General features: G+C 38.6%; 18 protein-coding genes across 25 annotated transcripts; 10 read left to right on the top strand and 8 right to left on the bottom strand.

The window, feature by feature from the left end:
• Positions 1-15,854: 15,854 nt before the first annotated feature.
• On the top strand, positions 15,855-19,892 carry LOC124406760 (paired mesoderm homeobox protein 2-like). Its single transcript, XM_046882336.1, has 3 exons — positions 15,855-16,492; positions 17,737-17,909; positions 19,392-19,892. Exons 1-3 carry the CDS (start codon positions 16,369-16,371, stop codon positions 19,785-19,787), a joined length of 693 nt encoding a protein of 230 aa, XP_046738292.1. The 5' UTR covers positions 15,855-16,368; the 3' UTR covers positions 19,788-19,892.
• Positions 19,893-20,879: 987 nt separating this feature from the next.
• Positions 20,880-23,488, bottom strand: LOC124406772 (dual specificity protein phosphatase MPK-4-like). 2 transcript variants are annotated; one of them, XM_046882354.1, is made up of 2 exons: positions 23,365-23,488; positions 20,880-22,590 (listed from the first exon to the last, which is right to left on the bottom strand). In XM_046882354.1, exon 2 carries the CDS (start codon positions 22,587-22,589, stop codon positions 21,540-21,542), a length of 1,050 nt encoding a protein of 349 aa, XP_046738310.1. In that variant the 5' UTR covers position 22,590; positions 23,365-23,488; the 3' UTR covers positions 20,880-21,539. The 2 variants fall into 2 exon arrangements, with proteins under 2 accessions (XP_046738310.1, XP_046738311.1); XM_046882355.1 differs by lacking the exon at positions 23,365-23,488 and adding an exon at positions 22,958-23,302.
• Positions 23,489-23,645: 157 nt separating this feature from the next.
• LOC124406771 (nucleolar complex protein 4 homolog) lies at positions 23,646-26,852 on the top strand. The gene is made up of 6 exons (XM_046882353.1): positions 23,646-23,914; positions 24,009-24,111; positions 24,507-24,920; positions 25,174-25,224; positions 25,568-25,931; positions 26,048-26,852. Exons 1-6 carry the CDS (start codon positions 23,789-23,791, stop codon positions 26,541-26,543), a joined length of 1,554 nt encoding a protein of 517 aa, XP_046738309.1. The 5' UTR covers positions 23,646-23,788; the 3' UTR covers positions 26,544-26,852.
• A 1,532-nt stretch (positions 26,853-28,384) lies between these two features.
• LOC124406993 (casein kinase II subunit beta) lies at positions 28,385-30,489 on the top strand. Of its 2 annotated transcripts, none has more exons than XM_046882750.1 (5): positions 28,385-28,691; positions 28,968-29,043; positions 29,328-29,430; positions 29,704-30,085; positions 30,279-30,489. In XM_046882750.1, the coding sequence occupies exons 2-5, from the start codon at positions 28,972-28,974 to the stop codon at positions 30,385-30,387; spliced, it is 666 nt and encodes a 221-aa protein (XP_046738706.1). In that variant the 5' UTR covers positions 28,385-28,691; positions 28,968-28,971; the 3' UTR covers positions 30,388-30,489. The 2 variants fall into 2 exon arrangements, with proteins under 2 accessions (XP_046738706.1, XP_046738705.1); XM_046882749.1 differs by lacking the exon at positions 28,385-28,691 and adding an exon at positions 28,698-28,839.
• A 1,455-nt stretch (positions 30,490-31,944) lies between these two features.
• Positions 31,945-36,643, top strand: LOC124407139 (probable serine/threonine-protein kinase mps1). 2 transcript variants are annotated; one of them, XM_046882989.1, is made up of 5 exons: positions 31,965-34,288; positions 34,487-34,647; positions 35,561-35,772; positions 35,858-36,239; positions 36,497-36,643. In XM_046882989.1, exons 1-5 carry the CDS (start codon positions 32,274-32,276, stop codon positions 36,520-36,522), a joined length of 2,796 nt encoding a protein of 931 aa, XP_046738945.1. In that variant the 5' UTR covers positions 31,965-32,273; the 3' UTR covers positions 36,523-36,643. The 2 variants fall into 2 exon arrangements, with proteins under 2 accessions (XP_046738946.1, XP_046738945.1); XM_046882990.1 differs by lacking the exon at positions 36,497-36,643 and having other exon boundaries at positions 31,945-34,288; positions 35,905-36,142.
• Positions 36,644-37,383: 740 nt separating this feature from the next.
• Positions 37,384-45,013, top strand: LOC124406686 (ubiquitin carboxyl-terminal hydrolase 32). The gene is made up of 14 exons (XM_046882210.1): positions 37,384-37,598; positions 37,681-37,805; positions 38,065-38,170; positions 38,588-38,830; positions 39,158-39,397; positions 39,494-40,141; positions 40,237-40,598; positions 40,811-41,188; positions 41,695-41,918; positions 42,027-42,276; positions 43,267-43,533; positions 43,622-43,815; positions 43,926-44,532; positions 44,677-45,013. Exons 1-14 carry the CDS (start codon positions 37,541-37,543, stop codon positions 44,965-44,967), a joined length of 3,993 nt encoding a protein of 1,330 aa, XP_046738166.1. The 5' UTR covers positions 37,384-37,540; the 3' UTR covers positions 44,968-45,013.
• A 2,920-nt stretch (positions 45,014-47,933) lies between these two features.
• On the bottom strand, positions 47,934-54,679 carry LOC124407128 (N-alpha-acetyltransferase 25, NatB auxiliary subunit). Its single transcript, XM_046882974.1, has 10 exons — positions 54,548-54,679; positions 54,190-54,414; positions 53,275-53,528; positions 52,705-52,928; positions 52,189-52,498; positions 51,808-52,112; positions 51,348-51,606; positions 50,806-51,051; positions 50,076-50,672; positions 47,934-49,008 (listed from the first exon to the last, which is right to left on the bottom strand). The coding sequence occupies exons 1-10, from the start codon at positions 54,606-54,608 to the stop codon at positions 48,784-48,786; spliced, it is 2,706 nt and encodes a 901-aa protein (XP_046738930.1). The 5' UTR covers positions 54,609-54,679; the 3' UTR covers positions 47,934-48,783.
• A 358-nt stretch (positions 54,680-55,037) lies between these two features.
• LOC124406784 (small G protein signaling modulator 1-like) lies at positions 55,038-61,663 on the top strand. Of its 2 annotated transcripts, none has more exons than XM_046882377.1 (12): positions 55,038-55,345; positions 55,437-55,556; positions 56,441-56,991; positions 57,317-57,460; positions 57,637-57,952; positions 58,047-58,253; positions 58,612-58,877; positions 59,008-59,354; positions 59,451-59,672; positions 59,783-60,049; positions 60,199-60,389; positions 60,502-61,663. In XM_046882377.1, the coding sequence occupies exons 1-12, from the start codon at positions 55,309-55,311 to the stop codon at positions 60,588-60,590; spliced, it is 2,757 nt and encodes a 918-aa protein (XP_046738333.1). In that variant the 5' UTR covers positions 55,038-55,308; the 3' UTR covers positions 60,591-61,663. The 2 variants fall into 2 exon arrangements, with proteins under 2 accessions (XP_046738333.1, XP_046738332.1); XM_046882376.1 differs by having other exon boundaries at positions 59,442-59,672.
• Positions 60,612-64,987, bottom strand: LOC124406786 (synaptic vesicle 2-related protein). Its single transcript, XM_046882378.1, has 7 exons — positions 64,454-64,987; positions 64,190-64,374; positions 63,876-64,072; positions 63,697-63,760; positions 63,159-63,284; positions 62,634-62,842; positions 60,612-62,506 (listed from the first exon to the last, which is right to left on the bottom strand). Exons 1-7 carry the CDS (start codon positions 64,653-64,655, stop codon positions 61,888-61,890), a joined length of 1,602 nt encoding a protein of 533 aa, XP_046738334.1. The 5' UTR covers positions 64,656-64,987; the 3' UTR covers positions 60,612-61,887.
• Positions 64,988-67,232: 2,245 nt separating this feature from the next.
• On the top strand, positions 67,233-68,532 carry LOC124406922 (39S ribosomal protein L18, mitochondrial). Its single transcript, XM_046882603.1, has 3 exons — positions 67,233-67,530; positions 67,814-67,927; positions 68,172-68,532. Exons 1-3 carry the CDS (start codon positions 67,331-67,333, stop codon positions 68,407-68,409), a joined length of 552 nt encoding a protein of 183 aa, XP_046738559.1. The 5' UTR covers positions 67,233-67,330; the 3' UTR covers positions 68,410-68,532.
• A 125-nt stretch (positions 68,533-68,657) lies between these two features.
• LOC124406921 (transmembrane emp24 domain-containing protein 2) lies at positions 68,658-70,145 on the bottom strand. Its single transcript, XM_046882602.1, has 3 exons — positions 69,904-70,145; positions 69,082-69,431; positions 68,658-68,921 (listed from the first exon to the last, which is right to left on the bottom strand). The coding sequence occupies exons 1-3, from the start codon at positions 70,028-70,030 to the stop codon at positions 68,772-68,774; spliced, it is 627 nt and encodes a 208-aa protein (XP_046738558.1). The 5' UTR covers positions 70,031-70,145; the 3' UTR covers positions 68,658-68,771.
• A 346-nt stretch (positions 70,146-70,491) lies between these two features.
• Positions 70,492-73,676, top strand: LOC124407681 (protein unc-119 homolog). 2 transcript variants are annotated; one of them, XM_046884079.1, is made up of 5 exons: positions 70,492-70,574; positions 70,653-70,841; positions 71,432-71,545; positions 71,796-72,095; positions 72,512-73,676. In XM_046884079.1, exons 2-5 carry the CDS (start codon positions 70,697-70,699, stop codon positions 72,637-72,639), a joined length of 687 nt encoding a protein of 228 aa, XP_046740035.1. In that variant the 5' UTR covers positions 70,492-70,574; positions 70,653-70,696; the 3' UTR covers positions 72,640-73,676. The 2 variants fall into 2 exon arrangements, with proteins under 2 accessions (XP_046740035.1, XP_046740037.1); XM_046884081.1 differs by lacking the exon at positions 71,432-71,545 and having other exon boundaries at positions 70,496-70,841.
• LOC124407680 (protein ABHD11) lies at positions 73,199-76,219 on the bottom strand. Its single transcript, XM_046884078.1, has 4 exons — positions 75,596-76,219; positions 75,355-75,520; positions 74,439-74,804; positions 73,199-74,133 (listed from the first exon to the last, which is right to left on the bottom strand). Exons 1-4 carry the CDS (start codon positions 75,718-75,720, stop codon positions 73,822-73,824), a joined length of 969 nt encoding a protein of 322 aa, XP_046740034.1. The 5' UTR covers positions 75,721-76,219; the 3' UTR covers positions 73,199-73,821.
• Positions 76,220-77,646: 1,427 nt separating this feature from the next.
• Positions 77,647-79,795, top strand: LOC124407682 (ras-related protein Rab-35). Its single transcript, XM_046884082.1, has 3 exons — positions 77,647-78,069; positions 78,860-79,284; positions 79,589-79,795. Exons 1-3 carry the CDS (start codon positions 78,018-78,020, stop codon positions 79,715-79,717), a joined length of 606 nt encoding a protein of 201 aa, XP_046740038.1. The 5' UTR covers positions 77,647-78,017; the 3' UTR covers positions 79,718-79,795.
• A 954-nt stretch (positions 79,796-80,749) lies between these two features.
• LOC124407678 (PHD finger protein 12) lies at positions 80,750-84,684 on the bottom strand. 2 transcript variants are annotated; one of them, XM_046884077.1, is made up of 6 exons: positions 84,445-84,684; positions 84,150-84,349; positions 83,728-84,002; positions 82,363-83,306; positions 81,417-81,742; positions 80,750-81,268 (listed from the first exon to the last, which is right to left on the bottom strand). In XM_046884077.1, exons 1-6 carry the CDS (start codon positions 84,490-84,492, stop codon positions 81,259-81,261), a joined length of 1,803 nt encoding a protein of 600 aa, XP_046740033.1. In that variant the 5' UTR covers positions 84,493-84,684; the 3' UTR covers positions 80,750-81,258. The 2 variants fall into 2 exon arrangements, with proteins under 2 accessions (XP_046740033.1, XP_046740032.1); XM_046884076.1 differs by having other exon boundaries at positions 80,750-81,742; positions 84,445-84,683.
• Positions 84,685-86,990: 2,306 nt separating this feature from the next.
• On the top strand, positions 86,991-90,296 carry LOC124406789 (ATP-binding cassette sub-family F member 1). The gene is made up of 5 exons (XM_046882382.1): positions 86,991-88,274; positions 88,447-88,672; positions 88,793-89,438; positions 89,524-89,702; positions 89,771-90,296. The coding sequence occupies exons 1-5, from the start codon at positions 87,115-87,117 to the stop codon at positions 90,263-90,265; spliced, it is 2,706 nt and encodes a 901-aa protein (XP_046738338.1). The 5' UTR covers positions 86,991-87,114; the 3' UTR covers positions 90,266-90,296.
• Positions 90,297-92,284: 1,988 nt separating this feature from the next.
• On the bottom strand, positions 92,285-97,555 carry LOC124406972 (protein obstructor-E). 2 transcript variants are annotated; one of them, XM_046882720.1, is made up of 4 exons: positions 97,397-97,555; positions 95,676-96,080; positions 94,512-94,725; positions 92,285-92,578 (listed from the first exon to the last, which is right to left on the bottom strand). In XM_046882720.1, exons 1-4 carry the CDS (start codon positions 97,434-97,436, stop codon positions 92,518-92,520), a joined length of 720 nt encoding a protein of 239 aa, XP_046738676.1. In that variant the 5' UTR covers positions 97,437-97,555; the 3' UTR covers positions 92,285-92,517. The 2 variants fall into 2 exon arrangements, with proteins under 2 accessions (XP_046738676.1, XP_046738675.1); XM_046882719.1 differs by lacking the exon at positions 92,285-92,578 and adding an exon at positions 93,321-93,849 and having other exon boundaries at positions 97,397-97,554.
• A 14,223-nt stretch (positions 97,556-111,778) lies between these two features.
• Positions 111,779-117,172, bottom strand: LOC124407727 (YLP motif-containing protein 1-like). The gene is made up of 5 exons (XM_046884160.1): positions 116,925-117,172; positions 114,011-114,373; positions 113,209-113,351; positions 112,256-112,543; positions 111,779-112,146 (listed from the first exon to the last, which is right to left on the bottom strand). Exons 1-5 carry the CDS (start codon positions 117,025-117,027, stop codon positions 111,853-111,855), a joined length of 1,191 nt encoding a protein of 396 aa, XP_046740116.1. The 5' UTR covers positions 117,028-117,172; the 3' UTR covers positions 111,779-111,852.
• Between the last annotated feature and the right edge of the window lie 3,394 nt (positions 117,173-120,566).

The raw sequence follows: 120,566 nt of genomic DNA, 5'->3' as shown, positions 1-120,566 counted from the left end.
CCAGTTTTCGTCTACCTAGCTGCTGCAGCCCCGGGTCCCGTCCCGAGGTATCCTCGAAGGATAGCCGGAGTCGAGGGGCCCGAAGCAGGGAACATGGAATTCTTGAAAGAAGACGGGAGAAGCGGGGGATGGGGGGAGGGCAGGGCCCATACCTGCGAGCTCTTTGGAACCGCCGAGCAGCACACGTATGCGAGTCCCAAAATTTTTTCCATTCACACCGACCCGGGCACTGAGGTAAGTACCTACAAGAAGACGGGCACACAAACGCACCTCGCCCGGCGGAGGAGAAGTTCTGATTTATATTGGATTGACCCCGGGCGCATGCACCTTTTCGAAAGGTGCAATTTCTTTTTCGTATTTCTTTTTCTAGAATAGTACCGCGACATGTCCTCGCAGTGACGGGCGAGGTAAGGCAAGGTAAGGTAAGGGGGCCGCCCTGCGCCCTGCGCCCTGCAGTAACCGAATATAATCAAAGACGCATTCACCAAGTTTAAGTTCAGTTTTCGTAAGGGGGAGACACCGCGAGACCGATATTTGGAGCACACCTGTCCCCCCAGTTCAGTTCCCATGATGCTTATTCTCGCGCGCTTATGCACCACATGCATAAAGGCACGTGTCTGTGTGTCTATGCATGTTCATGGCGTCGCACCGTCGCTTCGACGCTGCGTGTGTATGTGTATGTGTGTGTGTGTGTGTGGATGAGCACACAAAACCGACGTTGGTACGGAGGCAGTATACGCGGCTGAGACGAACCTGAAAATAAAGCCCAAACAATAAAATCCCGCCGTGCAACGTCTGGGGCATTTAAAAGGACCCGGACGGTCCCTGGCCAGGACTCCGCTTCGGGCCCTTATACGCTTCTCGCGCCTTCATCACGCATGTGCGCACTGTGCTTTCGGCCGCTCTCGACTACTCGGTGAAGTTCACTGCATGTTACCCACACCCATATATGCCTCGACGTAAATATTCAGGATATACTCCCTCCTACTGCTTCTGGCTCGAGAAAAGTTTGTAAGGGATTCGGGGACCTTCAAACGTTGCTTCAGGTATACGTGTACCTTCCGATTCATTCTTCTTCTTTTTTCCTTTTTTTTTCTTTTTTTTTACTCAAACTGCAGATGGAAGCACCCGATAATCGTAAGTATGCTTATCCCAGTGGCATTCGTGACGTCTAGCCCGTGCCAAGGTGACGACCGTGCCACCGACGAACTGGCTTGCCTGGACTTCTTGAGATCTTAACTCGGCTTTCTTCTTCTTCCTAAGAACTGTATAATACCCGCCCTTTCAAGTTATCGACGTTAGTATTCAGCCAAAATGGACTGTTCGACTCACTTTCTGGTCACCGCCGCCTACCGAGGAAAGAGTTTACTCATCATGGTTTAGGACGATTCGTGATGGGCTATCATGAAATAGTGAATTATTTTGGTTCTTGGTACCTGGGTAATGTCATAGAGCAGATTCTTTATGCTTTTCGTATCTAGAAAGTGGTGCAAACAGGAAGAGAAGAATTTCGGAAAATTGGGAAATGAATAATGTCGCGACGATCTTGTTTTGATACGATTTCTAGTATTGGATATCACCTGCTTCGAATACTCAATATCGAGGATGAATGCAACAGAGCGGTTTTGACTTTGGATTAACTTTATCGCAGGGATCTCAACGTATAATACTAAAAAAAGTAATACCAAGAATACAATAAATATAAACCGTATTACACTTGGGAAGTGGTACAAAGGAAGGTAAGTACATAGAAATATCCGCAACAGGAATTCATATTCATACTACGTTTGAAATCTCGTAGTGCAGGAAAAATGATTAGCATAAAAAAGGCCCGCGCCTAGAGTTCTACGGGGTATCCTTCCGTGGGATCGTTGCAAAATTCTGGATCGCATCGGATTACCATATCGCGATAGAATTAAAAAGGTCACCCCCTTTCATTCACGCATGGCAGATTATGCGCAGGTATGATATGCACCACCGTACACAGCCATAATTTAAGTCGGCCTATTCGATACACCAAATTTTTCCTCGAGTTACTGGATCAGTTTACAATTTGCAAAAACGATTAGCGATAGATTGAGACGTTGTTCTCGACTCACGGAAGACAATCAATTACAGTAACTAATCGTTTATAACAAACGTGCAGCACAAACACAGGCTACACGCACATCATTGATCGCTGATCCTTTCGACCCCTTTCAATTTTCATACTCAATATACCTAATGACTCGCTCGCGCCGCATACGCTACCTTGAAATTCAAATTCCATTGTGTCCGTCGATAACTTCTGTGACTCAACATTAATCACATTGTAAAAGGTTTGTTGGGTCCATGTAGTAATGTGTCAGAACTGCCGTCAAATTGAGTATCATTCGACTTGAGTCGTGTTCTGCGCAATTTCTATGGCATGTCTTATAAGCTCCACTGTCAAACCTCTGTTCTTGGAATGCGTTCAGAATTTGCTTTGTACGCTATCTTTATTGGTCAACAATTGTTTGTATTGTCGTTAAGTAAAGGGTGCAAGCAACGATCAACAAGGTCGTGTAACTATATTATACAATACAATATTAATTGAGTACAGTGTATACTCACTGGTCCAGGACGATGTTCTCGAAAAAGTGGCAAATTCTTCTTAGGTCCCGAAATCCGATGGTATGGTTAAAATCGTGTCAGTTTTGCCGTCTTGATTTATTAAAAACAAAGCACTTGTCACTCAGATACATTTTGAGCCGAATGAAACTGCGTGATGTTCACTTGTCCCATGTGTCATGTAAGCAAATTTAGTATACTAGTACAGCATGCACTCGAGGTAAGAATTACACGAAGGTCTCGTAACGTCTCGATGCGCACAATATTTGAAAATCCTTGAAGGGCTCGGGTAGAAAAATCCAGAGCACTTTTTATAGAGCACCACTTTTTAAGCACGATGGAGATACCGACCCTTTATCGATATCGCGGAAAACGAATTTCTGACGTCACGCGAGAGCGCAGGATGTGCGCCTACCTCGACGGCTGGTTGGTGACTGACGACAAGGGGCGGGAAATCGAAGCTTATGTAACTTTCGGGCCCTGGGACTTACCCCCACCATATCACGATCCCTAAGCGCCCGGAGTTCCAGGTGAGATGTCTTGACCCAGGACCCAGACAATGATCAATTCCAAACGTAGGTGTTGACTGCCGCTTTGCTTGCAAAATTTCACAAAACACCGAATTTTCCTGACAAATTCGAAATTCTTTTATCGCTAAATCCATAGAGAATAATCTCACCATCTGTAATAAAAGCCATACTCTATATTTGTAAACTGTTTTTAATTTTTTTCAACCTCTCAAGATAAGTTTTAATTCCACGCAACGGCTTAGCTTATATAGTTCTTCAAACTCAATGCCCATCCAAGTGTCTATCATAGCTACAATCACGTCGTTCGATCGATGACTAGCAAACTTGTGATTATTTCTTGACTACAACCAGCGCCCATTAAATCTTCTTCCAAATTTCCGGCACAGTTGCGGTCACCAACTGAGCAAGCGAATTTTAGGTCGTCACTGATAATCTCCGCAGTGGGTTTTCACTCTAGATATCATGATTTTTCTTGTTGTACCGATAACAAGATATGCAGCCACAGGAAGCAGTTTGACTTGTTTTTCTCATTAGATGGACCCTTCAATCTTCGTCTTTAGATATACCAAAAGATTTCACGCAATTTAATGAGGTCGAGGAAGAGAGTCTGCCGACGTCCTGGAACTTTGTATCCAGTTTAAGCCCTGATTAATTGTTATTCGCCTTCCCAGTGGTGAAACTACCTGAATGCAACATTATGCTACACTTGCCGACAGGACTTCGCCACTCGGCAATGCATCCAACAACTGTTCCGAGAACGTTGACACGCACATTGCATACGGGCTCACGGACACTGCGCACACAGTCGTCTAAACGGGCGCATTATTCCGGGTAGACATCACGAAATGAAGGGTTAGCAATCGCATCACCTGACAGTGCTGTGAAACAATGCCGAATAGCACGAAGACGGCAACGACTACATCCGTCAAATGATGTGGACTACTCTTCGTCTGGGAAGACTAAGAACCACGTTTGGGCGTTCAGCTTATCACTCACTAGCTTCATTGACGTTGTACTAAATATGCATGGTAGTTGATACAAGGCCGGTTCTGGATACAGATTCCTACTACCGACATACTTACCGACGTTTCCTCAGACTCAAACCCTTCTCCGCGTTGACATCAGCGCGGAGAAGGGTTTGAGTCTGGGTAAATGTGTCGGTAGTAGGAATCTGTATCAGGAACCAGTCTTGGGTTACCATCATGCACTATTTCGAATTCTTCCGATAGGAAGAAAAAATTCATGCTAGGCTATACTGTACATCTCGGGTGAACAAATAGTATCAACTTGAATTCAAATTTGCGTGAAAACGGAACTTCCTGAATCTCAAACGTGCATTATGTTCACCCAACCGGCCGTGAACGGAGCCTACATTCACGGCAACGAACACAAGCTTGGCTTTTAAGGTTCCACAAGAGTTGAGGTGCGGCTGAAAGCTGATGAAAAGTTGAATCGAGCCTCTTCTGCAGGCGCACAGAAGCCACCCGCGCGTGGCAAAGCTGTTGACATTGTGCTTACACGGCCAGTGAAGATGTACATGTGTATGAGGCACAGAAGGCCCAATTATACGGACAGATTTGGGCCGGTCACGAGAGTCCCAATATACGAACTGACCGAAGATCCCCGCAAGGAATCCGCAACTTTCTTAGAACTCGGAACCGTCCGCAGATGTCCGACGCCTCGTGCGAAGTTCGAATTTTGAGATAATCAGGGCGACGTGAACGGCTCGAGTCAGCTGTTCGCCAAAGTTCGTTTCAACGAAGTCGAAATTTAGCATCAGAGACTGTCACGTGCCGGAGATTCTCTGTCCCTGGTTATGATCTGATTTTCGATCTTCCACCTCCCTTACAGCTCGGCAAATATTTGTCGACGACTCCCTTGCGCCCTTGCGACGGTTTTTGCCCAAGACGTGCGTTTCTAGGTACGGCACATGCCGCATACAGACAGACGGAATTCGATCCTACGCACGTGAAACCTAGTCCGGCACCAAAGTGTCCGTGCATTAGTCGTAGAGCCTGGATGCGGGACAGCTGCTTATATGCTAGATATACGCACTGTGCGGAGAATAGCAACCGATCAAAAGCGACGGCGTATATCAATAAAGGAGGCTGCATAAGGCCCCGCATGACCGCATGAGCATGCCTTCTCATTAGAGACAGTTCGAACCTTGCTCCGCAGTTACGATGCCGGAATTGAAAGTTGTTCAGTCGGACTGCAGGGCTGCAGGGAAAAGGGCTCGTTTTTTGACGTGCTCCGTTTTTTGACGTGCAGGATGCACCGCGGAGGGAGATCGGGATCGAGGAGAGAGAGAGAGAGGGAGAGTGAGTGGGGAAAAATTCTAGCCACGAGAAAAAAATTCACACTCACGAATTACCTGCAGAAAGTTTTTCGGGTAAATTAGAACGAAGCGGTTTTCGTCCTTTTTCACAATAGCAGTTTTCGCACCGATTGTTCAAAATCGGATCGCTGGAAGAAATTCGACAATTTTTCGAGGGTGTCGCTGCATCTGCCAATCTCTCTCTTCTCCTTTACCCCGCTCTGCAGTTTCCCACGTCCGTTACGATGATCGGTTCTTAATCTCCACCCAGTATTTTACACTCCGCAGAATTAAGAGGAATCGCGTTATCACGTGCTTACACTTTTTTCCACGTTTAAATGTCTTTAAGCGAATGAATCGCAGGCCCACATCCCGTTCGCACAACGACAAAAAATCTTGGCACCCTCACCTCGCTAATTAGAATCAATAGCACAGCGTTTTTTACCGCGGATCTTATAAAAATTCGGTGAACAGATGTTCGAGAGGCACTGAATTTTCATTTTGTATTATCTACAACCGTAATATGACTATGTACACATATGCCTGCGCACTTTTAACGACTCTTAATCCGGTTTGTCCTGAATTTTTCCGCGTCTCCCTTTCCAGTTCTTTCAAGTAGCACTGTAAGGGGTGTGTCATTTTTTTCAAATACCAGTGATCGTTTTCATCGCCAGGCGAGATGAAGATAACGTCTTCGGAGAAAAGTTGCACCGTGGTTTAGAAAGGGACGTTCGATGATCGGTACTGTATGACCCTCACAGAAGAACACGATACGTATAATCATTTCCTAAACCGAGGTTTGTTGGAGCTCCGGATATGCATCTGACGTATAAGTGTAACAGAGATCTCGAATCAGGCGTTTCTTCGCCAAAAGTGAGTAAATTTTTCTTAAAACCGTAATTGTGTTGTTTTCAAAGACTTGTTATCGTAAAATTTAACTGTTCGCATCCGTCGAAACTAAACACTTTGCACGCGCAATAACTTTTCAACGTATAATGACTGACGCTGCATAGCCGACATCGTCGAGGATATTATTTATTGCTGGATGCTAAAAAAGAATAAAAGAGGACTCAAGACTCGGTCTTAATTGGCCGTGGTATGTCTTTGGGAATGCTGAACCACCGAGGGTTGCGTTCCTGGGTGGAGTCGTTATTATCCAAACGTTTTTTCACCTTCCTTTACCATTCCTCACTGTTCTTTTTTTTTTTAATTTTTTTTTTTCCGGACTACCGACCTCTTGTTTACGTGCTTAATTTTTTGTTCCCAGGCATTAGCGTAATTTTTTCTCCGCTTCTGAAGGCTTGAAAAAAAAAAATGTAAAAAGAATCTCCGCAGTACCCTTCTTCTTCCCGGATCACGCGGAAGAGCGAATAATCTCCTCGTCGAGCGACGATGCGAGAAATGCTCACGAGATTTTCTACCAAATGTCTAACCGACTGTTTAGTAATAATTACGAGGAACGGTGCACGAGTACAGCTATTCGAAAATATGTAAAACAGTCAGTTTTACGGGGACAGCCGTTGCCGGAATTGCATATTCATGCTTTCCAAATACACGAACAACCGTATTATCAGATCCGTACCATTGGTGCATGGGCAGGTGCTGCGAACCCTGATTCATGCAGGTCTTACAATAATTAATGCGGTCTAATCAGTGCGATCAAAGGTCGAGCGTCATTCCGGACACCCGGTAACTCGATACGAGTCACTTTTACGAAATCACCAATTCCACCCACCCACCCTCGCGACAAGCCGCAGACCGTTGAACGAAGCTTGTTCACAATAGAATTTTCAAATTCGATGAAGAATCGACCCAGGCGAGAAGTTTGAAATGAAATTTATGAGCCTGCTGCGTTCATCCCCTTCCAGGCTGATCGGACGTGTGTTTAGGAAAAGTGTTAACGGAACTGTTGTTTTCGAATGCCACACGTGCTTCTGTTTTCCAGGCGACGACAGGAATCGGGGAAGACAGCTCGCACCGTGTCCCCTGGGACCACCGGGTCCTCCGATTCGGTTCTCCTCTCGAAGAACGGTGGCTTCCGTTACGAAAATAAAATTCTGTGGTTACGATGTCTGGCGCATCTGAAGTTCGTAGCTCTCCAATGTTCACCCAGGTAAGTACACCGATTATTGACTCTTTTATTGTTCAAAATTATAAATTGATAACACAAATTGCAAATTTCTCGATGACGAAAACCAATTGCCAAAGGCTTAGACACTGCAAATTTATTTTTTCGAAATTTTAGAACGTCAAAAATGTCAATCATTCAGGAACAGGGTCGATACCTAACTGAAATACACTCACCTTAGATACCTACATACACACCTTAACCAGACTGCACGTCGAGGTGAGAAAGCGGTTCTAAATCAAGGGGAAACTGCGGGCGGAGATATAAGTGGTCCAGAAACACACCAGGAAACTGCCAAGCGATCCCGACAATCCGGCCCAATAATGAGCTCGCGTTTTCGGCGCCACCGAAATCAAGTCCCTTGTGTCGCCATTGTGTCCGCTGCTTTGTATCGAATTATGTGCTTTTCAATCCGGGCTTAAGTTACTGTACGGAATCTTGAGCCCGTCCGCATACAGCACGAACACACACTCTCGGCCATGACACGTATGTCTGCTGCAGTGCCCTGCGCCCTGCAAACCTGGCCAAGTTCACCGTCTGATCCGCAACACCTGGACGCCGAGTATCGCGTACGTCACTCACCGTGTGGGAATTCGAGCAGAAAGAGTATTCTAGAAGGGAAATTCTATTCTAGATTTCTACCATTTTCTACGATTTTTAACATAACTTTAAACATTTCGTACAATTTTGTGCAAAAATATTGTCTTCTCAGAAAATTGTAAATATGCATAGTTTATGGTAAAAAAACTTTGAGTGAATAGACACTAAAATTTCTAAATAAAGTTAAAAATTCTTTGTGGAAAACTATATGCACACTTCCAATTTTGTCAGAAGTAATAGGAAATTTACAAATTTCTGTAAAAATTCATAGCAGGAGAAATTTTTACCTGGGAGACAGAACGAGACGTCAGCAATTTTTCGAATCGAAATCTGCTTCGAATTTTGTTCCAGTCGACTTTTCGGTCACATTACCGGTAACAAACCAATTGGGATGTAGAAGTGATCGAGAATTCGCCACTTTTCCACCACTTGTTTCATCCCCTTCGTTTGATCTGCCGTTACGAAATTGTCGTGACAATTATGAGGAGGGAGAAAGTGTAACATATACCTAAATCATCCTTATGTATACACGTATCTGTACATACGGACAGGTATTACAGCATATTATAATAAATATATGGGCGTTCCCGTACGAAGTATTAGGAAGATTTACGCCACTTGAAATTAGTTCCTTGGGAAGATGAACAACGCGCAGTGCGGTATGTAGAAAAAAAGTAGCCTATTTCATTCCGTATGCGTAGATATATAGGTATACACACGGCGTAACTCGGTTATTGTAATAAATGCAAAGCCTGTTCTCGACTGACCAGTTCACCGCGCAAGGACAAGCGGACAAGCGTACGTTGACGACATTGTACAGGAGAAACGAGTAGGTAAATGACCAGCATAAATCCGCCCTAATCAAGTATTAGGCTTTCATACGACGAGTTCACGTACACGCTCTCGACACACATCAGGGGGCCTTCGGTTTTTCCAGAGAAAAAATATCACACAAATGGCAAAAATGGTTCTACTCCAGCGGGTCCAGCACGCATAACGTAGAAGAGCATTGTAATTCGAATCGCAAAATAATCGAATAAAATCCATCGGATGATTTATGAAGGGAACTAATAGTATACCATTATAGGTGTAGATAAATTAAACAAGATGATTTTGTATTTTATTCTCGTATTTATTGCTCCGTAGGATAAAAGCAACGCGTTCAGTAGCGTAAGTGCATTTTGTCCAGTAGTAATTACACCGCATGGCCCGGAGCTGAATCGACAAGGGAATAAAAAAACGAGATAACAAAGAGGTAAAAAAGTGAAAAATGATAGAGTAACTCTGACTCAGGCATTGGGTTAATATGCAATGACTGCAAAGGTGAATGGGATAAAGGGTGGAGATAGTGACCATAATTAGGTCCACTGCATATGGAGCACGTAGACTGGATTCTAAATGGTGGTACTGCAGTTGGTGCGGAGGGTAGGTACGAGGTAATGCTTCCATAGACACACGCACACCCTCTACAAATCGGCCCTTGAAATATTATAATCCACGAGCTCGCCGCATGAATATGTAATTATTTCCAACCGCTGCTACAGCGGTACCCGCGATCCAGGGGGGAGTGGAGAGCAGGAGTGCAGAGCAAAGTCACGAGGGGTTACGCTCTGTTAATGGGGGTGTTTAAGCGTGTACCATGGGTACCAGTACCTACGCCATGGAAACCTCCCGCACAACGCGCGCAGCCCTCGAGCACCAAACTGCCCAAATCGATGGACAAAAGCGTTTGTGCTTCGGTACATGCAAATCGACGACATTGCGCGATCCAGTATCACGTCGATCCGTGAATCGCGGATCTTCGGCGGTTTTTCCGACGATTCGAAAGCCTCTCAGCCTGCGCGTCACGAAATCGTTGGATGTTGGATATTTTTAAACAACGGTTTCAGCCTTTCTTCTCATCCTCAGTTGTGTTCACGGTAGTCAAGAGCTTGCTAAATGCAAGGTCAAACGACAACGTTAACGCTTGTCGACTATTTTAGGAAGGGATGACTATAGTCACGGTTGAATTTATTTTTGGAAGTTATCACAGTGCTCGTCGTACTGTGCCACTGCAATTTTATAAGGGAAAAACACGTCGGGGAGTGTATATTACGCCTGTTTTATCGCTCCGCAGGCCATATTTCACTAATAATTTCCTCACGGCTGAAATCAGGCTGTATATCACGACTCTTTATACCTAGCGACAGGGTATTTCGACGCGGCTCAGACTCGCGGTAGATTTCTTTCCGAATAATTCACACATCTGGTATATGACGATAATTAGCGCACGGTTTATTAACATCGTAATTGTTATATGTGCCAGGGAGATGCGTATCGCCTGACGACTTCTGTTACTCGACTTCGGCTTAACATTATATTATACCTTATATATATACACCCATTTGGTTCTTGACGCCCCACGTGGCCGTAACTTACTAACTGATCCAATTTACCGCAAAAGTTCATTTCCATATGACGACACGCTCCGGAGATCTCCTTAGCCGTTGCCTGCAGTTAATATACACACGTCGAACAAACTCCAAATGTTCTTCGAACCCGTGAAGGAGCAGCAGCAGGCGCTGAAACGACTTGGTAGAATTCGAACCATGCACGCACTTACCCCCGGTGACTAGTCAAAATCCATTATTATCACAAATCACGCAAAAGTCAAAGATCAAGGAAAATTTTACTCGGATAATAAATCATTGCGGAATAGAAATTTCGCACAAACTTCTATACGGACGTCTATTTGGTCCTTTAACCAATTCCATCGCTCAATTTACGATAGATCGAATCCTTGTAAATTCGTTCTAGTTATTTAAATGTGAACCATTCTTCCGAGATAATATGTCTATCCATGTTCATCCATTCGTGTTAGAATCTATGAAATCCTATCATTGAAACTTGGTCAAATAACAATGAAAATTAATATTCAAGTCGAAACTACAACACAGTTTGTTTGCTTTTTGCTCATCGGACTTCTACTATAACCAATAAATCGTAATCAAATCACGTATATTCTCCTTATACATGATAACGACCCAATAAGACGTTCCATCTCTATCCACGACCCGATAATGGTCTCTCTGAGATCAGATGCTCTGCTTGTCAGTTTTGAAGCAAACAACGTCTGGCGTAAATGTATACGTATATAAGAATTAAAGCCCGAGTCATTTCGCCCCTCCGATGAATAGCCCAAGAAATCTGTGGTGTCCCGTAAAATTTGGGAGCGAAGCTTCCGACAGCTTGTACATACGTACAAGAGCGACGACAGAGTCCCGCGAAGAACTGAGACGTCTAAAAATTATTCCACCGTGCGTCTGCGGCTGCAGGCAGCATATCATCGAGGACCGCGAAGATGGAGCTTAAAGGACGAGGGTGGAAATGCAGCGGCGACGAGCATCTCGGTGATCTTCCCGCTTACTAATTGGCGAGGATGACGTATAGAGCGAGTAATTGGTCGAACGACGCGGAGAATCTTGGGGGAGAAAAACGACCGACGACGTTTGGCTTCGCCTTTGCATTTGGCTTCGTGGTGGTGAACTTCGCTCGACGTAGCTTCTCTCTTCTCATTGCTTAGGTATTCGTTCCTCCGTTTCGTCGACGATTTACGACTCGAGTATAGGTATGTATAATCTATTATGCGTCGCACTCGCGACTGAATCCCTTAATTCCAACGGATGCAAGTACGGGGGAATCCCGATACCGAGTCGGCATCTGCGTGTCTGCGAAACCGTGAAACTGCATAGAATCACGGGACGCCGTCGTTCCTCGCCGTCTTTTGGTCGTCTAACGTGATTGCGTCACGGTGGCTGACCGCATCTGTGCTCGGACCCCAGCCGACGGTCCCGGAACTGGCCAGGTCAGCCCTCGGCCTGCCGTCATGGACGCTGTCCAGATCCCCCGGGCCTTAATAAGGCCCCGAAACGCACGGCACCCCTCGCTTTTTACTAACAAAAAAAAAAAAAATGAAAACGTAAATTCAACCTTTTACCGCGGCATCAATTTTTCGACCGGCTGTGGTCAGCGGTAATTTATAGACGGTTAGCCGCTAAATTTTCGTAGACATTGGAAATCCCTTAGGGGGTTACACGAGTTTTGAAAAACGAAAAAAAAACATAATTTCTATAAAATTTTCTTTCTTTTTTTTTTTCTTAATATAACAAAAGAATTATTTTATTCAAACTTGAAGCATATAAAAGTATAATATTTTATCAATAGTTTTTTTTCATTGATCAGAACTTATTTTACAAAGCAACACGTGGTATAGATTCAACCGAAAATTATACTGTTTTGCGAATACAACTCTGCCACAAATTAAAATTACAATTTTTTCAAAAATCCTCCGTTCAATCACGAGCTATACTCAGCTACTAACAAAAGGTGTTTTTTATTTCATTTCAGATAAAGACATCATGAGTTATCCCTTCCACCGCGAGGATACTTTTTCCTCCGTAACCAGTTCTCGACTAGCTGAATTGTCAACGTTCTTGAATGAAAATTTCACAAAATATTGTTCAAATCTTGTTCTTTTATATGCTTAAAGATTAAATTAAACTGTTCTTTTATTATACTAAAAGAAACTTCGAGAAAATATGTTTTTCATTTGACTTTCAAAACCCATGTAACACCTTAAGGATTTCACTTGTCACACAAGCAGCGATTACGGTGCTGTGTATGATAAAAAAAAAAAAAACTGCACACGATCGTTTCGCGAAGACCCCTGCTTTTCAGCTCGTGAATTCGCAAAATGTTGACGAAAGTGCGGTGCGTCTCACTTCCGGAGCCTTTTTTTAATAGCGCAGTTTCCACGACCATCGTTCGTTCTGCGATGCAAATAAACCTGGAGAGCGTATAATTCCTTCAAGTACAGACGATTCGGACAAAAGACCTGAAAAATCATTTCCATATTATTAGTCTTATCGAGTTTCGAATGTATAACTGGGAACACAGGTGTAAGTGTATTTATAAACGAGCGTAGATACTATTGAAAAAAGGAACTCTGGATACTGAAAGCTGTTGATAAAAAATTCGGGTAATGTAATAAAAAATATTTATACCCACCGTGTTTTGAATCGTATATTAACTCTCAGAGAACCCGCATACGCCATTTGGCGTAAGGTCATTGACCTACCAACATTTGACTTTAATTTGGTCCAATGTTCTGGACTTTAGATCACTTTTCTATAGAAAAAAAGACTTTTCGAAATTCCTCAGACCCCGTCCTCTATAAGGGTTAAACCGCTACTGGTGGTAACTTTTTATTCGGTAACCGCATATCTCTCGTAATAAATTGACCCAAATTTAAAAGAAACGGCTAAACCAGTCATGTCTGTAGATTAAGGACTCGTTTAATGTTTTTGATCGTTAACACAACGTTAATTTGCTTTTTAATTTGCACGGTTAATTTTTCGCTGCTACCGTAAATGCGGCAAGTATTTCTGTACATGTGGGCATAATGTATGCACAACGTGTGTCACGTTAGCGGCACATAATGTGAATTTCACAGATCTCATTTATTAATTATTACACAACCCACAACTTCCGGTTACTCTGAATTATGATACTGTAATAAATTTGACTGCAGGTAAAAGATCCCAAGGATTATAGACGAGGGAAAATTTACTGGAGGATGTCAAAAGACGTCCGCGGTCATTTTGCGGGTTGTTTCCTTGCCACAAAACCCCTCGTTATATAACTATTTACGAGATGTAACTGACATTGTCCAGACACGTCGACACTTTTGAGCCTCACCTAAAATCTCCACTTCGTATTTCACCACTCGAGCCACGCCGGCCTTGTTAGGCCCCTGTAACACAACCTTCTTCTTTTTTTCTCACTTCCTGCATGTGAAGTAAAATTTCGCTGAGGAAGACTGCAGACCAGGTTGTTCCAATAAACCGCCAAGAATGAAGAGGACCGGCATAGGACTTAGATGATAGCAAACAAGGCGGAAATCGAGGAAAAGCCATACTCGGGCATCCGAAAGGATGCATATTCCGACGACTGCACGAATTAACGGTCGTCGGCGCGCAGTCGTTGGATATAGAAAGACATTCTTGTAAAAAAATCTGGGATAGGATGCAGGACACTTTGGCATAAAATATAAAAGTCTCGGCCTCCCAGGAGACCCGGCCGGCAGGCCTGCCTAATAATTCTCAAGGGGCGTCCCGACGTGTTCGTGTCAGAGCGTCGCGACGCCCGCGTCCGTCTTGCCGACGATGCAGAGCACGCCCCAACACACCGTCAACTTTACTATCGAGCGCGCTACACACCGTCGGGCGGCAAACAAACTCCGGCTATAAAGATAGTATAAATAAAATGGGTAATAATTATAAAATTGTCTTCTCATTGAGATCGTCACAGCTGTCGCCACTTACTCTGCGACCTTTTAAACCGTGCACACAACAATTATATTATCATAGATGGCTCGGTGTTGAAAATGAAAAGATGAGATATAACGATGAAGGAAAATCATCGACCAACGCGCACTTTTTCACTCTCCCAAAGCAAAGAATGGAGAAACTATTGTCCGGTTAGCTTATTCACGTTCAGATTGAAAGAACGAATGTTTTCTTTTTTCTTTTTGCTTGCTTCTTAACAACCGTTGGCAGTTCATCGAATATTCCTGCAGTCCTCCCCTCGGCCGAGCGATCAACGATCACCGAGTACCGAGTTGTAACAGATCTGGTGTAGCTGAAACTCGACACTCTTGTGCAATGTGATCTGAGCCGCTTCAAGCCTGGCAGCAAACCTTATGGAAAAGGATACGAGCGCCGGCGCCAGGGGCCACTGCACTTCTTAGTCTTCTGAGTATAAGGTTCCCGCTGCAGTTTCGCCAATTTTCTCTATCGGAGATTTTGCGAAAGACTTTTTACGCATCGCTGCGGAAAATTCCTTCCTCGATAAACGGTATGAACTTTTACTGCAACGCTGATGCGGATAAGGCTCCGCGAGTTTGGTTCGTTATCTTACTTTGAGAACTCGTTAAAAGTGGCCGAGTATACAAAAGGTATCCGCCATCAGTTTCGACTTCTTTAAGCCGGAGCAACGATCAGCAGGAATCATTTTCACCTCAGAATCAGTTGATTTTATGAATGCCAATGTAAAGTCTGTCGCAAACAGGATTAATTATCGCCACCATAATTAAATTTCAAGCCGTAAAAGTATATAATCCCTATTGTGAAATCCCCCGAGATTAAATTCGGGTCTATCGATCAATTGATTTTACTTGCGCATGATAGACAAGGCCGCAGATTTAGTGAAAATAATTTTCTCGTATACTCGAGAACAGATTTATTAATTGTAAACGGATATTTCACCGTTTCGGTGTTTTAATTTTCAAACCGAAACAACAATCTTTACCATCACCTGAGATGCTTGAAAACGGAAACCATTGGTTTTAAAATCATCTTCGCTTGGTACGTCACGGAATTCCAAGTATTTCAGGGAATCTGTCCGGTGGGAATAAGAGAAAGAATAAAATTCAAGCAGCACGCGCAAATATGAGTCCCTGTTCATACGAGATGCGAGCGATGAAAGTTGATAACTGTTGGAAACAGAGTCTGGTATTCAGAACGAGCTGAAACCAATGGGCTTCTAATGAGGGTGGAGCTTTGGTTGAAATCTCCACCTACTCTTAAAATGCTCTATTTCTTCCCGAGTTAAAACCGACTTAACTTCATAAGTCAGTTGGCATCTTGCCGCTTCGAATGGACCACATAATCTCGGGGCGTGCGCAGGGGATAATTGAATTAGGATTTCAATAATTCAATTACCCATGAAATATAACCGAGCTAATTTCATTCCAGATATTACCCGTTAAACGCGTACGGTTTCATCTCACAAATTAATATTTACGAGTTTCGTGCAAACGATTGATCGTGGAAACCTAAACAGTTCTGATTTTCCGATCGTGAACCGCTGTACATGCATATATTTGTCATCGAAACACAAGTCGCATGCATGAAAGTTTATACGGTGTTATCCACGCCTCGCGATGACGTTCCAAGATCGAATTTTTTACACCATCAAATCGTGTTAACACACCTTCTACAAAACAGTGATAATAAACCACATTTTTTACGACTCGCGTGCTTGGCCAAGTTAAGTGTCTTATAAATTGGAACATAAACTCTCTATGCTAAGTTGAAGCGTTCCCAACAGAACAAAATTAAACGGAACCCAAAAACTTGAGGGATAAACTCCGCAAAGGCTCCGATATGTTAAGTTCCGGTGAAACACTGGCAAAAATTCCTGCTGACGATGCGAATCAATTAACGCATCCTCATGCACCACAGGATTTTACCGTCTCCCGTTTACTATCGACGCCAACGCAGAACCTGGGTGAGTGCAATATTCGCCCGACAAGTAACGACGAATGTGAAAATTAGGTGTACTTGTGAAAATGTGAAGTTAATACCTTATGCGGATATTTGCCAAAATTTTTTTCCTTCTTTAATTTCACCAGATTTCATCAAATTTTTATCGAATTGTCTTTTCTGAGGTGGATAATACGTCAACCGATATTATGTATTTACGTATGTCTATATTATTGTCTATACGTTCGCGAAAACACGTGGAACGAGATTTGAATCGCATTAAATTATCACGTCTGACGGAACGTTTCTCGAGTTATGCCGCTTTGATGAATGCGCAAGTACAGAGGTCGTATTCAGAAGCAAACGGGCTGCTCGTCTGCGAATTGGTTTTTCTTTTATTTCCTTAGCTTATCTTTAGCGGCATCTTCCGACCATTTCATTTCATATTTCTTATTTCATATACTTACTCACTCTCCCGACGGCCGTCGACGTTTAACTGTTGCAAATCTGCAAGTCAGGTTAAATCCACTTGAACCGATTAGTCGTTGACGTTTTACAAATCGCCTTTTTTACAGCATAAAAAAAAAATTTATTTCCTTTTAGGATTGTTCGTAATCATCGCATCGACTTCTTAAGAAGTTTATTCTTCCAATACAAATTAATTCTGTGGTAAGGTGAATCTTATCAAAGTACTCGGTGTTCTTTGAATTCTCTGACGATATTGATATGACCATGGTACAGGCAATATACAGTTGGTGATTGTAAAATTATAAATGGAAAAATCAGCCTGACAAAAAATGTTTATGGAATCACCGAAACGAACTTAATGTTTAAACATTTATAAGTATCACCAAAATCTAAATCCATGAATAATGCGTTTCGCGTGATGAAAGCAAGAATTGATCTGTGATAGAAATTTCCGGTCGGTCGATCAGAGTCGATGGTTGTAGAGGAATAGCGCAGTCACCGGTTCGAAAGTTGTTTTTTGTGGACCCAGCTCGCAGTTGTTCTAACAGCGGATACTGTGATTGTAAATTTGATTCTTTGAGTGTAAAGAAACGCCTTAATTTAACGGTTTGAAACCGGGCATCACTAATTACTTCCTGCACTTCTTTTTACCGATCTCTTAAACTCCAATCGCTAGTAACGGAGTTTTTCAACATTCTCGTATACATCTTAGTAATTATGGTTGTTTCAATGCTTCATTATCAGCTTGTCGCACAGTCAGGTGAATAAATAAACACAACACAGTTTCTCCAACGGTTCCAGGATGCAACGATTCATCTAATTCTGGTGGCCGAAGGCCCCGAAGAAGTCGCACGACGTTCTCCGCTCAACAGTTGGCAGCTTTAGAAAGAGTCTTCGAACGGACGCATTATCCGGATGCCTTTGTCAGAGAAGAACTCGCAACGAGGGTGTCGTTGTCCGAGGCAAGAGTTCAGGTAAACTATAAAAATACGCAAGTAGAAATTTCGTAATTATATTTAACTATAGGTGTCAACGATTTTTGGCGATAGATTAAAATAACGCGCACCCTTGACGATGTGTGTCTTACACAATTAAGAATTGTCTCTAACATAAAATCTTCGAAACACTAGATGTTAGGAAGGATTTTTTTCGTTGCAAATTGAGACATTTGACGTCACGGAAAACTAATACTCTAGATGTCAATTACGTTCTAAAAAATTACAAAAGAAAATAACAACTTTATATTGACGTAGGAGTGGTAACTTTCGGCGAAATGAATGTGTCTCGAAAGGTTGAGGAACTGCTTGATAAATGTATAATACGTTATTAGAAACATCTATTCGGATGTACTACGTATAGATCCAAAAATATCCCTTCTTAATATGCACCCTAAAATGTACTCTTGGAACCGGAATTACCTCACGACAACAAGAAGCTAAAAAAAAAAAAAAAAAACGAAGCTACGTAACTATTATCGTAATGTGAATATTTAATTTGAGAACGATTGAAAAATAATCCTTCAATATGACTATTCATGAAGAAAAAATATATATATATATATATATATATATGATGGATAAATACAGATTAGCTTAGTGCAAAAATGAGACATAAGCTTGATCTATTCGCAGGGTAGATTTTATGTTGGCTCACGTTTTGTGAAAAAAAAAATAAATAAAAAAAAAATGTTCAGAAAATAGAAGTATGAAGTAGGAGGAAAAAAGAGGTCTGAAAACGGATACTTTGGTCTGCAAGTTTGCGCCAGACTTGAAAAGAGTAAGTGATCGGGACGTGACACAGCTTGGTGTACCGCTGAGGATACAACGGTTGCGGACAGCTAGGCGGAAAATCGGAGGAGACAGGTTGTCAAGCGACGAGCTATGATTAGCCTCGTCTTAGCATATGTGTGCGGCATAGCATAACCAGCACGTGTGCTTACGTCTGTCTCTACGTCCGTCTGTCTGTCTGCTGTAGGACTATCTGTATGCCTGCCAGGAGCCGTCACGCTGTCCCGTCTCCGGTCCAACCGTCCGCGTATCCGACCCTACGACTCTGATCTGAAAACTGGGCGAAAAGAGTCGCCTTCTGAGAATAAGAAAATATGGGATATGGGAAAAAGATAGCTCGTCTCCGATTCTCAGTCTTTTTCAATAATAACAGTTTCGACGGTGATAGGGTGCCGATTGAAATCGTGGGCAAACTTTTCGTCGCATTTATACTACGAGCAAAATTTTTATTCACAGTTTTTTATGCAATATTTATCACGTTGTGCGTTGGAAAATCAGTGTGAACAAAGTCCGTAGAGAAAATTAGTTTTTCTTTTGACGTTCGCGTGGAGGAACGATTTGAGAGAGCGCGTTAATGAGAAGCGTCCTCGAGATACCGGAAATCCCATTTTCTGCAATTATCTGACTAATATATAGTTGCATGTTTTTTTTTTTATATTTTATACATAGGTTTGGTTTCAAAATCGAAGAGCTAAATTCCGGCGAAACGAAAGGAGTTCAGCGATAAATCGGGGCGTAGCTACGAACCGGGAAATGGAAACTATGCTGCCTTTACGCCCGATAAGAATCACCCATTCTCACGAGAGCAACGTAGACACAATCAGTCAGCCTCCACAAGTGCCTCAGTATCCTTACACCGAATACTGGAGATCCCCGCAAACTTACACGAGCATTCAACCGTCGACGAGCTGCCATGGATTTGCCAACGCCAATTTAGGGGCGCCTTATCATCAGGCGGAATCACACGGCGTCCTCGACACACCCTCGATAAACACTTTGAACGCCCTCAGATTGCGAGCACATACTTATGGAACACCTTACTCCGGCATGCACGCCAGCATGTGATAGGAGGCTTCGTTTATATTCATGTTACGTAGTATACATAATATACCCGTAAAATGACTTATTGGTTTGAGAATTTATGTGCACGAATCGACGAATGACCCTAGTTTGAATTAGCGTTTATTCAGTGTTCGGCATGTTGCACGTTCAAAATTTTATCGACGTTCGTGATTGAACGGGATTTAATTCAAGTCCTGAGGACGGTTAGACAGTTTTTGCAAAAGATTTAATCCACTAATCGACTACTCGCGAGGTATACATACACGTGGATGCTAGACAAAAAGTCTAGATTAATTCGTAGCGATTGCCGCGCTCGGCTTACGGCAAAAGTAGTTGCCAAAATCGCCACTGGAACAGAGCGCCACCTTCCAAACCAATCGTTGGCGTTTTGTAGATAGATCATCGATCGAGTCGTAATGCTAAATGGTATGCTAGTTGCATATAATAAGGCGTAGGAGATTTTGAAATAATTAATAATTACTTCTGAAATATAGTTTGCAAAATTCTTGAGGAATTATAACATAACAATTAAAATATTACTACGATGCAAAAATGCATGTATCGACAACTGTAGTATAGCTTTGGATAAAACACATAATTCTTACACGTGGGTAAAATGAACACATGTATGATTAACTAAAAACAGGGTAACATTTATTTAATATAATAATATTAAAACAGCTAATGCTGAAACGGATTAATAATTTACACATCACGTTGCGGCTAATGTACATAAGCACAGCTTTCTCTGTAACTTTGTTTGATCTTATTATATATTAATGTAAATACAGTCTTAGATGTCTGTAGATTGTAGTAACATTGTGTATAAGAATTATTGTAACAGTAGAATAAATATAGAAGAAATAGAATATAGACGTAACAAATCTAAAATCGAAGATCGAATTATGAAATGGTAATAAGGTAAGACAATCGAAATCTTGTAAGAAATATTATCAATTGTATTCTAATATTATAATTATAATTGGCACACCATTTAAAGTATATATCATTTGCTTAGAGCCTAAAGGTAATGAGTGCCATCTTTTTTTATTTTCACAACAAGGAAGCCTTTTGCCTTTTCATGCGCTTTAAAGGCCACGCCCTTCAATCATTTTGTCAGTCAATAAGTGGAAGTATAACTTGAAAAAGTCGACTCGACAATGTACAGAGAGAATCACCACCATAACCGGAATGATACTAAAAACTTTCTATAATATGAACACTCATCTTGACAAATGATCTCTATACAAGATGGAAACACGGAAAAAGGCGGCTGAAAATTGATATAAATCAAGCCAAAGATAACATAATTTGTCCTCAGTTTCATTCAACTGGAAAAAAAACGATTATCTGTAGTTTCAATTAAGACCACGAAAACGAGCTCAAGTTTTTTGGAATAAAAAGTGATGAGTTCCAGAAATAGGACTGAATCAATTTACTATATTTCCAGCGCTATTTCAGTGAAATATTAAATTTTCATACGTTCAGAAGAACTTTGGAAATCCTAGGATCACTGAACGCCAGGTTGTAGATTGATCTGTTAACACAATTTTGCACAGTGTTTTCTATATTACTTTCTTCCCTTACATCGTATAGGTCTGCGTAGACTTATTTTCAGAAACTGTTCCAACGTGGCTCATTAATATTTGAATACGAATTATCTAGCGGTTCTAAGGGTACTGAAAATTCATTTCTTCATTCAATGTGTGAAGCAGCATATCCATTTATTCGAGCCGCTTGGATATTTATTAATTTCTAAACAGTCACTTGTACATTTTGAACAACGTTACTCCAGTCAACTTTAGATGGAACTAGATAAAAGGCTGGAGCTATCTTGCTACCACACGGACATTGAGATCCAGCGATCCAGCTGAAAGATCCAAGTTTGGTAGCGCATTTTGGACAATTCAATTTACCTTCAACATTATGTACTATATCAGGCATCCAGGCCAAGGGTTCTATAAAATAAGTTTTCGTACAAAATTCAGACTCACACGGCTCATTGTTCTCATCTTCTTCGAGAGGTTTTTTCGAAGTTTTTGCCACTTTCAAACCCTTATCATAACGCTTTGAGCTTACGTGACGCCAAATTTGTTTTTCTCTCGGTGCATGAGGTAATATATTGCTGGCCGAGGCTACAATTCTTCGACAACGCTTGCACCGATACACCGTTGGCTCAGGTCGTATTGTAACTAAAGCCGGATCGGGCTTTATCAAGTCTATACAAGTTTGCGGTAATATTTTTGCCTTCCTTACTTTGTCAGCCGCTAGTTGAAGGCGATACATTTTAAACTGTACATTTGTGTTGTCTATGCTGAATCCCATGTCTTGGTACAGCTTCAATTGAGCCACAAATCCAGGATTAGGTCCTACGAATCTTCTCTTTGATTTGACAAGGTCAAAAGCCTCGGTAAAAATCATGCTATATTTTTTCATAATAAAAGCTATAACCACTGCAGCGGATCGTGAGACCCCGAAGTAACAATGTACCAAAGTCTTGTGACCGTCGTCTTGAGCATGTTTGATAAATTGGTAAGTCTCTTCAAAATATGTTAGCAAGTCTTCTCTGGGTAAATCAGTCACTTGAATATATTTGAATGTTATGTCAGGTAGAAGTTGTATTTTTCTAGGCAGCGGACACGAGTCCAATGTCAAGATGTGAGTTATTTTCGCCTCTCTCAACCAGTCGACGTCCGTCGCTGCTGTAAGATTTCCCAATATGACTCCTGGCTCTATTTCATCCCAACTTCTTGGGCCGGCGTCAAAATCTTCTCTTGTCAACTTCCCTGCATCATCTTCTGCCATTCTGAAAATAGACAGATTAACAATTACAATCTTTCACAGACAAACCAATTATCAATGTTCAATTGAAATAAATGATAGATCCGATTACGTAGGATTGTTGACCAAAAATTAATTTGCAGAATAACAAACGTTAATTTGTCCAAGACCATGAGGAACAGCGATTTCGTGCTTCTAGAAATAATTCATTTCCAGATATTCCGCTTCGATAAATTGAAGTCAAAAAGGTGCTATAAGACAGGTAAACAATATTTTAAAGAACAGTAATCTTGAGGCAGTTGAAAAAAATGAGGGAAAATTTTTTCAATACGTACGTACTTTCAATCCCTGTAGTTACGAAGATCTCTTAAATTTCTTGAGTGAATATTTGCACATTTTGTGAATGAGAATCTTTGTGGGAATCAAACCCTGACAAGCCCACCTTGACATACACTACTTCAAAGCCGATTAATGGAACGTGAATTACAAATACATAATAATAGATATGGTACAAACAAGTTTTAAATTATGTCAATTTCTTGACAGTTAAAATTCGAAGGAAAGATCCACAGATTCGATAATCAAAAATGAAATCGAACAGAATTATTGCATCGTATTTGCAATGTTGTTTCCGGTATTGTTCTCAAACGATACATGGAACAATAATACGAGAGGCACATGCACTGTAGATTTATGGATAAAATTCGTGTAATGTTTACCGTGGTTTAACAAGGAACGAAAGATGGGGAAAAATTGCCTTTTGTTGGGCCGCGTCGAATCCTCGGAAGTTGAAATTTACCTGAATTCCGAATCCCGGCGCCATTCACTCCTGCCACTTCAATCTCGTTTTCACTCGCAGGGTAAAAACCGTGTGCAAACTAACGTCCTGTATAATTCGCAGGGATTACTTTTCTGCCGGTATATAGTACGCACGATTATCGCACTATTACTATTATGGTTGGACGCGAAACTGTGTAGTAGCAGGTACGACGTGGTTCGTTGTAAAGAACTGCGAAAGTATTATTGATTTTTTATTCGTTGACAAAATGTAAAATGAAATTGATGTTGAGCTAAGAATCGGCGGAGGCGCGGTGACGTACATCCTGTCAGAATCGTCGTCGGACGAGACGAGCACAACCAGCGAGTTTCCCATATGCCAATTGCCAATTGCCAATTGCCGACTTGCATCCAGTAGGCCTTCCTCCTTCCTCATTTCCGCAGCCATGGCAGCTCCCGGCGTTTGCTTGCCGCAGAAAATTACCTCAAGAGTATTAAGACAGAAAGCTGAGGAGTTTCTCGCATCGAGGAAATACGCCAACAACCTCGTGGACATCATAGGGCAGTGGGAAGTACGTGAAATTCAAATATTCGACAGCATTAACGCGATATTGAATACTTGTTTTGAGGTTAATTTGACGTTTTCTCGTCCTTGTTAATACCCAGGAGTCCAATACATCATGCATTCTCACTTTGGAAATGATATTCATCGACGTTTTGAAAAGGGGGAATATGTACCAAGAACAGAGCATATCTCTCACAATTTCTGGTAAGTTTTAATACCCCATAATTCGGACATGAAAAGATTAAGAATATTTCCAAATTCATCATCATCCTGTATGCATGTGTCGAATTATACCAATTTCCTGTTTCACATATTAACTTCCATTTACAGAAACAGGAAAGTCACTTCAAGTAAAAATTACTGCTCAATGTTTCAGATCAATGATTGCAAAACTATCTTTATTATTGATTTAGTCAAATGTACATGGTAAATGCCTCGTTACTTTTCCAATTCCTGTAGCGTCTGATTTTATAATATCACTATTGATTCATTTTTTGCATTAATGTCTATTCTTCAAACTTCCTTTTTCACTTTTATTTCCATCATTGGCAACAATTTCTTCTACTGACCTAAGTATGGACATTAATTCTTTGCAATAGAGCCAAGCCCAGAATCTCGCTACATATCGTGGCTACGTAATTGTTATGAAGAAGTATGGGGAAAATTACTTCAGTCGATTGAGGGATGTCGACCAGCGATACAGTTGCAGGCTTTATCAACTGCTTTAAAACTGATGGCAGAAGAAGGGAAAATGCCCTTGGAGCCAACAGATAACCTTGGATACTACTTTCCACTACATCGACTAAAGCCCATACTGATGAAGTTACTATCACCCGATAACGACCACACCAATCTTATTGCTAGATTTCAAGAAATTGCTGCATACCCTGACGCGCTTTATTTCACGTGGAAAAGTTTACCGGCGTTGACTCCAAAAAAACAACCAAATGATACTTACATAAGTAATTTGTTGGAGCTCGTCGATAAAATGCCCCTGCCAAAGGATGGTCATGGTAATACTACTGAATATTATACTACAGTGCAAGTTGAAATGTTTTTGAGGAATAAAGTTATTGTGTTCAAAACAAATTGAAAATAGAATTTCAAAAACCATTAATGCTACCTCCACAAAGGAGATCAATTTAAGAACAGTTAATCCCACCAAAACTAAAAGAAATTGCTTCAGATTCAGACCGATGATTGGTTCCAGAATTAAGTATAGAAAAATAATAACCTGAGTTGATTACACACTGTCCAAATTTACAGGTGAAAAGGACGAGGAGTTGAAACTTCTGTGTGGTCCACAGCAGGAAGAAGGTACAGATATGCATCAAAATTGACTTTTCAATTAAATTTAAATTTGTAAGGCAATTTGGAGATGATTAATTTAATTTATTCTGCTGTATTTATTTCAGTTTTTGCCAAACTGTTAACATAAATGTAGTATCAATTCCGCAGGCACAGAATGTAAATCAAAATATGTGCACATTCTGTTGTAGAGATTGGATAGTAGAGTGCAAGAAATATTTTATACAAGTAATCAGATCTACAAACATCGCCTTTTCAGATTTGACGAGTTCTAATCAACCTTATTTTGCAAACCTACTCCGAGTTAGTACTGGGAATTCAGTTCCTTCTATGATTTATATCATATTTTCAGGCAACAACTTTTTCTCATGGGACCAATTAGGGGCTAGAAAAGCATTAAACAAAGTGTGGGCCTGCGTGATGCATTGGGAATTAGGAGCCCAAGTTCACAAAAAATTGCTTGTTGTTTTACTGGAGCGTGTGATTCACCATTTGGACAAGCCAATTTTATTAACGGATTTCCTCATGGATTCTTTGGATATTGATGGTCCTATAGGGATGCTCGCACTTCAAGGCGTTTTTCTACTTGTTACCAAGCACAATCTAGATTATCCCAATATATTCACCAAACTTTATTCCATGTTCGAACCAGAAATTTTTCACACAAAGTATAAAGCAAGGCTCTTCTATCTCTCGGATCTCTTCCTTAGCTCTACGTAAGTTCTGTAGTATTTTCCGTTTTTATTTATTTCATTTACTTTTTTCTAATACTTCACTACATTCCTGCGTTGATACCAAGAATGACTTGTTAGTTTTCATATTTTTTTTTCAGACATTTACCTGAAGCACTGGTAGCGGCATTTGCAAAGCGGCTTGCTCGTCTCACTTTAGTTGCCCCGCCTGAAGATATTCTCATCATATTACTGTTTGTGGGCAACCTATTGCTAAGACATCCAGGTTTGAAGCGAATGATCGATCATCCAGAGGGTGGTGAGGTCAAAGGAAGTAGCGGAGATGACCCGTTCCTCATGGAAGAAAGAGATCCGCTACTAAGTAATGCTCTCATGACTAGTCTCTGGGAAATAAGGGCCCTACAATGGCACACGATGCCCGGTGTAGCTGCTGCGGCACGTTTTATTCGTGACCCGCTACCTTCTGTCGAGTATGATATGGCTGCTGCTCTAGAGCGCACTGGTGGTCACATATTTGAACGTGAATTGAAGAGTAAAGTTAAAGAAATCATGCTGACCTTTGAGCGACCTACATCTATGGCTTTACCAAAAGGCGAACGACTCTTGCAGTACTGGCAACTTACGACTATACATTGACTCCTCAGTGGGATAAGCTGAAAGCTACCACTTTTAGAAAACTTGGCAAAGAGTAAAGGTCTGAGGTAGTGTAACGCGTTGGATATCAGAATTAATTCAAATGATATTAGGTTGAACAAAATTCTTCCCCATTTTAACAACGAAGAGAATACGTGATTTCCGGCGTTTAAATGGTCATTGTTAATTAATCGGAAGACGTAACAAATCGTTTGATTCTAATCCGTTCGTTTTGGCATCCGTGTAGCTACCTGTACTCTGGATTACTCATATGATACAATTTTTATCAAATTCGCGGAGCAAATTTTTATGCAAAAGGACTCCTTAGTATAAAATTTTTCATAAAGGCTTCAAGGGCTCAATTTGGAACGTAATAAGGAATACGATACGAGTTTTTTCGGAAGAATAATAAATAAACGGACATTTTATTGTTTGGACTAAGATCTCAAACATATCACGTATGCGACGAACATAAAAAAAAGTGGACTCCAATCAGCCAATTCAATGATTTTCAGATCCAAATAATAAATCGTGATTGAGGGACTCTATCTTGCGCGCGACAAATAACCAGGAGCCATGATAAAATATCGATGAAATCAGAATGGCTGTAATCTTGAAACATTATAACCACTGAATATAAAAAAAAAGAAAGGAAGAAATTGTGATATAGCTTATGAAAAAAAACTTGTACTCTGCGAAAAATCTGTATTGCGCGAGTTTCTATTTTGTAAGCACACTATATTACTATGGATTCATATTAAGTATTGTAAACGTTGAGAAAATATATATGAGTATATACACATACCTATATATATATGTACATAAATATATACCATTGAATAATAGTGAATTAACTTTAATTTAGGAAACTGATCCTCTAGTATTGACAATTTGATACCATTCTATCATTGACAAAATTAATATGTTGTGTTTATTGTAACAAATATTTTTCATCTTATTGTTTAACAACTAAGTTCATTATTGTCTACGCACTATGGTTCATCATATTATTAGTGCTTTATGTTATACCAGCTGACGTTTTAAAATGTAAATAAATTCGGTTTTCAGTGACATTAGTGGATTTCATGTGGAAATATTCAATTCCTAACAATATGTTGAATAATATCCGAGTGAGTTTACATTGAATCCGGAAATTCTCGTGAACATTGTATCTATGATAGAAATTTCACGCGTTTATACTGTAACGGTGAATTTACAGAAATTGAAATACAAATAGCTGATAAAATATTTATTGATAATTTTAATATCGTATCGTACGATTAGGTAATATAGTATGAATCAATAAAAATGACTAATACTGTTTCAGTCGATGAACCCGTGAAGATTTTTATTTCCCGACGTAATTACAGCTCATAAATAAATTAGTTTAACTAACAATACTTTGAAATAGGCAAAATCACGAAAGTCGGCAAGTCCGTAGATCACGACGGTACTGCAGGATGCATACTGACCATCTGTTCACATAGATGACAGTAGCGACTCGCTATTCAATTTTTTTGTCATACCAACTACCATTAGAGTAGACTATGCTAAAAAGAGGCAAAGTGAAACTGCTCGGATTTCCCTCACATCCACTCACGTCGGACATGAAAATTTTAGCGATATGTTCCATCACCTTAGTATATACATACATGTACTGATCTTTATTATAATCACATTATAATAGAGATCACTGCCCCTATTTCTGCCGTATTGTCCAACGATGAGCCAGCCAATCATAATACCGGGTTGAACAATGAATCCGATAGTTTTCGTAAATCGACTATAGTTTCCGGCACTATTCGCGAGCATAGTTTCCAATCTTCACTCGACACGGCACTGACCACAGATAAGTGAGAGGCCTGTTGTATCGACGCTCTGCGCCTGCCGTGTCGCCGATAACAAAATAATTTTATGTTCATTGTAAAGAACAGTTCGTGGATAGTGGATCGAATTATATGTCGTGTGAGAATCTAGCGGGGTGTATTCATTATCAATATTGCTATGGACTTGAATTGAAGTTAACATGGTATCAGAATTCTGAAAATAGTGTGCAACCAATAAATTCTCCGCATACAGCTGGTAGCAGACGCTAGCAGCGACACCTACCCTCTCTGGGCGAGCAAGCGTGGCTAATCAAGGCACCAAAAGGTAAGCCGTAAGGGCTGTTTATTTTTGGGTTTTCGGTTTACCGCGTGGCTCTTAGGCCAGTTTTTCTAGAGTCATGCGATTTTCCCTTATATTTAGTTATACAACGTACTCAATAATCATTTGACCGAGCAGCAATGACCACGGAAACGTAGGTGAAGCGGTTGAGCAAAATGTCGGGCATCTTGCATGCCGAACGAAGTGTCTTGTTATTCCGTTGACTAATCTACGCGATTATGGTTCGTTATAGTTTTTCACTAATATATCTTTAATTAACAGAAAAATGAGCAGTTCCGAGGAGGTATCATGGATCTCGTGGTTCTGCGGGCTCAGAGGAAATGAATTTTTTTGCGAGGTAAGAATTTTCATTATTTCACCTCATTCTCATTCTCGGTTCTTATGCGTCAACGAAAAAATGGGTACTGCCGATTATCAGTCAAAAATTTTTGGGAAATCACTTACTGTGAATCATTCATAAAATATTATGGCTTCTAGTGTTAACCTCTAAATTTGCACTACCACTGACATTGCTACTAATCCTTAAACAAATCAAGTCTAATACTAAGTTTTTCAAAATCTGATTGAGATAAGCGTGGAGTTCGATTTCTATCCGAAATTATGTTTTTAATTTCTACGCAGGTTGATGAAGACTATATACAAGATAAATTCAATCTGACGGGCCTCAATGAACAGGTTCCACACTATCGTCAGGCGTTGGACATGATCCTTGACCTCGAACCTGGTGCGTATTGTTTTTTGTTCTGAAACTCTGTTATCTACACTACTATCTGAACACTTTTAAGAATAATTCGAATCTTAAAACTTGAAAATCATAAGTACTGATAGCTTTATCATCAAAGTGTAAAATTATAGGTATTGTTGAGACGATATTCTTAGAGAAACTTCTTTTGTCCCTTTAGATCTCCCTTGTATTTGAATTGGAGAATATTGCTGAGATGTGTACATTTTAGACTCATAACTGCACATAAAAACTAGAAAAATTTCCTAATTTTAGATGATGAACTGGATGACAATCCAAACCAATCGGATTTGATAGAACAGGCTGCTGAAATGCTCTATGGTCTCATTCATGCACGTTACATTTTGACGAATCGAGGTATTGCACAAATGATTGAAAAGTATCAGTCGGGTGACTTCGGCCACTGTCCACGTGTCTACTGCGAATCGCAGCCAATGTTGCCATTAGGACTCAGCGATGTACCAGGTGAAGCAATGGTCAAAAGCTACTGTCCCAAGTGTATGGATGTTTACACTCCTAAAAGTTCACGGCATCATCATACCGACGGTGCATATTTTGGAACTGGATTCCCACACATGCTGTTTATGGTGCATCCTGAATATCGACCTAAACGTGCTGCTAATCAATTTGTACCCAGGTAAGACCCTCACAACGGGAACACAGAAACAGTCATGTAACCGTAATACTAAAAGATTTCTAGAAGTCAAACAAACCAAGATAGTCATCTATTTTGTTTTAATTAGGTATACTGTTACTGCGTGGTATACACATTATTATCTTGAGACCTGACTAGAAAATTATTTTAAATCCTTTATTTTACAAAATTTCAGGTTATATGGATTTAAAATTCACCCACTGGCTTATCAGATTCAACAACAATCTGCTGCAACCTTCAAAGCTCCATTAAGAACTCTCAACTATAACAACGGAAAGCGTTAAAAGTTTATTTAAATTTGAATTAGAAAATTATCATTCGTATTTCGTAATACAAACCATAATTTTGCTGATAAGTTTTAAATAAACTGTCATTTGTTTTATAAACTTTCTTCAACCGGTTTCCGAGACCGAAGCAAGCGAACAAATCTATGGATGCAGCGTGCAAATATTAATGTTCGTACGTAATTGTAACCTTTCTCCATTTTACTTATACGTATACCTTTTTGTTTACTTGCCGAATCTAAGGAACATTTCGTTTTTTTAGTTTGTAGCATAGTATCGAGATAATTTAAAGTTAACTTCATGAATTCCGTATAGTATTTTTTAAAGCACTCTCGATTGTGCAGTTCGAAACCCTGTTAATTATTGATTGTTCTACTCTGAAAACAAAATATACCAATATTACATATTTATCTATACTTCTAAGAATCGAACGTACCATTGTGTTTGCCGTTAGTTAATTTCATACATGTATAAGAATACGGGACGAAATTACCTCTCATTACTATATAGCAGATAGCGAATTCCAACTCAATCGACAAACATCAATGGAGAAGTAAACTTAAATTAGAAATTAGAAGAGTAGTAAGACAAAATTGTTAGTAACGATGAGATCAAAACCGTGTCATCATTTTCCAAATTATTGGTAGTATAAAAAGAAAAAAACTTGTGTATAAACAATATTTGCTAAGCATAATTTAATTTATACAATAATTAAATGACTACTATAACAACGAAAGTGATCATTATTTTTAAAGTTTAGTACTAGTGACTCCGGTATTGATTTCCAATGATTAGTTACTTCGATTTTTAGGTGTAATGAAAATGTTGAAACCGACCATATCTCCAAGTGTAATAACGCTTTCTTATGCTACATATCTATGTGCCAAAAAAAAACTGCATTCCAAATTGTTTTACCAAAAAAGTTTATCTGGCTTTTTCAAAGCCTTTCAAATTTCGGTTGACAATTTGTAGCCTTATTGGCTTTGACATGTAGGACTTTCTCTTCAAAGTAGTCCAAGTGCTGGGTATGTATGAATTTGCTCAGTTTTCTATCTTCTGATAAAATTACGACGAATCGTAGGAAGGTATGCCAAAATATTTATTTTCGTGACAAGTGCGCACAAATACGGATTTCTTGACAAGTGTAAAGTGCCGCACTAGCCAAGAAGTCCCTAATTGCACACATGGAACAAATCTTATTTTCTGTGCTACCTTCTGTTAAAAACGAAAATACTGTGTAGTTTTTATAAAAGTCTCAAAAGTCGACTTTTAAACACTAGTGCTCATAAAAACTACCGAGTAGTCGAGGTGTTGACGGAGGTAGCGCAGAAAAGTATGTTTTATAGCTTTGCTTTTTCCGGGTACATTCGGGTTGCATAGGAGTAGAAGCTGCGAATGAATTTTACCGCCACTGCGTGTCTGCATAAGCGAATTTATCCGAGAACTGACGAACACTTCTCACGAATCATAGCCGTTTCATACTTCCATAGCGCTGACATCACGTGTTCGACTACCAATCGTTGCATAGCATAAAATTTCAAATGAGTAACAAGGGAAGTAAAAGTTCGCTGTAAACTTCACGGCTTTAATCCTCTTTGCTTCTACCCAGACTACCGATGTGTATTTTGATCATAGTTGAAAGATTTTTTTTTACACAAAAATTGTCGAATAATTGGGAAGAATAGAATTGATCAATTGATTTGAAATCTCGCAGCCAAACCTGCACACGATTAGGCAGACACTCAGTAAATATTATTCATGAAAAATACGGTTAATGGAAGTAGTAATTTGACAGGTGAAAGCGGTGCTCGCATTGTTCGTGTTTATTCTGATGAATAAGTAAACATATAGTCTCGTGTGAACACGAGTGAAGCTTGTGGTTAATTATGTCTGAAATCAACGTACACCAAGGTGATCTTTCTCTAAACGAACGAAACAGCATCACTGGCGACTCCAGCGTACATAACCTAACAGGGCCGAGAGCGAGGTTTCAACCAGTGCGAATAAAAGCACTTCTCGATCTCTTTGAAAGTGATGACGATGATACTGAGCCCCGTGATTCTGACAACGATTCAGACAATGGAAGTCTTCAAGCTTTGCCTGACGACAATGACAGTGGTGATGCAGCTGTGGCTGAGGATGATAACAATGCCTCGATTTCGCCTCACTACGGACAGCATCTGACCACTGGATTTCAAGCTCCAACATTTAGACAGCAGGTTGATATCCCCATGAATAAGTCTAAGGCCGATGGCTCTCAATCGGTAAATTACAACAATCAATCATCCGGTGCTGAGTGTAAAGAACCAAAAGAAAGGCATCACCAAGCACCTCATAAGAACAGTTGTGAATTAGACAATAACAGTTTTCCTATATACCAAAGTGACATGACTTATTCTGTTGCTTCTCAACGTGTTTCGACCAATAAGAATGAAGTGGATAACGTTGACAGCAATGAAAAAATAACTTTTGAACCACGAGCATCGAATGACCCTCGAAAACAAAAAGAATATGCTCAAGGGACTTCAACTGAAATTAGGTCTGAAATACATCCACGCAACCAAGATCCAATATCCAAGAATGATGTTGGAGATCAAGGTACAGAACATCCTACCTTGATATATCCGATTGATAGTACAAAGCTTGAGAAAACCACAGAGCATGTTCCTTTAGTTACAGAAACACCTTTGAAGCATGCACAGACTGTTTCGACTCGTCCAGAGTCATGTCTAAGCCGTAGAAATTTAATGGAAACACCCCAGATGAAATCACGCCAAGAGTATCAACAAAATAATATCGAAACACCAGGAATGATATTCTCCCATTGGTCACGTAACAACTTTTTTCAGACACCTACCAATAATCACAATTCGAATTTATCAAAGAAAGAGGAAATAAGCCACACTTATAATCAACACATGATGCAAGACATCATATTACAACCCCATAGATTTTGCAGCACAGAAAACAGGCTTGTGAGGAAACCCCTGAGCCAAGCCATGCATATAAATCAACCCGCAACTACATATCAAAATCAAAATAATCATATCAAAGCACACCAGCATTTTTTGCATCAACCCTCTTATCTGAATAACATGTTCGAAAGCCCGTACCATGTCCAAAGCAAACTATCTGCAAAAGAAAACTGTCTAACAGATAGTAAACAGAACTCAAGCAACAATGTTGCTAATAAACATGCGCAATCTTTGCAAGAAAGTAGTAATCAGCGGAGTATATCTGTACCTTTGATCAATAATGAAAAATTTAATTGGCAAATGAGTTTAGATCTCACAAATAGCATTGCAAGCAGTGCTTCATTAGCTGCGCCTCTGGCATCATGTAAGGAACAGCTAAATTATGAATCTGTTTTAAACAAAGATGATAGTTCTATTCCAAAATCGAACTGTACTGAATTTCAAGGTAATCGAGATATGTGTGAAAAGAAGCACAGCCTGAACCGTAATTCTGAGGAAGAATTGATCTTGAATCATGAAAGTAAACCTAAAACAGAGGTTCAAACCAATAAGCGTTCATCATCACCTAAACTTGATGGGAAAAAGATTGATTTACCTATACCGGTAAATCAGGATAAGCCAAGAATATTACAAGATGCTAAACCCAATCCAGAAAATGTACAATTTAGCATTGCTTCTAAAGTACAAAATAAAAAGTATGGAAAAATGATAAGCGTCAAAGGAAGTGAGTATCTAGTTTTGGGTAACCTTGGACAAGGTATGAGTGGAGAAGTTTTGAGGGTGCAAGATGTAAAAACTGGTGAGTTACGTGCTATAAAGTGCGTTGACCTTTCCTGCATCGATAAAGAAACAGCTCAGGGTTATTTAGAAGAGGTTTCTTTGTTGGACAAACTCAGAGCGCCGTGCATTATCCACATGTTTAATTAGTAAGATTTCTCAAACATTTTTCATAACATTCCCTCACATTCATAGTACTGACTACAAAATTTAGCGGCTATTGCTGTACTAAATGAAATTATTCACATAGGTCACTACTATTCAAATTTTTGAAATGCATTAAAAAAAAGTAAAAGGGACCATAACGTTATTGTATTCAAAAAAATAATCTTATTGAATTGTTTCAGCGAAATTAAATCGCACATGTTGTACGTTGTGATGGAGATGGGTGATACGGATCTCAACAAATTATTGAAGTCGATGCCGCGCGAAAAACAACTTCCACTTACAATGATACTCTACTATTGGACAGAAATGTTGACTGCTGTAAAGCATATTCATGATAATGGTAATTAATAATACATGTATACTAGGGTGCTTCATTTGAAACGAACATTTTTTTTTTCGCTGCCACATGAAAATTTCGTTATTCACATTAAAAATAAATTCCCTTCAAAGATGAGCCCTTAATTTTAATTTTAAGTTCTTCCTCTCGATCGTTGAATTTTTCCCATTTAAATAACCTGTAAATCAATTATTTCAATATATTTAAAAAATTGGAAGTTTTTTTTTTTTTATTATTATTTTTTAGAAAATGCAATGCACTTCCAGACAATTAAAGATAAGTCAATTTTATCAAAGATAGGCCCTAACTTATTGGACAATAAGCTAAATTTGAGAAATAATGCAATAAAAGTTGAAATTTAATGAAGTTTTTAATTTTCAATATATTAAACTCGATATATCTTGTGAACCACGTACAGCAAAATATGTGATACAACATTTTTCTTGTAAATTGTCCAAATTGTGCTTTGACTCCTTTTTATTGCAACTTCAGCCGTTTCGTTGATAACAAAGAAAATATGACAATTTTCATGAAAATTGGGCTTTTCAGGCTGACACCGACGAGACAGTTTAACTTACAGAAAAATATTGATGGACACTTTTAAAGAGTTTCTAATACACTACAGATTGCAACTAATTGCAATGAAAATCATAAAACCGAACTGAGCTATAACAATCTAAAAAAAACGGTGATTTACATGTTATTTAAATGGGAAAAATGCAACGATCGAGGGGAAGTACTTAAAATTAAAATTAAGGGCTAATTTTTGGAGGGAATTTTTTATTTGATGTGAGTAACCAAGTTTTCGTGTCTCAGCAAAAAAAAAATGTTCGTTCAAATGAAGCACTGTAATGTATACTCATTTGAAACATTGTGAACTAAATTTTAAGATAATAATCAATTTGTCACACTTCAGGTGTAATACACTCGGATTTAAAACCAGCCAATTTTCTACTAGTGAGGGGGCGTTTAAAGTTGATAGATTTTGGAATTGCATCCACTATAAACAGCGATATGACTTCTGTCGTGAAAAACACTTCGTTTGGGACGCTCAATTACATCAGTCCTGAGGCTATCATTGATGTCGGGGGAAGTGGAGATTCACCTAATAATGACAATAAATATAAGGTTCTTACAAAAATGATTAATTTCACTATCAGAACTTTAACGCAATGCTTATCGGCTATTCAATTTTTGCATTTTATCCCACCAGATAAACTTCAAATCCGATGTATGGTCACTGGGCTGTATTTTGTACAGTTTGGTGTATGGGCAGACACCTTTTCAGCATATTCGTGCAGATTGGGCAAAAGTAACCGCAATAACCAATCCAAACCAGAAAATAGCCTTCCCCCCTGCTGAGAGTATAAGCAAGCGTGGATATGCTTCACCTCCACCATTCCTAGTTGATGTAATGAGACATTGTCTACAGCATGATCGACAGGCCAGACCTACGGTGGCCCAACTCTTACAAATTCCATATATAGGATGCAATTGTCCACCTATCTCCAGTCTACCAAGCATATCACCATCTATTTTAGCAAAAATAAAACGATCCCTTGAAGAAAGCGAATGGAGGCAATTGCTAGAGGTTTGTTAAAAAACTAAATTCCCTACTTTTCATCCTTGTAACCATGGTGTGAATTTATACTGCTTGGGGTGTAGAAGGCGTGAAGTTTGGATAATTTTAGCTAAATTTCAATTTTTCAAAAAAAAAAATCACAATTTTTGAGTTTATTTAATCCAACTTTATCCGGAATCTCGCTTTGAAAAGTAAGAAAAATAATGCAAGCATATTACTACCAGAAACGATTACAAAAAATTTCATGATCTATTTTTATTTTTCAGGCTCTGGAAAGACGAAAACCGATCCAGTGATTTAAATTATGTCTATAATATAGTTGTATGATAATAAAATCGATGTATATAGCTTTTTCTACGTAATATAATATAATCATTTGATGTGTAAGGAAAAAACAGAAACAGAAACATAAACTAATTGCAAGACATCCGATATTTAATGAGCACTCTGGGAAAGATTTGCATCTCTTATTTTACGTGGATAAAGTTCTAAGATAAATCCGTGCCAGCACATATAACTTCAACGAAACGTTTTTTATAAAATTGATGCGAAAATTTTCACACCGATGCTTTGCTTTTTTCCTGAAAACACATGTAAACGGCAATACAGTTCGAATGAAATTGTATGGATAATGAGTTATTGTACACAGAATAGATTCTATGAATGCCTACAGGAAAGTGATTGACAATTAGTGCAATGAATTTCCATATTATCAAAGACCCCTGGTGAAAAATTTGTCCAGAATATTAATAAACTGGTGTATATATACACAGTGTATGCAACATGATGAAGAGTAATGTTGAAATTTAAAAAAAAAAAATGATTGCGTACATATGTAGGTGTACTCAACAATATAGCAGGTAAGTGAATTTCAGTATTCTAGATATTCTGCAACAATTTGCTGAGTAAATTTATTCGAAATGCACGTTTTAAGTCTCAATCAACGTCATTAGCAGATCTGAGGAAAATGATATCTTTATTTTTACTTAATTTTAAGTTTAAGAAACTGCATCGCCGGGCCATCAATATATTAGAAAAGATCGAACAAAATGGAATATGCGTCAACCAACGACTGCCGGGGGGGTGGGGGGTTTATAAATGTATTCGTATAATCGTATGTACGCGCATGTGTATGCTTCCATGCAATGGCTTATCAGGCTCATACAAAGACGTAGGACTATCAAAATGTTAGCAAAGATGGCTGACCGATTAAAGTGACAGGACAATTTATAATAAGCTCTTTAATTTCTAATTAGATGTAAAGAGTAAATTGATAATGATTGTATTTTAGTGTAAATTATTATAACCTGTGAGATGGGAGGAAAGGAGTCGAGACCGTTGAGTATTTCCTACGAGGATGCAACAAAACGAGGTATATAACCCCCATCTGTGGCAACAAGTTTCAAATAGTGTATAACTCAAACTTGATTTATTTTTATTTTGTTACTCGACAGTATCTGAATCTGAACTGAGAAGATTGAGAGAAGCTTTCAAACGTACAAGTGCTAACGGAGTTATAAGCTGCAATACATTCGTACAGGATGTCCTTGGCGATTGCGTACCCACGCAAGTTGCAGAGGTCTGTATCAGCTTCAAGTATAAAGTTCGGATGACACTATTCAGAGAATTGGTCAATCAAAGGAACAAAGACATGCTTCAATCCTTGGTCGTTGGCAAACGTTTGTTGATGACCAATAAGCTTTCCAAACAGAATTTTACCTTTTCATTTCGATATGACTTTCTTAAAGTTCAGGAAGTCCTGCTTGTTAGTTGGAGGAGATGTTATCCAATTCTTTTATTTTTAGGCTCATTGCAAAACTTTTGTTATGAATTTTCAGTACATATACGCCGCTTTTGGTGGAACACAAAGAGGCCTCAGTTTCAAGGAGCTCCTCAGTGGTTTGGTTCTCTTGACACGGGGGAAGCAAGAGGAAAAGCTGCGCTGTTAGTAATATTTATCACCTATAAGATTTTTTTTTATCGTCAATACATTTTCAACGGGCATATAGATATGTTCAGTAACCACCAGAGTCTTAAAGATCTCAATGGACAATATGTTCATAAATTCTCGGAAGTTTTAGTGTTTCTAGAAATATGAGATCTCTCACTATGCCATCATGAAAGTAATATTACATGACACCTTATATTGGGTTTTTACCAATACTTATATGTCATCTGTCCATTATTATCTACTCTTATTCCATTATGGATTATTATCGATGCTAATTTTTCGATGGAAAGAAATATTTGATCGTGTCAAGCAGATTTATTGCCATCCTAAAATTAATACGCAATTGCTTTTCACGAATTGTATATCCAGAGTATGTGAATGATTTTTCAGACTAAAACTCTTTCTTACAGTTTTGTATGACCTGTATGCGAATGGCAGTGTATCTCAGCTTGTCAAAAATGAATTGGCGGGTGACGAAGGTTACGAGAAAGTTGTGAGAGGGGCGAGTTATGAAGAATGGCGTGATTGGCAGTTACAAAATGTCGAAGCCTCTCCCCTTTCTCGTTGGCTACTTACAACGTCGGGTGCACTTACTCTTGGAAATGACTTGGAAACACCAACTTTTTATCAAAGCCTAGCAGGAGTTACTCATTGTAAGTAAAGAAGCGACAAGTTATCGGAATAGTTATATTCAAATTTATGTAGGTGATTCAAAAATGGTCTCATGTGGAGTGGGTTGGACTTATACTTTCAATTTTTCTCTGTAAATGAATGTATGGAGTTGCAGAATTCAGGTCGGATTAAGTTTGATGGTTTTACATTATTTGAGGTACCTACAACTGAACTGTGAAAATCCTGAGTGTTTCAAGTAACAATAAGAAGCTGCCGCTACTTAATGCAACTCATTTCTCTCTGTAAAAAAGGACTCAGTGACATTTAAAGCTCTATAAATTGATTTTCTCTATTTCATTCATGAACAGTGGAGGAAGCAGACATAATTGAGTTGGAGAAACATTATTGGACATTGAAAGGCCAATCAGGAACAGGCAGGCTAGATCTCGAAACCCTTGTTCCTATGATTTCACCGCCAATGCCTCTTAGTGTGTGTCCCGGTCTTGTCGCAGCATTTGATGAAAACAGAGACAATCATATAGACTTCAAGGAGATGGCTTGTGGTATTTCCGCGGCCTGTCGTGGCCCTCTCGTTGAGCGAATGAAATGTGGGTTGAAAATTATTGATTGCTCCCTAATTTTTTTTAATGAAATTTGAATTGAATGAATTTTTTTAAATTGATTTTGAAACACTAAATTTACAGTTTGCTTCAAAGTATTTGACGGTGATAGAGATGGTGTGCTGAACGAGGTTGAATTGAAACACATGCTAGAGGTCTTAATGCTTGTTCGCGATGATGAAATAGAGGAAGGTGTAGAAGCAAAAGAAGAAAAAAAGGATTTACCTAGTTACCCTCTGTCAATGGAGGAGTGGCTTGTATGGACAGCTGAAAAAGAATTGCCTCTAGCTTTCCTGCGACTATTGGATCAGCTTTGTCACGTAGTTCTGGGTCTGAGACCACTAGGACGTAGTGAAGAAGGAGAAATAGTAACAGGATGGCTCGCTAGAGAGGAAAGACGCGGTTTGCGAGTAGGCCAATTTTGGTATCTTGTTGCGGCACAATGGTGGTCTCAGTGGCGGCGATATTGCTTGCTGGATGCCCTTACATCAGAAAGCAACACTACTGTTAGTGATTTAGCAGCACCTGGACCAATAGATAATTCTAATCTTGTAGAAACAGTAAAACAAAAGGTACCAGCGCTGACTGGAGAAGGAGGGCGGTTGAGACGTACTCTGGTGATGACTGAAGGAAGAGATTTTCACTTACTTCCGGATGCACTCTGGAAAGCTCTTGTACAGTGGCATGGTGGTGCACCTGCATTGCCTAGACAAGTTATCCTACCAGCAACAGGTACAACATTTGAATTTTTGGTGGCTTTCATATTACCATTGCTGTACTCTCTGCAAAAACTCCAAGTTGATAAAAAAAAACTGTTTGTATCTCAGGTGTGGATGTTGAACTGGAACTTTACCCATTAGTGCTACGTTTGCTTATGCATCGTTCTCTTGGTGTGCAGCAGCAACCGTTACCATTACCATTAAATGGAGTTGGATCATGGCTACCATCATCGTCGTCAAGTGGCTGTTATAAGCGACAACTAATGTACATTGCTGCATTTAGCCGGATGGCTACGGCTGGTCAAGTCTACCAATTCTTATGCAATCGCTTAAGGTTAATTGGTGAAGATGTGCGCTTGTGGCATGTACGAGATATTGGAGCATCAGGTGGTGGAATGACTCTTTTGGAAGATGAACACGCTACACTAGAAGAATTGGGTCTCCAAGACGATAGTCAGTTACTTATTGAGGTATGTACCCTATCATTCACTCTTGAGTTTAAATTACAAAGAAAGATAATATCACAATCTGAAGCTGTTTTCACTTCCACTAGCTGTAAGATTGTAGTTTAACTTACTAAAAAAAATTTTTAGCAATATCAAGTGAAAACCATTACATTTTATACTTAATGTCTAGATAGTATCAATAGAATAACCATTGACCTAAAGCATAAAATTCAAAGGTACGTAACAAAGATCAAACATGGCCAGAGGAATTAGGCCGTTTGCGAGATTCTACTAAAGATGATGTAAGCAAAGGAGCTGGAGAAAAAGGTGCTACTGGCTTAAACAACTTGGGTAACACCTGCTTTATGAATGCAGCCCTACAGTGTGCTAGTAACACAGGTCCATTGACTAGGTATTTCATCTCTGCCTCGCACTTACGTGAGCTGAATACCACAAATCCTTTAGGAACTCGCGGTCACATGGCTGTTCGCTACGCTGAACTTCTCCGTGATATCTGGAGTGGTTCTGCGCGCAGTGTCGCTCCACTCAAACTGCGCTGGACTATTGCTAAATATGCTCCACGCTTTGGAGGATTTCAACAACATGATTCACAGGTTTGGTTTTTTTGTGATATTAACAAACGCATTTACATTGTACTAGGCTCTGAGTGATTAATTTATTCTCATTCGGATTAGGATAAGTAATTCCATTTATGGGGATGCGTGCGTAGAGTATTCAAAAAGCAAATGTTCGTGAGATGCGGTTATTGCACAATAAATACTTCTAAAAACCCGCAATCATCAAAGTTCTTTAATTCAGCGTCCAAAATCGAGAAAACAATTGGTAAAACCCATAAGTAATAAAGTTGTTTTACATCACTGGAACTGTAATCATCACCAGACTAGGCCTATTTGAAACGTCGGCATCTAATGAACAATTTACAACAATCTACACTCCTGGTCACAAAATTCAATATCTATTCATTACTGACAAACATAATATCCCACATTCCTGACGAAAAATTGATACTCCAAGCTTCTGACTCACCTTATGAACTCTTAATTCTCTGCTAAAATCAAAAAATCTAAACAAGTAAAAGTTTTCCTGATATTTTTTTCAGGAGCTCTTAGCATTTCTGCTGGATGGCCTTCATGAGGACTTAAACAGAGTAAGGGATGCGCCATATGTTGAGTTAGCAGACTCTGAAGGTCGAGAAGATGCCCAAGTGGCTCAAGAAGCTTGGGATAACCACCTACTTCGGAATCAATCAATTATTGTAGATTTATTTCATGGCCAACTCAAGTCCACCGTTCGATGTGAACATTGTCAGTGGGAATCCGTTAGGTTTGTTGCAAATATTGTTTATCGTCTGATATTGAGTACAAATTTCGAAAACCAGTGATAATTTTGACTTTTGCAATTTTATTCTTACACAAAACGTTTTTACTACAGGTTCGATCCCTTTACTTACCTTACTCTGCCTCTTCCCATGGAGGGTTTAATTCGTCGAGAACCTTTAGTTGCACGACTAGATGGAGGTGTTCCTATTCGTTACGGGCTTTTATTACCAACAGATGCGGATTATTCAGCACTCAAAACAGAACTGAGCAAGTTATGTGACGTGCCAGCATCGCGCCTTTTGTTGGCAGAAGTCGCAGCCAATAACATTGAACGCTTTCCGTCTGATAGATCCACTGTCCAGGTACAGTTCTGAATTCAGTTTTTAACAGGAAGTGGTACTTGCATATGTTTTTGAAATTACAAAAGAATACTAAAGACCACCCTGTATTTTAGTAGGCTTTAAACATAACGCTTCAAGGGAGAGTGCTGGATAGTATATATACATTGCAAATAAATATTGACAATGTTTTTTTTTTCTTAATATATGTGTCTACTACACATATTTTCTGTATATCTTTGTTCCACCAAGAGATCATTAAATAGCTGTTGACTATTTAAAACTAACTCAGAAAAGCAAACCATGAACAAAATTGGATATTGTATTCCCCGAGTAAAGTTACTAATTATTTGACATTCGGTACGCTTTATTCTAATTCCAATTAAGAAGGTGGATCAAGCAAGGACCTGATCAGGCTATGATTTTATTAAGTGCTTCGCAAAAAATTTTCAAATTCATGCACCTTTTATTTTAACTCCAAGTTGATAATTTGAATATCATTCAAATACAGTATTTGAATACGTATTTTAGCTTAATACATATTAGAATTTCTTTACGTTATTTAGAGCTTGAAGAACTATGGGAATTAACAATTACTGCTACCATTTTTTGGTTCCAAATGCGATTCTTAATAATTTACCTCCCAACTTGTAGATGCATCATCAAAGAACATAGGTGATATAAAAAACTTAGGAGTCCGGAGTAAGCGTTCCGCCATTAAAAATAGACATTAACACGTTTTAGTTAATTCATGCAATTAAATCATATGTCCCTTTTCTGTCCTTATACTTAATTCAGCTTCGGATACCAGAGTTGATATTGTGTTGGCAATGTTTTCATATACAGATATTCGACACTGACTTTCCTTAACATTGAAAAACCAGTGAAGGCTAAGTGTTTGTTTTTAACCGGTATTCAAACGTCGGATTTGCAAAAAGGAAAACTCCGCCGATAACCAGCACTCTTTCCTCCATCATACTCTTAGGTTAAATTATACCAGGCCATTGTATCCAGGAGGCAAAGGCAGGAACAAGACTATATGCTTATGAAGTACCTGCCTCTCACTATCCACCTAGCAGAAATCAGCAGCGTTCTATGACTGAGGCATCTGAAGAACGTCGTAGCTTCAAAGCTATCCAAATGTCAGAATCGCCACCTCCACCACCTCCGTTACCTATATCTACGGAAATAAAAGAATACAACAACTATGGTAGCGATAGTAGTTCAAACAACTCATTATCTCATGGTAATGGATATGTAATCGCATTGCATCGTAAAATGGTATGTATCGATGAATTGACGTTTATAATGAAACCTTTTAATGTGATTTGAAAATCCAGTGGACAGTAGTCTTTTCTACAAATTACAGATAAGACAAGATTTGTACTTTGCAAGTTCACAAAAAACCAGACCAAGTTTATTCGGTGTGCCCGTTGTTGTACCTTGTGGCGATGGCACCACTCATCAAGAACTTTATAGAAGTGTGTGGCGTCAAGTAGCAAGGTTGGTCACACCACTGCCACCTACAGAGACAGCTGCTTCACCCAATCACGCCCAAGATTGGTAAACTTGAAATATAATTCTAATTTTGTACTCTTACTATTTCTCGTATTTCGGAAATGTTACAAGCCCATGCAACAAACCAAACAATATGTAGTCACAATTTTTTTCAGTGATGATAGTTTGGGCTACGAATTTCCATTCGTACTACGCGCAGTGGATCGAGATGGTAGGGTATGCGCCTGGTGTCCATGGTACAAGTTTTGCAGAGGCTGTCGTATACGTTGCGATGGAGAGTTAATGACAACGGAATCGATGGGATCAGGATTACCAGTTACACATTTAGCAATTGATTGGGATCCAACCGCCTTGCATCTACGTTACCAAACTGCTACAGAACTTAGCTGCGAAGAACATGAAAGCGCTCCGCAGGCTAGAACTATAGAAAGTGCACCGTTACCCTTGTCTTCATGCTTAGCAGCATTCACTAGGCAAGAATCATTGGAACGTTACCATTGTCAACGTTGTGCAGAGCCAAGATCTGCCACAAAACGTCTACAACTATGGCGGTTACCCCCCATTTTAGTAGTTCACTTAAAAAGATTTCATTGTGTTCGCGGCAAATGGGTCAAATCGCAAAAAGCAGTACGTTTTCCTTTGAAAGATTTTGATCCCTCTGAATATCTAGCTGATCCCGAACACCACCATAAGCTCAATCATCACAGACTGCAGCCTTCTGTGAACCCAGAAGATGTCAAGTATAATTTATATGCTGTTGTGGTAAGTCAAAAGGACACTACGTCCCCAGCAGTAAATTTTTCTAAATAAATTTTGAATAAGAAGAAATTCACGTGTAGCAAGATATCTGTCACTCTGAATATTTTCTTATTATTAAAAGATTATTTGTTTATAATCATATTCTAGTGTCACAGTGGAATCATGGGAGGTGGGCATTATGTGAGCTATGCCCGCAATCCTGACGGAGGGCAATGGTATTATTATAATGATAGCAGCTGCCGTGAATCCAGTCCTGAAGCAGTGGCAAACGAAACTGCAACGACAGCGTACATTCTGTTTTATCAACGAAATGGCCTGTCAGAAGAAAAGTATTTGCCATCTATTTCTCCAGAACAAGAACGAGATTCGCCGACACCTAATCTAGAGTTTTCAGACCCAGATGAAAATGAACTGCGGAAAATGTGTACTATTACTTAAACCTGGATTTAATCCCAATTGCAATCATAAACAAATCCAAAGAGAGTATTCTGGATAGTTCAAAAAGTCATACTTATGAGTCATATCCTCTATCATGGGAAGAGTATTGAACATCTACTGCAAGTAATGAATACCCAGATCAGAATACAATAGAAAATAAGACAACCACATAACAGTAATATATGTAGCTTGAAAATATGGTCATAAAATAGGAAGAGTTCTACTCGAATACCATTCAGTTTTCTAACTTACGGTACGCTAAGAAAAATGAGACAGTATCTGAGGGTTTCAGTCGAGATCAGCCATTCAGTATATCGGAGTTCTCAATAACAAAACTTTGAATAGTATTTTGAGATGCGTTTAACACATGCCTGGTTTAGCGAGGAAATCCCCATTTATAGAGTCATTTATTCGTTGCTAAATGCGAGGCCTGAGTAAGACAGTGCCGGTTATGCGGTTGCAAGTAGAATGGCGGTGCTAGTCGGACTCATAATCGGTAATGAATAAATGACCCTGTATTATTTCTAAGGGTGATGAGAAAAAATTAAAAATGTAAATATTCAATACGAAATCAATATGATTGTTGGTGCGATAGACCATTAAAGCATCTTATCTCCAAAATATCAGTTACTAATTGAATTGGTCAAAGGAACTTGATGGGAAGAAAATGGACTATTTTGTACTAATAATAAGCTAAGCCTTTATGAGTTCTTGGCTTTTAATATTGTGCCTTAAGCTAAATGGAAAGTCTGCGTGCAATTATTTTGCCAGTATTATATCTACCCAAATTCTATATAAAAAAATATATAAAGATTATAACAATGCAAAATGACAGAAATTTATTTGAATTGGGTACAGTCTTCATTAAAGTTAACAGGAATTCTCTGGGTTGTGGAATTTAATGCGAAATTCACAGCTGTTAATTTGTCAAATATCAGAATCTTCACATGAAACTTCGTCATAAATCAATTCTACTAATCGAGTTCTCGGGTGATTTGGAAAAAAGTTGAGGGTGGAGCACCGGCTTAAGAATGTAAATAATTTTTGTCTAATAAGTTTACAAGCGTGTAAGCGAATCAACGATCAATGACTAGTTTTAACGTAAAATAAAAAAACAATATTACACTCAAGATTGTTTTATGAAACAGCAATCACATTAATTTACGCTTATGTATCCAGTACTCTATTCCGATAGTTTTGTATAATGTACATAATTAGCCATAATTTCAATATTATTTATTGATTAGTGCCATTCCACTGCCTGACGTGCATTTGTAATTTGTTAGGCACTATTTCATACGCGTAGATATCGTGGTACTTTGTAGTTAAAAAAAAAATGATTTAGTATAAAACGATTATGTAAACGCAATTGTCACTTTTGTATGTGTGTCAAATTTGGAATCATCAATTGAGATAGATCATTACACACTACCCAAGGTATACATCAATAGTTGTGATGATACAAAGTGGAATAATTCAATATAAGATCAACTTTTATGCACGCATGTGCATACCTATATGCATGTACTTGTATTATATTATAGGTATACTTGTACTATACACATAAACCTATATAACATAAATTGTGTATTTCAAAAGAATGCTAAGATACACCACATAGTTGAATTTTTAATCCAATCATAAAGTGTACTTGAAAAGGTTTCCAAATACCGTAAATTTATCTTCACCAATAATCAAAAACTATACCAAGTCTTAAATTTATGTATATCATGAAATAATAATGATGATTGCAATTTGTACACCGTTAAACATACGTTAATGTGTCTTGTTAACGTATAATAAATTTTCTTCAGCATATCGATGTATAAGTTTAATATAAAGGTTTTTAGGGGTTGGTTTACTAAAGTACACACTAAGTCACAAAGAAAGACAGGGAGCTCATGCGATTGTTCGAAACGAAAATAAATTCCTTGTTTATATCATAGTTCACTGCAAACAAGACCTTTTTTGTTATACGGACATGATTTGCAAATAACTGATTCAATTTCTCCCTAAATTAGTTTCAGATCACTACATGGATTATGTAATATCGCAACAGAAGATATCTTTTAGGATCATAAGTGTGGTATGAGAGTTGGACTTTTTTCGCGTATACGTCATGAAAGTCAGAGGACAAATGATTGTTGCTAAAAATGACACACAAGAACATGGGGCAATTATATGCAATGAATTTTTTTAAGTCATTCAATCAGTTGTGAACCTCAAAATCCAAATAAAAGTTTTGGAATGGTGTGGCCAAACGCAAGACCTATCTATAATGAACATAAGCTTGTACGGGACTAATAATTTGGCTGTTGAAACATAAAATAAATTGATTTATAATGTCCAAGAGATGAAGAAGATGGATATACAAACAAATTATGTTCTATTCTCCAATGTACCTATCTGTTACAAAAATCAAATGTATTTTATTACCCCACCGCAGAGATGGGGAGGTTGCGATTACGTTTGCCTATAGATTCATTTGTCTATATCTGAAGTAAGTTTCAGTTGTACTATTTCACAAGAAGTAAGTTCTTGTAGACATAAATTTCATTAGCACTACTCGGTACTTTGAAAGATTATTTTTGGTATGAAACATAAAACTAATTGATATGTAAATTTTATTCTTTTATTTCTGCACTAAATGTTTCTGTACGAGAAATTACTACTGGTCACGGATAGTGTGGAGAATTGCAGTTCAGTGGTGTGGATTATTGGCATCTGTTACTGGAGTAGTGAAGCCCACTGGCGTAATAAGTTTGAAGGGTTGATTTTAACAGTATTAATGATTAGAAAACTAACCCAACAGTATTATTCAATACCTTTACAAAATGTGATAGTGGTAATGCAGCAACCATGCTTCGGGAAGATATCGCATAAACCTGTAGTACAATTGATAATAATATATCAGCTGATCAAATTATTCATTAGGCTTTACTTTGGAGGTATTACTATTACTATTATTTTTAAAGTGATTTTCTTCAGCACATAATTCGATAGTGCTGAGTTATTGTAAAGTAGTACATCAGTAATGGCGCGAATAATATTGCAGTTGAACTCCAACACTACAGTGACTCTACAAGTGCAGTAACAATTTTGTGTAAAAACTTGTATTTATATACAAATTTAAATTGAATTAATACAAAAATTTTGTGCAAAATTTTGGTGAGATGTGTTAATTTATGGAGAATTTTAACGGTCATATACTGTAATAGACACAATTCATCCAATAAAATAAAAATATGTAATGTACCATGGCATGTCTCGAGCTTGACGGACAGCAGTTCGGGAAAATGATTCGGTGGCGGCCTCGGTAGCTCAATGGTGAGAGCAGTCGCCCATTAAGCAAAAGGTGCCAGGTTCCAATCCCGGTCCAGTCCAAGCCATGAAACATTTTTTCCGGACCCGCCGGATATGCACGTTACAATAATTATGTTAGACAAGAATATTATCAAATATTCACAACTAAATATCACGAGCATCTCTTAAGCGGGGGTTCCAAGCTAATGAAGGTAAATCTGTTCATTGCTTTAAAACCTGTTACTTGACCTCGTACGCAGAGTGCAAAGACTTGCTTCAATAGACCATCGCCGTACGTATATATCATAATCCACCTACGGCATGAGCTTGATGTATTAATTTGTGACCGAGCTATAATCAACGATTGGTAGGGACATCATTTTATTATCGATATAATCTGATCGATATTGGTTTGCTGTTGCAAAGCCTTATGTACATAAATAACAAGATGGCACTCTCAGACCAGTGAACGAATTGATGGATGATCTTTGTACAGAAGTTTTTCTAATATTTTCAACTATTCAGGCTATTTAACAGTTTTATAGTTAACTGCACACGAGACTTAAGCTCTCTACAACTTTGTGCGATGCTTTCTTGGCTGCGTTGTACAACAGTTGCTGCTGCTGCTTCTTCAGAATCCAACCCTGTTTGCAATTGTACCTTTTCTAACATTGAAAGAACTGAATCCAACACACTAGCTCTTTCCACTAGTAAGTTTCCTACGTCTTTCCAGCCATCCTGAAAAGTGAAAATTAGGTGAGAATGGTAATGCAGCAATATTTTTTCATTCTTAACATAGTAGTAAATATCAATATTTTTTTGTGCGATTTTCAGTGAAGGAGAATTGTATTCTCATCAATGAGATTGATTTTCATGTATTCTTTTTGGATCGTGATGATGTTACATATACAGGGCAATTCAGCACAATTGTCCCACAGACTAACAATGTATTCCTTGTGAAAATCTGCAATTGAAACGTTTTTTATTTCTCATAGGAAATTTGTCGTTTACGAATTACAACCGTTTGAAATTGACCACTCTAGTAGCATCTGATGGCTGAGAACAGAAGGAGAACAGAGCTGGGGGATTGTCAATTAACTATTATGCAGTTACTAGCTGTCTTTGGGCCTTTTCTTTTAGCCCAATTTCGAACAGCTGCAAATTGTAGATTTTCACGAGAAACACATCGGTAACCTACGAGGAGATGATTCTAGGTCAGTAATGCTAACAAAAACTCGAGGTATTGTGCTTGTAGCTCGGTTATGTAAAATTAACATCAGTTTGGGTGATAAGTACTGGAATCATAGGCATATTATTTTAGGCAAGTAATTATCATTAAATATCTCCGTTGACGCATGACACTTTCTGGATCTAATAAAGTATGAAGACTGAATGGAAAAAAGTTTTGTGGATATGTAATTGTCTTTACAATATGACAATCGGTACTGTGGATAAAATCTATTGACAATTATTGTGCTAGCAATTTGAATCCTTGCCTTAAAGTAATAAGCTAGGTATTGTTATATTTGAATAATGCAGTATGTATTCCTACACTATAATCTATTTGTTTTTGGTCCATAAGTGTAACTAATAAATTGTACATTATGAATCTTTTAATTATTTATGTGGTGAACAACACGAGCCTTACGAATTGTTACAGCTAATGCTCCAGCATTGTTAAAAGCGAAACATAGAAAATTGGTGCCCTCAGGCATTCAAAATTACTTTTGAGGAGGAATATGTAATATAATATTATGACCACTCATCCGAAATATTTCAAAGATATAATAATAATGACTGCTTACCGTTAATTGATCAGGCTGAGGTGATTTGATATTTTTACCAGATTTTTTTTTATTCTTGTTATTTGAGGACGGAGTTTGAGATGTGGTATAACCACAGCACACAGCCCCAATAAATGCAAGTGTTTCACCACAGGTCGCTGCTCTCATAAAAAATCGTTTATATGAAGCTGGAGTTTGTTGGCACGGTATTGGAAGAGTTCGAAGGCCAGGAGTTGCATCCAAGTCCTGTAGGCACTGAGAATCAGGAGACGAAGAGCGTGATAGACACTTTGCAAGTTGTGCAATGATTTTCAATTGTTCCGACTCATGAGCTTCTCTCAAACGCTCTACTGCATCTAAAGGTACCAGAATGCTCTGTGCACTGCTTCCCCGATCTTGTAAATGACCTAAAACCTCAGGAATACGTTCCTGGTGCAATTTTTCAAGCTCAGTACCCAGCTGAGCTAAAAGTGACGATGATTCAATCTCGGCTGCTGCTGCAACTATCCGCAATAGTAAATTGCGAGCAGAAAGTAATACCAGCATACAGGATAGAGTCTCTTCTCGAAAACGAGGGTCTTTTTCATAGCTATCTAAAGGCTCCCATCCTACAACCACCTATTTTCACAACAGACAAAATGGTTTCTAAACAAAATGGTTTTATGTACTATGTACACTACAGTTTGTTACACACAAGTGTACACATTTGTTCAATAATATATAAGTTACTTAATATGCAACAATAATTTACCTCAAGGTCTCTATTGTCTCTGATGAGGTTCCATCTAATTGAATCTTCATGGGGTTGTATCCGCATGGAAGTCAGCATAACGGAGAGGATATTAGGATTATCGCACCAACTAAGTTCAAGTAACATTTTATCCACAGTTGTCATCGCAAAATGTAACGAATTATCCAAACGTTTTCTTAGTTCCACAAATTCTTGGATTTTTACGAAACTGCCATACTTATAAGCAAATGTTAAATGATCTGCGCTCTGGAAAATCATTTGGATTCATATATACAACTTATCTTTGCATTCATTTGTGTAGCAAATTCCTTAGAGCAGGGGTTTCCAAATAAAAAAGGTATATCCTAACTTTTAATAATTGTAGAGAATGCAAAAAAAATAGCAATTGGATTGACGTATATAAATAAGTGAATTGAATCTATCAAACCACGTTTGGAACGAATATTGTTTGCACAAAACACAAAGTTATAAGCATTGTGCAATTATTCAATCACATTGAAAACTCCTGCTTCAAATTGCATTGAGATATTTAAAATTCATACATCTTTGTAATTTGTAACGAAGAACTTTGCAGCATGATCCAGAGTTGAAGATGCCTGTGATAAATGCCCCATTGGTGCAAGAAGTGGGGCATGCAGATGTCCTAATGAATCCAACTGTATATGTTTGACATCTAATAATGCGAATATATGATTAGCTGCCCCAACAAGACCAGCTTCAAGATAAATTCGTACCAGTAAAATTTTCGTGTGAAAATTGGAAGGACTTGAGACCAGACTTTGCTCTAGTAGTGCCATTGCCCTAAAACATAAGCATTTTAGAAAAAGTTAAAATTCCTAGGATACTTCTATAAAATTTTTTTTACATTTGGATTAGTGTAGTAACACAGATAAAAGTGGCATCTAGCGAGGAAGAAGTTGGAAAACTGTAAATGTATTGTGCTGCCAGTCGTATGGACAATCTGTGATATAAATTGCTTAAATATATGGTACTGCATTTTACCTGTAAAGGTACAATGCTTCTTCCGTTTCAACCCAAAGCTGATGAAACAAGTGAGTGGCCAAAAGACCATACGCATCAGCAGGACAGAAATCGGTTGGCAATCGGTCGCTTGCGGGACAAAGTGCATTTCCCTTTTTGTGAAGGTCACAAAGACGATCTGCCAACTTGATTCTCTCTTCCGTGCTAGTCGTAGGAGAATGATGAAGGCCACATATGCGTCGTAATTGCTCTAAATGAATGTGCCTTTGCATCTGTCCTATCGTAATAGGATAATCGTCGGCACCAACAGCCACGTCTTGCTCGAGCTGACAAAAATAATATATTATTCTTAGGATTTTAAGAATACCGATGTAAGGTAGCATAGCACTGTTGATTTTCAACCTTTTTGACTAAATGCAGTCGTTCATCAGGCTTTAGAAGATGTAAGTACAACCTCAAGTCTCCAACTACACATCCTTTCTCCCCGAACTGCGCAAAATATTGACGCATCAGTTGTGTAGTATCAAATGAATCCAGCTCAATTTTCAGTAAGCGCGCATGTTTCAGCAGCTCAAAACGGGCAAGCCGAGGAGTTCTTGCTTTCTCACCCTTTGTTGAAATAATCTCATTTAAAAGATCCAAACACTGCTGTGGTGTTTCTGATTTCAGTGCAGCTGCTAAGTAGTCACGGTAGTAGGTCCAGTTGTCGATGCTATCGATAAGATATTTATAAGAAATTAGACAAGCGATACATCAGATACTTTTGTATGCAAACTTACAGACAAATCATAAGCGTATTAACGTAGTATCTTAAAGGTATAGTATACAATGTACAAAACTAAATCATTTTAATTAAAGTTGTTTAATCATGACCAAATTTTTTTATTCACTTTTGTCTAGCATTTAGGGGACACTTACTCTTCATGCATCAGTTCTTTAAAGGTACTAGCTGCTTCTGAGTATCGATGCAACTGCAACATAAGTGTGGCTCGGCGTTGAGGGAGAGAGGATAAACGGAAGGCAAGAGGTCCTGTTAAAACCTCCATAATTTCCTCCTTTTTTCCTTGAAGTTCCAATATCATAAGGTACAAGTGAACTTCTTGTTCTGCCTCAATTCTTCCCTCATTTACCATTTTCAATACCTGTTCTCCAATGATTTAGCTTAGTGCTTACTTGATTGAAGGGAAGATATGAAATCTTTTACATTCATTAAATAATTCTATAAAAATTTTCACACATGGTATAATTGGTCCAAGCCAATAGCAAAAAAAAATTTCTATTGATGAAGTAGAGTTGTATTAGGTCAATAGTACATTTTTTAAGAACCAGCTGATATTCAATCCATATGTGAAATTCGTGACTACATCAAATTTCAGACAGCAAATCTAATGCATTTTTGTTCCTAACATGGATAATGGAAATATACTGAACGAATTGATCTGAAAAAAATGTAACATCCTAGCTCCCTTAGAATGAAAAACGTCTTACCATTCTCTCCGCAAGTGGGAGTACAACAGCTTTTGCCAGCGTTTCATCAGCTTGCATAGCTTGCATTACTACGCTCATCACAGCCCAAAAATAATAAGGATTCCTGAGCTTCAGCTTGTAAAGAGCAACCGCTGTCTGCTGTTGTTTTTTAAAATCGCATAGTCGCACATAGGACATAAATAGATGCGTAAGAAGTTCTTCGTTGGTTGGGTCTGCTTTGACTGCTGCTTCATACAACTCACTAACTTTATCCGCTATTGAAAAGAGTTACAATGACTATTAAATAAATTCCTCAGAACATGTTAGCAGCTGCAACACTGGTATTTTGTTAATTTGAGCGTATTGTACATTACTTAGTAGATAGTATCGTGGCTAAGAATTTTGAAGATAAAATACAGTAGAATTGCTTTTATCTTCAAGGTTTCCCGCGTAGTCTCTTGCTTCTCAAGTAAGTTCGAGTATTTTCAAAATGAATGAGGACTTAAATTTAACTCTTATGAGAACTCATTACTCAGGTTGTTTCACAGGTACGTAGTGCAACACACTGATAGTCATTGCTTGCAGTTTCATTCCAATAACTTTATATCAATTAAGGTTGTTCTGGTGTTTTAGGTACACTATATTTCAATAATCGACTGAATCTAAATAATGTTATCCAAAATTATGTTGAAAATGAATGGTTTTAAAAACTTTAATTCAACTTTGAACAAAATGGATTCAACTTTAGACACAAATCTGCGATAAACATGCATTTCAAGTCATCATCATTACATCAACAGCGTAATACACTAAATGATGTGTGTCGAATAAAATATTTGAAATCAAACCACGTTATAACGGTATTTTGCAAGCACTGTGCTGGGCGATCTACAGAGTTATATTATTACCGAGGGTAGAAGGGTGATTGAAACTTACGTTGATCTATTTCCCGATAACAGATACTCATGGCCTGAAGGGTAGAATCATCGCAGGGAACCTCAGCACGTACTTCTTCCATTATCATCTGGCAATTATCTTCCTTGCCAAGACGAAGTAAAGCCAATGCCTTGAGGACTCTGGCACATTGATTACTCGGCTGTTTTTTAAGCACCTTTTCGGCTTCTTGAAGAGCTTTTTTATTATTTCCATGATCCAGCCAGTCTATGTTGAGCAAAGGACATAATTGTATTACATAACCTTGCGAACAACTTTGTGATGTTACCACCCAATAAATACCACCGTGTGAAAATATATTTAATAATCACAAATTCACTGAAATCATGGAATTACTTACCATAAATCGGCCTTAGTCGGCGTTCATTCACCGTATTGTCCACATGGGCCTTGGACGCCATGACACTTTTTTGTTGTTATGTATTTCGAGCGCAAGTGCATTTAACTAGGCTTAACAGGTCCTTCTACGCCTATGGCTGGATTTCACGGGCGTCTCCTCGGGGTCACATATGCGAAACTAGCTGCCAGCACTACAAACTCCCTAGGACAGAGGAGAAGCTACCCTAGCATTTTGTCGCAAGTTCACGTTATGGCCGTCAGATGCATTCGCGCGATTATGGGTGCGTTCCGACATTAGCTTCCAGTGCTGTCAACAATCTTTTCTCTTTCACGTAGCCCAGTTCGTGAGTATATATAGCTACATCATAAGGCTACAGCCCACCTAGCTTTTATCCTAGGGAATTTTTAGCGCTGCCAGTTCATTTCGGAATGCACCCTATGTAGAGGTAACACAACGATAGGAAGTGTCACACGCGCGCGCGCGCGCGAATCATTCAACGTCTGCTATCAGACGACAGGTGACGGGATGTCGGTCCATTGATAGCGTCAAATTTGATTTGAAATTGGTATTTTCGCAGTCAGTGTCGCGGGATTGCTATACTAAAGAATATCCGTCTTAATGGAGTGAATGTCGTGCGGGGTAGAGTTTTATTTATCTGGCAGAGCGTAACAGGTGATAAGACTGTGCGTAACCTCGGTATTGATTATTCGCCCCACCCTTTGAACTCCACCTTGAATTTGCAACAGAACTAGGTACAGCTGATGCCGGGCCTCGACGCCACCCCCGGTTTCGAAATGGGTAAATTACTTTAACTACTCATAAATCACTACCCAAGGTGATCACAGGTATGTTGGGAAACGCGTCATATATGTTGTCGATGTTATTTCAGACGAGAATTTTAAGGAGAGATTGATAAGGAATGTTAAGAAGGAAGTGAAACAGATTATGGAGGAAGCTGTAACGAGAAAATTCGTACACGAAGAGAGCAGCAGCATTACCTCCCTATGTGGCGAGTATACGTATAGATGTATAAATGTCGTGTATACATGAATGTGTATGTATATGCATATACGCGGCTGCAAGAAAGCCTGAAAATCTGGAAAACCTGAAAGTATGATGAAATTTTCACTAAGGCAGCTGGTAAATATTTCAGTAAAAATCAAAATTCAGGATTCCTCTAGTGCAGGAAAATGTGTATTTTTTATTTCCGGTTTTAGCATCTTACTACCTTGGAAAACGACCTTTGATGACTAAGAAATTACAAGCTTCAAAATTACTTGATATAGCTGATTAAATTCATTTGTTGAGTATTCCTCCAGAATAATTTTAACTGTCAGGCTATATCTTTGATACAACCAAAACAATCATCTATTCAAAATTATACAGCCAACCCAAGAGGTCATAGAATATTCATTCTAAATACTGTTACCAGGAATTTAATAGATATACAAATGTTGAGAAAGTGTTATATTTGTAAGTGTGACTTGTGGTTAAAAACTTATACACGCTAAACTGAAGTATTAAACAATAGGGAGTTTCTCTAATTGCCAAAGTTATTAGAGAATGAATGCAAAATTTGATAACAGACTATATTGGTACCCAATTCACAACTGTTAGTTTCGTATTTGTCAACACTTACAATTTTAGATTATTACTAAAATGGATATTCAAATATACCTACTTGGCGTAATAATGAGGAAATCTCAAAGTTTGCTCGAACATTATGCAAATTTGATTGTGAGTATCGAAAGACTACTACCAGCCTTCAAATTTTATCCCATACGAGTCATCTTCAGATTATTTTTTGTAGGACAGAACTTGAAATAAGAATGAATGCAAAGAGCCAATTTTTTTCCAATTACTTCTAATCCGTGTCCACCCATATAACTTTAGCTGCTGTAGAGGCGTGCCTATCGCAGGGGCTAAGGAGGCGTGCTTTGGGATTATTCAAAACAAGCTCCACTACAGCACTGCTGCACAAAGTGGCTAAAAGCTTCCCACCAGCTAATCACATTTCAAGAATGGTTCAAGACTTAGAAAATGTGGAACCATCAAATAGAAAATCTTCTAGCAGCGGCGATAGCACCAGTAAACCACTTCCACCTCCATTATTGAAAAAAAATTCCACTGGTGTTATTTCTCAATCACATCACCAACCACCTAAATACTTATGGATACGGCTAGCACTGCTGGAAAAACAGCTTGCAGGGATTATTGCGTATTTAGTAGAGAATAGTAGCCGATACTATGAAAAGGATTCACTTGTGGCTGATCCAGATTGTGGATCCATTCTTAGTTCTCTGTTAGTCGGACCATGTGCCCTGGATTACTCCAAGACTAAAACGCAAGATCATTTTTGGACGGATCCCCCTGCTGATGAACTTGTTCAAAGACATAGAATATCTTCTGGTACTACTAGTTGTCAACCAACTCCGCCTCTTAATGTGAGTGTATGGACAGTCTTATCACTATATCCCCGCATTATTAATTAAGTTAAGAGTTACATCACAAAATCAATGTTATGATAATCAATGATCTCTCACAGTCATTGAATCAGTAATGATTTTAGATGGCAAAAAAATTTCATATATCACAATATGAAATTAATACAAGAACTTTTTTTTCATAGCTTGTACAATTTCAGTTTAGAAATAGCTGTTTAAAATTTTCAAAACCATATAGTTTCTTAATTTGTCAGGTTTATCTTTTAAATATGTTTAATTCTTCATATCCAATCTATTCTTTCAAATTTTTTTATGTATTCAAAAGTTTGGAAGGAGCCTACATACTGGAGGTAGCTCCGAAGACGCCTTGGGTCAGATGCCCAGATCTGCCAAAGATTATGTTGAGTCTCTACATCAAAATAGCAAGGCAACTCTGCTTTATGGAAAAAACAATGTCAATGTCCATCCAGTACGTATGATGCATTATTACTTATGTTCAGTGTGGAAAAAATCAATAGTCTTGTTTGCAAAACTATTCTTGAAACTGTACATGCCATTACAGTAATAATAAGACAATCATGAGGAATTATCATCTAAAAACTGGACTGTTAATAAAGCCCCAATATTAATTTATTGAAAATTCAGCCACAATCAGATCCAATGCCGGGATATCTTTCCCTACACCAGAGCGCTCGGGGTTTGGTTATTAAGTGGACACCGAACCAACTCATGAATGGGTTTGTCAGTAATTGCTCATCAGAAACTGGTGGTGTCGGAGGTGGCGGTGATGGCAAAGATGGAAAAGAAGACAAATCTCAATATTGGCAGTATGCTCTGAATTTACGGGTAGAAGACATTGTATACGTTCACTGCCATCAACAAGGTGGTGGTGAAGGTGGCGGCACGGTAGTTCTAGTAGGCCAGGATGGCGTGCAGAGACCCCCAATTTGTTTTCCCACAGGTAGAATGAAAAAAATATTAAAATATTAATTTCTCATTTGGTTTATTATCATAACTTATGAATACATCCAAACTCAAATTAATTGATTTTACAGGTCAAGGACATTTACTGTCATTCTTGTCTTGCCTGGAAAACGGACTTCTGCCGATGGGTCAACTGGATCCACCACTTTGGTCTCAACGTGGTAAAGGGAAAGTGTTTCCGAGAAGCCGAAGGAGACCAGCACCGATGCCAGATCAGAACCAAGAAGCGATAGATTATGTATTTAGGATCATCAGTAAAGCTCGCCCAGAGGATTTATGTATGTTATTATTATTCTATATTACCAATTACCTATTATTACTATAATTTATATTATATATTTTATTTAAATTCACTTAAATATTCATGCAACATGGTAAATCAGTACCATTCAAGGGAGTAAACAAGTTTATATTATTCAGGAAACCAGTTCTATGCTTGAAAAAATTCTTGTGCTCTATAGTAGTATGCAAAATCTATCAAATATTCAAATATATTTTTCTGAAACCAGATTTATCTTTGGGAAACACAATCTGATTAGATAATTACACTTATTTTTGATTGAACACACAACAAATTCGAAATATAAGTTTTTAGTACGATTATTTTTAATTCAATAAATCTGATGCGTTGTGTAGTATCGAGTCAAGAACTGATGGATCCAGGCTACAGGCACGGCATAGCTAAGAATTGGAGAGTCTTATCCTCAGCCTCGGCATCAGCTTCCAGTAGTGACTCTCCCCACACTTCAGAATCACTCAATCCCCCTGATAGCCCTGCTATTCCACAACCAGAGCAAAATAGCAACGGTCATCCAATTCGTCTTGTTTGCCAGACCATGAAACGTCAAATAATATCTAGAGCATTCTATGGCTGGCTTGCCTATTGTCGCCATTTATCAACGGTATGGATAGGTGTCATTATTAAAAAATATTGATCCGCAACAACAAAATACAGCTGGTATAGTCTTACTTATCAGCAGTTCACAGATATTATGGTTTAAATTACTTATAGTAGTGTCATGTTGATTAAAGGTACGCACGCACCTCTCTGGATTAGTCAATGGAAAGATTGTAGAAGGTAGCACAGAAGATAGAGAAGGTCTTACAGTCGAGAGGTGGCAGCTTTTGTCACAAGATGGATGTGTGACCGACAGTCAGCAAGTACTGAGGCTCGCCTACTATGGAGGTGTAGCTGCTGAATTGAGAAGCGAAGTCTGGCCATATCTATTGGGGCACTATGTATGGGGCAGTACATCCAATGAAAGACAAGAATTGGATGAAGGTACAAGGCAAAGTTATGAAACCACGATGTCTGAGTGGCTCGCAGCAGAAGCTGTTGCCACACAACGAGATAGACCGAGCAGCGAATCCAGTGAAAGGTATATAACAATATTTAATATTAGAGTTTCTGAACTGCCTTTTTTACCTGTTGCAACAAGTGACGATATAATGTGTAATAACTGCAGTCACTCTAGTGAAGAACAAGATGAGGAAAGTGATTTGGGGGATTCTATTGAAGACGGCGAGGAACCTACTTCTCCCGTTTCATCTCAAGGTGGAATTTATTCTAAAGAACTTTTGGACTTGTTTGCACTAAATTTGCATAGGATAGATAAAGACGTACAGCGCTGTGACCGAAATTACTGGTACTTTGTTCCACCAGATAATTTGGAAAAATTGCGTAATATCATGTGCACGTAAGTTTTCTTTATCTTAAAAATATTCCCTTTGTTAAAATGAGAAATTTTACATTGCACTGAAGAATATTTTGTGTAAAAGTTGTACTCAAATTTACAATATTGGATAGGTACGTGTGGGAAAGATTAGATGCAGGATATATGCAAGGTATGTGTGATCTTGTTGCGCCTCTTCTGGTGGTTTTTGATGACGAAGCCAAGACTTATGCCTGCTTTTGTAATCTTATGGAACGAATGTCTGCCAACTTCCCGCATGGTGGTGCAATGGATGCTCACTTTGCAAACATGCGGAGCTTGATACAAATTCTGGATGCTGAACTTTTCGAGTTAATGCATCAACATGGAGACTATACCCATTTCTATTTCTGCTACCGCTGGTACGTTATGATTCGAAATCCTACTGCAATGAGTATCTGATAGTGCTGATTTATGTAGGTACCACACTCTAAGATAACGTGATTGAAAGCAATGCCATGGCATACCCACTCTCATTCATACCTATGTCAGTGTTTCATATAATTTACAGGTTTCTTTTGGACTTTAAAAGAGAATTAATATACGAAGATGTATTTATGGTATGGGAGGTGATTTGGGCAGCAAGATATGTCGCATCAAATCACTTTGTACTTTTCTTAGCTTTGGCTCTCGTCCAAACCTATCGCGATATTATTCTGACAAATTCTATGGACTTCACGGATATTATTAAATTCTTCAATGGTAAGTACAAACCTCATACACATATCTACTGAAATGAAAACGAGCCCAGTAATTCATTGACACGATTTTATGAAATATTTATTGCCAAAATATGTTAATCTTGCTTTAACAGAAATGGCAGAAAGACACGACGCTCGTGCAGTGCTGGCACTGAGTCGAGAGTTGGTTCTACAACTACAAACCCTTATTGAAAATAAATAAATCTCAATGGAATCTCGTATCGAAGAATTATATATATACATAGCATATTTATTTAGGTATTTACTACATGACATGGTATGCGTGGATCGCATATCTCTCCAAAGTTGTCGTTATATATTCTGAATAACAAATTCCACTATGAAAGATAGATTATACAACTACATATTCTATGGTTACATATTTATAACTTAAGTCAAAGTACTTAAAAACATTGCTAAAAAGCGATAAATTTTTATTTACGTAAATTTTGGTATTACGTTACCTTGCTACATTATGTTTTTTACATGTGGAAAAAGTTCAGATATTATTATCCCTAGTTTTGCTTGCTAAGGTATCATATTCATTTATTATACAATTTTGATAGATGTTTTTTTGCCTCTTAATCGCTGTATAAAATACTGAAAGTTATTGTTTTTATGCAATGATTCAAAATCAACCATCATACCAGGATGACTTAAATCTTTCAAGCAGTGTCATAATTTTTAGTAAAAGCCATTGTCACTTTTTCGAACTGTTTATACATATCAAAAATGTATAAATTTGTGGTGGCTGCATGCGCAATGTCATCTCATAAAAATGCTTTGGCGTTTTGATTATGTTTTCACGCAAGTACTCGTTGAAGTGTTGCTCTGGCAGATATAAGAGTACCAACAGTGTTCGTATCTTGATATCCGCATAGGCCATAAAATTTTAATAATTCTTCGGAATCTGCTACATATTGGGTAAATACATAAATATCAAATAAATAAATAAATGAGCATCAAGGAACACGTAGTAAAAAGTGACATATGCTTTTGTGAAAACCATATAAATGTTAAGTACAAATAATTAAACCACTCCATCTCTGCACCGCTTTTTGGCGTAAAGACTATTTTAATTTACAAAATAATATGAATAAATAAATTGTATTTACTAACATTCATTTCAACTCATTTTAATGCTATTTCACCATTTAATACTTGACCTTTAATACAGAATGGCCAATAAATGTATGTAGTTAACGAAAGCTCTTTGCAGCAACGTACGCATTAAGATTGCTTAATGCGGATGAATCTAAACACACGATCACATCATTCAGTACAAAAAATGTTCCATCCTACAATTAGCCTTAGGTTATCAACTACCGAGAAAATTGGCCGTTATACATGTTTGTGTATCTATATGTACGTATTTCAAACTGACAACAGTAACTGTTGATTTCAATCATAATGCATACTCATTAGTAATGAGTGCATGTTCATGATATTTTAAGGATGCAGATAAAACATTTTAATGTTTTTTTTTGGATTTAATTACTTCAGTTTTGACTTGGAGAAGTAGGGCCTTCGTGCAATCCTCGACCTTTGGTCTCGATAGGCAATGCAAGGGTTGCTGCAGCTGCTAACAAAGCAGCGACTGCATACACTCCCATTGCAAAGGATAAAGATTTTTGCAGCACAACTTGCGCTACATATGGAGTCAACATGGCTCCTAGACGAGCCATAGCACTGCAAGCACCAACACCAACGCTTCGTAAATGCGTTGGATAAACCTCAGGAGTATATACATATGCAGCTTGGAATACTCCTGCAATCAATCCTCTGGCCAGAAATATTAAAATTGTCAAAAAAGTTCGACTCAGATCGCACGCCTTGCTGAGAAAGCAAACACATATTGAAAATACAGCTAATTGCCCAGCCATTGTGCCCTTTCTACCAATTTTTTCAATGGCAAATATCGTGCAGAATATTCCAGGGAATTCTGCTAAAGTTGTCCAAAGAAGATCCATGTAATCGCTACTTTCTAATTGGCACTGCAAACGACAGTCTTTTTCAGTGATTGTTTTGGCCTCCCAAGTACCGCATTCACCTGGTAGACTTCCAAACAATTCCGTGGTCATCAGTACTAGTCCGTAATAGCAGAAAGCACTGGTCATCCTGCAATGTTGAGATACAAACTTACAATGCGAGTTACAACATGTATTCAAATGAATTAGAAAGCAAGTGTTTTTCTACTTTTATTTTATAACACTATCAATGGATATTTTTCAATAATTAAACTCACCAAACTAGCCAAAGTAATATCGAAGTTTGACGCATCTCTGAAGACAATAAATCACGTAGCTTACCACGACCACTTGGGTAACATCGGTCAATAACTAATCTACCCAGCGGCATAGGCTTGCCATTTTCTCTAGCCACTCTCTCCAGTGTTGACAGAGCTTTATCCATACGACCTGACGCTGCATCAAACATTGCTGATTCAGGAAGCCACTGTCAAGACATAACGTTCGTGTTATAACACCTGCATGTGGTGAGTTTGAATTTTAATGATTTAATTCCAACAATATTTGCTTAAAATGAAAATCTAAAGGCTATGAATATGGTATTTTCATCTAAAATGTGAAACTTTACTGAGTATACATTATTTTTACGAAATATACTAATATCTTTAGAAGCAAGTTTTATTTCACGTTTCACTATAGAAGGACTGTTCTAATGGAGATAATGTGCGTGATTTGTATGCACGGTTAAAATTTATACTTAGAAAAATAAATGTACAAAGAAAAACGTGTTGCAGAATACTTACCGGTGTAATAAGAGTAAACACAAATACAGGAAGTGTAGACAATACAAGAAGCCATCTCCAACCAAGGATGGGCATCACGGCTAAAGCTAGTACCACTTCAAAACATGCTCCAAGCGCCCAAAAACACTAAAGAATTATAACAATTGCATTGCGGATAAATTTTAGAGCTTCTAATTTAATATCACTACTAAATTGAATCAGTTTATGGTGAAAGAATGTAGTATAGTTTCTATTTCTACGCACCTAATGAAAAATTATCTTTTGATCAAAATTTTTATTTTTTTTTACCAATAAATTCAAACTGAAAAAAGGACATATTATAGAGATTCATAAAAATAAATCCATCATCTTTTGATACTGTAGAGGTACATTTTTCCAAGTCTACACTTTACTCTATGCAGGAATAATACTCCTAATCTGATGGAAAAAAAATTGTACTATATATAATTTTTTTTGGGATGGTGTTTCTAAAGCCCTGAATACGAGGGTTTCCTACGAATGATAAACAATTAAAACAAAGATTCCCATGATCACTCACATCCAATAGGACGACGCATTTGGCTCTTTGCTTCGTGGGGAGAAACTCTGCATACAAGGTAACGCTGTAGGCCAAACATAGAAGCAAACAAATGACAAAGAGAAGAAAAAATCTAAATACACTAAAACCAAATCAAAATAAGCTAATACACGCAATTATAGGTTTTTTCTAAAACTTACGACTGTGGTACACAACCAATTGCGAATCCAACAAGTCCTCGGAGTAGAAGAATCCACAGAAAGTTTGGTGCAAATGCACTAAGGAATCCATAGTAAAATAGCAACACAGCACAGATCGTCAATGCCTGCTTCCTACCATATCGGTCACTTAGGTTTCCCCAGAACGTTGAGCTCAGCATCATGCCCAAAAAAACTACCTGAGCGAAAAAATTTGTCTTGAATAATAGTACAATCATTTAAATTATCACTACTTGACGAAGCTTTGAATTTTATACGATTAGACAAATTATTAATTAATCACCAACGATACGTACCGTCGTAGTCAGAGCTTGCTGATACCTCGTAATATCCCATTCACAGTGAAGTGTGGGACTTAAGATACTGAGAATAGTCATTTCCATGCTATCTGCCATCCAGCACAGGCCCGTAAAAAGTGATAACTTGACTTGAAATTTGCCAAAGCCCAGCATGTTGACAGCTTGTGCAACGGTAAATGTATCTGTCGTAGCAAATTAATATAAAGTAAAATTTGGTAAATATATTTGAAACATTGGTTGCACGGTGAAACTATAATTTACCGTCGGGAATGACTGCAACAGAGGTGAGCTCCATTGGAATGTCAACATTATTGTTACTGCTGGCATTGATATTGCTGCTGATGTTGCTACTGCCAGCTGATCTTACCGATCTCTGCTCTGGTGAGCCAAGTCGCGATCCTCGGATATCATCATCGAATTCTTGATAGGATTCGGAAAACTTACGCCGCCTATAATTTGCCATTGTTGCACTATTTACTCATCAGTTTGTTGGCGTTTGTTCGCTGAACGTTTTAGAAAAGCGCTTGCCATCGGGGAATAAATGCATGGCCGGACTTACGTAGGCGATGTGCCGTTATGCGTCGTGATCATTTTCGACGATCGAGGAACGTGTGAGAGCTGTTATAGCTGTCAAAACGCCGGAGTAGGTACGCATTAGGAATCAAATTACTTACTCTGATTTCTTTTTTCGTACTGAATTTTGTCGGGATATTGACTGCAGAAACTTTTGCTTCTTATCTGATAAAGTTACATTTATATTTTTGAATATTTTTCACCCCGTATGTTTAGAATAAACTAATTTATGGATATGCACACGAAAACTCTCAACTGCTACAACAGTTTTCTACACCACTCCGAGGGCGCAGTATTTACGTAGTATTTATTAGTGCTTCAAGATCGGCGTGGCTAGAGTAGAATAGTATAGTAGCAATGTATTTACTATAAGTAGCTGTTAGCTTTGAGCTTCATGAATTTATCCCTTTGTCTTTAGCTAATTCAATACATTTTGATTGAAATTGCTGTTGGTCGTTGGCTGCAGGTTTTTTTTCGTGGCTTTCAAATGTGCATTGGTCAACTGTTGACTAATAAAAATTAAATGTAGTGATAGCAGATAATTCCGGGACGTAACCGAAGTACTGCGCTTGGTGCAAAGCATCGTGCAAAGTATATGCGTCGCATCTCTGCTATAGATGGTAAAAGCTCGAAAGAACGTGTTCTACACAGCTATAGACATACTGCGAGGTGTATCAATAGAAAATCTCGTTTGGGAAATCTGTCTCTGTTCAATTGCTGAGCATTTTCTTACATCAGTGGTTGACTAGCATAGTTCGAACGCTTCTGAAATTATCCCTAAACGAGAAAGGCTGATTGTCACAGAGTAAGGAAACCCGTGGATGCGTACGTCTTTGATTTACTATCATTTTCAAGGCATCATCGGACTATCTTATCTTGCGGGAGTACAGAGCTAGGAAGGACCCGTCTGATCAACCAGGCTCATTTCTTCCGAATCCGAATCTAATTTAAAATTTCACACGAACGCAGAAAAAAAATATGCGATCAGTATCGCGTAGGCAGAAACTGTCATTGGTTTCTACAGTTCCAAATGTACCCTGCCGAAAACATTCATGTAATAAATCGTAAGATTATGTTATGACTGAAATCAACATGTACTTTATTACATGATTTATCTTGTAAATTTCAGAAAACTATACAAAAAAATTACGTAATAAATGATAAAAGCATGAATCATCAAATATACTAGATCAAAAATCATACAGACAACTGTATATGATTTTTGATCTAGTGTATTTGATGATTTGTGCTTTTATAATTTATTACGCAATTTTTTTACATGGTTTTCTTGAATTCACAAAATAAATTAGGCAATAAATTATTAGTTGATTTCGGTCATAACATTACACGATTCATCACATGATCATTTTCAGTAGAGTTGCGGAGGTTTCGCAATGGTAGCTAAATTAAAGCAAAAATTGACATAATTGCATTGTCGCAGCCCGATGTTAACAATAATGAGTACAAGTTGGTCTAAGTAACGCCCATGGCAATTTTTGACTACTTGAATATTGACCAATTGCGCGAGTCCTTCAGCTCTTTCGTTTTTGATAGGTAGAAAATACAACAAACCCATTGTAAACAATCGACGATCAACAAATATGACTAAGGGGCCGCCACCTTGATAATTACTTACCGCCAATTTAACGGCCGAATTTTCGCGTATTGGTTCCGAATCGTTAATGCTAGTCGAGTTTAAAATTAAAGAAATGTGCACAGTAGCCGTGCATATTAGGTATGTGTTTGTACTCGTAATTTAATGGCTTATGGTGGGATTCACGCGGTTTACGCTCGGTCAATTCCCATCGTAAATACGTTTGAACTAAGAAATCCGCCGATTCAATTTCTGTTCGTGGTGATTAAAGTCGGGAACAATTCGAACTCCGACTAGCTAGTCAAAATGTAGTGTCCTTGGATACTGACAAGTGCAGCGCATTTTTAAGCGCCGTTTCGTTACATTTTTGGAGTAAAGAATTGTTGCCAGTGAGATTTTCCGTTGCGTCAGGTAAGATAGTATGTAGTCGGTGAGCCAGTATATTCTTCAGTCAATGGCCAGTGCCATTTCCGAGTACAGGCGATGGATCGTCGAGGATGTCACTTCGCATCAATACATATCATCGCAAGAAGCTGTAAATATTAAATGTATTTCCTTCTGTCTATGGAAATATAAAATTTAATCAGTAATTTCGACATGCAGGATTTACTACAGATGTTTAGGCTCAGTTGATTATCACGACACAGCACTAGTTCATGTCTGACTTGTTGCTATGTAATTAGAACGTTGACGGAAGATATTTTTCAATTAACGAATCAAACGACGGGTAATCATTTTACCAGTCTCCCGCGAACGATATTTGAAAATTCCGCTGAACTCCCTGCCACACCAATCTCCTTCTATCACGCCCTTGTCCGTATACTAAACTTGGCATGGCGCCTACTCTCTTACCTGATTTGTCCGTGGTTTATCAGTCGGCATAACCTAACCTAAATTCGGTTCACACTAGTACTGCTAGTAGTGGGGTCTGGTTTCGTGTAAATTTTCCTAATCTTGAATGATAGTGGAAAATGAACGGAGTAACGAAAACACTGGGGCTTGTGAAATGCTCGCTGAGAGCTAGCTCCAGAACAATTCACGGAAATGCAGAGTTGGTAAAAAATTGTAATACTGTGAAAAACCGGAATCCAAGAAACTTGGAACTACTACGAATTGCTAGGAAACCCAGTGGTTATCACTTGGATAGGGAAGTTCGGCAATACTGGCACACGTAAGATGACAATATTTATCTACCTACTATTATTGGTCGTCATGAAATGGAAATTAATTATGATATTACCCTGTTTTATAAATACACTGTACAAACCTCATCAGTTGTTGAGATTTGATCGATTGTGAATGTTTGAATGGAGTTGAAAATCGGCGCACCCTGCTCTCTTAATATAAACATGCATATTTGCTATTTTGTCTTAGTATACATATATAAAAAAATACTGCTCGAGAGATGCCGTTTTTTCAAATAAAAATTCTAAATTATCAGTTTCTGAATACAGATTAAAGATCACCAAAGCACCACGTCATGTTATAGCTGAGATTCATCATTTTGAAAATGGACCAGTTATCACAGTTTCAACCAACGATTGGGCAATCAAAAAGCAGCTTTACAGGTTTCTTTTTCTCTTTACCAGCAGAGTAGATCTAAGATGAATACCACAGATAATTGGGTTCAGTTTGACAATACCATTCAATACTCAATTATAAGATGAATTCTATTAAATTGACTAAAGTGTTGAAGGTTGTTACAAAAGTGATTGGCAAACAATAGCTTTCAAACTTTAATCTTTATGCAGTCAATCTCTGACAACTTAGAAGGGGGACAACTGAGCATTAATGAAGATATTGTTTTTAAAGGTTATCAGATACTGCTGCCTATTTAAATCTAGGAAGAGTGCTGGCACAACGATGTTTGGAATCCGGTATATCTATGGTTAGTTGTCACTTGGAAGTTACTAAGGGTGTAAAAATGGAGGCCTTTATTAAAGAATTAGAGAATGGCGGACTTCAATTGAAAGAACCAACGAGATACAAGAAACCTAATCCTTGGGACCAACATCGACCTGAGAAGCCTTGGGATCCTACCATTGAATAGTTTACTTTGTGAGTTGAGAAGGATACTAAAATTTAGTTCTTATTCGGTATAAGTTAGGTCATTAAAGTTCAAGGCTTTATCAAAATATTTATAAGTCCAAAATAAAAGTGGTGGATACAAATATCTTCAGTTTTTGAAATTATACACTGTTTCTGAGATCTATAGTATACCATATCTTACACCTGATTCACAAGCACCAAGCGGAACAAACAATGGTAAGTTGAAAGAAAATTACAATACAAAAGTCGATGTTTGAAAGCAGAGATGTATTATACCCTAAATATGATTAGTATAATTTAATTTTACATGTAAAAAAAAACTTACAATGAGTTTGGACAAACTATCACTATCATTAAACTCTGTTAAACGACACGTCGGACCTCAAAGAAACGTTTCAGATAGAAGACTTGACCTAGCGTCATACAAACTAGTACTAGTGCCTCAAAGAAGGACCACATCACCACACGAGAATTGGTGCTTTCGTTGATAGCGCGATGAATTCGATCTCGCACCTGAAACATTGTAAATCAGATCGAATGAGAATTTAAAGAATTTTTAATTTCTATATGTTTGGATGATTTTTTTTAACACCAAATAAAAATTGGATCATAAAGTTTTCAGAATATTGACCTAACTCAATCAAAAATTTTAAAGATATGAAATTGTGCATACCTGCATATATTCTTGTTCATGTTTCACGCCAGTTAAACTGGTGCTTAGATCTCGGATCATATCTTCCAATTTTGCATGATTAGATGTATCGCCTTCCTGACCTTCTGTACCACCGATCTCTGCTCCATGTTTAGAAGGCTCACTAATATCCATGGTGAACATTACCACTTTCGGTGTCATTGTACTCATCTGATTACCAAAGCAGTAAGTATACACACCCGCAGTATGGGCGGAGAAAGTGTATTTTCCATTAGTCTCTCGTTCACTTTGATGAATGACTTTTCCATCAGGTCCAACAATTCTAACATCTATATCAAGAAACCCTCCTTCGGACGTCTCGAACATGAGACCTAAATGTTCGAATATGAAAAAGGAATAAAATGTTACTGAATATCTGAGCTGCTGGGAGATTAAGCGATCAAGTCATTGTCAAAGTCTTTACAAGTAACAACGTTGAAATGTTGATTAATTACATATAGAACGTGGTGCAATTTTAAAAAATACATCTGTCGAAACTGATGATAATGTCAAGACTAAACAGCATTATTTCGATAGAGAACCTCGTGGATATGCGATAAATCTATAATTGGGTACTGTGATGGTTGAAGTGTTGTTGAAAATACGAATAACGCCGCAGTTTGAAAGGTTATCAAAGACCGTCAACTATAAAAATCGAATAAAAAATTGGACGAGTCGATGATTTCATGTATTGTAAAATCGGATGGGCAATTCGCAATGAATAAAACTTTGAAAATTAATGCTTCTCTACGACTTGCAATTGCAGGTATAATATTTATTTGGAAAATTGAAGTAAAAACTAACCCATTTTAGTGCCATATTCCACCTTATCGAAGAAGCACTCTTCGGCGTGGGCATCAACTGTTATTGAATATGAGTTCGCGTAGCCGCTCCAAATAAGTAGCAATCCATAACACAGAAGTAAATTCATCTTTCATTCATTAATTATTTATTCTAGTATATAATATTTGCCAACTATTTGTCGCGCCACGTACTCAGGATGACCCCGTCTTCATTGGTAACGTCACCGCTTCTCGCCGCTTTTCTCTTTGGTCAGCCTGCCAACATCGAAAGCAGATCCCGGCGTTGTTACTGGAAAATTCCGCCAGAGCTCGCTCGTTGATAAAAAGAAGATCCGCCAAATTTGAATCATTTATAATTAAACCTCTATCGACTTTTATCCAATTGAAACGTATTCAAGTAGCGTATTCAATCGAAGTCTAGTAAATTTTATTGATATTTCACATGCTGTATTCTTGCTAATATACGGAGTGTACTAGAAACTCTTTGGTGTGTGGTGATAAAAATAATTTTTTCCTCTACTAGGGAATTTCGGTTTATTAACTAAGGAAAATGATGACGTACGATTTTCCACCACCCCGAACGATACATGACAGAGGGAGTTGTTTTGGAAAATTTGGAGTAGCGTCGAAATCAATCCGCCGAACGTCAAAGTAGCTGTCAAATTTTTAGATGTAAGTTTGTTAATAGTTGGGCCTAACTAGTTTACCAATAAATATTATAGAGATAACGCATTTTATTTGTGTTAAAAGTGATTATTAATACGCGAGAGATCGATAAGTTCTTTAAAAAAATAATGAGCCTAGTGAGCAGAAATAAAACAAGTGGGTCCAATGTGCAAGTCACTCCAACTGTTGTCCATGAAAATAATGGAAATGGAGTATTTGACAGCAAGCCTGTAACTCCGGATATGGTTCTACATATGCCTACCATTACAGATAGTAAATTTACCACATCTTTATCTATTGTTCTTATTTAAAATAGCAATGAATTTCTGCAATCTCAACTGACATGTTGCTACTTCAGCATGTCCTTGCTTAATATTAAGGGGATGGTTGCATTTAAAACTTTAATCATTTTAATCAATTTTTTGAAGGAGTCATATCAATATCCTATTGTAAAATGACCAGTAAAATCAGCTGGATCTACTTTTCGACACAATGTCATCAACTGCAATACCTGCAGTCGTGCTTTTGCTTCGTCCAACATTTATACTTGCTGTTGATTCAGGTGAAAATATGGAGTAAATGATTTGTACAAGTATTTTCATCGCAAACCTAATTAAAATTTCATTCGGGTCATGGCAGCATTCTTATTGCATAAATAATTTCGCTAATATTTGGAATGTGTCTGGAGGTGAAAAGGTCGTCATTTTTTCAAAATCATAACTATTTATTTTCATTTCAACAACCGTCCTCTCTAATACATTTGACCATCAAGTTAATATAATTATAAATTTCATATACTTATTTTTATCAGTATTACTTTCATATGATTTACTATTGACGACTCCTTATTCTAAATTTTTCAGAGTACTTATGTTCACCAGAAGCAAATGTGTACGATATAGACTTTACTAGATTTCAAATAAGAGATCTGGAAACAGGAACAGTCCTGTTTGAAATTGCCAAACCTCCTGCAACAGGTTTGTATACAAAATTAATCAGGGTTACCAAAAAGGCAACTAGAGGCTTGTAAAGCTTAGAAATCTGATTTATTTTAATTCAACGAAGCTCAATTTTAAGTTTAATGAAACCTTAATAAGTTTACCCATTTCAAAATCCTACAGAATGTATTTTCCATAAAATTATCTGAATACTTGGTCTCGCTTTGTATCAAAAATATTCCAAGAAATGTATTAACAATATTGATAAAAATATGCTCCTGTATTTTAGAATGCGAAGGGAATCAAGAACCGGATCCAGAAACGGAGGAAGCTGGAGGGTGTGATCCAAATACGGGACGATTTGTACGGTATCAATTCACTCCACAGTTTTTAAAATTGAAAACAGTTGGAGCTACTGTGGAGTTTATGGTTGGATCACGCCCAGTAAATAAATTCAGGATGATTGAACGTCACTTTTTTCGCGACAAGCTACTAAAGACTTTTGACTTTGAATTCGGCTTCTGTATTCCAAATAGCAAGAATACATGCGAACATATCTATGAATTTCCAGCACTTCCTCCAGAGCTGGGTAAGTTAAGTAGGTATAAAATAAAGGAATTGGAGTCATATAATTTCGAGTTGAAAAAAACAGTTTGAAATTTAGTATGAATAAACTGGAATAATTAATCATTTTAACTTATTCATTATTACTTGTCAATGCTTGCTTGTCTTACATACCGTATCTTTATTTATAGACTTGTTTTGCAGTTTTGCAGACTTATTTTTCAGAATATTCTTTAGGACTTTCTTCATGTCACCTGCTGTATTGACAGATTACCTAGACTATAATATCAGATTTGTTTATTTTCAATTATCGCAAAGCATACTCGTAAAGCTAATTGTACATGTAGAATGAATCTTCAGTATTTTAACAATGTGACCGCTCAAATATATTTCCCAGGGCACATTCCTTTGATAACTCAATATTTATATTTATTATTGCAGTATCGGAGATGATTGCGAACCCATTTGAAACTCGTTCAGACTCATTCTATTTTGTGGATGATCGACTGGTTATGCACAACAAAGCAGACTACGCTTATGATGGAGGACTTGGTTATGAACTGTTTTAATCAACTTTTTATTGCAATCAAGCACATTAAATACACATGCTACTAGAAGAAGCAATGCTGTCTTGTGTGGCAAAGGTTTACGGGATTTGAAATAATATTTTAGTGAAACAAGCATTCAGAGTAAGGATTCCTACTTTTGATGGATCTTTTAATGTTGAAAGACTACATCACGCCGAGCGAAATAGGAAATCTACGTGTGTATACTGTATACATTAGGGTGTGTGCAAAGATAATCAGTATTGTTTGTTCTTACGTCGGAATTTCCTAATTTTTTGCATAGAGTCTAGCATAAAATCTGTCTAATTCTGGATTACCAGCAGAAGTAACCGTACGTTGACTTGATCACAGGTTTTGCAATAAATAAATTATTATACAAATGTTTTAACACAAGGATCAGAAGGCTCAAAACATAGCATCAAAAAAACTTTGAAACTCTTCGATTCATGAAGGTTCTAAACAATTCCGTTTGAAAAGATATGTGCTATTCCACTGACGATATTGCGATTCTACAATTTTTTAAGATACCAATTCAGCACCTCTGATATTTTTTGCGGAAATCTAAATTTATAGAAATTCGTCTCATATTACAAAAAACACTTTCAAAGGTTTAGGAAAACATTACTTAATGAACCTTTTTAAACGTCCCAGTATGTATGTGATCAGACAATTTTTGCTCCTTTTGGTAAGCATATATCTTCAATGCGTGACATTTTCTTCGCACAAGTGATACGCACCGGTATAATATCACATTGACAGAAAAAAATGTCTATACTTGGCACAGTAGCACCAAATCATTGTTATTCTATAACAAAGGCTTAAAAGATGTTACATATTGATTTGTTGAATTTAATTAATTATTTATGTGATATATGTTTATGATACACTTATTGTGAATTGAGGTAGCCTTGTACCATAATAATTATCACTGCATAGCAGTGAAAAATAAATTACTAGATTTCTGAGTCTAGCGTCGTCACTTACTGCAGATGCTAAAAGGTATGAGTACAGACTAAACTCTGAATTCCGTGCTGTGCTTATTCAATTTTTATTTTCTAATAGTTCCTATAAAAATATATGAATTGCACTAAACACTATCATAAAGCATCCCGTTAGAGAGTAAAATGATTTCTAACTCTTCACCTTTTCGTGTTAAATGATTCATCATCCTATCTAAAATTACCGTTACTGTGCTTCATTGACAAATGAAGTAATTATGTCTAGGAACTCTTTTGGCTTTTCTGAGTGAACCCAATGACCTGCCCCAGGTATATACTGAATTTTTGCTTCTGGAAACAATCTTTTGATTCTCACATGATCCTCGACAGTAATGTAATCACTCTTATCGCCTGCTATGAAAAGAGTGGGCCCGCTAAAGCTTTTGTCTGTTGCTGGAAACTTGCTAAGGTCACTGTTGAAGTGTTTCTCAAGTACCGGTAGATTGAGGCGCCACTTATATTTTCCGCCTTCGGCCTCAACTAGATTTGTCAGTAAAAACTAGAACAAAAATTCATGATCAACAAAGTTGATGAGATTTTTTTACTATGGACTAAAAATTGATAATCATATTTGTACAATATAAATGATTGACCACTGTAGACATTAGCTGTAGGTTGCTTTCAGGAATATTGAAAGTTCTTTCAATGTAAACTTGCATCTAGACTTTGGAGTTAGACCATTTCTACTTATCACGACACCTGATCATGAGCCGCCGAAATTTTTTCCAATCTGTTGAAATTTTACACAGCTAAAACTGATCAGTGATTGATCCTTTCATGTAATACTAATTATGAATGAAATACCTGACGAATTGCTGCAGAATTAATGGAATCAGATAACTGTTGATCAGTCATCTTCCGAGCTTTGAACAATGACAAATTTTCATCTAGTTTCACATTTTTCATAGCATCAAAAAGTGACACCATGGAAAGGAGACCTGGGCTATGGTTTGTGGGTGAAACATCAACAGAGACCAATTTTTCCACTAGTTCTGGATGAGTTAAAGCCAAATACATCATAACTCTACCACCCATGCTATGACCAACCATCACTGCCTTCTTGATTCCAAGATCTTTTACCAAAAGTACTATATCCTCTACCATAGCAGCATATGTAGAATCAGAAGAATGTGGAGAATCTCCGTGATTTCTGGCATCCACAGCTATAACCTGAATTAATATGTATATCACATGGTGGGAAACCTCAATATTTATACTTGTATGGTAAAAATCTTGAGGTTGATGCTGGCTAAGTTTGAAAAGATATTAATTTTTTATTATTTGACATGCATACGTTTTCCCTGCTAAGGGTGTATACCTTTTAAATAGACTGCAGTTCTGGGGTAAATATGGTTTTTACTGTTCTTAGTACATTCCGTTATATTTGACAAATTTTTAACAAGTCAATTGTGATTCGAATTTGTTATGGGCATTTTTTCAGATACATTGTTCGAAATTTCGAAATACAGTTCCTGCCTGTACCGACACATGCACAATGTCTATACGTTCTCCTCCGGTAAAAATTGTACATCTGTTGGCATAGGTAGTGGCCACATGACTCGGAAGGGTCTGTTTCAAGATACATTCATGGTATGTAAGGTAAACACTGCTAGCTGAACTGAATTTTGTGAATTCAATTCCAATTACTACTAGCAAAAAGTATAATATTGGCCTGAAAAAACCAGTCCATTTTGAAGGTGTACATACCCTGTTGAATTACCTTGCGACTAGTTCTTTGGTGTATTACTTTTGACAACGAGTTCCAATTATTCTTGGACCCAAAAAGACCATGAATAATAATTATAGGAGCTGGCGCCTCTGTTATAGTAGGAGGGTTTCCACTCGTTGATTCGTAGGCAGCATAGGCCAACTTTACAGGAGCAGAGCTGTGGACATAAACAGTGAATTAGATTAGGTATTAAGATGTTCTAAGAGATAAGAATTGTCTAGAGAATACCTACTGTGCCGGCGTATTGTATAATTCGCGATTCAGAAAGGGTTTGCTTCGTTGAAGAAGAGCGAGCCTCTTTAACCTATATTCTGTTGGATATTTCATGCAAGCATTTCGCCAGCTGACAAAAATCATTTTGAAAGTTTTTATCCGAACAGAGCAGGCCTGAAGTACACAAGGAAATTTTAATAGATATTTACTAGAATTTTGACTGACATTACGTCACGAAGGGCCTGAATTTGCGGCAGTGTAAAGGTTAGATTTTCTTTGCCAGCCGAATTTTGACTTCAGGATGAACAACTCAGGTGTATCGCGAAAATTAAATTCCAATTCCTGCGCTTGATGCGCGCCAAGCGCAGTAGGCACTTGATTGGATGGAAACGGAAAACTGCGCTCAATGAACTCAGAGTGCAACGGGGTGGATTATGATTTATGTTACAAATTTCTGTCTCCGCAGTCCCTTCTCTTTAACTGGCTTCTTTTCTTACAAATTTGTTGCTGGTTTCAGAGACTGAAGCTCGATTTTTTTGATAGAAAATAAAACCGCGGGAAATCCAGATCACCCGCTTAGCTTATATGCAGTATTGCCGTGAAAGCTGCGCAGCTGGACTCCGATAAACCTCGACCTCACTGCGGTTGACTAGAGGTTATCTCCACATTTGGCGGATACTAAATACACATATTTATCTTTAATTATAGTCCTTGCATACTTTTGGCAAGCAGGTGCATCCACGGTCGCATGATCAGGCAGTTTTTCAGAAGTGTTATTCGGATTTATTATAGATAAAGGTATTGCAGTAAATATTATAATTATCATTTTGTTGGGTTTTACCCACTGATCTTTCCCTAAACAGTCTCGATCAGAAAATTTAATTTCTTTCGACAGGTTTTTGCCCAATCAACTTCTGACAGAAGTTCAAGGAAATTGGTTTGTGGGATTATCGTTTAGATCATTATTTAGAAATTGATAAATTGCTAAAATTTTGAGTAATACTGAAAAATATTGGCCGAAGTTCGTTTGTACGTTGACCGAAGGAAACGCGTGGTTTTGCGAGATTGCAAATATTCTTAGATCGCTGCGAAGAATAATTCAAAAACTGCAGCCACAAAATCAATAAAATATTTTGGCATCTTATCAGCAGTTAACTCTACCATGTTCTGGGTGTGTTTTTTGAGTTCCTTGAAGAGTCTCGATTACGGTCCCAATCATCAACGATGGATAAATTTGAGGAATACGGCGGGAGTGTTCTGAAACTCACCGTCAATTTCCTAAGAGGTGACGTCGTAATAGAAGTATTTAGCAGTGACAATAATGAGCAGCGTAGAATTTCAAAATTTTTCATTGAATAAAAACAGGGGTTCGCTAAGAAAATGCACCTGCGTGTAGCAAAAATTAAAGATATGTGTTTATTTTCTTTTTTGTTATTTTAGGACATGCTTTCAGGCTCTTACGGCAAAATAATAATCAATTCTCAAGCAGAGTGACGAAAAAGAAAGGACATGTAAACTCATTTCAAGTCATAAATGCCCTTTCGCTTCGAATATTAGCACATTTTACCCCTTATACAAATACATCATTTGAAAGTGTAAAAACTTTTCGATTTGTTAGATATGAAATGCTGTGGTTTAATCTTCTTAGTTTACGAACAAACGAATATATATAGTAATAATTTTAGCTAGATATTTCTTCGTGAAAGAGTTGACTGGAGAAGATATTCAAGAGAATTATTATCGTGTTCAAAATGTGCTGGAAAGTTTTCACCGTATTTAATGCTTCCGATAAAATTATAAATGCTATTCCGGAAACATTCTTTCATTGGAAATGATAAAGTTAAAGTGTCGTCATTTTAACCATCGGCATGAAGAATGATAGCGCAAAACTTATCGGACCACTGCGATATTTTTCTCTTTTTTCAACGGCTTTTTCTTATCGAATTACTGGGCAAAGGCGGAAAAAGGAAGAGCTAGGCCTTTGCCGCGGCCTGGAGAAACGACATAAAAGGTCCCTAGATCATGAGATGTGTACAGGCTACGACATATACATGCATACATGTCACATTTGTGTGTAGACAGAAAAATGGCGCTGGTGATGAGCTGATGTGGGATGGGCGTCCTGTTAAATGAGAGTAGATCTTTTTTTTCACGATAGCGATAATGAATGGTGATATCACGTCAAACGAACATGGCGATCTTTCAATTTTGAAGTGACAATTATTATCAAAGGTGTATTTCTCACTTTGTTCTCGTTCGTTCCCCGTACCATTCTGTTTAGTTACAATTTAGTGTCGGTCGGAAGTGCTGAATAAGATAATTCCGCGATATCTGTATGTTGGGGTGCGTGTTGTGCCTCTTGAACAATAACAACGGAATATAAATCTCAACACCACGATTAAACGGCATCAATCTTCGCCTCGAGGGCTGTTTGTAAGAAAATGGCCCGCGAATATGATCACTTGTTCAAGCTGCTGATCATCGGAGATAGTGGTAATTTCCTTTTCACTTTTTCCTCATTACAAATTTCACTTTCGTTTAAGTTTCGTTATAAGTTGCTGTGATTAATTCGTCCGCTACTTTGTCCTACGATGACACATGGCTTTAGCACTCATTACTTGTATTTCTCCATTCTCGTTTGCATTTTACGTGAATACTTTTCATACATCAGCTAATTTTCAACATTTGACAAGATATCAAACAAGATGTCAAACCACCTGTAGGTATCAAATTTTCCCAAGCATGATGTTTTAACTCTTCACATTGTGATGAGAATCAATTTTAAACCCGAAAATGTTTGTAACTTGAGTTTGGATCAAAGGTTACTTGAATGTACGCCTGATGTGTCATAGATTTTATTTGCATAACTACTATATTTAAACTTTGCAAGAATTTATCGACATATAAACAATTGTATCATTTGTGAGCTATTTTCTGTCCCGATAGGCCCATAGATCAAGAATGCATTTCCAAGTTTATATTCTTCTAAAGCTATTCATGTAAATGCTAGTCATTATTTTATGTACCGTTTAAGAGATTTTGTGAAGTTTTTTTGAACTAGTCTGCGACACGATTTTTCATTGAAAATATTTGTCTCCAAAATTTCGATTCTTTTTCGTCATTTTACACTTGATGTATTGAAAAGCAATTGATAGTGGTCAATAAATTTAATAAGGTATAATAGATTTTTGAATCAACAGTAACGTTGGTTCAGCGAGTTTATTCCATATGATAACTATAGCTGGAAGCATCATAAAGAGAACGTGATGTGTACTTTTTAAAGGTGTTGGAAAGAGTTCCTTGCTGTTGCGGTTCGCTGACAACACCTTTTCCGGCAGTTATATTACGACGATAGGAGTGGATTTTAAAATTCGGACTGTAGAGGTTGACGGGGAAAGAGTGAAGCTACAAATATGGGACACTGCAGGTCAAGAACGATTTCGAACGATAACATCTACCTACTACAGAGGAACACACGGAGTAATAGTAGTGTATGATGTAACGAGCGGGGATTCCTTTGCAAATGTAAAAAGATGGCTCCATGAAATCGAACATAACTGCGATGTGGTAAACAGGGTATTAGTAGGCAACAAAAATGATGCCCCACACCGCAAAGTTGTCCTTACAGAAGATGCTCAGAGATTTGCCAATCAAATGGGAATTCAATTATTTGAAACATCTGCAAAAGACAATATCAATGTCGAAGAGGTTTGTAATGCATCAATTAATTGTTATTTTAATACAATAAAATTGACAGTTATAAAAAAATAAGGAGTTGATTGTGCAACCCATTTCATAATAGCCTGATAGATACAAAATCGTTCAGTACGATTCATTACATATACTAGTCAGTTGGTTATATCTGAAACCATATTTACAAGTAATCGGAATGCTTATCTGTAACAATTTTATAAAACCAAATTCACACGGTTTTTTATGACGACTATCATATCATGATATTAAGAATACCATTTAAAATATTTTGACTGAATTTTTTCTTATGTAATTGTAGATGTTTATGGCTATAACACGCCAAGTGTTAAGAACCAAAAAGGAAAGGAAGGAACGTCAAGCTATACAAACTAAGGAGACCGTAAACTTGAGCAAAAGTACTAAGCAGCATAGACGCAAATGTTGTTAGCAATAATATACATACCCATATATATATATATATATATATATGCAAATATATATAAATATATGTATATATATATACACACACACACGTAAAAAAAAACATTACCACCATTTCCAACTATTATTTGCTACGATGAAATAGCGCAGAATGATACAGAACTAATGATACTGATAAACATCAGAACATGACGTTCCAGATTTTGTACATAGCAAATTTCTGTAATGTAGCAGGGTAGTTAGTTATTCATTTAATACAAAGACTATCACTTCACATTTTGAATTGGAAGGAACGAAACAAATGATAAACAAAGAGGGCATGAAATCCTTGCAGTACTTTAGATAAGTGAGTTAAATTAAGTACAAACCAGTAATGTAGTTCTTTGAAATGCGATGTTCAATAATGTGTGGCTCTCTTGAAATTGAGCTTAGAAATTTGCTTATTCTTCTCGTCATGAGCTTGAATTTTACTATTAAATAAAGAAAAAATTTTAAACAGGGAAACAAAAATAGAAAATTAATTGATAAACCTTTATGATCATCAATAAAATATTGATAGAATCACTATCACAGACAATTTTGTCATGTCCAGCCACAGCACAAGTTGTCTGTATTAATCTGTGGTATGTATGATAGTCAAGGTAGTACACATCAGCTTCCGACTACCATTTCAGTGCTGCAATTAGGTACATACTATTATTTCTAATATTGTTACTATTATTAATTATTGCTATTAATTTTTATTTTATTCCTTCTCCTTCAACGCACATCTCTAATTGGCATTTGAACTTTCATCTTGAAAAATGTACATACACTGTTGCCAGTCTCGACCATGCCTAAGTATATCTATCTCAACAAAGTGTATTCAAACTCCTGTATTGTTATACAATAATAAAGAATTGTATTGTAATAATATTAATTATTATACATTTATATTATAAATAAAATAGGCGTCTATGCATTTTACAGTTGCCAATTATTTATTCATTAGTTACCTTCATTTTTTAACTTGCTAGTATACACAATGTGTTTGACATACTTGCAAAAAAACCACATATTATGAATATCAAGGATGGCACAGGTCAACTTGGCACATAGGAAATTTGCTGTTTTGTCCGTTTACGAGAATATTTTATTTTAATTCACCTGGCAAGATATCAAAAATTAAGGCAAAACTGAAAAACACCAAGGTGAAATGGGAAATAGAAAAATGACATCATATGTAGTTGAATTCTCTTGGTTTCTTCTTTTTTTTTTTTTTTTTGCAAATATTTTAATTGACAGTCCAAAAACAAAGAATGTATCCTGAATTGGCGGTATTGCGATATCTTAAAAAAGAAATTTTCAGTTGACCACACAAAATTTAATTGAAAGATAAAGTTTCATGGGTTGAAACCTTAGAATTGCACTTTAAACATGTAAATATATGGGCGATCACCATATTTGCATCCTCTATTTTTTTTAAATAAACTGTATCACTTGTCTTCTCCAAAAGAAGGTTAAATAAAATTATTTGTAACGTAAATAGCCACAAGTTTTCTCCGAATTTCATAACTGTCTGAAATATATTCAAAGTATTTGTATTATAAAATTTTTTTTTATCTTACATTTCGTATTTACATGTCTCGGAATACACAATTACATTGATTCAATGCGTAATTAAAACGTGATCAACGGTACTAAATAAAAATACAAGGCAACCAAACCTCAAGATTGAGCCATGAGCTACCAATGCACTGCCTTCCCATCCTTCCTCCAAATAGCTATTGACATGATTGTTATTCATGTGATTCAATTGCTTACACGTACACAAAACTTTCGTCTCCTCACGTTCTGGCAATAATACTTTGTTTTTGTTGGCAATATTTTTTATGGCATTTACAGTTTCTTGATCTTTATTTGATATGCTTCTTCCTTTTTCCTCCCCTTCATTTTCTGTCCTTTGCGGACTTGCGTAATCACAAGAGTATAAAATGTTATCTACTGTAGTCCCATGCTCACTGTAGTTTAGCAATTCGTAACGATTAGTAGTCTGAAAACAAAAAGATGATTAAAATGATGTGATAAATATTGAATGGGAAAAGTGTTGGTATTAATGTTTACTTATGGGTATCAAGTGAGTGGAAAATCACATACGGAATCGGAATTGCCCGGTGTTCATTCCAATATACCTGATGGAAGTTAAATGAAAATACTTTCTTGTTATTTTAACATCATTTCCTAGTATTATAATTTGAGGGTTTAAATATTATAACGGAATATTTTAAGACGATCATGAAGTGTTGAAGAAACTCATCAGGGATGTTGACAGTACAGAGTAGCATATTCAATCTGTCAATAATTACTAATTAGATATATATCCTAAATTAGTCGAAAGCAAAATTTCCATGAAATGTTTGCACTAAATGAAAAATTATTATCATTATAAGTCCAAAGATACAAATAATGCATAAAATGATGTTAAAATTTAATATTAAGTATAATTGTACACATCAATTTGTTAAACAAAAAACATTGCATTGCATACTAAATGAATAAATGGATTTTGAATATGTTGATAAAAGTGCTATTAGATTGTTTACAGAAAAAACCTTTTGGAAAATGTACAATTCACCATGTAGTATGCGAGTGTACAATGGTTAGGTGTATTACCTCGTCATAAAAAATGACAGCATGTTTGGATGACGTGCATCGGCAGTTTCCGTACTTGGATAATAATAAATCACAGTCAGCTCCATTTCCAATGCTGAGTGTTCTACTTGTCATGAACGTAGGGGCTCCTGGCTTTCGACTCAGTGGAAACACCACAGCTCTTGCCCTAGATTGGCAATGAACGGACATGTAATCGTCGCCCATCGGATTCAATATCTGTTCTAATCTCTGTTGGGCTAAAGCTTCTAAGACAGGTCGCTCCAGTAGCTGTACTCCCTCTTTGACAGAGTGTTGGCTTATATTTTTGGAATACCTAATTGAACTATCTATTACATCTGTATCATCTGTATTTCTTTGATTAACTCTGCTTTTTTCCTGCTTACTTTCTAGGTTGCTTTCTATGTCCGATATTACATCACCATTATTAACTGCTTCATTATGTGATCTTTCTGATCTGTACGTTTCCGTCGGATGCATTGTTGGCTGAATTACATCATTCATTCTATACAAATTACTTGGCTCAATTTCTGGTGGATTCGCATAGTGATATTTCACCGCAGTTGGCACTTGAACTCTGGTTTTTCCATTGAGTTTGACTTTAACTCTGAAGGGCGGATTAGTTGCTCGGGCTTTCCGAAGAAATTCCAATTTCACAGATTGTTGATCCAGCCGCTTGGATGCATACTTATCCCACAATTTAAGGCGCTCTGTAGCACCACATGATGGTAGTAAATTTTGGTCTATGAAATGGTTTGGATGATTGGGACACATCCAACGACCTTTTGGAAATGCTGTAAGAGGAGGATCCAGGCAATCCTGGTGAAAATATAATGGGCAGTAATCGCAAACTATCAATGGTGCTTTCCGACAACTCTTCCCGCATTCAAAGCATAAACGAGCTGGCAATGGCACCATCAACCCGTTATCCAAGCAATGACTCTTCCCTAATAAAGGAAATGAGATATAAAATAGATTTTTAAATACGAATATTCATAGTAGTAGACTAGGTATAATTGAAGATTTTCTGTATTTACTTTAAAATGAGTAAGATAAGTTGTCTTTGTGGAGAATAATTTGGACTTTGCAAGTTAATTTTAAAGTTAATAAATAAATGGATAAACATATAAATAGTAATACATGTCGTATATTTTCAGTCACAATATTTTGTTTTCAAAATTTGAGTCAACATTATATCCAAAAAAGTATCAAGGAAATTTTGTCATGGAGTAATTATTTGCCCGAGATTTTTGTCAAGTAAAAACACTGGAAGATAAAAGAATTTTGCCATTTCGAAAGTGATACCATTATCAAAGAAACAGCGTAGTTCGTCAATACGAATAAATGCACTTAATAGCTGAAACTTGCCATTGTTTGTACAAGAGTTTAGTTGCCTTCCTTTTTTACCAGCTGAAGGATTTATCTTGTCTGTTCCAGGAAATGTGATTGGGATTTGCAATTCTCGTGGAAGTTCAAATTCTCTTGGATTCAGGAGGGAAGCTGCCAGTGCCAGGGTTTCTAAGGCTGATTTTTGCCTTTTCCTCTTACCAGCACCAGTATCTTTTCTAGTAACATCCGCACAACGGCAAGCATGACACATCCATTCTCCATTTGGTATATCCCTTGCATCCAGGGGAGGGTCGCTACAAACAACAAAATTACTCAAAAGGTGAAGTAGAGAACTTAAAAGACAGGGTGATGCTAAACCTGATATGGACATCGGCGTTGCGTTGTTTGCATTGCAAGCTCGACTATAAACTATGTGACAACAGATATCAAAGGATACTCACTGACATTGTAAGTGGAACGAAGCTGGACATTTGTCGCAGCATATAAGCTCTCCTCCATCGCGACAAGCGTCGCAAGAGTCTCGGTTGTGACCTCGGCCGGGTCGTTTGAAGTATGGATGGGTTTTTTCATCTTTATCTTTCTTCGTTTTTGTTGTTTTTGAATCCTCTGATACGGGGGGCGCAATCAGAGCTTGGATTTGCTGTAAAATTAGAAACACGGTAATTGAATAACTGCGAGGACGATAATTTATAATTTCAAAAAAATGTTAAGATGATTTAGGGTTATGTTACTCACTGGCATAAGCCCGCCGGCTGTGCCCAAGTCGTATTCAACGGTACTCATTTTACCGTCACACTTTATCCAAGGATTGTATAAACGACTCGAAATAGGGTTGAATAGAGTTTCAAATAAACAACACCAAACAAACGCTATTTCGATCACCGGCAACCATTGATGTTTAACCTTTGCCGCTGTCACCTTATACTATGATGTTCAACCCACAGGCCGAACCGCAACTCGGCTCTAGCTGTCTCATTTTTTACCAGGGTTTTCCTGTGCATTTTTGAGGCCTAGCGGAGAAATCAGGATAAAATTCAAGCGTACGGCGTCCTCGTTTGTCAATTATCATTGTAAACCTAATCAAAATATCTTTTGCAAGTACTTCATATTAATTGTTACACTGGCATCTGAGCGAGTCAATAAATACAGATATATTCAGAGTATCGGATACTGCAGTATTTTTGTTCACGCTCGAAATTCTCCGACCAGATTTGCATTCGCGCGGCGCCGGTCGCTTTTTTTGTAGGGACTCTAGGCAGTGCAACAAAAAGTGTAATTTCAAGTAACCTATGAATCCGTTCAAATTTCAACGGTCAACAGCTACCAACGCCGAATCGATAAAACTATATATGATTCGAAAAAGCTGGAAAATATGTTTTTTTTTTTAAACGTAATGTTAATCATTGTGCGTTAATCGAATACCTGACGAATTCAAATTGGGAAATTCGATGGGATAATAACACGCACCTGATTTGCGAAGCTTGAAGTTGGATCCTAATTTTTGTAATCCATAGCGTCAAGAGATCTCAGAGATTCAACTTCGTTAAACACTTACAATACTCGATATAAGAGTTTCTAGACCACTTCGATCGCTGAGATTAACAAAACCTCATCTCAGAGTTTGGTTCAACAGAACCTAATCGCAGATTTTGGTTCAACAAAATGCCATCTCAAAATGAATTTCATCGTCCGAAGTGATCTTCGAGAACATTTAACGTTCCCCTACGAAATTCTAAGGTACGATGTTGTTGAACCAAATTTTGAGAATGAGTTTTATTGATCTCAGCCATCAATTTGTAAGTGTTTATATTTCAACGAGGTTTAATTTTCCATTTATTGTCAATCATCATTTCACTCATTGTTCTCTGTAATCATCTGAATGGGCAAAACGCATCTTTGGTAGTCATCAAGTTTCGTAATTCGCTAGATAGTGAGAGATGTGACGCTCGAAGACGACCACCGACTATCACACCACGCTTGTTGCATTCCTTCCAACCTCCCTCCCGAACTCGATTCGCATAGGAGAACTTCATCCTGGATCGCAATGTGTAGAATTCAAAAAGATGTAGATGTAGATTGTGTTTCTGCAGAATTGTTTGACAAGTCCTAATGCAACAAAGTTTTTTCGACAGATTAATCGGTGGCTCCTCTTTGCGCGTAGATTAATCACGCGTATCGGATGTGCCTTTTGCACGACGATTTTGCATACAGTATAATATAAAAAAGTAAAGTACTGTTGATGTTTTGAGCCTTTAGTTCTTCAGTCAATTTCGTAACGAATAATGAAATGTTCAAGTTTGACTGTGTCTTTTGCGCGCTGATTTGATACCTTTTGATTCTGAGAAGAAGCGTGCTATGCCTGCGCGGTGACTACAGTCGCGGGCTGTGTAGTAAGTGAAGAATTTTGTACAAGCGTTCATTCAAGGTTTTAAGTATTCATATAATATTTTAAAGGTGTAAGAAAATATTGTTTGTGTTTATCGGTTTATTTTCTGTTTTAGAGTAAGTACGCTGAAAATGAAAGAGCTCCATTGAACGGAATATTTAATTTAATGATCCTTAGTAAAAAATTGATATTGATCAACTTTGTTCGTGCTATGAAACTAATATGTCTAAAGGCTATATTAAATTGAATCCTATGTTGAGTTCAACATATTTTTTTTGTGGACCTACATTTCTGTTTATTGTATCTCTATTTGTTCAGTCAATCGGGTTTTCATCTCCGAGTCAGTTCATTTAGATGTAATTGTCACTTCGCTGACTGTATTACTTTTTGTTGCAGTTGTTCTTTTCTGTATCAGATTATTCTTCTTGTTTCCACTGAAAACTAAAATTTCAAATCCAAGCCAATATTTACTGCACTAGTACTTTGCATGCGATTAATTGTTTCACGTTACTCTTTTGTCACAATCAATACAATTTCCTTGGCTTCGACAAGTGTTTTTTTTTTTTATTTTTATCTGTAATTTTCTCTTGTATTATTCACGGCTCTCGTGATTGTGTGTTCGCTTACTTGCGTGCCTTGATCATCAAAGACGACGATATAACAATAGGTGTTAGACAAATTGTTACCAGACCCGGGTACAAAAAGCATGCAAGAAAGATAGTGAATGTGAAGTTTCGGAAGCCAACCGCTGCTTGTGGCAGCACTATTCGAACCAGAGACAAGGACATTGAAGTTAGCTTCAAAAGTTAACATCGGCTAGTGCAATTTCAGCACTGCTTTTACTTTTCGGGTGTGACAAGACTGAAAAATTCCACTGACCGATTTACACATCATCGACAACTTCAATTAGGTAGTTGCGCCCCGAGCGGTAAGTGACCATGAGGATCTAGTTGTCTGTGGTTCGGATTTATGGTTAGGATAGTCGCAGGATTGCGTAGCTGACTTTTACAATAAAGAAAATGAGTACTTCCCAGAAAGTGTCAAAAAGTAAGAAGCATAAAAAGGGTGGGAAACGAGAAGACTTTGACGATAATGATGATGCGGGACAGATAACGGAAAAAATATCCGAATTGAGTGTGAAAGAGCCAGTTCAAAAATCGGGTCAAAAAACGCCTGCTGCCCAGATGGTTTCTAAGGGTAAGAAAAATAAGAAAAATTCGAAGAAGGGTAACTTTTTTGAAGATGAGAATTCTGGAGATGAGGTTGAAAAGATTTCCGAATTAGCCGTTGAAGATTCGGACGCGGAACGAAATGAAAAAATTCACGCTGCCCAGCTGGTTCGAAAAGGCAAAAAGAATAAGAAGAACGTTAAAAAAGATCTCTTATTCGACGATGAAAACTCTGCTGAGGAAGCGGAGATTTCCGAATTAGCCGTCAAAGACTCGGATGACGAACAAGTAGAAAAAAATTATGCCACTCCGGTAACCCGAAAAGGTAAGAAGAACAAAAAGAATAAAAAATCGGATTTCTTTGACGATGATAATTCAGGGGATGAAGTTAAGGAAATCACGCCACTAAGCGATGAGGGATCAGAGGCGGAGTCGACTAGCAAAGCAAGTTCCATCCAATCAAAGCGAAAGGCTAAAAAAAATAAAAAGAATGCTAAGAAAGAGGAGCACTTTGAAGATGAAGAAGACAAAAATGAGTTGGAAGATTTATCCGATGAGCTAGGTTCTGAAAATGCAGATGAGGATGATGAAAAGATACATGCTGCTCAGATTGTGCAAAAGGGTAAGAAAAACAAGAAGAATGTCAAGAAGCCAGAACTTCTAGTAGATGAAGGAGAAGAGAAGGTGGTGGACGAACCACCTGAAGTGACCGTTGATAAACCAGTGGTAAAATTGACCCATAAGGAAAAAAAGAAATTGAAAAAACAACAAGAATATGAAGCGACTGTTGAACTTATGACAAAGAAAGGTGGCCAAGGACACAGCGAGTTAGAATCCAATTTTACCGTATCTCAGAGTATAAATCAAAGCAGAGGCCAACAGCAGCTAGATAATGCAGTCGATATAAAAGTTGAGAATTTCAGTATCGCCGCCAAAGGAAAAGATCTTTTTACCAATGCTAGTCTCTTAATTGCTCAAGGAAGAAGATATGGTCTTGTCGGACCTAATGGGTAAGCACATATTTGCCTATCTTGCCCAATGTGTTTCATATTGATCAAATAACTACGATTCCAATTTTTGTAGTAAATTTTATGTCGATACATAAGTAAGTGCTTCTGATTGGAAGATGCGGAATTTGAAGCAAGAAGTTTCAGCTGTTCTTAACTAACTTCTCGCTTTTAGACATGGCAAGACAACACTGCTTCGCCATATAGCGCAAAGAGCATTTGCCATACCACCAAATATAGATATTCTTTACTGTGAACAAGAAGTGGTCGCAGATGATACACCGGCTGTAGAGGAAGTTTTGAAAGCTGATGTAAAGCGCACAGAATTGATGGGAGAATGTAAAAAATTGGAGGAACAAGCGGAACGGGGTGATACCAAAGTTCAGGATCGTCTTCAGGAGGTATTATACATATTTCATTGCCATTTATTTCAAATGTTAAGTGCTACAGTTAACAAATACAAACTTAGCACTTATTTCAACTTTTTGGTGATAACTCATTTTCTTTTCTTTTGTTTTAAGGTTTATGACGAACTTAAGGCAATTGGCGCTGACTCAGCAGAACCTCGAGCACGTAGAATCTTAGCTGGTCTAGGGTTTAGTCGTGCTATGCAAGATCGAGCAACAAAAAATTTCTCTGGTGGTTGGCGAATGCGTGTTTCGTTGGCTCGAGCTCTTTTTGTAGAGCCGACACTGTTGCTACTTGATGAACCGACAAACCATTTAGATTTGAACGCTGTTATTTGGTTAGACAATTATCTCCAGGCTTGGAAGAAAACTTTATTAATAGTATCTCACGACCAGAGTTTCTTGGACAATGTATGCACAGACATTATACACTTGGATCAGCAGAAATTGTACTACTATAAAGGAAATTATAGTATGTTCAAAAAAATGTACGTTCAGAAGCGCAAAGAACAGATTAAGGCCTGGGAAAAACAAGAAAAACGTTTGAGAGATTTAAAATCTTCCGGATCTAGTAAAAAACAGGCTGAGAAAAAACAGAAGGAAGCCTTAACTAGGAAACAGGAGAAAAACAAATCGAAAATACAGAAGCAAGAAGATGATAATGGACCTCAAGAATTGTTGCAGAGGCCTAGGGAGTATCTAGTCAAATTTAGCTTCCCAGATCCACCGCCGTTGCAGCCGCCTATCCTTGGACTGCATAGTAAACTCATCTTTCTGATACCTGTATTGATATTTATGTTGAGTGGTAAATACGAATCTATTTTACATCAAATATTTTATTTCAGACGTAACGTTCGCTTATGCCGGCCAGAAACCGCTGTTCATCGAAGTAGATTTTGGTATAGATTTGAGTTCTCGGATAGCAATCGTTGGCCCCAACGGTGTGGGAAAGTCAACCTTTTTAAAACTTTTGACCGGAAAGCTAGAGCCGCAGCAAGGAGACTTGATTAGAAATCATCGCTTGGTATGTGAAACATGAACTCTTTTGTTGAAACTGGTTTAACTTGTCACTAACCACTCCTCATTTTTTAGAGGATAGGTAAATTTGATCAGCATTCTGGAGAGCACTTGACAGCCGAAGAAACGCCTTCAGAATACTTGATGAGACTCTTCGATTTGCCTTATGAAAAAGCTAGGAAACAACTAGGAACATTTGGGTTAAGTTCTCACGCTCATACAATAAAGATGAAAGATCTCTCCGGTGGGCAGAAAGCGCGTGTTGCATTAGCGGAACTCTGCCTTAATGCTCCTGATGTTGTTATTCTCGATGAACCTACCAATAATCTGGATATTGAATCAATTGACGCTTTAGCCGAGGCTATGAACGAATATAAGGGTGGTGTGATCATAGTTTCTCACGATGAACGACTCATTCGTGAAACGAGTTGTTGCCTATACGTCATTGAAGATCAACGAATCAACGAAATCGACGGTGACTTCGACGATTATAGAAAGGAGCTTTTGGAAAGCCTTGGGGAGGTTGTGAACAATCCTAGCATTGCTGCCAATGCGGCAGTCTTGCAGTGACCACTTGCAGTTCGTAGCATTTAGATAAAAATTAAACTATTTGGATGAAGAGATTAATGTCGGTGCAGAATCTCTAGGTAACTGGGCTCAAACGATGATTCTGGACTGGCAATATCAAAAAACAAATATCGGAAAAATTAGAAACGCTTCATATTTATTCACCCATATAAAAAAATTGTGGAAACCGGAGACATCTGCGAATCTTGTACGTGTAATGAAAAACATAAACTAACGAGAAAGAATCGAAACTAAGTACAGCGTGGTCTTCGTAATTACCCATGCAAAATCCGAGTATTATATCAATTATCAAACCAATTACTGAACATTTGGAACTGTGAAAGTGGATCTGGTCCTTATTTGGAAGAGTATGAGTGGTGCAAAAACACTGTGGCTTCCAGCTTTGAAAAAAATATAATTTCTGAAATGAAACAAAGGTTCTTCGAACTAAGAACTCAAGTTTGTTTTCATTCAGTGGGAGTTTTTTTTTTTTATTTAGCGTCAGCGATATCGATGAAATAGACAATTCGTGCAAATCCAAGGATAAGTATCATTGTATGATACCAATGATTCCAGGTGCCACATGAGTTTACTCATTTCATATTATATAGCCTTTTACATAAACGCAAGATATTTCAAACAATCGGCCTTAATGAATTTGTGTAGATGAGAATCAGCTTTGAAGAAGTATGGAATGGACAACGTGTCGCACTGTATCTATATGATAGTTAGGAATATAATAAATATTGCAATTGATCGATTGAAGAAAAGAAGCGCAAGAAAATAGTAAAATATTGAAGATTAAATTATTTTTATCAATATTGTAGACTCTTTGATACGCTGTAACTGTGGTTTTGTAAAAATCATTGAAGATTCGATTATCAGACGAGTTTTTATTGAACGAAAACCCTGTACAGTTCCATCTGTTTCTTCCCAATAAGTGTGAATATCGACAATAATACTGTATTGTATAAATACGAATATAATGCAGATGACAATAGGGAAAGGGCTCAAGTTTTTAAATATGTATTTTCATACAAAATAAGTTTGCTTTATAGTAATAAAATTACATTGGTGCGTTTCAGTTGTGGTAAAGAAAAAAACAACCTAATTATTACAAAACTCATCGATTATCAGCATCACAATAATATTTACCTTTTAGCTTCTGTACCAAAAATTTTATTCTTACTTTATGTTACGAGCAGTGCAGTCCCGAAATTTCATTATACGTTTAAAAAGACGTTTTTTTTAGCATAAAATTTACTTTTACAATTATTTATGAGACGATTTGAAGAAATTTTCACGAACGATCGCTAGGCACGTTAGTCATGCATGCATAGAATTTGCCAACTCGTTTTTTTTTTTCTATGCAAAAAATTATTAGCGACGGTCTTCAGAGAGAGTTGAAGTATTTCGTGCCACTCGTTCACTCTAAGTCTACCAATCACAAACTACCAATGCATGCAATAATGTTTGAACACTGTTTATCGAAAATATTCGCATTGCTAGAAACTTGTAAAGATTGTTTACGTCGTACACGCCATTTCCGCATATTTTTATTCATAGATATAGTGTACTTGGCATGTTGCAGACATTGGTTTTAGGGGAAGAGAAATGTGCCACGCGAATTGAATGGATCCGTTGATGAATATTCATGTCGATGTAAAATTTGGTTTCGAAATTACACGATATTTTTGTTTGACAAAAAAGTGTCCTATAACTAAATAACGAAATGCTTTGAGAATAAATAAGTTTTTTCGAGTCATTTTCTTTTTTCATTACGTTTTTTTAATTTATTTACAACATGTCAACATCTACACCCAGAAAAAAATTCGTAATCTAATGCAGTACCTATTAAAAAATGTATTCGGTCGGATAAAATTCATCAATCAATCATTCACTTTAGTTACTAAATGTTATTCAAATTGAATAAAAATTGAACTTCACGACAAATCAATTGTCTGTCAGGTTCATGAACAGATAAACATCCATTCGATTAATATGATTATTTTTCTGGGAGTAGTTTCGTAATAATAATAATAATAATAATAATAACTATAATGATGATAATAATATTGCATAAAGTAAGGCAAAAAATGCATGAGAACTGCAGCGCGAAGGCTGCAACAGCTAGAGAGCGTGACCAGAGATGCAGTTTATATAAAATGGAGGTTAAATAAAACAGTACTGTTACAGACGGTTTTATCTTCTTTTGCATTTGCTTGAGCTTCATCAGTGCTGGCTGGAACTGTGTTCTATTTTCTGAATCCCAGCTTACGCAGAGCCTTCAAATCGACTTCCCCATAGTAATCCTCACTGAAGAAATTTATTCAGAAATTTAGAACATTCTAATCAATTTCTTTTTCTGAGTTTGAATAGCTAATTATTACAGATACATCTGATAGTATTAGTTCTATGCACGATTTACCCGAATATTTAGCAATTAAATATAAATATGGTTGATATTCATAAATATTACCTTAGCGGAAAGATTTCTGAGAAAGCAATAAGAAATTATGAGTATTTTCATAATGGCGTCATGGTACTATGATAATAGAGGTTCATTCGTCTACCTACCCATTTATTGATATTACCTTGACTTGTTTAAATTTCTAAATAGGGAATAGAAAATTGATCAGCAATCTCTGGCTAATGATGATAACAATCTCAGATTTTTTTTTTATCGATGCCGGAATATCGCCAGAATATTAGCTCAGAAAAACATCCGCAGACAAATGATAAAATTACAGACACGTTAGTAAAATCGAAGAACGTGCATATACAACGTCTAAAACCAAGACATTGAGGAACTACGAGAACACCTAAAATCAAAAGTTTTAATAGTGATAGTAGATATTGTTTAAGTAGGTATGTAGTCACAAACGGGATAAATAGACACGTATTACACACATTTCACATCACCACATCACTAGTAACATGCAACCAAAAAAACAAAAAAAAAGAAACAGTCAACAGAGAGGAGATTGGATAAAAAAATGTATATTATAGAGAGATTATGTGAACGTGTAATGGAAGCGAAACAAGAAAAATACGGTGATTAATTTTTGAGATTTTTTTTATTTTGTGTTTTCTTCTTTTTATTTAAAAATACGTGAGCAGGGGTTCAGGGTTTTTTTTTTTGGGAGTTTTTTTTGTTCGGTTGCTGCAAGGGTACATCAATTGAGAGTTTTGTCGATGTTATTTATTACAAAAAGAAAGATTGGATGTCACGGGCCCAAGGAAATAAAAATAGAAAGATAAAAAAATAAAAAAAAGAATAGAACGCCGTTCAGAAATGTGTTGTTTGAAATCAAAATTCAAATTGTAAATATCAGTAGTAATAATTTAATCGCTGGACCCCACTCTTTCTCGTGTACTCTTTGCTCGATTTAATATTTTTACTCGTGTTTGTTCAAATAATTTATTCCGTGACGGGGGCAGAGGGCCTGGCGGGGACGGAGGCGTTGGGCCTGGGTTTGCTCTGATTTGGCTTCGGGGTGTTTCGGGATTCACCCGAGCTTTGGATTCCAGCCAAGAGTTCGCTCTTTCTGATGCTCTTCAGGTCCAAATCACCGTAGTAATCCTCACTGCGAAGCAGAACCGGAAATCGGGGGATGAAGGACATACGTGGGCATCAACTGGGATGTTAGATCGAGATTAAGCTTCGCATGCTTTTTAAAAACGTGCCAAGTATGTACGAAAATTAACACAGCGAATTCTTCAGCGGCCATCTTTCTTTCTATAAGTATGTAGAAGATTTTTCCGCTTTCATGCAATTCGATTCTTCGTCTCACAGACAGAGGTATTCTTCCAAGATTAACGGTTAATAAAAAGTTACATATGTTGAGTCAATTGTGTTTAGTCGAACCCAGGCACAATATGAATTGACAATAGGTTCAGATTCAGTCGAGAGCCTTGTTTAGCATCTTATTGTGATGCACGGTTATTGAGAGACAGTAAACGTGCATGGAAAGCCGCGTATCATTCATCGGCATGGTAATTGTTCATGCTCAAGTTTGTCGTCGAATAAACTTTAAAAGAAACGAAAAGTGTGAGCGAGAAAACAGACATCGAAAGAATAAGGTAAGAGTTGAAAAGGTATGGACGCTGTTCAAACAACAACAAGTATACAAATACGGACAGAGTAATTACCAGGGAGAACATAGAACTTCGTACCCAAAACCACAAATATACCTCAAGACAAAAATATCACCAGTATGCGGTAACTGAAATTTAATTTATTGCTCACCATCCGGGAACACCTTCGGGTTCTTCGCAGGCGCCGCTGCCATCGCTGTCACCAATTTTGAATACGGTACCAATGGGGCAACCATATTCCCTGGCAACACCCTCCATGCAGATGTAATACTTTCTGCAGTCTTCGGGATGAGCGTGTCTAGAGAAGCTTCCGGAAGCTCCGCTAACTTCACCGGCAGCTGGGCAGGTGAATCCTCCGGCAACTTCTGCAATAACGGATGAAAAATACTCCATTTAGCGTCAGGAATTGACGAGCAAAAAATATTAGTGGATATTGAATCACAATGTTCGTCATGTTCGTTCATGTCTTTGTGACTCACAATCAATAGTCCGTTCAAATCCGCGAGATTTGAGTCGGCGGTAGACTGACATTCGAATTTTGTCAATGCCATTTCAACGGCATCGCTCATATTATTAAAGTAGTGAATGCCACGCGAACTTTGGACGTTTTTACTCGCGGCTGACTAATCGCGGTTTTACTACTGCCGTTAACTGCGTATCATTCGCGGACTGCGGCTGAACAGACACGGTTTTACTACTCCAACTAACAGGCGCGTTTTCACTCATCCGGCCGACTAGCATTTCTTGCAACCGCGGCTGAACATATCAGATTTTGCTACTGCGCGGCTAATCGTTGTTTCGTTTTCTACTCGTCTGGCTGACCGCGTTATTGGATCGTACTACTCGATGTTTTTTGGTAAATTCACGGTATCGAACGAACTCACGCTTTTCAAGATCGGGCGAAATGGTGGGCTGTACTTTTTTCAACCTTCTGATTCATCAAGACTTAATTTTTGGCAAACGTTACGACTTACGAGATAAAAAACGGAAATATTATAAACAAATTTTTTCTTCGAGGAAAATTTAAATTCATCTTCTGTTAAATCGATATTATTGAAATACCGTTTTTAGAACGGTTCGAGCTCTGTTTTGCATCTATTGACGAAAAATCACAGAAATACAGAATTTCCGGTACCACATTCTGTTCTCCAAGTTTTTGCACTTCTCTATCTATATTCTGATTGTACCGTTTTGCGAATGTCTCAGGACTGTTGATTGGATCCAATCGACCATACCGTGGACGAAGTATATAAAAGAGCAAAAAATATCAGATTCGTTAAAAATTGTCGTCGAAACGTGTCTAGCAAAATTGTACCGTCGTTCCTGCACTCGGGGACCTGGTCGGCCCACATGCAGACACGGGCTTCACGGTCGTAGGCGAGTCCAGGGCTGCACTGGTAGCGGGAAGCTTCACCGTTCCAACAGTTCCAGAATACGTCGCATTTGTCGTCATCGCCGAAGATTCCGTAAAGGCGTGAGCAGTGCGGGGCGCTGATGGCCGGTTCAAGCTGCGTCCTCTCTTCGCACTTTACATTGTGAAGATAGTCGCAGTTTTCGGTCAAGAATTTGCTGTCACTCGCGTCGAAGGCGAGTCCGTTGCCGCAGGTCTTAAGTTCCGCGACTCCATTGTCGCACTTCCAGTACTTGTCGCAGGAAATGTGGTGAGGGTAGAACCCGAAGTCGTCGGGACATTTGAAGTTCTCCTGAGCGCTGCAGACGGCTGAAAGATTTTTTTTGTCAATAGATTATGAGGTCATATATGCGGACCGAGAGATAAAACGAAAAGCGTATCGATCGCAATATTACGTAACGAACAGGACACACGGCGTCTATTTTGATCTCCGGTTTCCTTTTTCTCCGTCTTGCCCGGACTAGAGTCGCGTGGAATATAATAACAAAATTACCGCTCGATCAGTGAATTATACCAGCCGGTTACTGCACGGCTAAAGATGGATCAGTAAACTGCGAAGAACGGTTCTGCATGCTCGATGAATTATGCATGTACCGTCGCTTCAAATGTAAATTATCATAACGTGCCAATGGTGATTCCTGATTATGCGCGGTCCATGAGGCTCGTAAAAACTAGGTGAAGAATCGTGCATGAAATATGTGGCAATGCGTCTCTCTCTCTCTCTCTCTTTCTCTCTGTCTCGAATTATTATCTAATGAGCATATATGCGCGCGACTCCGAGTAGGCCGGGCCTTATGAATAACTAAATATCTTACGTAAGGTTGTCCGCACAAAGACTTTCGCCAGACACTTTCACTCTAAGGCCCGGTTCGCGATCGCGGTCTCTCAGCATCCCGTTCACTCGCAGTGCGCAACTCAGAAATGCCCACATAGATATTTTTACCTATATGGATACATATACCTTACCACTTGCATGCGTGAGTATGTAATGCGCAGTATGTATGTGTACGATATCTCCGTCTTAAAACGAAAATACCTCTGCGTATGTTACTTACGCTCGCTTTCATATTCTTTATATACAAAAGTGGGGTTCAAATTGGGACCAAATGTGGGCCCGATCTGGTTGCTCCCGCCTTTTATCCTTCATTTTGTAGCTACATCTAATATTGACTGAGGCAATCGCGAGTAGTTCATTTTTACTTAGAGTTTGATTAAAAAAAAATTTCGAAACTGCGACAAGGCTGATGTTTTTCAGTCCGGTAAATGCAGCGTCCGGAGAAACCATGCAGACGTTAAAGAAACTATTGATAATGAGTGAAACACTTTATGTGATGCTCTATTAGCCGCGATATGCTAGAAGTAAAGTTTCTCGATTGTAAATAAACTCGCGCTTTTCTGATCCATCTTTTTTCTTTCTTTTCATCGATTCCTTGGATTCGGTAAATATTATTTTATTGATGAAATAAAATAATGTACGGAATCCAAGGAATAAATATATATATATATATATATACATATTTACTGCACCCTTGTCACACACTTGCCGCTGCACTGGGTTACACTGTACAGTAAAATTTGAACCTCGAACGCGCATTCGCGAATTTATTCAAATTAAATCTACGTACCGGCGAGAAGGATGGCCGCTAGCACAAAGTACGACCTCATGATGTGTTCTTGAATGTGTTAAAGTTAGGTCGAAGAAAACGTTTTTTAATCTTGTTATTTTTTATTTTTATACAAAAAAAAAATCACTAGCTAGTCACCAGCCCCTTGCACGAAAGACTGTGTTGGCGCCCTGTGTGTGCCCACATTTATATAAGTCATTGGTCACGTGCCTCTCCCCCTCCAAACGACTAACGATAAGCCTCTCTCGGGCTGTCTTGGGAATTGTTGAAAGAGGGGCCCGACTGAAAATATACAATATTGAAAAGTCTGGATTTGGGGGAAGCTATAATGTAGCAGTAACTACCACTACGTTTAGGTAGACGAATTTAAAGGTCGCTCGTTAAGGACCGCAGGACTTTTCATTCTTGTTTCATTTCATCTCAAGGGACCTGATCTTGAACCGGCCTCGGGCTTCGATATGGGCGGGTAGGCCACTTTGGGCCTGCGAAGTATAGAAAAATAAAAGTAAAACCTCAAACCCGCTTGCACATAGCTCCGGGCTGTAAAGGTGGTCCGAATGACATGGAGTACAATAATTGCTGCAGGACACGGTTCCGTGGTTTTAGGGAGACTCAAGTCCGTTTCACAATAACTTGATTATTCGAGGGGCTTATATATGTGTCCCTCGAAGCGATCTAGCACGTGTGCATGGAGCCTTTCACAGCTGTCCAAGTTTTCAGCTGGCTTTCCTAAATTACTTATTCCTGGATAATGCGCTTTTGGTTCGCCTTGTTAGTTTCCAGCCTTTGATAAGACGCTGAAGACACTGGACTATCTAATTATTGCGGAGGAGCTGCTGAACTCGTTCGGATCTCTTCTCAAGATAAAGGTACGTAGAAAAGTATTTCCATCGATCTCGCAGACTCCGGTTCGTTTTAATTTCGGGAGGTAGGAGTACCTAGATGATATTATACATTATATGGTGGGCATAAAGTCGGCATGCAAAAACGTAAAACAGGACTCGAAAAGACGAAGGCCATCCCGACCACAGTCATCGACTGACTCAGCTCCAGGCTCCCGCCCCGAGGCGGCATGCTCTAGTAAATCGAATTTCATTCGAATAAATATTCATGCCGGCCTTCCGCAACGCGCAAAGAATCTATTCCTCTGTTTCAACTACGTATATGTATAATCTGCACTGCGTTAGACGATGGTTTTGAAGGTTATGCTTATTCAAATTGAAAATCAAACGGTAGTGTGACCGTAAGTCGTTATGTACGTTAAACGTGATCGTTCTACTCTGGGCAATATACATGGTACCATATCTACGATGTTCATGGTGTGAAACATCAAAAACCCGCAGCGCCGATTACTTCATAGTACCTACTTTGGTTTTTGCTGATGTACAGTTAAAGATACGAGATCACTCAATTACTGCAACGTACTTGTCTGCACGATACGGTAGCCGCGAGAGGAACATTCGACGAAAGGTTGAATCGGTTGAATCTTCAGCGAAAGGAGAAATCCGTGCAGAGAGACCTTGAAGGACTCTACCTTCAACGGAGCTGTTTCAGCGGGTATAGAAGTTCTGCAGATGAACTGTTCATAGTTTAAAACTACCTGGAAATAAATAAGTATTATATATTATACCAAAATCGTGGGAAGTCAAAGATTGTGTCCGATTGAACGAAGATGATTGCCAATGTGTGGAAACATTTTACGAAATGCGTGATTTCGAATCCATATCCTCAAAAAATGTGGACCTATTTTCGTGAAAAAATTAATGAATATCTTACGCACAAGGAAGTTAAGTTTACACTATAAGTACTTCCACGTGCTTATACAGCTCGACTCATATACGTGGTTCAGAAGATTGGAAACAAGTAACGTTTTACGGACATTGAATTGCTATATAATAATATGCTTCGCATAACATACGGGCAACGGTAAAAAAGAACTTAGATAATGGGTTCAATTGGTTTTTGGCTTCATTTTTCATATAGCGCATGATTGATTATACCTGTGTCGTAATTTTTTACTTTTTTCTTCGTTACATACGCATACACGAATTTCAATTGGACACGAAGTTGGCACCGTTCACCGCAAAAACGGCGATATTCAGTGTGAACAAAATTTCCTTGTCAAACGAATGGATTGAACTCAAGAGTTCTGGACTCTGGCTTCCCGATTGTCAAACAAGAGGAGACCCACAAGCATCCTAAAACTAATGCAAGAGAACGTTGAGGTTCGAAACGGATTCAACAGGTAATCACGAATATCCAGAACTCATCGTCAATGTACCGCTCAGTTTTGAGGTTCGCTTAATGCATATACATAGTTTATTCGAACGATTCCTTTCGCTTACGCAATTTCTGAAGTGAAAAAAGAGGAATAAAAAAAAGAAGTGGAGAAAAAAGAACGTGATCAAGATTTCCGACAATTACAGATACGAAATTCGTTACCGAGTAACTTTATGTCATACTACGTATATTTTTTTTTCCTTCGCTGAAGTTATGTCTCAATTGCGTCACAGAAGCGCGTTACACGCGCAGATGAATCGTAGAAAAGAGAAAGATCGTTTTTAACGCGTTGATATTTTGACCCATCGTCGATTCAGTGTATGCCGGTCCTTTTTTGTATATACTATAGGATCATTCCAATGTGAGGTTGGGAAGTCGCCATGTGGGGGAATGAAGGAGAACCCTCGAAGTCACGCGCCGGGCAAAGAACAATCAAAAGAACGTCCCTTTGTTCCGTGAGTCACGTACCGCGGTGGGCTCTTCTTGGATTTTCTTTGGCCACCGTAGGATACGACAACGGTAGCGTTGCCGCGTTGCAATGGTGCAGAGAGTCGGTACAACCGACTTCCGGATAACGGTACGATTGCGCCGTTCGTCGAGCTAGCTGCGCCGGTAAATCCTGATTAATATTTCGAAGCGTGAATATGCGCGTCAGACGTACGACGCGTGCCGCGAAACGTGTATTTTCTCGGTGCCGGTTGCACAATCTCGGATTGTTGCATGCATGTGCGAATCGTGCCGTTGCACGCATCCATCTTTGCCTCGATGTCGACGACTCTGGGGGCTGCAGGACGCAGAGTGCAGGGTGCATCGTGGGCGGAGCGTCAGCCTCGGATATCATCTCCGAGATGCAGTAGTGAAAGTGAAGACGCAGAACGCCTCCAGCATCCCGCTCCTTATATCAGTCTTATGTACCTACGTATAATCGAGCTTTATTCAGCAAGGTTGTTGACACCTCACGATGGTGCCATCTCCTTTTCTTACTCTATTCACGCCGAGGCTCCGATCGTACCCGCTCCTACTCTTCGGCTAGGCTTACACCGAGGCTGAAGAGGCGCTCTTATGCATACAAAATGAAAATTGCTGCCACGGGATTTTCGTGTTGACTGAGAATATCAGCAGTGTCACTTCTATTCTCGATATATCCGCGATCTTTACAGACTTCTATTGTTTTTTCATTTTTTTCACTCAAAATCAGACGTTCATTTGAATTGGAGAATTTGTGTAACTTTCTGTCTTACGGTGCTGGAATGACTCGATCATCGGTAGCTCCTGTCTAATGGCAATAAATGAGAGCAAGGCAAAGTCTGCAGGGGATACGTCTGTAGAAAAAGATTACATGCCTCAGTCGTCATCGAAGGTTTGATATTCAGGGTAAGGTCGATAATGGTGATCCGATTTTTTAGCCGCGTAATTTTTCTGGGATTTAAGTGATGAAAAATTCATTCTTCATTATACCGCCTCCAAGTCCGTCGATATAGCCTCGACCTTTCGAACGTTCACGAGTACCAACATGGCGAAGCGCCGCGTAGCGAGTTGTAGAAAGTGTACCACCGTGACTACAGCGTCATGAACCGACGATCGAAATACCAAACAGGTTTTTCGATTTCGGAGGACGTCCCAGGCCAGAGAGTTTGCCTGCCTTCCGAAGAGAGGTGGGAAAGAGCGGGATGACGGAGTTAGAAACTGACCGATATATTTCAGCTGCATGGCGCGTTCACGCATACCGAATGAATTTTCGGATCCGTTTCAATTTCTTCCGATCGTTTCGGACGCGATTTTATCACACGCGAAGGCGAACGCCTCGAATCGCAACGATTCCGATCGAGCTTCGTCTGCCGTATGCCATAACTCATACTCGTGCAGATCTATATGTGCATGCATCGTACATACGACAGATAGATATTGCGAAAATCTTTCGAAGCCCGGGAAGTCGGGGTATTCGTGCCTGGCGACGGTTTGCAACGGGGGAAATATCATGCGGCTGAAACGCCGCGAAGCCCCCTCACCTATCCATCTTACGCTCACCCGTGTTTAAAGAGCAATTATTACGTAGTCGTAGAATGTTATTAAAATGTTGAGAAAGGCAGCTCGCATCTTCTGAGATTGTGTTAATAATTAATTCTAGTATCTATATAAGCGTCGCGAGTCCGAACGTAAATGATTTTGACTCAGTGTCGCGATTATTTAACGATTTTTACGTTCTACCTGGCCGAATGTATTTCTACAACCGTTTTGAATGAATTAGCCGTGAATTGTTACCGTGCCTTAATTGTTACGGGTGGTTTTTTCACCCGAGGATTACGTCTCGGTGGACAATTTAAACAATTTCCGACTAACCTTCAGTTTCGATACGGGGATTGTAGCAAGGATTGTAACCGATCGTTACGATCACGCTGATTCAGTGTGATGACCGCCGGGTGCAGTTATGTCCGTCACAGAATCGAAAGTGTTTCTATTTACTTGTGGTAAGCGAAGCACGTGGACACATTGCATTTATTTAGATAGACAAACACACTTCATTGCCTTTCTCCGTTTACTGCCTCCACTGCAGAAATTATAATTATCGCCGGTGTGATAATTTTTGCAAGCGTAAATTACGAAACTTGCTACTGGCACGGTCAGCGTAACGCCGGTTTTCAAAACGATGATAAATTTCACGAATTATGTAATATTCGTTGACATTTCCTTGAATCAATACCTCGCGAGTCTTGTATACTCGGTAAAAATCACTCGCGCTTGACATAAATCAAACCTGCTAAGGAATAGCTAATGCTTAAACATCACCCGGTAGTAATACGTATGCGAATGTGGTTTATCTGAAGACTGGAAATCCTAGAAAAGGTCAGGGATTTTTATGCAACCGGAATTCCAGTAGAATTCCATTAAAGAACCGGAAATTTGACACGTTTTGCATAGGTAGTTGACAAGTATTAGCCGAATCACGATAAGAAATGTTATTCCCGGTGACGATTAATCGGAATTAATTTCTGTTTGAGATGCTGTTGTCTCTTCGCATAAAATCAGGTGTGCAAATGAAAAATTCCATTAGTATCGTCAGATAGAATGTCGAAAAATAATTGATACTTGTTTTTTCTTTTTTCAATTCAAGGTTCCCTAACAAAGATACAGTAGTTTGAAATTGACGCGTGACGTCACGATCTGCTTAGGTATAGATATACTGCAGCGTGAAAAATGTGTAACATTATGACGCCACGCGGAATTCAACTTGCTATGTCTTTGTTAATAAATATTGAATTAAAAAGAGAAAAAATAGGGATCAATTACTTTTCGACATACTATCTGACGATATTCATGGAACTTTTCATCCGCACACCTAATTATACAGGCATTTTGTATTTCAAAGGTGAAAATCTCGTATAAGAGTTTGCAGGCAATCAAATCTCGAGATCATACGTTAATCTAGTACCGGAACCTTTGACTCGATTATTCCACGCGATGATTTTGAGTTGATTGGATATTTAATTGGAATATGAAAGCAGGACGGAAGGTGTTTCCTTTTAGAAACTTTATTGCATGTACCGAGAATTAGAGATTTTTCTAAAACTGTTTACGTACAAGAAGTTTTAGCACATATTTCTTGGTCTAATCGAGAACCTTGAAAGTCCTGGAAATTACAGAAATCAACACATCCAGTGATTTAACTGATAAGATCAAATGTTTAAGTCACCTCCTCTGACGATCGATTTTGAAACTTTCCATCGATCATATAATGGGTCCTGTGATTATTGCTAAAAATAATCCAACCTTTGACGAGTACTTTGTCATTTGACGACGTCGAGTTGAATTAAACTGGCCGTATAATCGTTTAGGTGTGAGAATCATTTGAGTTAATTGAGAAAGTGAAATTATTTCGACACGAAAATTATATTCAAATTAACTAGAAGGGGAAAATCGTTTCAAAGAAATCGGTGGATAACTTCTCTGGTACTCTTAATTCAACATAGCAACTCGGAGAGATTCTTTTTCTGAATAAAAAATGATGGAATTAATTACCTTAAAAATTTCTGATTGGTAGAAAAAAAAAAAAAATGTTGATATGAATTTTCAACCTCATAATAATTACAAACTAAAAATCGTGACAAATTTTTTTTTCTCATTGTTCTAAAACAATTTTTTATCAAGAATTGCGGTGTTCATCCTGAAATTTATTTTCGATCATTGTTACGCACCATAATTTTGAATAAATGTCCTACAAATTTACGAGATTTACTAAATTTTAGCAGGTTAAAGAATCTCCAGAAGCGAGTTTCGGAGTCAGGTTCTTTGCCTGCGGAAAATATTGCATTATACGAATAATCGCAGAGTGTATAGCTAACGAGTGATCGAAAGGTGAGTAAAACGGATTTAGAATCTTAAAAAAAAGTTCTTTCGTACTGATTGTCATTTACTGCGAGGCGTCAAACGGCTTAACGATTCATGGATTGACGACGACGAGGTGGCAATGCTCTAAAAACATGAACTGGTCAATCGCCGGCGCGTGCAACAGAGTTCAGGCAACATGCTGATTTGCATGTAAGTACAGTAACGGTATATACGTTGTATAATTTCCCGTCATAGACATGCGGACGTTCTTGGAGGAACGGTACATCGCGGGAGAGAACACCTTGCTGGTGTGTATTCCCTGCTTTTAAGTTCACACATCAGCCACCGAAGGTGGGTAATGGAGAACCCGTCGTCGCGAGGAGAGAACCGTGCAAATGTCTTGGAATGCGGCATCTGTTCTCCAAGGCGAACCACTCCGCGAGGCTGCACCCTAGATTTTAATACGCGCACACAACCGCGGCTACAGGAGTGTCAAGTGTCTGGGTTCCGAACGAGATCTCGCCGAGGAGCTGCAGGTCGTACCTTCGAAACGAGACATCGGTGGGTCCTCGAAAAGACACGGCCTTTTGGGACTGCACCGAAGGTCCAGAGGTTCCACACCATTAGCCGTTCGCATCAAGTCTCTCCGACCTAATTTATGCTGATCCGAAGAAGCGATAGTCGAGTCGCTCGATGTCTCGGTTTGGAAAATTATCAACTCCGGTGTAGCAAATTTCCATTTTAAAAGCGGACCAAAGAGACGTTGGAACAAGATTTTATAGCCTCTAATTGAGAGTGCCAGTCTATGGGATATGAAGGGAAATGTTGCGGCATTTAAGAGGATTTCGAAAGCATGCTAAGTTGTTTTCGTCATTTTTGATTTCTCATACAATTCGAGGAACGAATTCTTATACCCCTACTCTTTCCGAAGTCTCGACGAATGGATACGAAAAGCATGTTTCGTATTTAATCCGTAACGGAACTGTTCGAAGGATTTCGCGTTGAATATATTATGTATAATACAATAATATACGATACGGTTATCCTTCGTGGTAATGAAAAATGTTACTATCCTTTGAAAGTGTTTCAAGGATTCCGTTCACGGTTAGTCCCGGGGCATCTAGGAGAGTCAGTTTTTAGGTGCTTGCGACTCGAAGATCAACTACCGGAACGCCCCTTATGCGGATATATTCAAGTTTATCCACCGTACGTAAGTCAGGGTCTGATCACGTGTCTCTATACGTGACATCGATCAATCTTGGCTGCGTTAACTGTAGGCATGCAGATTCCTACCTGAGCGGTGGACCAAAGGTTTTTTATTCACGTTTCTTCCCCCTTTCGCCTCGAGTATGCTACTCGTAATCATGCCATTTGGAATTTCAATTTTCAAAGGTTTGCATGTTTTGCAACAGTCGTTTTACGTCGACTTCATTCGACTGTTATAGAGTTATAATTAAATATGCAGTTACATTTCGAAAGAGGATTGTAAATTGCGTGAATAAAACTAGGTTTGTGATTAAAGTTATATTCGTATCAGATACTCTAAAGTTTCTTGAAAATGTCAGACCGATGATGATAGAAAATAAAAATAAAAGTAAAAATGATTGCAATGTTTGAAATCGAAGATGTGGAAATGCGCGAGACAAATGTGCGGGGCGTCATTTGCTCCTAGCATTAATGCAGTCGTTAAAATTGCAACACTATTTATTACCGTGCGTTGGATTATGAGGCGAGTTTTGTAAAAGAGGCCTGCGGCTCAACACGTGAACTTTGAACCGATTTAGTTGCGTTAAGGATACTGAGCTATCAAATGTTAGAAAATTGATTCCAATTTAAGTATAATAAATTTTCCTTAGTCACGAAGCGTCCTGCAATATCGTTCACAGACCTCTGGTCGACCTTGAACGGCCAAGCATTAGTCGCCAACACTGGATTTCGCGAACCGGTAGCTATGCCAAGTCCGCTAAATATAGACTAGCTGAAAATTCTCGTTTCAGAAGACAAAATTCTTGAGCCTCCTGGCAAAGCTTAATCATATAGAAGACAGTCCTTTTAAATATCTGATATTCTTTAACGCCATTAACGTCGGTATGGAATACGATCCTGGATCAAGTTACATCTGAAAGCTAATTTAAACTACAATCTTCTCATAAAATGTACTCCTAGCGTTCAACTTTCTTTAGAACAAATTTATTCAGTAGCTAATTGACTAATTGCCCATGTCTAATACCCGATAGATCTTAGAATTAGAGCCTGAAGCACCAGCTTCAAGAGGTGCTTTGAATGTAAAATCTTTTTTCGTGCATGGCCTAATGAGAATAATTGAATCGTTGGTACCATGTGCTTATTTCATACTCATTATATGCTCACCTATACATTGTGTCATTAAAAACAGGGCGTAGACCGATAAAAAAAACGAGTGAAGAAAAATTTATAACTTAATGAATATACACGGAGGTAGATTTGTGTCACGGTCAACGATCGACGGACCAATAAGCAGAACCAGCAAGTTGACGAACGAGATCAAGAGTCAGAAAGACAGAGAAAGTGAAAACCTGAAACAACCCACGTATAAGAAAGACTTTAGTATTCATAAATTCACATTATACATCTGGTAGGCACAACGCAGGTGTAAATAAGCATGTTAATATGTGTTGAAAAAATGAAACGAGACGACGGACCAAACTCGCGTATTGCTGCTTCAGTTAGAGGCACGTACCAATGGTGAAAATGGGCGATAACTGAAGAAGAGCATGAAGGAACCATTGCTCGCGAGTTTGCAGAGACATTTGAATAGAGGCGGAATTCTGAGAGTTCACGTTGCCCCGTCAACCCTGGCTGACTCTCGCCTATTCATATAATCATGTGTCGCACATATAGGTTCACACATAGTATATGTGTCTGCACCAATGTAGGCACAGACCACATGAGATATTCTCGATGGTATCGGTGAACATTGCACACGTACGGTGCGCGATCGGACCGCGCCCTGCTCTCCAGCAAATCGAAAATAGGAAGAAAGTAAGTGCGACATAGGTGAAAGCTGTCTTTCAAATGTCACTAAGTTTGACCTTACCGAGTATGCGTTATGTATTCAAGGAGCCTCTTGCATAACTTAACCCCATCGCCTGATCGCACCTGAGTTATGGTCATCAAACGTGCCGCATAGACTTTAACGAAGTCCTGACGTCTCCAGCTATACCAACGCCAGTTATTTCTTTTTGTACACGTTTCTTCTTGACCACGACGACGCGATTAGACGAGTGCTCGTGCAGCCTTGAATTTATCTTTCAAAAAAGCGGATCTGCACGCTCCTGCTGCGTATAATATGGCAAAGTCGAGCTGTGCTCGGAGTATCTGCGGAAGTCTATGATGTAGGTATAATGTGTCCAAGATTGAAGAGGCTGCGAGGAGAGATACTGTCGGCAGGATGAAGGAGGGGTTCCGGTTCACCTTGACCAAAGTCTCGAGTGCCCCGAGGTACGGATGAAATTGAAAAATAAGGATTGGATCCGATGGTTATACTTCGGAGCATCGTGACTTGACTTCGAATCGATGACTGGACAATCAGTGGACGATTCAGGGACCGTGACTTGCGTCCGGCTTCAGGATGCAGATGGTATTTTCTCACGGATTTATCCTTTGCCTTAAGTATGATCACGCGAAATCACTCGGAGTCCAACTCCAGGGCGCAGTGGTAAGAGCGGTGAAATTTCTCTCATTCAAATTTCCGGATTTTGCTGTCACACTCTTCAAGATTGACTGCGGCTCTTCGGAAGCGTCGAACGAAAGTGATCGAAGGTGGAAGGCGAATGGATGGAGTGTATCGCCACTAGTCAGGCCCTCGGCCACCGACTTGTCGATTTTCTTTATTGCCAAATCGGAATTTCAAATAACCAAGATGACGTCGACGCCGTTAAGATCGTACATCGCGAGTCGGACGACGGACAACGTCGGGCATTACAACACCTGTTCGACGTGACCCAGTTGCCTCGCGGACGATTAAATTGCAAACCATTCTTCGCATTTACGCGCATTTCTCTTACAGTCCTCCCAGTCTTCGCGGCAAAGGCCCAGTTACGAAGACTTAAACCGTGCGTGACCGGCCGTATGCTGTTGTACGCATGTTTGTATAAATACGCCACTTTCCACAAGCTTATACTCATTTTCAATGGTCCACTTTTTTCATAATCCTTTTTTCCCTGTCGTTTTCAGACCAGCACTACTTAGGCACGGCTGGAGAAACGCGACAAATTGGCGTAACGATAATATTCTTCTATACTCGACGTCAACTTCTGCGTTTATTAACCGAACGTAACGATATTCTTTCTTTGTGTTGTAAAAAGCATTGGAAAAAATCTTGTATATTGTTTGTTGCCTGTAGAGATAAAGACAAGCGGAGAAGAGAACAGTGCATGATGAACAGCGCATGATTTTTATTCTATGAAAGCTTTGTGGTGGATGGAACAAACAATGAACGGAAACCGAGTACAGTAAAGCAATAACTGATCTTTGCGTAGGACTGGTGATTGGTAGATACGCGTCAAATTGAAATTACTGATGATGATTGATAAAAGAAAAAGAAAAATATCGTCATCGAGTATTAATTACCCGCTAAGCACTTCTATTCCACTTTGATGTTCAACTTTTGGGTGAAAGATAGATTTTTAATATTAGATTCCTTGCAATCGAGGAATAAAAAAAGGATGACCTGTGAATTCAATTTCACTTTTAATAATATGGGAATCTTATTATAACTAGACTCCATAAGCGTAAGTGAAAATCCATTTTTACAGTTATTGACTTGTATTTGGTTTGGATATTATTCATATTTTTTTTTCAGCAAACCTAATTAGAATTTCGACGAATCTAGCAGCTATTTCAAGACCAATAAACAACCCATTTAGTGGAAATAACACTGAAATGATTGCGCTACGATTATAATTAGGATGTATTAGCGAACAGGTCCAAGTCATCGAGGAATGAATTCTGTTTCTGAATGTTAGATTCATTATAAAGATTTGATCTGACTTGGATATTCGGATGTTGTGAAGCATCTGAAAACAGTTGCCTTGCAAGCAAACGAGCAGCCATGTGGAACCGCAAAAATGTAATTCAAACCCAACATGCATAAAAGCCGGTGTTGAGCACCGCGACGAGATTACTAATCTATAAAAACTGCAGATGCTTCTAGCTACATAAAAGTGTTTTTCTCAGTTCCAGCGATTCGAGACGCTCTTAATTAATTAAAGGCTACCATCACAAGCCGGCAGAAATCCGTGAAGAAAAATCGTAGGAAAGGACGTGATCGTTAGTTGCTGACGAACCGGGATTTGTAAAAGAACGGGGCAAAAGGACATTGTAAAGAAACTCTTGGTGGGCAGCAAAGAATTTCACGATCAACAGAGCGTGCCGAAGAATCGCTCCTCCGACCCATGACGCCCCGCGTGTGCCGGGTTCCGTGACGGCCATATTGGTATTTTCATTGTCGTTCAGTGGCCGATACCAAGAACCCTTGCACGTCCGACTGGGACCGTCAGGTCACGTTGCAGATATGCAGTTATGCCTCCCACGCATATTCTACGCACAGAACGAGACGTACCCACAAAGGCTCGGCCCTCCGGACAATGGACGATACATGCAGCCGACGATTATGTCGCCTTGTACATATATAGCCCTGCGGTTATGTCACGTCGACGAGTCGTCGGCTGCAGGTACGACGCCGAAGAGACGGCGGTCAAACCGCCTTACTACGTCATGGCGCATTTTTTTTTCGTTGATCCTGAGCGTCATTCTTGTCCAGCGTTTATTGATGGTTAAAATGCAATCGCCTTGGATGCATTGCAGTACCGCCTCTGCAGGAAAGAAGCCTTCGATACTGCAGCAGCAGGTTTCTTTATCCGAGAGCTGTTGCCTCTCGAAGCTTCGGGATATTTCTTTACGTTATAAGCAATTCACTATTGCTTCGGTGAATATAAGTATGTGTGGACACACCTCTATTGCATTCCAAGACCCCTTGTAACCAGCTTCCTATTACTTTTAAGGAAACATTGTTACCATCTATGAGTGCAAATTCTACAGCACTGATGCTGAAATTGATGACTTCTATAAAATTATGCTTGCACGTGTGAGTAGCGTGTTCCGCCTAAATGATCGTAGGGTTTTTTTCTATTTGTTTAACCGCGATCGTCATTTAATTGCGATTCAGTGCCTGGTTTAGGCGGGAAAAAAAACATTGCTTCATGGCTATCATGATTTCTATCTGCAATTATAAGAAAATCGATTAAAGGTTCGGTGATAAAACTTGTATACCTATTGCAGATGCGATCGTGAACTGCCAGAAGATTATAAACACCAACGGCCATCCAACGACATTTCTAGCCAATTAGACACAGCGTGTGAAATTTTTGTCGATAAATCTGTCAAACGCTTTCATTCGAATAATCAGTTTGACACTGTCGGAGTGTCTTCTTGACCTTACGCAGCTGGTCGACGACAGGATTATGTTAAAAGAATCGAAACTGGGCGATTGGTGGACAAATCAGACAGAGAAAGTCCCATATTTTAATCAGTCTGTGTGATGTGGTAGCGACGACGCCTTCGCGTTGCCAGAGTCGTGCCGAGCCCCGCTGTTTCCTGTTAATTTCTAGTTCCGTCTTTGTTGGAGAGTGCGCGTGCCGGGCGTGGCAGCCGCAAGAAAGCAATCTGGGAAAGTAATACCCATACTCTGTAAACAGGCGTTAGTTACCACGATGCCCACAAGTAAAGCATTGCCGCGCGTCCGCAGCTTAGCGTCTGGACGCATGGTTGATTGCTTATCAGATCTACCCGCCCGGATATTCTACATCCGTGTCTATTAATACACCGATTTACTGCCGTGAGGCACTGGACTTCATGAACTGTGTTTGAAAGCTGAACGCTACCGATCAGAGTAATTTTTTTCTAGCTTTTTATGCAGCTTTGGAGAGACCTGACCATAGCTCTGTGTGGCCACTGTTTCAGGTGCATGTTCTGTATAGGTTGATCATAACTCCCGAATCGTGAACATCATCGTTGACCGAAGACTACCCCGATGGGGTTGTGCGCCTTATGGGATTAAGTGTTCAACTGCTCCTGCCGATAAAGAAGCTATCGGATCGTTAACACGGCTTCTTATGGGCCCTGCTCTCTCAGGCCCACTTATCCTCTGAGTAATGGCCACGAAAATTTACCCAGGGACAACCGTCTCTAAATTGTTTCGTTAACGACACGCTTGGAATCGTATCGACGGAAAGTATGCGAACAGTCGGATACCTCGCAAGGATGCATGGATATCCATTGAAACCAACTGCCGTTCTCTGGTGGTAAAATTGGCTGAATCGAGAATCTGGAATAACCTGTTCAATCGACTTGGTGGAACTTCGTTCTGCATTACCCTAGTGGGATCTACTGCGATCTATAGATATTTGTTCGTTGACGATATGCTCGGTAAGCTCAGACGGTAAGGTAGAGTTCGGTGTTCAGGGTGGTAGGATTCAATGAGGGTAATGATCGCGTAATCAATGGATTTTCGATATATAAAATTGATTTATTGAAGCGTTGCAGGTTAAAAAGCGGATAATCTATACTGTTTCTTGATTAACTGTGAACATAGAATAAAAAAACGAACAAGTGTTTAGAACATTTTCAAATTTCATATCGCAGTACATGGAAACGGATTGGTCCATCGCAATTTTTTAACAACCATAACCATTTAATCTGTCCTACCAATTTTGTTTAATTCCTTCTCGTCTGAAATCTTTTAAAACTGCAATCGACCCACCAGTTTCCACTTTCTTACCGCTACAGCGGTAATATCTGAGTTACATGAGTTATACTGACCATTTGGCGATTGTCGAAGGCTTGCACGAGTCTGAGGGCTTGTCGTATGTGAGTCCACTTGGGCACTCGATCCGGAGAAGATGCCCATTCCTGCAAACTACCACACTACTGCACGAATTGTTCAACCTATGAACCTCTCCGTCCGTGCATCTTTTCTCCTCGAGTTGCGTAGGCACCAAGTGCGTCTGGTCCCATGGCTTTGTCTGCAAAGGTTTTTCGGCTTCTTGCTGTTGCAGGCTATGTTCAATGTCTGCGCCTTGTTGAAGATGCAGCTGATGTTGTTGCTGTTGAATGCGAATCAGGTGAAATTATTAGTAATATCATAAGCATAAAAATAAGCATAATTGTTTACCATCTCTTCTAAACAAAATTGTCCAAAAGTTTGCCACGTACCTCGATCTCTTTGTCTTTCTCTTGCTGTTTCTCCCATGACGAAGCTACTGGGCTTTGATTCCAGAGATCAGGCTCAGCAATAGATCCTTTCGACAGCCAAGGGTTTACAGGATGATGTTGGGGCGGGTAGGTGGAAGGATACTGAGGTTGGGGTGGGTAGTATGAAGGTGGTGGTGTAGGCGGATATGGGTGGTGTGGAGGGTGTGGAATTATCGGGGGTGACCATGGAGCAGGCTCCGCAGCACCTCGGCAATCCACTCTGTAGAGGTAGTCGCAAATGCCGAATACCTACGATGATCAAAGAACGTATTAATATCGACGTTATGCAGGCGCGACTGCAAAACAATGCTGAAATTGATCAGGAAATGAAATTCATAGCACTGAAGTCGTTATTCGTGTCTAGGAATGTGGCATGACCATTTTAGATTTTGCATTTCTACTTGTAATAATGATCAGTATAAAAACCTCTGTGTACAGGTACTGTTTATAGATAGAACTGCTGGTCATTGGATTTTAAAAAGCTATATACATTTATTCGGAATGCACGAGTTCCCTGCCGGGGCATTGTTTTATAATTTGTAAGTTTGCGAGAAAAATTTACTTCATGGATTATGCATGATGTATGCGCGATGCAACAGGATGCGCATTATATTTCCATATTCCAAAGTAAACGCGCGGTTCCTCCAGCGCTGTGTTCGGCGCAAAAGGAATGTTGATTATTCAATATTCAATGCACTCGGCTTTGTTTCCCATTTATGGATGTAATTTTTTGACTACTCATCAAGAAGAATTTCCATTTAGATAATATTGAATACCTATTGTGTAAACGGGAACTAGGTGCCGAGCATGGATCTAGTGATATTTACAATATCATAAAAGGGATTCCTAATCGATTGTTGAAAATTTACCAAAGACACTAACATTCAGTTGGATCAATATCATGTATCGCTTACTTCGTTGTAGACAAGACCTCGCGGGCAATGGCGCATGATGGGTTTTCCGTACACACAGACGTAGAATTCGGAACAGTTGGTTGAACTTCTGTATTGGCCATTCGGGGTTGGGCAAACGTTCGAACCGGGTTGTAGCTCCGGTTCTGCAAGAATATTAACGGTGTGACATCAGACACACACGGGTTCTTCGAACTGTGCAGGTAATTTAAGTTGCGAATTTTATTCACCACGTTTTACGACAGAATAAAACCAAAGGCGAGATACCATTGAATTATATAAACTTGAATGCCATATTTGGCACTTTTGCGGTAATCAAACAGCAGCAGACCATTAACGTCATGACGTGTATTCAAACGGTTGACTCCGCGTCAATTCGGATTTTTTTCTCTAGAGTATGTCTATGAGATTACACTAATAGTAGTAAATTCTGCATTTTAAAGGTAAACAGAGAAACATGTTTCCCGATTTTTTCTTCGTCAAAGTCAAGTAAATTTGAACCGCAAAAATCAACTAACGATATTTACGTATTTTGATAAAACTGAGCTTCTTTTTTTTACGAACTACCGTTGATGTAGTCAATTTGCAAGAGCGGTGAATTGCAGATTTTTAGCTTGAAAGCTGTTTGACCGGTCAGTTAGAATACATAATCAAAAGCAAGTCGTTCTTCGATTAATGTATCCGTTATCCCAACTTCGAATCTGCATATCCGAGATTACAATATTCGACCTCCGTCATAGGAAATGGTGAAATAAGTCTGGAACGCCATTGATTCTTATCGTTAAAGGTATCTTGAGGTACTTACGGGGCGTAGCTACCGGCCGGCTACCGCAGTAGACGTTGTCGGAAAAGTCGCAGTAGCCTTTGTATTCATTGAAAAGCAGTCCACCAGGGCATTCTTGCTCGATTACGATGCCATCCCAGCAATTCAGATAACTTGAGCAGCTGCTCCAGCTCGCGAATTGACCTCTGGGAGCCAGACAACCTTCCGGTAGAACCGTTGGGCCTGGTTGTGGGTCTGGGTATGGTGTCGGTGGGTTCGGTTGAATCGTCTGAGGTGGCCGAATCGGTTGAATTGGATAAGGAACGTCGGGGCCCCTCTTGAGCCAACTTGTAAGTTCCTTATCCATTTTATTGACGTCGATACGGTCCCATTCATTCTGCGACACTGAAATTATCGTAATGTATGTTTTTTCTTTAGTCAAAGTTTGCAAGGTATCAAATTAGATTATTTGATTCTTCTAGTTGGTGATTAAAAGATGAGCTCCAAAAATATTCTCCTCGATACCAAAAGGGAAGGAAAAACGTCAGGCAACTCTTTCAAGGGTCAGAATATACGTCGTAGTCTGATAAGTCAAAAACGGCAAGTAAGGGACGTTTTAAAAGCACACTTGAATTTAAACTTTGAATGTTTTGACAAAATCTCTATTTACGGGGCTGGTTTTCGAGTCTTTTCGTTTGTTAAAGTCAGGTGAATTATTAAATTACACTGACTATGTGAAATGAAATTGAAACAGCAGAGAGCTTTATTTTATAAAGACGAGCGTTGAGATATGGGTAATGCTGATCGATATGCCCAGTTAATGCTGCAGGTGGCGTCCACCATGAGAACATGAATCGGATCCACCTCGGTTTTCGAATTGTTTAATTGACATGATTCACCAATTCGGACCAGTTTGGATCGAAAGCATGCAACCGCTTCGCAGTTGGTTTTTGGTACCAGTATCGAATGCCTACATAAGGATGCTCACTTATGGGTTCGCTGTTGTTGGTCTGTGGAATATTCATATTGGTTTACACAAATATAGCCCGCATTCGGCGTGGGTTCGGGGACCCGAGGCGGTTACCAACGCCTCTGCAAAAAGTTGATGAGACTCGAGCGACATAAACGGTTATGCGCAACGTTCGCTTGTAACGCTGGGTTAATATTTAAATAAGCCTTGAGCAGGTTCTGCCGTTGACCTACGGCCCGTCTTTGTTACGTTCTTAGCTAATTGTTCTCAGATTTTTGAACGCTACTTTTCTTGTTTCTCAAACCTCTTTCTTGTACACGAGTGGAGTTATTGAATAAATATTCACGTCGTACTCGAGTTGTGTTTAAGCGCGAAGCCTCTTCTTCTTTTTCGCACGCCCCAATGCTGCAGGGAACGAAGCTCCGGTGGCGGCAAACATTAAAACAACCGCGTGAGATGGTGAGGCTTCGTTTCAAAGTTTTCTTGTTCTTTGAAACGTCACATAAAATGGTGAAATGATATTAAATGAATAACATCCTTCAGACTTTTCATGTTACAGTATATTTTACGTGAATGCAACGCTTGACAGCATTCGTCTTGCGATTTTTGGAGAGGGTCTACTCTCACAGCCTGACGTCAAATTCAACATTTGCACCTCGCCAAATACCAAATCTTGCAGTATGCATATATGTACTTGAATATAAATTCCAGATAGCTTTTTCATAATCGAGTGCGTTAGAAACACCATTTCCGTTCGTTTTGTTACAGCAAAAATTTTGTGTGGTACGATATCAGTTGAAAAAAAATTTTAAGCAATAATTTGCATTTATAATGGTCGGAGTATCTTATAATTGATTGCTTCGAGCATCTACGTGGGATTTTAACTTAACGTTCCATTAGCGTTTAAGATTGGACCGATTAGTTATCGTAAATTATTTTCAAAGTGTTCATTCTGAGCTACTATAACCTTTGTGCTAAACGATTCATTGGAAAATTATCAATAATCCGAGTTTAGACGATTACTATGAAAATTGAGTAGTTAATATTGAAGTGATTGTTCCTGAATTACTTCGATTGTAATACAATACACGAATTTTTATCAGTATTCTTGGAACTCCCGAAAAATGTTCTATTCATCTCTTGATCTAGTCACATAGTCCTATAGTACCGTCACACTACGTTCCAAACTTTAGTGTTGTTACTCAAATATTCTTTGGCATTGAAGCACAATTTACTCGATTCATTGCGCGTACGAAATACGTGAATGTGCGTACGTCGCGTTACTACTGGCTGAATGTCACGCATCGTAGTTTATCTCACCTCGACACTGATTTCATTACGTTTCGAGAGCTTCATACACCTCGGAAGGTTTTTCCTACAAGAACGGACGTGTCTCGAGGCAATTTTTCAATAACTCAACTTATTTTTACTGTGTTGGAAGAAAATCTTTTCTACGAGAGTCAGTGCGAGCATTGCTAATTGGATGTCGACTGCATCTCTCGGGGTTCAATAATCGCGGCAAATATAGTTTTATGATAAATGTGAAGCTTGTGGTAATTCACATCAAATTATGGTTGAAAGAAACTCGTAAACAAGCCGTTGAAACTGAGGTGTTCTAAAATATTTTGTAGCAAACAATTAACTATTGAAATAATTTCCGCAAGATGAAAAAATATATTATGCTAATTCTATTGTAAAGGGCTGGCAAATATTTTATAAATAATGAAGGCACACTGATTGAGTCAAATTCTTTCACATCAATTTTAAGTATGAACAGGAGTCAAAGCTTAATTATTATTGTAACGAAGCTACGTTTTAAAAAAATTCCACGGTGCTCTCTTGGTTCTCGAATTGTTTCACGGTCTACATGAACTGATAATTATAAATTTGACCATGCAGAAACAATGACGCAAATTTCTGATCACGTGGTTTGGTTTAATGGCACCAGTCAGATTACAAATTAACTGACAGATTATTATCACTCACCTTGCTGTTGCTGCTGGGGATGTGTCTGCGCAGTTTGAGACGTGGGATTCAAAGCAGTCGCGAGGCTCAAGAGAGCCGGTAAATAGTAATAGAACATTGCCATGATCAATGGTATCAAGGCGTCGATCCAAAGATACAGACGACGAATCACAATGCGTGGCAAATTTGCGATATGCCGAATGTGCAATATTACTCGCAAAAAATTTTTCACACGTATTGCCGAAGCTGCGATGTCCTGGGTTCGAGTTCTGATGCTGTGGCCTGGACCTCTCCGCTCAGGGCTTACATAGGACAATCCCCCACCACGGAGATTCGGACGGTCGCAGGACTCCCCCTGAACGCAGGAAGTGCACGTTCGAGTGGCGAAAAGCATTCGCAATGTACACAATGTGCCCACTTGAGGAAAGGAGATGCGTCCGTTTGCCACTCGGATCGACTCCGATTTTCGACAAATAAGCGCTGCAATGCACTTGTGTGGTGTATGAGTGTCGTTGATACCGGTGTTCGACGTCACCGCAGGCGGCATACTTTATCGGCTGGTTTTTGTACATCTTCGCTCGTACATCTCGCTTTTTGGAGGCGTACAGGAAAATCGTGGATTACCAGTATTTCGAATAATTCCACTGCGTCATTGCACGTTTACTGACCGCATTATCGCCCCAGGGAAACAGTTACAGAATGACACATTGTGTTTTTTGTAAGATCTACTCATCAATTCTTAGAGTTAGATGTAACAGGTCATCTGCATCCGATGTTCTGAGAATATATATGGTATGCTATACAGAGCCTCGTCTAGGTTCCCAGCTTTTTTCGATTAATTCTCTAATCACCCTGTCATTCGAAAAGAATCTCTATAGGTCATTAGGTTCTATGGGATATCGATGGTGATTAAAAGAGTAAGAATAGCCTGAGAATTTGTTCATTGACACTTGTCACCGATTTCTTTACCTCGATGGCGATTGAGTGATTAGATCTCTTATTTTTAATTTTACGTTTCTCGTCCAAAGTTGCATGGCAAAGAAATTCAATCAGTAGTTATGGCAACTAAATGGAATCCTTCTATGTGTTCGAGAACTAGACAGTAAGAGTAAAAACTGTCGACATTAGACGATGATCAAGGGCTGATCGATGGCTGACAGTGATTCTGATTGAAAGAACTTGGCGAAATAAGATGGAATGGAATGAAATTTTGTAATCTTTGTCGGGTCTGGAAGTTAGCTGTGAAACAAATTGTGTGGAATCAATTGTAAATGACGCAATTTCACACCCTCAGATGCGAGGTCGGTTGTGAATAGAATGATAAAAACGTGAGGGCCAGACAATGGCTCTTCATTTTTACGGCGTTACGTGGTTTCATTAATTTTTTAGACGACGAAACGCTTGGCGTTTACACAGATCGCATATATTGACGGACATCAGGAAATCGTGACTCCTGATCTCCGATAATCCTCGCGAACATGCGTAGCTAATTCTAATATGAGGATTGTGGAGAATACGAAAAGAGATTTGAACGGGGTGGATGGAACCGTTCAAGGCATTCCAACCGAAGGAATTAACGCGGCCGAATCGACTTGGTCGCATCTGATAATGAAAATTGAATTTTCACTCAGACTCGATTTTCTGTAACACAGACGTACTTTTGGCGCCATCCAACGACTGAGCACTCAAAAAACGAAGAAAAAATAGGGAATTGAAGGCTGAGACTGGTGAGATTTTTACAGAGATCAGGATCGCTCGACTGTAAAACTACAGGGCGTATCTAGAACCAGACCATTCTCGTTGGTAATTCGATCGCTGCAGTTTTTAGCGCCTGCTGTAACATTGGTGAAATTCTCATGGTGAATTATAAACTTTTATGAGCGTGCGTCATTTTCGGAATTAAAGAAGTAGTAACTCGAATTATACACCCATCGGCTTGTTTAACCGTGACGAACCGCCGAAGGTGTCTGTGCAGTTGTACACCGGGTGTAAGAAATAATTATATTTTCTTACGGTCTGTGGTATTTGCATTGAAAATCGTGAGTGGAATTCATTTAAGCTACTACAGGGCCGTGGGCGCAACGTCGATCCTTCTTTAAAAATCAGTAAGCAACTATCCTTCAGACATGAGTTTTGTTTTGATGTACCCACGATTGACGCTCATGTAATACACAGGTATCGCATTTGGAGGTTTGCTTTGCCGAACGAAATCAAGCAGGTACTTTTCATGTATTTGGCATTCGAGTGATCTTGTCGCTCACGATCGAGACGCGATGTCAGTAACCCCGTATCTTGTAGTGATAATGAATATGCCTGACTTGTGTGTATTTGTCTTTATTTTTATAGTTAAACAAGTATTACACTGACAGGCATAAAATTACACATTCTTACGTGATGGAATCAATAAATAAATGATTACGAATATGAAATGGATGAATTCCCAAGGACTCTTGACTCCGCAGGTCTATGCCATGCGCTTTTAAGGAATACGTTAGTTATCAGCGGATACTTGTGTGTCCATTGTGTAGTAGAATATACGACGAAGTAGTACAACGTTGGATTTAAAATTTGCATCAAGAAATCGGTCTCCTTTTTCCCGGTGAACAACTCAAGTCCCAGGGACCATAGTGAGAAAAACAAAGACCTGGTGCTTATGCATCGTAAAATCCCCCGTGGAAGATGAATAGAGCACGGTTTTGGGAATTTGCATCTCGGGGTTGACAGTATATCATAAAGAAGAAATGGGGTGAGAAAAGATGCACAAAAAATTGTGATTTAGAGGCAAGTGGGCGAAGGGGCATTTCTTACGAACACTTTTGCAACGATCATTTTTCACAGTTTCCATTCCGCTGCCTCATCTCCGCAGATGCGAGGTCACGCTTCTTTCTTTTGGATGGTCGTATAAATATTCAGTCTTCTAAGAAATAGTTTTGTCCGGCAGAACTCGGACCGCTGAGGGCAACGAGGGTCCGATCCTTCTGATTGAGAATGCTGCTGTGAATCTAGGTGCAGATCTGGCTCGAGCGGAATGCAGCTCGAGGAGTAAAAGGACTCGGCGCTGAGTCGGACGGACAGCGGGTGCGATAGAATAATTGAAGGTCCTTGGCTTCGTCCTTGGGGCAATTAATTTTGGAGATTGATTACGGCCGAGGAAATGTTAGCGGGAAACTGGTATTTGGAGAAATTTAATAAATTTGAATCCGGTCTACACGACTGACCACTTACCGTATCGTACAAACGTGCCTGTCCAATTCAGCCGACAAAGATTTATTCGTGTAATAAAAATGAACAGTTACAAATTTGTTTTGCCGAATTGAAAGTTGCCGTAGCGCGCAGCTTTTTGGTACCACATACCCATTTCCTTAATCGCCACTCGAGACACGAGTTGCCGGGTCGTCGACGTCGTACCGTTTTACGCAATGCCAATTCACGTCTTTACATTTTATGTAACGTCACTGAATACAATGCGTTCACATTCCTGTCCCGTTCTTCTCTCCCAAATAGTTTTCGCGTTCACGTCACCTGGCGAAAATACCGAATTACCGTTTTTTCGCGCATATTCGCTAAATGACTCAAATCAGTATCCAGCTATACTCTTTACTTTACAGTATCCGATGGTTGGTGCTATTAGTCTCCTCTTATCAGTATACTCAGCTCAGCCGA

The sequence above is a fragment of the Diprion similis genome, chromosome 6, assembly GCF_021155765.1.
Source record: "Diprion similis isolate iyDipSimi1 chromosome 6, iyDipSimi1.1, whole genome shotgun sequence".
NCBI classification, from domain to species: domain Eukaryota; kingdom Metazoa; phylum Arthropoda; class Insecta; order Hymenoptera; family Diprionidae; genus Diprion; species Diprion similis.
Note: the sequence above shows the minus strand (reverse complement) of the source record. Positions and strands in the feature narration are given on the sequence as shown.

Bases quoted from the DNA above. Each gene is read 5' to 3' on its own strand.
- LOC124406972 (XM_046882719.1), bottom strand. From the start codon at position 97,436: ATGAGGTCGTACTTTGTGCTAGCGGCCATCCTTCTCGCCG. The intron at 94,726-95,675 runs GTACAATTTTGC...CCGTTATTGCAG, and splicing joins CCCCGAGTGCAGGAACGACG to AAGTTGCCGGAGGATTCACC. The intron at 93,850-94,511 runs GTGAGCAATAAA...TCTGCTTCGCAG, and splicing joins CCCGAAGGTGTTCCCGGATG to TGAGGATTACTACGGTGATT.
- LOC124406772 (XM_046882354.1), bottom strand. From the start codon at position 22,589: ATGGCAGAAGATGATGCAGGGAAGTTGACAAGAGAAGATTTTGACGCC.
- LOC124407128 (XM_046882974.1), bottom strand. From the start codon at position 54,608: ATGGCGTCCAAGGCCCATGTGGACAATACGGTGAATGAACGCCGACTA. The intron at 52,499-52,704 runs GTAAGTGTCCCC...TCTTATCGATAG, and splicing joins AAAGAACTGATGCATGAAGA to CATCGACAACTGGACCTACT. The intron at 51,607-51,807 runs GTAAAATGCAGT...CTTATGTTTTAG, and splicing joins GAAGCATTGTACCTTTACAG to GGCAATGGCACTACTAGAGC.
- LOC124406771 (XM_046882353.1), top strand. From the start codon at position 23,789: ATGGCAGCTCCCGGCGTTTGCTTGCCGCAGAAAATTACCTCAAGAGTA. The intron at 23,915-24,008 runs GTACGTGAAATT...GTTAATACCCAG, and splicing joins ACATCATAGGGCAGTGGGAA to GAGTCCAATACATCATGCAT. The intron at 25,932-26,047 runs GTAAGTTCTGTA...TTTTTTTTTCAG, and splicing joins GATCTCTTCCTTAGCTCTAC to ACATTTACCTGAAGCACTGG.
- LOC124406993 (XM_046882749.1), top strand. The intron at 29,044-29,327 runs GTAAGAATTTTC...ATTTCTACGCAG, and splicing joins GAAATGAATTTTTTTGCGAG to GTTGATGAAGACTATATACA. The intron at 29,431-29,703 runs GTGCGTATTGTT...TCCTAATTTTAG, and splicing joins GATCCTTGACCTCGAACCTG to ATGATGAACTGGATGACAAT.
- LOC124406784 (XM_046882376.1), top strand. From the start codon at position 55,309: ATGCCGGGCCTCGACGCCACCCCCGGTTTCGAAATGG. The intron at 55,346-55,436 runs GTAAATTACTTT...ATGTTATTTCAG, and splicing joins CACCCCCGGTTTCGAAATGG to ACGAGAATTTTAAGGAGAGA. The intron at 59,355-59,441 runs GTATATAACAAT...TAATAACTGCAG, and splicing joins AGCAGCGAATCCAGTGAAAG to TCACTCTAGTGAAGAACAAG.
- LOC124406789 (XM_046882382.1), top strand. From the start codon at position 87,115: ATGAGTACTTCCCAGAAAGTGTCAAAAAGTAAGAAGCATAAAAAGGGT. The intron at 88,673-88,792 runs GTATTATACATA...TTTTGTTTTAAG, and splicing joins TTCAGGATCGTCTTCAGGAG to GTTTATGACGAACTTAAGGC. The intron at 89,439-89,523 runs GTAAACTCATCT...ATTTTATTTCAG, and splicing joins GCCTATCCTTGGACTGCATA to ACGTAACGTTCGCTTATGCC.
- LOC124407681 (XM_046884079.1), top strand. From the start codon at position 70,697: ATGAGCCTAGTGAGCAGAAATAAAACAAGTGGGTCCAATGTGCAAGTC. The intron at 70,842-71,431 runs GTAAATTTACCA...TAAATTTTTCAG, and splicing joins TATGCCTACCATTACAGATA to AGTACTTATGTTCACCAGAA. The intron at 71,546-71,795 runs GTTTGTATACAA...CCTGTATTTTAG, and splicing joins TGCCAAACCTCCTGCAACAG to AATGCGAAGGGAATCAAGAA.
- LOC124406922 (XM_046882603.1), top strand. From the start codon at position 67,331: ATGAACGGAGTAACGAAAACACTGGGGCTTGTGAAATGCTCGCTGAGA. The intron at 67,531-67,813 runs GTAAGATGACAA...TTCTGAATACAG, and splicing joins GTTCGGCAATACTGGCACAC to ATTAAAGATCACCAAAGCAC. The intron at 67,928-68,171 runs GTTTCTTTTTCT...TTGTTTTTAAAG, and splicing joins ATCAAAAAGCAGCTTTACAG to GTTATCAGATACTGCTGCCT.
- LOC124407139 (XM_046882989.1), top strand. From the start codon at position 32,274: ATGTCTGAAATCAACGTACACCAAGGTGATCTTTCTCTAAACGAACGA. The intron at 34,289-34,486 runs GTAAGATTTCTC...GAATTGTTTCAG, and splicing joins ATTATCCACATGTTTAATTA to CGAAATTAAATCGCACATGT. The intron at 34,648-35,560 runs GTAATTAATAAT...GTCACACTTCAG, and splicing joins AAAGCATATTCATGATAATG to GTGTAATACACTCGGATTTA.
- LOC124406760 (XM_046882336.1), top strand. From the start codon at position 16,369: ATGTTAAGTTCCGGTGAAACACTGGCAAAAATTCCTGCTGACGATGCG. The intron at 16,493-17,736 runs GTGAGTGCAATA...CAACGGTTCCAG, and splicing joins GACGCCAACGCAGAACCTGG to GATGCAACGATTCATCTAAT. The intron at 17,910-19,391 runs GTAAACTATAAA...TTTTATACATAG, and splicing joins TGTCCGAGGCAAGAGTTCAG to GTTTGGTTTCAAAATCGAAG.
- LOC124407727 (XM_046884160.1), bottom strand. From the start codon at position 117,027: ATGGCAATGTTCTATTACTATTTACCGGCTCTCTTGAGCCTCGCGACT. The intron at 114,374-116,924 runs GTGAGTGATAAT...CGATAATTTCAG, and splicing joins TCCCCAGCAGCAACAGCAAG to TGTCGCAGAATGAATGGGAC. The intron at 112,544-113,208 runs GTAAGCGATACA...TGATCATCGTAG, and splicing joins GAGGTCTTGTCTACAACGAA to GTATTCGGCATTTGCGACTA.
- LOC124407678 (XM_046884076.1), bottom strand. From the start codon at position 84,492: ATGAGTACCGTTGAATACGACTTGGGCACAGCCGGCGGGCTTATGCCA. The intron at 84,350-84,444 runs GTGAGTAACATA...CTAATTTTACAG, and splicing joins CAGCCGGCGGGCTTATGCCA to CAAATCCAAGCTCTGATTGC. The intron at 81,743-82,362 runs GTAATACACCTA...TTTTGTTTTCAG, and splicing joins CTGTCATTTTTTATGACGAG to ACTACTAATCGTTACGAATT.
- LOC124407680 (XM_046884078.1), bottom strand. From the start codon at position 75,720: ATGATTTTTGTCAGCTGGCGAAATGCTTGCATGAAATATCCAACAGAA. The intron at 75,521-75,595 runs GTAGGTATTCTC...TTATGTCCACAG, and splicing joins TTATACAATACGCCGGCACA to CTCTGCTCCTGTAAAGTTGG. The intron at 74,805-75,354 runs GTAATTCAACAG...ATATTAATTCAG, and splicing joins ACCAAAGAACTAGTCGCAAG to GTTATAGCTGTGGATGCCAG.
- LOC124406786 (XM_046882378.1), bottom strand. From the start codon at position 64,655: ATGGCAAATTATAGGCGGCGTAAGTTTTCCGAATCCTATCAAGAATTC. The intron at 64,073-64,189 runs GTACGTATCGTT...TTTTTCGCTCAG, and splicing joins AGCAAGCTCTGACTACGACG to GTAGTTTTTTTGGGCATGAT. The intron at 63,761-63,875 runs GTAAGTTTTAGA...TTTGGCCTACAG, and splicing joins ATTGGTTGTGTACCACAGTC to CGTTACCTTGTATGCAGAGT.
- LOC124406921 (XM_046882602.1), bottom strand. From the start codon at position 70,030: ATGAATTTACTTCTGTGTTATGGATTGCTACTTATTTGGAGCGGCTAC. The intron at 69,432-69,903 runs GTTAGTTTTTAC...TCGAACATTTAG, and splicing joins GGAATATGGCACTAAAATGG to GTCTCATGTTCGAGACGTCC. The intron at 68,922-69,081 runs GTATGCACAATT...ACAATGTTTCAG, and splicing joins ATGAACAAGAATATATGCAG to GTGCGAGATCGAATTCATCG.
- LOC124406686 (XM_046882210.1), top strand. From the start codon at position 37,541: ATGGGAGGAAAGGAGTCGAGACCGTTGAGTATTTCCTACGAGGATGCA. The intron at 37,599-37,680 runs GTATATAACCCC...GTTACTCGACAG, and splicing joins CGAGGATGCAACAAAACGAG to TATCTGAATCTGAACTGAGA. The intron at 43,534-43,621 runs GTATGTATCGAT...TACAAATTACAG, and splicing joins TCGCATTGCATCGTAAAATG to ATAAGACAAGATTTGTACTT.
- LOC124407682 (XM_046884082.1), top strand. From the start codon at position 78,018: ATGGCCCGCGAATATGATCACTTGTTCAAGCTGCTGATCATCGGAGAT. The intron at 78,070-78,859 runs GTAATTTCCTTT...TACTTTTTAAAG, and splicing joins GCTGATCATCGGAGATAGTG to GTGTTGGAAAGAGTTCCTTG. The intron at 79,285-79,588 runs GTTTGTAATGCA...ATGTAATTGTAG, and splicing joins ACAATATCAATGTCGAAGAG to ATGTTTATGGCTATAACACG.